We start from the raw sequence: 144,179 nt of genomic DNA, 5'->3' as shown, positions 1-144,179 counted from the left end.
TTTTTTAATGGATTGTCCTTTGCAATGAACAGCATTTTTTTTTAGTTTTTTTTTTTTTTAATTAAAACTGTCAAACTTTAGTCCCCAACAGAGGACAAAAATGCATTGCTGGGTCTCAGGAGGCTATGGAATTAAAACAACTAAACCCATGAATATACAAGAGAACAGCTGGAGAATATCTGTCCACTATAGTGACCACTATGCATGAAAGGGTTAATGGGTGGTACAGTGGATAGCACTCGTGCCTCACAGCAAGAAGGACCTGGGTTCAATTCCAACACCAATAGATGAGTGGGACCTTTTTGTGTGGAGTTTGCATGTTCTCCCCATGACTATGTGGGTACTCCGGCTTCCTCCCACTATCCAAACACATGCACTGATAGGTTAATCGGTTAATCTAATTTACATTGAACGTGATAGTGATTGGTTGTTTGTCTCTGTGTCAGCCCTGCAATGAACTGGCAACTCATCCAGGATGTACCCCGCCTACACCCATAAGTAGCTGGGATAGGCTCCAGCGACCGCCGCAACCCTAGTGAGGATAAAGCGGGTTCAGAAAATGAATGAATGTACTTTAATCATCATGCTGAGATGACATTTGAGGGTCATCATTTCAAAAACTTGAGAAAATGTGACTTTTTCAGGAAAATATATCATTAACTGAACATAAACCCAGTGTCTCCATCCACTGTCATTGATCAAACTCCATGGGTTTTACTAATGAATCAATGCTGTAGAAGATGACAGTGTTTCCATGTTCACTACAGAGCCTCTGAACGTCCACGAGTCATATCTGCTGACCATGAAAACCAGAGGTGTCAACTAACAAAGTACAAATACTTTGTTACCTTATTCAAGTAGAAATATTGATTATCTATACTTTACTGGTGTAATTATTGTTCAGACGACTTTTTACTTCAACATTTTCACACAGTTATCTGTACTTTCTACTCCTTACATTTTAAAAAATAGCGTCGTTACTCCTATTTAATTTCGGCTCGTTTTCATTCCGACTTGTCATCATTCAAAAAAAACAAAAAAGCAAAATCCAGATAAATCACACCATCCGGATAGAGTGAATGTGATTGTGGTTGGATTAGAAGTATATAAATATACTATTTTGACACCTTATTGGTTTATACACAATCCATCACACCTGACTTTTTGCACCATTCCAATACTTCTATTCAACTAGTCATCATATCTTCTGTTCCATGAAACACATGTTAATGCTCAGTCGTACACATATATGGTTCTTTAATACATTTGCATTGGACTAAAATGTGTTTATTTTCAATGCGCATATATGCAGCTGAAACAGGTAGACTAGTGCATCCCAAATGTTTCAACATTAACATTTTAATATAACATTACAGGGTGGGGAAGCTAAATTTACAATGAACATTTAGTTGTTTTTTCTCAGCAGGCACTACGTCAATTGTTTTGAAACCAAACATATATTGATGTCATAATCATACCTAACACTATTATCCATACCTTTTCAGAAACTTTTGCCCATATGAGTAATCAGGAAAGCAAACGTCAAAGAGTGTGTGATTTGCTGAATGCACTCGTCACACCAAAGGAGATTTCAGAAATAGTTGGAGTGTCCATAAAGGCTGTTTATAATGTAAAGAAGAGAATGACTATGAGCAAAACTATTATGAGAAAGTCTGGAAGATACTATTAAAGAAGAATGGGAGAAGTTGTCACCCGAATATTTGAGGAACACTTGCGCAAGTTTCAGGAAGTGTGTGAAGGCAGTTATTGAGAAAGAAGGAGGACACATAGAATAAAAACATTTTCTATTATGTACATTTTCTTGTGGCAAATAAATTCTCATGACTTTCAATAAACTAATTGGTCATACACTGTCTTTCAATCCCTGCCTCAAAATATTGTAAATTTTGCTTCCCCACCCTGTATAGTCATTATGGCCTTTAGAAAAATGTTTTTTGGGGAGGTGGGGTAGTGCACTATAGGCCCCTGTGGCACTGCCTAAGCTTTTGTCCTAATGCCATTTTTCCCCCTTACATTTACTTTTATAGTTCAAGTAGTTCTGACTTCAACTTCTACAGAAGTCTTTTTAAACCCTAGTATCTATACTTCTACCAGAGTAGTGAATGGGAATACTTTTGACACCTCTGATGAAAAGATGACAAACTGCATTTTACACCAATTATTTACATGCATTGATAGGATTAGTGGCTCAAAAGTTATTAAACATTTTAGATCAGTAGATGCTTTTGGTCACTGGTGTATATTTCATGGGTTAAAGAGCATTAATGTGCATGTGTAAATACAGGCACAATGAAAAAATAAAACTGCTTCTGAATCTCTGTATAATTGTGCATAAACCTATCATGCGCTTTAGTATTGACACAGAAAACTTTCCTTCTCAGTGTCCTCATTTGTCTTTAAGGGAAGACGTGACTGTTCTTTGTTTCAAGGTAACTTTCTTTATACACTGACCTCTGACTTTAAACGGCTGCGCTGGGTTTTTATTGCTTGAATAAACTACTGCCTGCGGTCAAGGAGAGATGTGACCATCGCCGTGCCAACAATCAGTGTGTTTAGTCCCCCGTGTCATGTTGAAAAAGCAGCCTCGCGACGAAACAAACAGCTATATGCATAAAAGGCACCGCTGGTTTGTGTTTTAAGAACTCCATCAACTGTAAATCCAAAGGCACCTACAGTAACAACAATACACCGAGAAGGGGTTCAGGTGTTTCTCTGGTATATACAGGAAATATAAAGCGTGCGATCTGACTCAGTCTTGTGTGTAACAGTGAGACGCTAGGTCATAAAAGTGTGTGATTGAAGCCGACTGCCATAGATATCAAGGATGTGGGTGTCTGGGCTTGTAACAGCCTCCAGTCGGTGCCTTAAATGAGGGCACAGTTATACACAAGCTGAGCAGGTCTTGTACATGTGAGTTATGGTTCCAGTGTATTAGTACTTTTCATAATCTACGTGATGTTTTATTATGTTGGTCATTTGTCCAGGACAACAGATGGAAATGAGCTTCTCCGCTAAATCTGGTGCATGCATCTTGTTCTTTGCAACTAATGTCAATACACACGGTCCTATAACTAAATAAATAAATACAAATAAATACATGGTGGAAATGTTATGCAAAAATGTAAAGTGTAATGATTGACATCCCCTTGATTTCTGTTATTTGAAGTGTTTTGTTTTTATCCTGTGGTTTTTATGCACCTTGGGTGTCATGAAATGCACTTCAATGAATTAAAGCCATTATTACTAATAGGTTTCAATAAATGTTAATTACTTCATCAAAGTAAGTTGAAGTCAATGCATGTGATTAAGTTTTTAATTATTTATGTTTTAATCAGGGCAATAAAGCTGGAAAATCCTAAATCCTATATCGATATACTGCAAAAATCAAAACCTTACCAAGTGTATTTTTCTCATTTCTAGTCAAAATATCTCATCACACTTAAAAAAAAAAGACATAATCACCTAAAGAGTAATTGTAAGTGAGATATAAGAACTGATTTTTGAACAAAAGATCTTGAAAATCTTATTTCAAGAGATCTTATCAAGATAATTTTCAGTTGTTCCACTTTTTTTTTTTTGTGCGTAATTCAAGATTTTATTTTTTTTTTTTTGTTCATTAATTCGAGCAAAAAAAAAACTCTGCCAATGGAACAAGTGAAAATTATCTTGGTAAGATCTATTGTCTAAAAATAAGTTCTTTCAAGTTGCTCTTTATGTAATTATGCCTTATTTTAAGTGTGATGAGATATTTTTAATAGAAATGAGATAAAAACACTTGGTAAGATTTTTAATTTTTGAAGTGTAGAGTCATATATGATTTGGGATTAGATTCAAATATATATATATATATATATATATATATATATATATATATACATACATACATACACTCAACCTTGATTATGGTTCAGTACAGTTTTCAGGGTAATAATGTAAAAGCTGTTGTTCTGATTTCAGAAAAATATTGTTGAATTACCAGCAGTGACAGGCATTCTTTTTCAGACACCTCCACCCCGTCTTAGTGTGGTCGGGTTGTGATATGTATTGATTTCTGCAGTTGTCAAAATGTGGTGCAAATGCAAAAAAAGAGAAGCACACAAAAACACCAGTCAAAATTTGAGCAGGGACACGCTGCTAAATGAGTGAAGCCTGTCTAGACATAGAGACAACTCTGAAACTCAACCTATCCTTGATGGTGTTGTGCTCAAATGAGTGTCTCAGCGGGTCGAACTGTCTGGAAATCTGACTAAATGAGACAGTCGTGCTGGTGGAAAAGATTCAAAACAACTGAATAAATGCTATATTGACACCGTTGTTTTTTGTTTGTTTTATTTAACCAAAGAATCTACACAGCCGAGCCAAAAATAGTTCAAACATTAACCAAGCGGTAAAATGATGATTTCATAATTACTGCAGTGATTAATATGTTTCAGCTCTAACAAGTTCTTTAACCCTTTAACTGATGCACTGAGGAGTTTCTTATTTCTGAATAGAATAGAATAGAATAGAATAGAATAGAATAGAATAGAATAGAATAGAATAGGTTTTATTGTCATTGCAGAAACAACAACCACTTTGATAAAGAGCATAAAGACTGGACTGTGTTCCAATACAGAAAGGTCATGTGGTCTGATGAGTCCAGACTGACCCTGTTCCGGGATAAGGAGACAGACAGATGAAGTGATGACCCATAACACCTAGGGCCGGATCTACTAAGATCCCAATTTGCGTGTGGTAATTTGCTGACGCAATCTAGAATTTTGTGTGTGGCGTGTAACCGCGGTGATTTACAAAAATTGCTTGTGCAAATTACAGCAGGTGCAAAGTCTTGCAGACTGCCCTATTTAAATGAGGGGTTTGCGTGCACTACTGGAGACAATATGCTGTAAAAACTGCTCTGGGATACACCAGGATTAATGGTGACAGTGCGCTAAATTACGGAAGCGTATTGCATTCACACAAAAAAATAATTTTGGCTCTGTTTTTCTGAATTAATGAGATAATTATCTCATAATTATGAGAAAAAATAAGTTTAAAAAAAATCAGCGCTGTTTTTCTGAATTTACGAGATACTGTTTTCTGAAAAAAAAAAAAAAAGTTTCGCTCTGTTTTTCTGAGTTTACGAGATACTGTTTTCTGGAAAAAAAAAATTGCTCTGTTTCTCTGTGTCAGTGGGACAGTAGTCCCTGATCCAACAGGAGCTCCTTCTATCTGTGCTGCTGAAAACCTCTCAGGGGAGTGTGAAATTGTTTCCGTTCTCGTAACCGGTTCCGATTATGGATCATAGAAGTAGTTCCGTTTACAGAACTCAGAACCAAGCTGTGCTCCGACCTCAAAGCCCAGCTTCGTGCACGGATCAAGCCCTTCAAGCACACCGGCGCTCGGTTCATCCCCCCTGGATAGCTTTCCATCAGGTCCAGGTGGAAAGCTATCTGGGGGGGGTGAACCAGGACACCAAGCCGCTCCTCCACAGATCTAGTTCTGAGTAATGCTTTCCATCAGGTCCGACAAATAAATGAATACACATTTGCACTCCTCTGCTGTTTATATTTTCTTTAATGCTGGCGAATGTCATTTTATTTGACTTCATTAATGCCAACTCCCATCACTGCGGTTGTGCCCTGTCAGGAAGCCGGGCTACAGGCTCCGAGCGCCGGTGTGCTTGAAGGGCTTGAGCCACTGTTAGTAAATCAGTGTGTACATTTTTTTTGCGTGTGCAGTGAGTTTGCACATGTTTTAATACATGCAAACTTTTAGTAGATCCGGCCCCTAGTGCTAACAGTACAAGCCTGTGGGGGCAGGGTTATGGTCTGGGGTTGCATCAGTTGACCAGGTCTAGATTCAGCTCAACCTGAATATACTGAGTAACAGATCTGAACACCAGTGGATTTTTTCTTCCTTGATGACTGTGACGTTGGCTGGCCGTTTAGCGGGTGGAGGTCCGTGAAATGAGAAGGAGGCGAGGCAGAGGCAGGAGATGGTGTGGTCCACAATTTTTTTAAAAAAATATTTTCAATAATATTTATCTCACACAAAGTGCAAGTGCTGAAAGTGCAAAGGCTAAAAAAGTGCAAATGCCAAAAAAAGTGCAAGTGCATGTGGAGGTTGGAGCAGCAGTATCTTCTCCAGCAGTCGAACCACAACTGATGAAAATGGGCGCCTTTTATATTGTTCAACTTAACTGGCTAAAACCACTACAACTCCATAGGGAAATTACAACTCAACATAAATTGCTAAAACTAATCCAAAACCTCCATAACTAAAACCCACAACCATAACCTATCTAAAACCCAAGCTAAATATCTAAAACTCTAAATCTAAACACCAAAGTTACATAAAACCCATAAACCAATAAAATACATCTCCAGACTCCCCCACACATTTCCCTGGCTTGGTCCAGGCCGGAACCTTCTTAAGGGCTGTTGTCCACACTGGGACTCCTTTTGCTGACGGACCTGGACACAAGGACAGGGTAAGTACAAACACTAAAACACCATTCACTAAAACACTTTAAAATCCACTCACACAGACACTAAACAAACCAAACTTAAATACTGCACATTTACATTGCACTTTATCTTTGTGTCTAATTTGTGTCTCCTTTTCTCCAGGGCCAAGCAATCATCAATCAATTAAAATACAAGCACCACTGGATGTAAAAACTGAAAAGGAAAGACAATAAAATCAATAAACTACTTTAAAAAACCAATTGCGTGCAATTACTGTTTGTGCAAATATGTTTAAAGTGCTGTGCTGTAAACTACATGTGCAAGTTAAAGTGCTTAAGTGAACACAGGTGTCTGTATTTAGTACTTAAGTGACACACGGCTGTTTGTCACAATGACACTCATACATCCCAAAATGACAATACTAGAATTCATCAGGATCAAACTGTGAAAGAGTGGTTCATCAAGTATGAGACATCATTTTCACACATGAATTAGCCACCACAGAGTCCAGACCTGAACCCCATTGAGAATCTTTTGGATGTGCTGAAGGAGACTTTATACTGTGGTCTGACTGTACCATCATTAATACTTGGCTAAAAATGGATGCAAGACTGGATGGAAGTAAATGTAACATTTACTGTGACACTGTTTAAACATTTCATAGCATAAACAACACTGTCCTGGAATTAAAGCAAAGTGTTGTATATGACTAGTTTTGGTGGGGCAGTGTATTTGGATGTAACCCCTTTATAATCAACTAGTTATTGATTAGCAAGACTTTATTTTATATAATGCTGTTCCATGAAGTCTCAAGGTTCAAGGTGACTTTATAAATACCTGCAGGTAGATTTGTTCTGCAGTCTGGAGAGGGCATCTCAAATTTTATACACAAAAAGCATTAAAACCACAGGACACATACAGGGGACAGATTAAAAACAGCACTGACAAAAGACATGGACAGATACTCCCAGCAGTTCACTGTTTATGGTTAAAACAGACTAGAAATAAATAGATTAAAAACAGACAAAAATAAATAAAAGTTATCAGATATCACTAAAAATGCCAATGTAAGACCTGTAAAAGACATGATAAAAACATGATATAATGATATAATCCAGTGGTTCCCAACCTTTTTTGACTCGTGACCCCATTTTAACATCACAAATTTATGGCGACCCCAAACATTACAAACAGAGACTTTTTTTTGGTAAAATTAATTTGTTTTTGATCATGTAATAGCTTGCTATACCATGTTGCAAATAAACGTTCATTTTAGATGACATTTAGTCTCTATAATGTATATTATTATGGACGGAGGCAGTAAAGCCAGGTGTAGATTACTGCACAAAGGTAGAATTTGATATCCTTGGTCAGGATATGTACAGTCAGTCCAGCTTGGATTTACAAGGCTGACAATTAATACTGAACAAACAAGAACTCAAACTATGAATTATGAAAGAGCTGCAGCATCTGAAACCGACCACAATGAACATTTGAAAGATAAACAGTACCACAGTGCTTCAGTTTCAGCTTCACAGTTTGTCATGTCTTTTATGTATGTGATTGTCTCTGTCAACTCACCATATATTTTTTATTAGTAAGTTTTTTTTTATATGTATATATATATATATATATATATATATATATATATATACAGGGTGGGGAAGCAAAATTTACAATGAACATTTAGTTGTTTTTTCTCAGCAGGCACTACGTCAGTTGTTTTGAAACCAAACATATATTGATGTCATAATCATACCTAACACTATTATCCATACCTTTTCAGAAACTTTTGCCCATATGAGTAATCAGGAAAGCAAACGTCAAAGAGTGTGTGATTTGCTGAATGCACTCGTCACACCAAAGGAGATTTCAAAAATAGTTGGAGTGTCCATAAAGACTGTTTATAATGGAAAGAAGAGAATGACTATGAGCAAAACTATTATGAGAAAGTCTGGAAGATACTATTAAAGAAGAATGGGAGAAGTTGTCACCCGAATATTTGAGGAACACTTGCGCAAGTTTCAGGAAGCGTGTGAAGGCAGTTATTGAGAAAGAAGGAGGACACATAGAATAAAAACATTTTCTATTATGTAAATTTTCTTGTGGCAAATAAATTCTCATGACTTTCAATAAACTAATTGGTCATACACTGTCTTTCAATCCCTGCCTCAAAATATTGTAAATTTTGCTTCCCCACCCTGTATATTTATCAATTACTAGAATTTTCAAGTGACACCATGTGGAGTCCCAACCCCAGGGTTGAAAAACACTGATGTAATACAAGGGATAATAAATAAATAAATGATAAAGTTAAGTCAACATTAAAATTAGCCAGAACCCAAGAATTAAAATGAAGTGAAGGGCATCAAGGCTTATTTAACCCTTTCATGCATACTGGTCACTACAGTGGACAGCTATTCTACAGCTGTTCTCTTATATATTCATGGATTTTTAAATTCATTTTATTATTATTATTATTATTATTATTATTATTATTATTATTGTGTTTTTTTACACATATCTTTATTAAAATTTTAAGACACGACATATCTTTTCTGACATGAATTGGTAACATTATGTAGATCTCTCCTGAGCAAAAACTCCCAGAATCACAAGCCCCCCCCTTTTTTTTCTTACAATTTATCAGTAAATACATGTTTCTATGCATCAAAAGTTAAACTTGTGGTGTCCAGCTGAGTGGACATTTTTGCAACTTCATGAAAAATAGGTACATAAGAATTTTTTTTTTTCATTATAATTTTTTTAGTGTATTTTTTATTTTTTATTTTTTTAAATAATTTTAATTTTATTTATTTTTTTAAAATTTATTTTTCAGAAGAAAAATCGCATTGTTTTTTGTCATGCCTAAAGAGGAATAAAAACACTCAGGAAAAAATTTTGATTAAGGTTTTCATAATTCGTGCATGAAAGGGTTAAAAGAACAATAGCAGCAGGAAAAAAGCTTTTCCTTTAGCGGGTGGTCCTAGATTTAGAGACTCTGAACCTCCTCCATGTAGTTTAAGTACACTGTTGGCCATAAAGTTGGAATAAAATATGTTTATCTACAATGACAAATGTAACTGGGACTCAGCATGTAATCACTGAACCAGGTCAAAGGTGATTACTGATGTGTATAAATAGGAATAAAAAGTGGAATGTGTCTGAAAACAAAATAATTCAAACTTTTTTGGGCAACAGTGAAGTTACTCCCTGATGCTCTTTGGGAGTTAACACAGAGAAAATATATTTTGAGCAAGCGATTGTTGTCCAATATGAATACCTTGCAAAGAATATGGCTGCATTCATTGTTTTGAATGCAACCATTCAGTGAAAGAATCACATAAACTAGTACATCGGTGCATTTAATGAACATATACAGCCTCAGACACACACTATGGGAAAGCATTCTCTGCTGCTCTGTTCAGTGAAGTTATAAAAACAATTCTGAGTAAAGCATGATCGGCTTGTCATTGTCGGTGCATGTATTTCTGGAACAATGACTTTAGAGATCTCCAAGAGCCACCAGGAGGTTACAAAATCAGAAGCTTTTCCAGTGCCTGAAACAGCTTGAGTGGCGTAATTATAATGCTCCGAGTAAATAAAAACAGATCTGAAATCAGTAACTCCATCTACTAATGTTTCTGACTTAACATCTTGCTTGCCATTTACAGATGAGCAAATAGCCTCTACATACCCCATCTCCACTACAGTAAAAGCCATTGAACAGGCTCTTCTGCTCTACTTTGTGTTTATGGGCACACAAATACCCTTAGCTGCCTGAGCTGACATAAAACTCCCAGACTTTTTGTGATGACCCCAGAGAGGGTTATGGGTATGCATTCGATTGCGCTGTATTGTTGTTTTCCTTTTGGAAAACGTAAGGAGAAAGAGTATGGAAGTAAATGTGTGTCATCAGATTTGAATTAAAAAAGACACTGAATTTGTAGCACTGAATTTTATATAATTAAAAATAAGTATGTGAACTTTTTTTGCACTGAAATTAAGTATCTGATTTTTTTTTTGCGTTGAAATTAAGTATCTGATTTTTTTGCACTGAAATTAATTGTCTGGGGGGTTTTTTGCACTAAAATTAAGTATCTGATTTTTTTTGCACTGAAATTTAGTATCTGAATTTTTTTTTTTTTGCACTGAAATTAAGTATCTGATTTTTTAAATTTTTTTGCACTGATATTAAGTATCTGAAATTTTTTTTTGCACTGAAATTAAGTATCTGAAAACATTTTTTTTACACTGAAATTAAGTATCTGAATTTTATTTTGCACTGAAATTAAATATCTGAATTTTTTTGCACTGAAATTAAGTATCTGAAAAAATTTTTTTGCACTGAAATTAAGTATCTGAATTTTTTTGCACTGAAATTAAGTGTCTGGGGTTTTTTTTAGCACTAAAATAAAGTATCTGATTTTTTTTGCGCTGAAATTTAGTATCTGAATTTTTTTGCACTGAAATTAAGTATCTGAATTTTTTTTGCACTGAAATTAAGTGTCTGGGTTTTTTTTTAGCACTAAATAAAGTATCTGATTTTTTTTGCTCTGAAATTAAATATCTGAATTTTTTTGCACTGAAATTTTTTTTTTTTGCACTGAATTAAGTGTCTGGGGTTTTTTTTAGCACTAAAATGAAAAATCTGATTTTTTTTGCACTGAAATTAAGTATCTGATTTTTTTTTTGCGTTGAAATTAAGTATCTGATTTTTTTGCACTGAAATTAATTGTCTGGGGGGTTTTTTGCACTAAAATTAAGTATCTGATTTTTTTTGCACTGAAATTTAGTATCTGAATTTTTTTTTTTTTGCACTGAAATTAAGTATCTGATTTTTTAAATTTTTTTGCACTGATATTAAGTATCTGAAATTTTTTTTTGCACTGAAATTAAGTATCTGAAAACATTTTTTTTACACTGAAATTAAGTATCTGCATTTTATTTTGCACTGAAATTAAATATCTGAATTTTTTTGCACTGAAATTAAGTATCTGAAAAAATTTTTTTGCACTGAAATTAAGTATCTGAATTTTTTTTGCACTGAAATTAAGTGTCTGGGGTTTTTTTTAGCACTAAAATAAAGTATCTGATTTTTTTTGCGCTGAAATTTAGTATCTGAATTTTTTTGCACTGAAATTAAGTATCTGAATTTTTTTTGCACTGAAATTAAGTGTCTGGGGTTTTTTTTAGCACTAAAATAAAGTATCTGATTTTTTTTGCTCTGAAATTAAATATCTGAATTTTTTTGCACTGAAATTTTTTTTTGCACTGAAATTAAGTGTCTGGGGTTTTTTTTAGCACTAAAATAAAAAATCTGATTTTTTTTGCACTGAAATTAAGTATCTGATTTTTTAAATTTTTTTTTTACACTGATATTAAGTATCTGATTTTTTTTGCACTTAAATTAAGAATCTGAACTTTTTTTGCACTTAAATTAAGTATCAGATTTTTTTTTTTTTTTTTGCACTGAAATTAAGTGTCTGGGGGTTTTTTTAGCACTAAAATAAAGTATCTGATTTTTTTTGCGCTGAAATTAAACATCTGAATTTTTTTGCACTGAAATTTTTTTTTGCACTGAAATTAAGTGTCTGGGGGGTTTTTTAGCACTAAAATGAAGAATCTGATTTTTTTTGTGCTGAAATTTAGTATCTGAATTTTTTTGCACTGAAATTAAGTATCTGATTTTTTAAATTTTTTTTTGCACTGATATTAAGTATCTGATTTTTTTTGCACTGAAATTAAGTATCTGAAAACATTTTTTTTACACTGAAATTAAGTATCTGAATTTTATTTTGCACTGAAATTAAATATCTGAATTTTTTTGCACTGAAATTAAGTATCTGAAAAAAATTTTTTGCACTGAAATTAAGTATCTGAATTTTTTTTTGCACTGAAATTAAGTGTCTGGGGTTTTTTTTAGCACTAAAATAAAGTATCTGATTTTTTTTGCGCTGAAATTTAGTGTCTGAATTTTTTTGCACTGAAATTAAGTATCTGAATTTTTTTTGCACTGAAATTAAGTGTCTGGGGTTTTTTTTAGCACTAAAATAAAGTATCTGATTTTTTTTGCGCTGAAATTAAATATCTGAATTTTTTTGCACTGAAATTTTTTTTTGCACTGAAATTAAGTGTCTGGGGTTTTTTTAGCACTAAAATGAAGAATCTGATTTTTTTTGCGCTGAAATTTAGTATCTGAATTTTTTTGCACTGAAATTAAGTATCTGATTTTTTAAATTTTTTTTTACACTGATATTAAGTATCTGATTTTTTTTGCACTTAAATTAAGAATCTGAACTTTTTTTGCACTTAAATTAAGTATCAGATTTTTTTTTTTTTTTTTGCACTGAAATTAAGTGTCTGGTTTTTTTTTTTAGCACTAAAATAAAGTATCTGATTTTTTTTGCGCTGAAATTAAATATCTGAATTTTTTTGCACTGAAATTTTTTTTGCACTGAAATTAAGTATCTGATTTTTTAAATTTTTTTTTTGCACTGATATTAAGTATCTGATTTTTTTTGCACTTAAATTAAGAATCTGAACTTTTTTTGCACTTAAATTAAGTATCAGATTTTTTTTTTTTTTTTGCATTGAAATTAAGTATCTGAATTGTTTGCCTTTGAATTCAACTATGTTCATAAATTTAGAATTAAAAAAATTCAGATGCAATGAATTCAGATGCAAACATTCAGGTGCCAAAATTCAGATACTTAATTTCAGTGCAAAAAAAAAAAAAAAAAAAAAATCAGGGCTAGAAATTCAATGACTTTTCTAATTCAAAATCTGATGACACAGATTTACTTCCATAAAAGAGCTACTGTATGTGCGTCCACGAACACACACGAGCCTGTGCCCTCTGTAGCTGTCCAGAGCTGCATCCATCTCTGTAACTCATTGAGCAGAGGTTACTTTAGGGGCAAGCTGCTCATTACTCCGAGTGTTGTTAGCCAAAGCACACACACACCGATTCATCAGCACACACCAATTTGTCAGAGCCACTCACTTCCTCTTGTTAGCAGAGTACTTCACGTCTGAGAGTTGGTTAAATCTAGTATATATGACGGCCTGCTTTTCATGGGACTGTTGTGTGAGCGTGCATGCTTTACCAGTCTGACTATGTGTATTTTAGGGTTATGTAGGAGAAAAGCTTTCCAATCTGTCCGTCTGTGTGGATGCACTTTACAGCCCGGTGCTCTGTCCAGCTTTAATTCTGTCTGTCTCCGTCTGGCTGTTTTTCTGACAGTCCACCATCTCGCCTGCAGTGGACGATGTGTGTACGTGCAGACTTCTTAATCTGTTGCTGCAGAGCTATGGCTGGGGGACTGCAGAGGATATCCTTTATCAGACTGATTAGAGAGGTGAGAAGCAACAGACTGTGGGAGGGGGTAGAAGGAGGGGGCACAGCTTTCTCAGGTAAACACACCCCAGACGCTGTTCCATCTCATCATTGAAACACACGCATGCTCAAAGCAGCAATCCAATTATTCAGCACAAAACACCGCTTTCAACAGGCTGTAACCTCCACTTAAGAGGTCTCCTCACCCAAAGGATTCTTTTTAATAAACTGTAGCGCGAGTGTTGACCGAACGGCAGCAAAGCATTGTTCTGCACCTTCTCTTTCAAGTTACTTAATTAATCAAGTACTTTGGCTATAATGACCTAAGGTTCATTCTTCAAAGTAACTATTTAAAAGCAAAAACATACAGAAGAAGCCTGGGGGTCTTCATAGAAAGATCCTGAGATGATAAAACAATTTGACACTGAAGCTGTGTAATCTTTTGTATCATGATAATAAAGCAAATTGGGAAATTAAAAAAAAAAAAAAAAAAAAAAACAGAACATGCAAACCACAATGCTCACCTTCCTTATCTTCCAAATATGCTAAAATTTTAGCCTCAAAAATAATAGCTAATGCAGGCATCCTATGTACAGGGTGGGGAAGCAAAATTTACAATATTTTGAGGCAGGGATTGAAAGACAGTGTATGACCAGTTAGTTTATTGAAAGTCATGACAATTTATTTGCCACAAGAAAACTGACATCATAGAAAATGTTTTTATTCTATGTGTATAATAATAATAAAATGAATTTAAAAATCCATGAATATATAAGAGAACAGCTGTAGAATAGCTGTCCACTGTAGTGACCAGTATGCATGAAAGGGTTAAATAAGCCTTGATGCACTTCACTTCATTTTAATTCTTAGGTTCTGGCTAATTTTAATGTTGACTTAACTTTATCATTTATTTATTTATTATCCCTTGTATTACATCAGTGTTTTTCAACCCTGGGGTTGGGACTCTACATGGTGTCACTTGAAAATTCTAGTAACTGATAAATATACAGGGTGGGGAAGCAAAATTTACAATATTTTGAGGCAGGGATTGAAAGACAGTGTATGACCAATTAGTTTATTGAAAGTCATGAGAATTTATTTGCCACAAGAAAATTGACATAATAGAAAATGTTTTTATTCTATGTGTCCTCCTTCTTTCTCAATAACTGCCTTCACACGCTTCCTGAAACTTGCACAAGTGTTCCTCAAATATTCGGGTGACAGCTTCTCCCATTCTTCTTTAATAGTATCTTCCAGACTTTCTCGTAATAGTTTTGCTCATAGTCATTCTCTTCTTTCCATTATAAACAGTCTTTATGGACACTCCAACTATTTTTGAAATCTCCTTTGGTATGACGAGTGCATTCAGCAAATCACACACTCTTTGACGTTTGCTTTCCTGATTACTCATATGGGCAAAAGTTTCTGAAAAGGTATGGATAATAGTGTTAGGTATGATTATGACATCAATATATGTTTGGTTTCAAAACAATTGACGTAGTGCCTGCTGAGAAAAAAACAACTAAATGTTCATTGTAAATTTTGCATCCCCACCCTGTATATAAAAACAATTCCTTCTTAAGCTCCCTCTTTTACATGTGAATAAATAGCATCCATTGAGACCAGACCAGAGGGAGAGTTACTAGGCAGCTCTCATTTACATAAACACTTACTGTTCAATGTGGATAGAGCGAGCAGCCAGGCTAAAGTAGATTGACTCCCATGTACCCATCTTATTAAACATTTATTAACCATAGTTAAAGCTGAGATGGGGTCCTGTCATAAGAAAACACAGTTAAAAATCCATACAGCGACACAGAAATAAGCATAAAAAAAAGAAAGAAAGAAAGGAAAGCACGTCTATTTTTGAAAGTGCTGTGAACTGAATTCCGTCAACCGCCGCTTGCGTCACACTTGCTGATATGTTGACAAGTAGTAAATAGCATCAGTACTCAGAAGTCTCAATTTTCCCCCTCTTTTATTTATTTATTTATTTATTTATTTATTTATTTTTCTCTTAATGCCCTTTGCTTGCCAACAGCTCTCCTGTAAACCATGGCGTTGTGCGGCCGGGGCCAGAGGCCAGTCATCATCTTGTCATTATCTGATGGGAGCACCGATAACTTCCATACTGCTTCCTTGTTGAAGTGGGTCGGGTCAAGAAGTCGACCCGTGTCAGAAATGGAGAGGAAACTGTAGAGCTGGAGCTGTGGTATATTGATGGCATTGACATATGTAGCAGACTGTGATTTGAATTTGTGAATCCTCATTATAGGCCGGGCCTGACTGAAGACAGCATTATTAACATAGTGAGAGGCACACATGCCCCCATGAATACTAAAGTCCTGTTTGCCTCCAGTGGAGGATTTGCTCCCAAATCGATTAGGAAAATATGTACTCTGCATCAGTATGAGTTTGAGAACTTGGCATTATTGAAGTTAAGTCAGTGTTTTTCACCTACTCAGCACATTAGCAGAAATGTTAAACTCAAGGTTAACATATTCATATGGGCCATCTTTTTGTTAGTCAATGATTTATCACCTTAATTTTTGATCAGTCTATTTTGATCTCTGGCCTGTCAAAGATCACGCTATTTTACCGCAAATGATGATCTGGAAGTGACTCCTGGAATATGAGTCAGCAAAATTTTACTCATCACTGTCTAATTTACTGACGTGTCATTATGCATGCGTACACACATCCTCACACACACACACACACACACATTCACATAGACACTCCCTTGTGATCTCCTGCTTTGGCTTGCCCTTGCTCTCCTCAGTGTTTGCAAACAGAGCTGCCCTGGAAGCCTCTGGCTGGCCTCTCCACTGCTAATCAGAGCTCCCACACACTGGCCTTTCTAATGCTGTGCTGCAACATAAACAAAGTCAGCACCCAGTGTTGAGAAAGACAATAACCTTTGTGAAAAATGTGCTCAATGCATTTTTGTGTCTTCATCGTGTATTGCAGGAATGAGTCTTTTATCCAGCGTTTGCCTGTGGTTTTGATTCAGTGTGTTACTGCTGCAATGCTGATGTACTTTAAAATGCATCTGTTTTGGTTTTTTTATTAGCATTAACGTCCTTAGAACCTTATACATAATATTTCACTTCACCTTCACAGAACTGTTGTTGTACATCTTCATTCATAAGGATAAATCCCTGGAGATGAACTGTCTTGTTTTCAAGGTTTTCCAAACATACAGGACGAATAAATCAGGAAAAATACAGAAATTGATGAATAAAGTTTCTCTTTCAGCCTACTACTGTATTATTCTTACGTATTCAGTGTAACATAACATATTGTATGGTATAATATTATATTGATAACTGTTCATTTTCAGGTAATCATGGTCATATTTTCATTATTTTCATTCTATTGAAACTAGCTATTGCGTATTGGTGAGTATTTATTTTTGTTGTGTTTTTAGGTCTGCATTTGTTTTATTGGTTATTTCTTTCTCTTTTTTTTTCACCATTTGATCATTGTTATCAGAAGGTTTGTCCGTCTGTCTGTCCGTCTGTGGGTCCATCAGTCCCCACTGTTTTTAAAATGCTACATCCCAGGAACAGCTTGAATGAATTTCATAAAATATTCAAATAGACTCAAACTAGAACTAAAAACTACAGTTTAAACTACAGGCTAAAGGTCAAAGGTCACAGTTACTAATTAAAAAAAGTAAAATTTGGGAATTAGGAGAAATGAAAGAACATTTTATTTTGAGGCAAGGACATAAGGACTGGATGCATCTCATTGAACTCATGGTTGTTTATCTTGTGAAACACTTTGGTTTAGGAAAAGAGGCGTACCAAATAAACCTTATTTAATTTGTCGTTTGCCTAATATAACTGGAAATACGACTGACACTGATTTTCATGTCACTGAAACAGCTGGCTGCAATAAGCTTAGACAGTTTGTTCTGGAGATTGTCTAAACTAATTATTTGGAAACGTAGGAACAAGGGTAAGTTACACTTCATCAGCTAACTCCTGATGTGCTCAGCACCGCAGACTGATATGTGTCCAACAGTGTTAAACAATCCAAGGGTACAATTTCCCCCCTTTGTGTGTGTTTTTGAGACATGTGTGAGCCAGTGTTTGTGAGTGCACTGGCTCGTAGGTCTCTGTATGATCTCTTGCCCTCTGGGCTGTAATTAATTAGAGTTGCAACAAGGCCTGATTAGGATTCCTCTGTGATTTACAACCTCTGCGACCTTTCCATCCAGCTCGCAGAACTTGATCCCAACCTGAAGCAGTTGCTCCGTTTGCAATGTACTTGAAGTGTGCCCTGCCCATTTAGCTCCGTGTCAAACATACATTGTACATTTAGGGAATGTACATGTAACAGTCAAGGTTAATGCAGAACTGCACATGTATACTGTGGTAAACACAATGTTATACCAGAACATAATAAATACCCATGACTCAATCTTCATGCGAGTCTTGCCATAGTTTAATAACATGGTTTATTAATGCGATTCAGCATAAAAAAAAAAATAAAATAAAATAAATAAAACAGTAAATCCCTCTTCACGTTCTGCTGTGAAGTCACCACTGGGGATAGTTTGAACACCACAGCCTCTTGTCCTTGGCCACTAAGGATTACTTCCACAAGCCAGCTATTGAAATTGTTTCTTTTGATCTCACATTTCCAAATTAGGATTCTAATTCACAGTATGAAAAATTAATTACCATTTGCTTTCAAAAAGAATGGGTATGATTAGATCCACACACGGTTGGCATTAAATATGTTAAACAGGGGCCTCCTTTGCTTTCTTGAGGACATTATTTCTGCTTGGTCAGGGTGTGGAGTGTTGAATTAGTGATAACCTTCATGGCGTGACACTCTCATACAGGCAGCCTACAAGTCAGGGCCTATAGGTTCTACAGAGGCGCTGCACGCTGCTAATACAAACAGTGCTTCAGCAATTATTTAATAGCTGAAGAGGAATGAATAAGTACTACTGCTAGGAACAGATTTGGACATACAGCACCCCTGCTGTTACACTAGAAGAACATTTTTTTTTAGTAATGGTATCTGTCATAATATTTATGTTTTTTTTTTCCTTTTTTTTCCTTGGAGAGGGAAGGATAAACTCAGCAGTCCATGTTGCTTCTAGAATCTTAACATCTTCATATCATCTGTGTCTGACATGGGGAGAAAGAAGCACGTTTTTAAAACAGAAATAAATTCGGTAGATGTCAGGGCCGCTCTCATCGGATGAAACGGTAGATAAATATTTATGCAAGCATTAAGTATTTATGCAACTTTTACAAGTCAACAAGATTTAGACGACTTGACTGATAGGTCGACTAACGTCTGCTAACACATAAACATGTATAGACACGCTGCATCTACATACAGTAGGTGTGGATGTGTGCTGTTGACATGTACATGACTGGATAGAAAAGGCAGTAAATGCACTGTTTGTTCATCGCTGATTCAACTGTTTATCATTTTGTCTTTAATCCAAAAGAGGAAAGTTTTGTTCAACTCAACAGCTTTGGTCATTAACACATGCCTTTCCCCTTCACTGTATCCTTCAGACAACTACTCTTATTGTTCTTCCAAATTAATGATGTTTCATTCTGTGTTTCATTTATATGACAAATTAAGTGTCGTTCAGTCGCGACTGATTGCCAAGTATTTAACTTCTTTGTCTATTTCAATAAGCGATATTTAGGTATGTAATTAATTTCTTTTGCTGGAAACACAATTGATTCATTAAAAAGAGAGGATTCTCCTTATCATTTTCCCAGAAGGTTTGCACCCACAATTTCCTGTTCTATTTCAAGCATATAAATTGTTCATTCGAGGCCAATCCCAATCAGGACACATTTAATGATAATGGTGGACTCTCACTAAGCTATTCAAAGTTAGTTGCCCTTACAAAATTGAAATGAAAGGAAATTAATTTTCATTGAAATTAACAATATGCTTAACAACCAATAGCAATTTAGTAGTTTAAAAGGTTTTCTGTCACCTCATCTATGAATTCTCTGAAGACACAATAGAATTTTTCATATTCAAGTGTGTATTCATCAATTATTATAGACATTGAAGACCCCTTGATTTGATTGAAGAACAGTTCAAGTCCATAATAGTGTATTATTTCTGTTGATCAGACATTCAGGTGAATTTTAACATTGGTATGTTAGAAATTCAAGACTGGACGTTGAGGTGGAAATGAGAAGAGGGAAAAAAAAAAGAAAAATCTTGTCTCTTTTCCGATGCCACTAATGGACAATAGATATTGATTCCTGCTGCACCACACATTGGAATGCTCTATGGTGATCCATTTATCTGTTAATCAGTCTGCAACCAGAGGTGGAGAGCCAAAGCAGACAAGAGCCAATACACAAAAGTCTACACAACATTTTATAAACTAATTAATCAATGTTTGGCCTTAGCACAAACCAAGAAACCTGCAAGAGAACTGCAAAAGAGCAACACTGCCACCTACTGCTGCGCTGCTCAAAATTCATTAAAAAAAAAATGTAAGAGGAGTTTTGGCATCAACAGTGGCATTAAGATGAGAAAACAGACCGTGCCAAATGCTGTCATATTGTGTTTTCTGGTTAAAAGAGACGACCACTGATTCAGCCGTTGTGAAGCTGAGGGAGACGAGCATATGGCCTCAGTAACTAACACAGGACTCGCCTGCAATGTTAATTATAATTTACAGATTTAATAGAGATGGGAAGTTTGGCTTGAGTGTTGTTCAAGGTTAGTGTATGATTTATGCGGGATACATGGATTAAATCCTGTTGTTGCTGGTAAGACTGGAATCAATTGCCAGCAACCTTTACAGCAATCTGTTAAGGGAATTATTGGATCTTAATTCGTATCCTTCCTGGATTTTTTTTTTCCCATGGAAAAGTAGATACAATCAATGGTTTTGAATGTAATATGTGATGCAGACTTATATAAAAGGTGCTTATTAGAAAAACTTAATACTCTACACTCTATATCTATTGACTAATTTAAAGTGTTTTTGTCTTATAATTGTCTTAATCACATTAAATAATAAGTAAAAGCACTTTTCTGCCTTCACATTGCTTAAATTAGACATTAAGTATTTAATTAAACCTCATGCATTAGGAATGATTATAATCATATAATGATTATAATGAGTCCTTACTTTTACCAGTGTGGTTTTTATCCCACATATCTGCAGGAACTATACAGCAAAAACTCCCAGTAGAGGAGGAGGAATCATTCAAGGAGGCACATTTTCTAATGTCAGACATTAAAAGGTCATTTTGAAGTAAGGATGAAGTGAATATTAATGCAGCACTTTCCTCCATCCACTTTTGGAACTTACTACGGGACAAATTGATTAAAGATCAGTGGAAACTTGGTTCTACTTTACGTGCTTCCTGAAGCTTGAGGGAAACTACACCAAATGTCATGCATCTTTATGAACAATACTGATATGATTACCCCCAAATCCTCAAGGCATTTGTAGCTGTTTACAGCAGGGTGTCGCTTTATGACAAACCGCAAAAATATGTTTAGCTCATCCAAAGTCCTGGCATAGGTTCATGTATCACTATCAGAAGACACAGGCCATTGTTCATATCCTGCAGCGCAAAGCAGTGATTGAAGAGCAAGTCAGTGTTGATTTACTTCTAAAATACTGTATTCATTGTATTTGTTGATAGTATCCTCACAAGTCTATCCTTTTCTTTTATTCTAAATCCTGCAAGACGTTCCACTTCGGCCAATATTCTTTCTCTCACACTGCTCATGCTGCATTTTCTTTTTTCTAATGTATTACTCGACAAACCTGAAGTGATGCGTGGATCTGTTTGTGCTCTTTATAGCTAAAGCCATGCATTGCAGCGTGTGAATTCTAATGTACCTCAGCAAATCACAGTGTCATACAAACAGAAGGTCTAAAGCTCTAGTGCAGGTTCTATCTGTACGACAGCCCACATTGTGGCAACTAATAAAGTACGGCATCGTTCAGAGAATTCAGTTTCATGCTTCATGCCTGGTCCTGCAGCAGTGGACCTGCTTCATGTGGAGATAATTGTGTCATTTAGAGTCCAGACTATTAATTCAGGCTTCTACTGCACTGTTCTTTTTGTAAAATAAAGGTATGTTAATGATGTAAGCTACTCTTCTGGGCTATGATTCTTTACAATTCAGTGAAAAAAGGATGACATTGGGTTGTAGATGTATACTGTTTCATGGTGTAAAATGATACTAAAACTGACACTTATAATATTATGTAGGTTTTGCTTATATTGGGAAAAAAAGCATCCTGATCAGTAGTGTTATGGTCTAAACTGAAGTGGCTTTTCCATTGGACATATGTGCAAAACTTTACTCATATTTACTAAAATGATGAAAAAAACAGAAGTGGTTAATGTTGGTTTTTCCATTAAATGACAAATGCAATGATTTGTTTAATTATTTTCGCGAGATGACACGAGAAGTCATTCCATAAACATGGTGATGAAAATAAATATCATGTTGATTTCCAGATATATTCATAATTATTATTATATATTACCCATCTATCCTGCACTAAATTAAAACATGATTCAGTTTCCTGGCATGTCCACACATACAGCGCCATGTTTCTCTTAAAACTCTTCTTCTTCGCTTGTTATAACTTCTGTCAACATGCATTTTTTTTTCTCATGACTCTGATTGCGGAAAAAGGTCTTTCCATTGCAGTTTTTTGTAATTTACCAGTTTTCCTTCATCCGAAAAACCAACTCTTGCCAGCGCAAAAACTTCTTTTTTTCCAGAGATTTTTCCATGAGGCAAATTTTTATGTGCAAGTTACTGTATATTCGTGCAATTTGAGGGTCAATGGAAAGGAGACTTGAGTCGTCACCAAGACTTTGAGGGGTTGAGAGAATAAAGCAGCCTGTGAAGATTCAAATCAAGAATTGGAAAAAAAAAAATTTACACTGAAGATCTTTAAAAGATTTTTCTGTGATGATGTTAACAAATAAACGAGAGGAAGCACCAGACATTTAGTGATGCACCCACAGCTGTGGTCTTGACCAGTCCTTGAATAAAATCCTGACGTCTCTTAAGCTGACACTCAAAGTCCAGGTGAAAACCAAGACCTTAAAACATGGTCTTAAAACTGATCTGAAAACCAAAACCAGGCACATGAATCCCACCTGTGTACTGTGTTCCTCTTCTTTTATGTACCTCTAAAGAAAGTACACTTTGGTCTATTTATTTCTAAATAAATTCCTTTCATTAAAGTTCCCACCAGTTTTTTTTTATTTTTTTATTTCTTCAATTGTTTTTTTGTTTTATTTTCCACTTTTCAAAGCTTTCAGAAGGGAGACATATTACTCACATTTTCATTGAACAGGTTTCAGTCATAATAAAGCACGTGTCCAGCCAAAGAAAACCCCTCTGTTTTCATTCCCTGATGTAAAACAGTAACTACACTGAAAAACTGCACGACAGTGGCACAGCCTGATGAAAAAAATACAATTATTGTGGACAGTATTACAATATTATTGTAGCTGCAAGCTTGCTTTGAGTCAACTTTTTTTCACTAAATCTAAAATATCACGGTACAAAAGCGATCATGTATTCGATTGATTTATATTTACCATTTCTGTTTTTGCTGTTTTTTTTCTGCTTTATGTCAAGTGTCTTTGAGTTCCATGAAAAACGTTATACAAATAAAATATATTATTATTATTATTATTATTATTATTATTATTATTATTATTATTATTATTATTATTATTATTATTATTTGTGCAAGCAGGTCATCCTAAATCCTCATAAATTTTTACATTTAAATTGTGGCCTTCTGCGATAATATAATTGCACAAAGCGGACATTGAGATTACAACTGTTATTTCATAATATTCTGTCCAAACAACAAACTGAGAAGCTGTGATATTTCTGATTTGGTTATCATTCTGTGGAAATTTCATGCTCTCATCCACAAAACACCCTTATTTTGGGAAAATATTGAAGTTCAGGTCTTCCTCGCTTAAAAGGTATTGTTACCACATCCTGCTCTTAGCTTTACATGTAGATGACGGCTCCATTTAAAAAAAAAAAAGAAAAAGGATGATTTAAGTATGATTTGTCCAGACGAATGTTGTATGTAGGTATGTCGGTATTAAGAGGGAACCCATGCTTGGTAAAAAATCACTATTTCACTGGTCTGAAGATACCTTTCATCCTGTCATTGATTATGGTGATCTACTGTACAGACATGCAGCTACCTCCATTTTCAGTATATCATGCTTCTTTACGTTCTAATGCAAAATCTGTCACTCACCACTGCATTCTCTCTGACTTAGTGGGCACCATTAGTGGACATCATTAACCCTCTGTTGACAAAAACACTGGTTTATGTTCATCTATAAAGCTCTGCTGGGTAAACTCACAAAATACCTCAGTAATATTCTTTCTTTTTGCTCCAGTAGTTTCCATTTACGTTCCTCCAAATGGTTGCTTTTGACTGTTCCCCGAGCTCTGACAGACTTTGGGAAAACAGCATTTTCCTACCATGCACCATGGTCGTGGAATAATCTTCAAAAAACTGTAAAACTACATACATTCATTTCTCTTAATGATTTTAAAAGTATCACGGAGAATGCAGTAAAGGAGGAATGTCACTGTTTTTCTTTATGGTTGAATAGTTGTTATTGTGTTTTATTGTTAACTGTGTGTCATGTATGTGTTTTATGTTGTTTGGACTTTGAATGGCGGCTACCTTGGTCAGGTCTCCCTTGAAAAAGAGATTCCTAATCTCAATGGGACTTCCTGGTTAAATAAAGGTTAAAAAAATATATATATAAAAAAAAAAAAGCATATATTTAGTATCAATAAAAGAGCTGCAACCACTGGCACTAGCATGTCAGGATATCAGAGCAGCTGAACATGAAACAGAGAATAAAACAGAACAAATCAGAAAAGGTGCATCCCAAAAATAAACCAAGGCTGTAGAATGCACACACACACACACACACACACACACACACACACACACACACACACACAGACCCATTCTAAACAAAACAAATGGCTCACATTTAGGTCTGTAAATTGTTGACATTTTTAGCAGATATTTTTGGATTGAAGTTGAGGCGCCTCAGCCTTGATAAACTTTGATTGAGGAAACTGTCAGTCTTGATCACATTCCTTTTTTCGTTCAGAGCTGCTGAGTGCCACTTACCACAGCTACTTGATGGTAGCTCGGAACCTCTAGCTGCTGATGGACTGAAAGTGGACATTTAAGGAACTTTTTTTTTTTTAGTATCAGACCAACATGATAAATGGTTGTTATTTGCATTGCTAAATTATACACCTGCTTTTCAGTACAAAAAAAAGTCTAATGTCAGTGATATTTTCAGAGTGAGGACAGACTGATGTCTCCACTGTAGGATCTGTACATTAGGAGGTGACACTTGTTAGGAAATGGGGCTTCAGGGAATCAGTATTTATGTGATTAGAACTGGACAGGAGCAGCCAGTTAATAATAAAACAGTTTCATACATAAATATGAATTTCTAAATATAGAGAAATATGAAACGCGGCTGAAAGTCACCTCTTTAGCAAAATATAAAGTGTCAGAGGCATTGGAAAACCATTGCATTGCCTTGTGCCCTGCTTAAAGAATAAACCACAGACCAGGAGCAGGACAGGACAGGAGTCATCCTTCTGGGATTGGAAGGAGACAGGATTGTTTTTTTTTTTATTCTGTGATGGAACTGGGACAGGACAGGGGTATTTTAGTGGGAGTGGGCTGGGACAGGAGTACAAATCCACTCCCGTGTCACCCTCTGTTGCACATGTGTGAGGTGTTGCAGTGTGTGTTGGAAGCCATTAGCCGACTGTATTTGTAAGCAAACAGTACCTAGTGTTGCATAGAAGGTGCGTTCAGCCGTTTTTACAGTTTCAATTTGTTAAAAAAAAAAGCGTATTTGTTATGTCTATATGTAAATAAGTACAGTAGAAACAGATTTAGTGGATGACACTGTTGTTCTGCTTGTCTGGACTAATAAGATAAGAAGACTGCAATGTCACTGTGTTAAAACAACAGACAAACCATTTGTTTCTGAACTGCTGTTTTGAAGCCAGGAGTTTTTGGTTTGTTTTTTTTTAGAGACAAAAGTGACCATATTTAGATAAATGAGCCAAAACTATATGAACTTAAGGCAGGGGTGTCAAACTCATTTTAGTTCAGGGGCCACATTCAGCCCAATTTGATCTCAAGTGGGCCGGACCAGTAAAATAATACCAGTGAAAAAAGTCAAATTATATTATGATCAAGTTTACATCTATAAAGTTTCCTTAAAAATCTGAATAACATGAACAACTTGAATTGTCTTAAGAAAAACAAGTGCAATTTTAACAATATTCTGCCTCAGTTTATCAGTTTATCATTTACACGTGCATTACAATTGCGCAAAACATTTAGTAACAGGCAGAATATTGGTAAAATTGCATTTACTTTTCTTAAGACATTTCCGTTTGTTCATATTTGTTCAGGTTATTCATGTTTTTTGTAAAAGTATAGTCTGGTAATGTAAACACTTTGATGTAATTTTACTTTTTTACACCAAAAAAACACAACGAGAAAATTTGGGGTTGCCATTATTTAGGTTATAATGATAATATTTTACTGGTCTGACCCAGTTGAAATCTAACTGGACTGTATGTGTCTGTATGTGGAACCTGAATTAAAATTATTTCGACTTTAGTGTAATTTTTGCATTTCACAAATTCATCCCGCGGGCTGGATTGGACCCTTTGGCGGGCCGGATTTGGCCCCCGGGCCGCATGTTTGACACCTGTGACCGAAGGAGTCAGAAATGCTAAAAGCTAGTTTGCGTACTTATAGTAAAACAGTAAACTTCATCAGGCATTATGTAATAAAGTCATTTTATTTGTACAATCTATTAACTACTGTTTTTCTGTCAGGACTAAATTTGTTTATTCGATGAACTCTGAAAGTCCAACCTGCCAGTTTAACAAGATGTCACAGACCTGTCAACAAAAGGTACAGGCTGATGAATCACTGGACCACCAGATCATTCATTAGAGCAGGGGGGGCTAACCCTGGTCCTGGAGAGCCACTATCCTGCATGTTTCAGATGTATCCCTCTTCCAACACCTGATTCACATGATAAGCCTATCATCCAGCTCTGCAGAAGCCTGATAATGACCATTAGGTGTGCAGGAAGAGGGAAACACCTAAAACATGCAGGATAGTGGCTCTCCAGGACCAGGTTTGGCCACCCCTGCATTAGAGGGTCCAAATAAAATGGATGAGACTGGAAAAAGATTATCTCTGGATTTTTAGAAAGATGTTCAGTAAGTCTTCTGGAGCCAGGGCTTTTTGGATCCAACCTCAGTGGCTGTCACTGGTTTTACAACTTTACAATGCCTTTACATTGGCTTGGCTTTAGAATGAGCCAAGGTTTTTGCATCTTAGAGCCAAAATAAAGTCTCCTTTAGATAAATATAGGCTCTTTTTTTTATTTTTATAGGCACTGATATTGTTAAATGTCACTGCCAGGTTTGAACTTTAATGAAGAAACAACTTAACCCATAAAAACCCAGTACTACTTTTGTGTCAGTTCCCAAATACATTTTTCACAATATCTAACCTTTATGAAGTGGTTATCATCATATATAATATTGGCCTCTATATTTGTGTTTTTTCAACATAAATCATGTATTTTCCTATATTTAATTTACTGATCATATAGATGTTGATTAAAGCTCATATTGGATTTAAGAGGTATTATATCAGGAACAGAGCAAACTGAAGAAAAAGGGGCTGTTTTCAGCAAAATATATCAATAACTGAACAAAAAAACAAGTGTCTCCATCCACTGTCATTGATCACACCTCAGGGGTCTTACTGGTGAATCAGTGTTGTAGAAGATGACGGTGTTTCTACGTTCACTACGGAGCCTCTGAACGTCCAAATGGGTCATATCTGATGACCACGAATAGATGACAAACTGCATTTTACACCAATTATTGACATGTATTGATAGAATTAATAGATCATTAGGTATTAAACAGTGATATCAGTGGATGCTTTTGGCTGATGGTGGATGTTTGGGTCTTTATGGGTTAATATTAATATGACTTTGGAACGGCCTGCCCGAGGAGATAAGGCTTGTGGAATCAGTGTCATCTTTTAAATCACTTCTTAAAACGCATTTTTATAGACTTGCCTTAATGTGATGTTGTCTCTTTTAATGTTCTTAATGTTTTTAATGTTGAATATTTAATTTTACCCTGTTTTGGTTATTCATTATATTGACATACATGATGTTGTTTTATTCCTTTCCTTCATTTTGCATTGATCCGACAGCATCATGTTATGTTATTTCTGCCCCCTCCATTACGATACGTTCAAAGTTAGTCATGTTTTCATGTTTGCTGTACTTATCTCTTTTATTGTGTTGTGTTGTTTTCTGTGTTTTATTCAGCTGTTGTGCACTTTGCTTTGTCTGTCAAAGCACTTTGTAAACTCAGTTTTAAAGGTGCTATATAAATAAGTTATTATTTTATTATTATTATTATTTATTATTATTATTATTATTATTGTTATTATTTGTTAAAAAACCCTAGTCGGTTCTAGTATGGACAGTATTAAGTCTTGCTGTATGTTACTTTTTACAATTTCCTCGTGTTTTTACCGTGTCCAGTGTGAAACAAGGATACTAGAGGTTAACCTTTTTTAAGCATTGGGAACTGTAGAGGTTTTCTGGGAAAGGGGGGTTGGGGGTGGTGGGGTCAGCCAAACATTTTGTGGGCCGTGGTGACCCTCTGGAGTACCTTTTCTCCACCACTGTGCAGCCAGAAAATGACACTCAGATAATCTAAAAGTATCCAGTACTTCAGAGGCCCTCCCAAAGCAACCTGCATGGAAATCAGTGCACAGACTGGAATCATGGATGCAGGCAATCCAATCCATCATTAGCTTGATAATGGAGTTAGCTAATATTAATAAAAAACTGTCTCAAAGCACCAAACTAACTCCATCATATGTACGCAGAGCCCCATGCCCATGGTCCACTTCAATGTACAGTCTGTAAATTTGTTGATCTAAGATCGTATAAATAAAATATACATGACTTATTGCTGCGGTCTCCATAACATCCATTAACAGGCAGCTGTGTTAGCAAACGGGTACAGAAATTTGAAGAAGTGAGTTTAAGATGCAAATGTTATTCTCTAAACTTTTACAAGTAAAATTTGGTTTAAGCCAGATTTATGGTCACAGGAGTCCTGCTGTGGATGCCGTCAGCACAGTTTTTGATTTATAGTTCAGCACAGGATTTCCCCCACTGCAATAACACTAGATGACTGAACTGTACATGATCATTCCTTAATTATGTCCCTCTCGTAACTGTGTTTTTCCTGCTGCAAAACAAGATATTAGAAAGACAGGTAGGTTGTGGGAGAAGCTTCGGATTTTGGCAGTACGTCTGTGCGTGTGGGTGGGTGCATTCTCCCTTCTTTGTGTGTCGTGGGTGTAATGAATCGGATGCCATTTTGAGAGATGCTGTTTATGAGCGTCTGGTCTGACGTTGGAGGCGACAAGGGAATGTGGAGAATTAAAGAAGGAGTGTGAGCTACACTTAACAGAATGTGACAGGCGCAAAATGACAGGGTTTGGCATGGAATCAGGATGCCATGTTGTATGCGAGCACACACACACACACACACACACACACACACACACACACCCACACACACACACACTAGCATGGAAAAGTAGGTACAAGCATGAGGGGACAATTTGATCTGTTCCACCAAACACAAATCAATGTCTATGTGGCTCTGTTTTCAAGACACACCAACACACACAGTCCCAATCATTTGTGCTTTTTTAGACAGGGACAAAACAAAGTCATCTGAGCCTGCAAGTGGCTGTCCCTGCCTGGTTGTGACAGCCAGGATAGCTGCTATTAGACAGATTAACCTGAGGGATTTCTGCCCAACCCCTCGCGCCAACCAAGGACACACCACTCTCTGTCCCCTTACATATTTTAGTTTTAAAGTGAAGGGTATGTGACTTTAGTAGGTGAACAAGATATACTCCTTTTACTAAGCCACCATGTTTGGATTCATCTCTGAAAAGAATACACAAGTTTTGTCAGATGGTATGTCTTTCACCTTTGGCATTCTTAAATTGCGCAACACCCACATGCGTTACACAGCTGAACAACAATACTTGCAAATTCTATTTTTATCGTCTTTGTCTTGAATTTAAGATCAGTGTTTCAGTGAACTAAAAAGCACAGGCAAGGGGCTGCAATGTGTTCATATATTCACCTCACAATTGTATTAAAAGCCTCAGTCAGCTACAGCTATTACTCTACTAATGTGGAACGCCATTGTACAATTATAATAGAATGGCTGCACAATAATAAAACAACAATGAAACCAAGCATATTTATATTCCATTGCACATGTTTTGTTTGCAGATTTCTTACAGAGCAGCTGCAGTCATTGTTTAGCATAAAGCAACTGCTATGGTCTTTTAAAGGGTCAGTGAGTAAAATGTAGCGGCATGTAATAATAGTTTCTAACTGCGACCAAGTGAATGCTCCCCATCTTACTCTTCCTCATATCACTGAAAACACACATGCAGATGTAAAACTAGCCAATGTTTGGTTTGCTCATTCTGGCTTCAGGCTGGCGACAGCATGGTGGTGCAGTGTTTAGTACTGTCTCCTCTCAGCAAGAAGGTCCTTGGTTCAAACAACACCAGCTGGAGCCTTTCTTTGTGGAGTCTGCATGTTCTCCCTGAGTCCACATGGGTCCTTCATCTTCCTCCCACAGAACAAAGACGTGCATCTCAATAGGTTAATTGGTCGGTGTGAATCACCCGCAGGTGTGAATGTAAGAGCGAATGGTTGTTTGTCTGTATGTGTCAGTGCTGCAGTGAAGTAGCAACATCTAGATGTCCCACTTTCACCCAATGTGAGCTGGGACAGGCAAGCAGTAGGTGGTTACAGAAGAGATGAGCCTAAATTCAGATAAAACTTTACACAACTAGAAGCACTCGGAGAGCGCAGACCTCCGCCAAGGCAGATCAGTGCCCCGGATTTGGATGAAAATTTCAGGAAATGTTGATACTGGCACAAGGAACAAATGATTAAATTTTGGTGGTGATCGGGGGGGGGGGGGCACTGTATCTGCCTTGGCGGAGGTCCTGCGCTGTCTTTTCTAGAAAAGCACTCGGAGAGTGCAGACCTCCGCCAGGCAGATCAGTGGCCCTCCCACCCCCGATCACCACCAAAATTTAATCATTTGTTCCTTGTGTCAGTGTCCAACATTTTTCCTGAAATTTTCATCCAATCCGTCTGTAACTTTTTGAGTTATCTTGCACACAATCAGACAAACCAAACGCCGACAAAAACATAACTTCCTGGCGGAGATAACTAGAAGCACTCGGCGTGCGCAGACCTCCATCAAGGCAGATCAGTGCCCCCCCACCCCACCCCAATCACCACCAAAATTTAATCATTTGTTCCTTGTGCCAGTATCAACATTTCCTGAAATTTTCATCCAAATACGTCCATAACTTTTTGAGTTATCTTGCACACAGACAGACAAACAGACAGACAAACCAACGCTGGCAAAAACATAACCTCCTTGGCGGAGGTAATAAGGAATCTGGTACAAATTCAATCTGATTATGTATTACCCCATGACAATGCTCTATATCAGTGGTTCTCAACTGGTCCAGCTTCAGGACCCTCTATCACCCTTCAAAGATAAGCTGCAACCGAAATTAATAAAAGTTAAACTGCTCAAATGTATTTAATGAAAAGATGGTGTGTTTTGAACCTGAGATAATAAAGAATATCACAGTATGAAAACACAGAAGACAAGTTGACTTCTTGACTTATTCCCCGGAATCGTTGGCTTTATCGCCCTCACAGGTTTTCCAGGATCATCTCTGGACCTGCTGCTGTGGTCCTGCCTCTCTCCTGCCTTCATTGTCATCACTCATTTATCCATATAGTAATGATAGTGTTTATTAATAGTTCCATAGGTGGTAGAGGCTCTATTATTTGTACTAATTGTTGTAGTAGTAGTATATCCACTGTTAGTACTTGTATTTGTAGTAGTAGTATTAACAGTCATGGACCTTTGTTCTGGTTTTCTAGTAATTATAATACACCAGCTGATCTCTTTGACAGTTCTAGTTCAGTTATCTGTGCATCAGCTGCACCCATGTGTCTCCCCTACTTCCCCCTTCTCCCCCTCTCCCTCAGTCTCTATCTCTATCGCTCTCTTTTTTCTCCTCCTTTACTCTCTCTCTTTAACCCCAACTGGTCAAGGCAGACGTCCATCCTCCAGGGGTCTGGGTCTGCTCCAGGTTCTGCTGTTAAGGGAAGTTTTTCCTTCCACTGTCACCAGTCACAAGTGCTTGCTCCTGGAGGATTTCTGTTGGGTTTCTGTAAATTGGCTTAGAGTCTGGTTTCGACCAACTCAGTATGTAAACCGTCATGAGATAACTTTTGTTATGATTTGGTGTTCTATAATAAAATTTGATTTGATTGATTAAGTTTAATGATAAACCAAAACTGACCAGCAGGTGGTGATGATGCTAAAGAGGGAAACATTCCCTTTAACACCAAATTAGGTATTAACCAAATTAGCTTTTAACCAAAACTAAAAAGTGCATTCAACATGCTGTGCACTTTTAATCCTCCTCGGCCAAATATAGTGTAAGATTCTGTTGAAAGTTACTATAATTTAAATTAGATTGTCTTTGCCTAAAACTTATTACATACATATTTATATTTGAAAGTACTCAGATATTATAACTGCACAAGTCCATTTAACCTTGAAAAAATAGGTCAAGGTCACTGGTTTTCAATAGGCTTCTGCTCCATGCCAAGATGCATCCACAGTATAAATTTGGTGCAGATATGTCAGTGGGTTCTTCAGATAAAGCGATTATGTCGTTGAATGGACAGACAGACGACAAAACAATTACAATACCCCTGGTAAGTCAGCGTCATACCTGAGTTTTGCCATGATTTGAATTGAAACTTTTGTGTCTTCTTTTATGCTGTGAAATATCTGCCGTTAATTAGCATTACAGCGTATTACTGCCACCTGCTGTTGGGAAGTATGAATGGGCAGCACTCAGCTCCATAAAACATAAAGCATAGGATTAGTTTCTTAACATTATTTTTTGGCCAGGAAAAGATCTGCAACCCACTGAAAATGGGTTTGTTACCCACTTTGGGGTCGCGACCCACCAGTTGAGAATAACTGCTCTATATTATTTCTGTGCAGAGATAAATTCTCTGGACCTGAGCTCATCTTAGATGGACTAAAAACTGTGAAACGTGCCGCGCTCAGATTAATCAACACAGACATGGAGCTTAATGTGCCTCATATAAAAAAGAACAATCAAATGGTATAAAAAATGGAATAAATGCTGGATCTGTGATGGTCCGGGGCTGCATCAGTGTCCACATGGCTGACCTACATATCTGCGAAGGTACCACTGATATGAAGATATATATTAGACATTTAGAGAGAAATTTGCTCCCATCAAGTCTTGTTTGACAAGGAACGTGTAAGTAAGTATGTAAAGTTTATATATATAGCACTTCTGCCTCTTTTATGACTATTATGATTTGTACAAATTCAATTAAGTTAGTTAAATAAACACATAAAAATATATGAGCAACAGTTTTTAGCTTAATCTCAACTCTTCTGGAAACAGGGCTTGTCATTAGCTGCACATGAGCAGTGCTTAATTATAAATAACAAAATACTCAATGTAAAATAATGTGTTTTACGTCTGTCTGTAGAATAATAATATATTTTGTTGACAGGAAGGTGTGGAGACAATTGATTTTGATATTTAGGTGTAATTAAGATAATGGACGGATGTTTAAAGGAAGGGAGGTAGAAACAGCTGAACGGAGAGCAAAGAAGATGAAGAGGAGGGTGTCGCTGAAGAAGCAGCAAATGAGGAGGAAGATGAGGTGAAGGAAGAGGAGGAGAAAAGGGTGAAATGCAGCAGGGTGACAGTGACAGATGAGAGCCAGAGCTGACAGAGCGCTCAGCGATGGCAGTTTATCAGCATCTGGTCCGCAGGGTCACTTCAGCTCCTGGACTCCCTTTCTCATCTGTCTCCATCTCTCTCCCTTTCATATCTCCTCACCCGACACCCCCACCCACCTACCCACCCACACCAACTCACCCCCTCCCCTTCTCTCTCACTCATACAATGACAGTTCTGACAGTGCACCAAAACGCACAAGCAAAGCATCCCCCTCCCCCCCACCTCCATCTTCGCTCCCACACACTAGTGCGCACAGACCCATCTGCATGCCAATTAAGACAGAGAAATACTTCTAACAATACTTGTCAATAACTTCACAGAAAGATTAACTGAAGACTTTATTGCTTTGGCATCAACATATTTAAAATGCCAGCCTCTGTGTCCAAGAGCAGTGGATTTACGCTGACATGCCCTGGCTGATTAAATGTGATGTTACAAGATAAAATATAGCTGTAGTGAAAGGAAGAGGAGAAAGTCAGGGGAGGCCAGGCTCACACTGCATGTGTACGACACCTTAATTGCATCAATGATTATCCCGGCATATTACACTTTCTCTGCTCATATTTATAGTTGTGTCCAATTTTCATTATGCTCTTCATTATGGAGCATAAATAACTTGCGTAAATGTGCCTCAACACCACGACACACCCCGTAATGTTGCCAAGCGATATCCATCTTGTCCAAAGTGATCCGACATTACCTGGCTGAATTATGTCTATTAGCTATGTGTAGCCCCTCCCACTCCATCAGGACAGCAGTCCGCAGATGACAGCATTAACTTTTAAGGCTTTATAGCATCTTCTTTACCCAACACATACCATTAATCCACTTAATGGCCACCATGACCCCTTTCATCGTGTTTCATAAAATAAAAATATGAATAAAGCCCATTACAGTCTCTATTGTGGAGAGTCTTGGCGATAAATCACAGTGATTCTATTAGAAGGATTGCCTCTGTGACAAGTCAGGTTGGCCACACTAAATCATCTGCACTGTTTGCTTTATTAAAGCTCTTTTTTGTCTGTTTTAGTGCTTAAAGCTGAAATCTTTAACTTTCCACACACTGAGAGGCATTTGTGAATCCCTTTTTGTCCTTTATCTAGTTTCCAGTGTGAGGGCGACTAGACTAATATTTACCCTTGTCTCTGAGTGAGTTCATTTCTCTCACAGGAGATTCTTTGCCTCCCTTATAGATAGATGTTTTTTTTTTTCCTTTCCTTGTTTACATCTGGTGCTGCAGGATGTGTTCATAGGACAAGCCATTGTAAAAGTGGAATTATGCAGACGCCTGCATAATAATAATACATAAAGGGCTATCATTTTATGTCTGCCTGTGCTTTTGAGTTCAGTGTTTAAAAAGACAAAAATTGCTTTTTTGATGGCGTGGTGTGTGAAAAGAGAGTCACCCAGAGAAATGTCGCATAATAAGACCAGGTCTAACCATGGTAAATAGTCCACTCACCGGGGATTAGTGTAATGAAAGTTGAACAAAGTGTTTATATTTTCATTCTGTCTGGCCACAACTGAAGGCAGTATAAAAAGCCTGCTGTCATCGCTGCTTTACTGGCTGCCTCCCGCATTGATCTCCCAGAATTCCGTGTCTTTTTAATCTCGACACTGTGAATTGCTCAAATGGGACAGTCACAGCTCACACGTTTGAACAGACACTCCTTGATGGCATTCATTACATTCCATTTAGTTGTACAATTAGAGGAGGAAGTGGTATGAAGAATAGAAGAAGCACACATAAAGGAGAAGTTCAGGTCTTTACTTTTTTCCATAATGTGGCACATCTGGCTAATGCCTGCATGAAACGGTACAAAGTTTTCAGATGCAGCCGCTCACGTAAAAGTTGGAAAGGATTGAAAGAATGGCATATCACACATTTTGTAAGAAACTTTGACTCATACCAAGCCTGTAATGAACTGTTGGCTTAATCACAGAGAACTATCAAAGATGATCTATTGTTGAACACAAAGCCGTTTTCACCTTATCCCTCAGCCGAGCTGCCAAATTCTATTAGCTGTGTTTAAAGCTTATTTAAGCACTTGCAGATTAAATAAAGAGCAATATGCAGATTCTGCATCCAGAAGGATTTACATAATGAAACGGTCGTGTCATATAGTGGACTTCGGGACAGTGTGCACTAATATGCGCAAGAGAACAATAGAGATTTTGTGTGGTTTGAAGCTCTGTTATTGTTGAATTATAGTGTAAGCCAGACATGAAGAGAATTAAAGCTGCAGGAGGTGGAAAGCAGAGGGAATGAAGTTGAAAATATATGTCTTTCTCCTCTATCTGATAGATAAATACCACACTGCTTTATATATATCAAAAATAATTGAAGTATCATAGTTACTGGAGCTGCCGTGTTGCTTCTGTGATGCTACATGTAGAGCAGTAAAGTCACATCTGAGGGAACCTTCACGGTCATCATATCTAAAGCTGTGTCTTGTCCTGACCTCTCTGAAAACAACTCTGATTTGCCAAAACAGCACTTTTTTTTTAACGATAAGATAAGATAAGATATAGTTTATTGATTCAAATGCACAGCAGCACAACACAATATGCATCAAATATAATAGAAAAATAAAAAGATAAAAATATAAGAATTGGTTAAAGTTGCTAAAAATGACAAAAAATAGTAATAATAATACAGACCATAAACAGTAAACAGTCAACACATGCATACTCCTTGTTTCCTCTCTGACAACTTCAGTTACAGTATGCTGAAAAGTAATAGTGGTGTGCACTGTTGCGCCACAGTGAGAAAGTCCAGTGGGGAAGTTTGCTTGTTCCGTGTGTGTCTGCGTGGATTCTCTGCAGGTACTTTTTCTTCCCAACGTCCAAAGTTAACCGTAAGTTAATCAGTCAATCAGAGTTAAAGGTTGTTCGTCTGTATATGTCATCCTTGCGATGAACTAGCGACACATCCAGCATAAGCTCCAGCACCATGGCAACCATCAAAAGGACAAAGAAAACTCAGAGAATGAATGACTGAATGAATGAATGAATGAATGAATGAATGAATGAATGAATGAAAGGTAATTATGGAATGTTCCCATTATGTGAAAAGAGTATCATGCATGGAAGTTTTCTTGTGCACTTTCTAAAAACCTCTGGTTTCAACTTTTTTTTTTTTTTTTTTTTTTTACATCTCACGCTACTGTCTGTTCATTTCAATACTTCTTTCTGGTGGCTCAAAGGGGAGTCTTCTGCTTTCACTTGAAAGAATTATCTACTTTCTCTTTCAACCCGGGACAAATATCTTCTCTCATTAAGGAGGAACAACCCTTGTGATTGAGCGTCACATATAGTTTGTTGTTAGAGTAACACAAACCAGTTTGTGCGAGGACACAGTAATGATAAATGGAATTATGGCTAACAAAAATGCTATCACTGGCTGTGGTACAAAGGCCTTTCAGTAAATTCTCAATTTGAACATCTAACACTGCCCTTGAATTGTTTAGGCACAACTGGGACGGCTGGAGGAATTAATTTCAGATATTACCAAACAGCAGGGTACACAGCTCCCCAGGCGCCACAGACAAAATCTTTCATCCCAGCTAAAAAAAATTGAATGGGGATTTAAGGAGAACGCAGATAATTCAATCTTTATCTGCGGCGAGCCACAATGAAATGTTAAGTTTCCATGGGATCCTCTTACCTCAAAGGAGGACTCTGGAATGAAAGGACAACACATCTGAAGCATCTCCCTCCTGTTCTCAAGAAAAAAAGAGCAAAAAACCAGACACACACTGATGCACACACATTCTGTTGGAGACATATACACACAACATTAAAGGTTCTCATCAACATATCAAAGCCACCGTGCCTCCTGTTCAACATGTTATATGTGAACCCACTGCAAAGCCAGCCAGGCACCATACAGCCCTCTCTGCAACACTATATATATATATATATATATATATATATATATATATATATATATATATATATATATATATATATATATATATATATATCGCACTGACAGCTCCAGCAGATAGCAGTTACAGATCGAGATAACTCTCAGGTGTCAGGTATACATGGACGTACACACAAACGTGAACATGCTTGGCATTCTGCTTCATACCCGCTGCCACCGCCACCTCTCTCTCACGCACACTCATACATTTACACCCTCGCAATGTATGTGAGAAAGTTATGGAGGAAAGACACAGTGTACAGACTGTGGCTTGGTAACAGCAGCTCAAACACTAAGCCCAAATTGCCAAATTCTCAATAACGACATACAGACACTTCTCCAGAAAGCTTCCACTGTAGCATTAAAGTTGTCAACTTGCATCTAATCCACTAGTTTCACAGTGGAGGCTGTTTCACTGAGTCAATATGCAATTTGAGGCAGGTTGGCAGAGAACATTGGATTGATTGATTTTGACCTTTTTCTTGACAGTACCTGCTGTACACACTCTACGCCAAATAATGAAAAGTGTTGAAATCCCTCTATCTTTAGCTTTTCCCTCTTTCTTCTCCCAAATAAGCGCCTCTTGTTAATCCCACTCATATGTCTAGCTGTAGGTCTGCTTTCTCCATTTTATCTCTAAGAGCAAAGGGAGACAGACTTCGGGGGGTAATACCAACTGTATTGATTGGCGCAGACACACACACACATATGAGGACACACACATTTGTTAGAGGCAGGTGGCTGTGCACAACGCTCGACCATAATCCTCGAGATTCAAGCCCATCAATCCTACATTGCGACTACAAGGTGATTAAAGTGAAAACTAGTTGTCATTATCAAAATATACACACGAGGCAAACAGGTAATAACACATTCGTTTGGGAATATACAGTTAAACCCAAGACGGATGCTGTTCTAAAGCTGATTTCACATTCTGTCTGCATGAACAAGACGAGGACTGTGTCATGTCAGCTCAGGCTGGAGTGAATCAACACCCCCGTGCAGCGAGAAATGTAAGAGATCAAGCACATTTCAAACCAGTCCTTCTTCTCATTGGTTCCTTGAAGTGTTATAATACCCGGTTGTGAGGGTCACGATACAAAGACACACAACATTCTTCTGCCTTCAGATGTGATGAGGAAAAAAAAAAAGAAAACGTCCCTTCAGAGAGGAAGTGAGGCGCTTTCATATCAATCCATCAAAGTAAGGACGCCTCACGCAAAGAGGAAAAATGCCAATTTGAAATGAAATTCTCTTGTCTCGAAGCTGAGCTTGATGCGAAAAGACTGGTCACATGAGGGTTTAAACAGAAATCTATTTTCTGGCCTGAAAATCAAACTGGCCATCATTCTGTCGTGCCTCACCTCTCTCTTGGGGACTTGTCACATTTATAACATGTAGTCATTTTCTCAGCTGTCAAACCGTGCTCTTACTGAGCTCTGTTCTCCAACCCAACCTGTCAACTTATAATTCTAATAGGCTCAAATGTCTGTGTATGCATGTATGTGTGTGTGTGTATATGTGTGTGTGTGTGTGTGTGTGTGTGTGTGTACTATGAGTCAAATGTATATGCTACATAGGCTTTTCAAAAACATCTTTGGAAATTAGAGGAAGATTTGATTCCTTTAACATTATGCATGATTAATGTGTGTGTGTGTGTGTGTGTGTGTGTGTGTGTGTGTGTGTGTGTGTGTGATCTGTAAAGGTCTGGACAGTGGTAGCATAGCAAAGTAGGTCATGACAGAGGTTAGTACTGCATTAGCGACTGTCAGTGACTGGACAGGAGAGAGCAGACATGGGGGCAGTCCTCGCTCTCTCAATCACACACACACACACACACACACACACACACACACACACACACTAACCAGACTTTTCTAAAACTCCGCAGTATTCTGTCATGGATCTGAGCCAGCAGGCCATGACACACATGGAGGGCAGTGTCTGGAACAGGAGGACGTGTCCAGTCTGTCTTTTGTGTGTATGCGCACACATGCGGAAGTGTTTGCCTATGACAGGGGGCGTTTGACCTGCCAGAATCCTAAGCGTTTGCCCTTGGCAGACACTGAAGAAGTTCTCAAGAGTTTTTTTTTTCCTTTTTGGATTTTTTTTTTTTTTTCATTTGACACTTTCTCGTTTCAGCCCGGAGTGATTTCTAATGTCAGTCGTTCAATATTCAAAAGTCACATAAGCCAGATCTCTAACCTCCGAGTGCAGACGAATTTTCATGTCTTTGTATTAGTATCCAGTTTTCAGAGTTGACTTATGGAAATCTGTCTCATTACTTCTGCCTTCTCACAGTTCAAACACTCACATAAAAACATAATGATCCAAGCTGTTTCTGTTGTCTACTCTGTCAGTCAAGCATTTTTTTGATGTTGTAAGTTTCCTCAGTTTCCATCCTCAGAAAGTCAGGAATAATTATGGGAGTAAAAAGGCTCACTATCAGAGCAGATTAACAACATCTCACTAGGCTGAACTCCTTACTCCCTTTTATCTCCTCAAAAGCAGCAGAAGAGAAGACAAGTTACGCAACTCCCACCTTAGGGACCCAGCCGACTTTCCACCCAACTTCTGTCTGCCTCTGCATGTCTAGGGCGTCTGCTAGTCTTCTGCTATTTGATGTGCGTGTTTGAAGCAACCATGCGACCGGGGTTAGAAGGATGTGCCTGTTGTTCACAGCTCTGCCGCTTAGCTCTGTTCCCTTGAGGAACCAGCTTCAAAGCATGGCAAAGTTGGACCTTTCCTGGTTCTACATTTAACACCATCTCAAATGGCAGAGCCAAAGTGCTGGATATCTTTCTTCTCACCTTTTCCTTTCATCATTCCTCCAAAGACCCTGATTTTTATTAGTTTTTTTTTTTCTTTTTTTTTTTTTTAAAGACCTGCCCTCTTGCTATTGTCACTCGAACGGAATGAACATGTGTTTAAGATCATTTTTGTGGTAACTTTTGGGCACTAATGTGACGTTCATGACCTTACTTTGCAGAAATAAAAAAATAATCATGTCACTTCAATATTATATTATATTATATTATATTATATTATATTATATTATATTATATTATATTATATTATATTATATTATATTATATTATATTATGTTATATTATATTATATTATATTATATATTTTTAAAGTTACATCTTTTTCTGTCTACTCATTAATACAGCCCCTGTGGAGAAGGAGTTAAGAATAAGTTGAACTTTGTCTTAATTAGTCCCTGAATGTGTTAGGGAAAGTTTCCATGTGATTGACAATTTTTGCTCAGGATTTCTGGTTTGTTTCTGAAGCAGCCAGTGCCTGAGAACATGTTTCAAAGTAACCCAGAGTAGCAACCCTAGCCCTCGACTCCAGTCTAATCCCAGTCTAAATAAATACAGTCATTTTCTGCATTTCTCAGTACCATTTTTAGCTCAAACATACTAATTTGAGGACTGTAGAGGCAGCAGTGAACACAGATCTGCCTATTATTTCTGTATGCCACTTTACATAGCACATAAAAAAGAATTTAAAAAACTTAAAATAAAAATGAAATAACAAAAACATAACTCAATGTCTCATTATATTAACCTTAAGCACATACTGATCTAAAATTTGTAATAACTTTTCAACAAGTAATCCTATCAATACATGTAAATAATTCAGGTAAAATATAGTTTATCATCTTTTCGTGGTCATCAGCAGTGTTGGGGAAGTTACTTTAAAAAGTAACTTTTGCTCGTCACTTCTTTTAAAAAAGCAATCCTTTACTTTACTTAGTTGCCCTCTACGGAAGGTAACTTTTTACATTACTTGTTATTTTTACGTTACTTTTATGTTGCTCGACTTTGGGCAGAACCACATATCTGTTCCTAAATGTGCAGGACTACATAAAGCTCTACTATGGAGGACATAACAGGTATTTATTTTATGCTCTTTGTTATAAAAAAATACCACAAACAGAGCAGTTAACAAGAAAACACTGGACTACTATAGGCTTCAACACCACCACTAAGAACTATCAAACAATATGAAATAACATGGCCTCCATACATCTTATGGGCATATAGGTGAACACAACATACAGGGTGGGGAAGCAAAATTTACAATATTTTGAGGCAGGGAGTGAAAGACAGTGTATGACCAATTAGTTTATTGAAAGTCATGAGAATTTATTTGCCACAAGAAAATGTACATAATAGAAAATGTTTTTATTCTATGTGTCCTCCTTCTTTCTCAATAACTGCCTTCACACGCTTCCTGAAACTTGTGCAAGTGTTCCTCAAATATTCGGGTGACTTCTCCCATTCTTCTTTAACAGTATCTTCCAGACTTTCTCGTAATAGTTTTGCTCATAGTCATTCTCTTCTTTCCATTATAAACAGTCTTTATGGACACTCCGACTATTTTTGAAATCTCCTTCGGTGTGACGAGTGCATTCAGCAAATCACACACTCTTTGACGTTTGCTTTCCTGATTACTCATATGGGCAAAAGTTTCTGAAAAGGTATGGATAATAGTGTTAGGTATGATTATGACATCAATATATGTTTGGTTTCAAAACAATTGACGTAGTGCCTGCTGAGAAAAAACAACTAAATGTTCATTGTAAATTTTGCTTCCCCACCCTGTACATAAGGGCTTATCATTTTTTTGTCCAGCTCTTGTTTAATTACCCAGTGAAACGAAGTGAAATGAGAGCCTGTGACTATTGCGCAGGCGCAGCTGTTTCAGTACAGGATGTTTACATCGAAAAGAATGCATTTGCACATGCCCGATGGTTTGGAGCATGCACATACTCCTTAGTATGTAAAAAAAAAATTGGGGGAAAAAATTGTAAGTGACACTTGTCAAATCTGTTCCTAAGAAAAGTAACGTTGTGCCGAATTGAAAAAGGAACCACATTTTGTTACCAAATTTTCAGTAGTAACACGTTACACTACTTTTTACTCGACAAAAGCACTCACGTTTCTGTAACTCATTACTTTGTAACTCGTTACACACAACGCTGGTCATCAGATATGACCGATTTAGACCTTCAGAGGCTCTATAGTGAATGTGGACACACTGTCATCCTCTGCAACGTTGATTCACTAATAAAACCCATGTAAGTTTGACAAATGTCAATGTGGATGTTCATTTTATGTTCAGTTTAGGATATATTTAGCTGAAAAAGCCACTTTTTCTTCAGTTTTCTCTATTTTGATATGATATCCTCTGAATTTACAGTGAGGTTTTATGAATGTCTACATAATCAGTAAATTAAATATAAGAAAACACCAGATTTTTTCCAAATAAATCAACATGTAGAGGACAATATTATAATAAACGGTGATAATTCACTAAGAACAAGTTAAATGTAGGGGTAATGCATTTGGAAGTTGCCACAGAAATACTTCTAGGTCTTAAAGGGTTAAATACGGTCTTGAATATATTAACAATAGCATGTTTTTTGAGGTCAACATACAGATGTTATATACATTTAAATTCTGTTTTACATGAGGTGTGCCTTCAAATGTTACATGCCAGCTGTATTTGAATCAAATGTTCCTTTTGATATCTAGATTCACTGAAAACAGCGCCAATTCACAAATCATATTAAATGTGTTTTTCACAGAAGGCATAACAAATCACTTCCCATAGTGTTATGCAGAGGACAGAGGACAGACATTTGCTCACAGAATCGGAGATACAAATGTTCTGCCAGGGTTTACATCTATCATATATTGCACCATATATTCTGTGCTTACTTGTATTTTTCTGATTTGTTGCAGACATACTGACAGAAAAATTAGAGACGTAAAACTAAAAGGACACTCAGAAAAGTGCATACCTCTGCAAAGACCCCACAGCGCTGTAACACAATAAAACACCCTATTTTACCGTGAAAGTAGAAGTGAAAAAAATCACCATCCGGCGTTAACCCTCTGTTTGGATCTGCTCCAACATGTAGTGAATAGCTCCTTAGCTCATGTTCAACCCTTCTCATGAAAATCCACATAGTCCTGGTGTCACATAAACAAACACAGAGCAGATGCTGGTAAAACTATAACCTGTTTGGGATGTCATGAGATTTGATCAGCTTTGTCTTCCTTACACCACTAGTGGTCACTAATAGGCCTTAAAGTCCACTAATCTACAGTGAGACGAGAACCTGGCATATGGTGTTTGTCTGTCAGCTTGTGAAGTGTGTCAGTCGGGCCATTCCACAGCAGGGGTTGAAACTGGGTATCAGTGCGGGTGACTGTCCTTTCAACTTTATTCTCACTCTGCTGTTGGTCCCACACTCAGTAAATGACTTAGTGCCACTCAAAAGCAGATCAGCATACTTACAGGTCAGCGTGTTAATGACTGGACCGTAGCGTTTTCCGCTGAGGCTGACAAAGGCCAGGTGGAGGTGGGGAGTTTATAAAGGGGGGAAAGGTAGCCAAGTGGAGATGTTCTCTGGACCTGTATAGTCCTGCAGGCCTTGGCCTTCTCATCTGTGACCACCAGCTGCTCCGCTGCACTGAGGCCTCAAACACAGGTAAGCAACTTTCTCTGTATTCCTTGGAGATTTCAACTCTTCAAATTTATGTGTATAATAACCAGGATGAAAGTAAAGAGTAGCATGGTCAGGATCTATAATTCAACCAATCTACTGCGCCAAGGAGTCTGGCTCTGGGCCCAGAGGGAGAGAGGAGTGGCAGGCCAGATACTGTAGAACGCCCTGCCAATGTTGTAATGCCTGGCACAGGTGTATTGTTAAAGACACTGTTAAAATGATTCATTTTCAATCCAATATTCTACACTGTACTGTAAAATGTCCACAAAAGGTCTATATAGTTTCTAAATGACTGCTAAATATGTTTTTCACCTTGAAACAGGAAGTGAACTGAACTTCAAACCCAGGAGAATATCCATCACAAATGAGGTATCATTTAGAGGAGGAGGAGGAGGAGGAGGAGGAGGAGGGGGGGGGGGGCTTTAAGCCAGGGGCTGGGGTTAATCCTCTTGGAAATTTTCAGCATCAAACACTTTATTTCCTGCAATCTTGAGATTTTTTTATTAACCAATTTCTGCCTTTTAGTTAGTTTACGATGGAAATGTCTTTTTTTATGTAAAGGAAAAGCCACCATATGATATTTATAAATAGATTGTTTTTTTAATAGCTTTTCATGCATTCTGTCCCACTTCTGTATGTGTTGTTCTGTAGGGCAGCTTCTATCCCTCACATATAAGCATCTTTTGTACGTTTCATCTCTTAAAACAGGGGTGTCAGACTCATTTTAGTTCAGGGGCCACGTTCAGTCTAATACAATATAAAATGGGCTGAACCAGTAAAATAATATTTATAATAGGATAAGAACTTTTGAATGAAAAAAGTAAAATTCTGTAATGAAAATTTTGAAATCTACGAACTGTACTTGAACATAACATGAACAAATATTAACAACGTGAAAATTCAAAGTGCAATGTTAACAATATTACACCTTAGTTTATCATTTATACATGTGTATCACAACTTACAGATCACAGTTTATCTACAAATACACAAAACATGTAATAACTGGGAGAATATATTTAAAATTCCGCATACGTCTATAAAGACATTTCAGGTTATTCGCAGTTTTTGTAAAAGGCTAGTCTGTAAAAGTAAACATTTTTGTGAAATGTAACTTTTTTTTACACTAAAACAAAGAGAAAAATCAGCAGTTTTCATTATTTATAGGTTATTATGATAGTATTTTACTGCTCTGATCCACTTTAGATTGAATAGACCTAAAATGATTCTTACATCTTTGATCTTTAATATTTTCAGTGTGATTTTTGCATTTCACAAATTCAATCCACAGGCCAGATTGAAGCCTTTGGTGGGCCAGATTTGGCCCCCGGACTGCATGTTTGACACCTGTGTCTTAAAACATCCATGCATGACTTCACTTCAAACCTTTCTGCACATTCAAAACATAAAGCTTTTGGGCTGTAACATTTTTTGGCCATAACTTGTCATTGAAATCTATTAAAGCAGCGGTTTCCAAATGTTTTCAGGTCCCAGGCCCAAAAGAGAAATTTAGTGCCTCCTCTGAACCTAGACTTACTGCATTTTTATTGACTCTTCCACTGTCAGAGCACTTTTTTGTCTTTTTTTTTTATGATGATTTAATCTTGTTACTTCATGCCCATTTTGTTGCATCTTTTACATCAGACTCCTCTCCTATACAGAGGGCACTTTTCTTTTCTGTTAATTAAAAAAATTAATTCTCATATATTACTGCTAAGTCTGGGAGGTGCAGTGTTAGAGAATGAGACCTTGTGAAATAAAATGTGATTTTATCACAGGAGACAAACACACGTGCTGTAAATATTGAGAGGATTGTACCCCCTCTATCGCCCCCTGAAATCTATGCCTATGTACTCACATAAGGTTGAGTGTGTTGATAAAACTCCAGTTTCTTTTAATAGAGAGCTATGCTATGCTGTAATAACATTAAACAAAACCTTAGATAACCATTTTCCTGCTGTTTGCCTTTAACATTAAGCATGAATGCCTAACATCTAACAGATAACATCAAATTTTCACTTTAAAAGGATCTAGCTCTTTTGGGAATAAAATAAAAAAAACATGCAAACCATCATTATCGCATAACATCAGAGACCTGCTTAGAGACCACCCAGACCTGGATGTAATTTTTAGGTTCTTCATTTTTCTTAATCTCCGACTTCGTCTGTTAAGGCTCACGTGTACTTTTAAGATAGAAATATCAACTAGTGACGTTTGTGCAGACCTTGTTTGACCGCTGCTTTTTCATCTTGGCCTTTGATTTTCAAAGAACAAATAAATTATTCAATTTTTTTGCTCACTTCAAAGCCCTTATTTTGGGTTGGGGTATATGTTGGGTTCAGTGTTGTCTCTGTGCTGATATAATCTTCAGGCCTGGAGCTATCTGCTAATAATCAAAAAAAAAAAAAGAAACTTATATCTCATGGTATTAAAAGAAAGCGGCTCTGTATCATTCAAGTGTCATTAACAAAGATCCTATCAAATTAAATATGACTTCAGGCTTTCAGATATGAAATATTGACGGGTGGATTTATTTTGCACTTTGCCTTGGATATTCTGTGAAATTCAAGCCATAAAAGTTCTATTAGATCATGTGGACATTTCTTTGTTTTCTGTCTAAGTGGTCTTCCTCCCATGGCCAGGGTACCATGGACAGTGTCCATGCTGTTACTGCTGGTGCTCTACTCTCCTGGGGTGGCCCCAGCCCCGGCCCAGCACCTCTGTGGCTCCCACCTGGTGGACGCCCTGTACTTCGTCTGTGGCGACCGGGGTTTCTTTGTGAGCCCGAGTCGAACCAACAAGAGGGACCTGCAGCATCTGCTCGGTAAGGCTGCGTTTATTCTGGCCCACATTTGACTTGCTTTGTTTTTAGACGTGTGTGAAATAATTATGCCCTTGATAGTGGGAGTTTAGAAAGGACCAGTATGGCATCACCCATAGAAACCAGACTGGCTTTGAATCTTGGCAGTGTTTTACTAGTGTGTTCAAAGTTCAGTCTGAGCCTAATGAGAATGCCAATTTGGGTATTGGCTGGAGAAAGAAAAAAAAGTTGAGCGACAACATGCTGGAAGCTTCATTGAACTCAATCTTTGCATTTGTCAAACCCATCATTAGTGTGCAAACTCCCCCCTCTAGCTCCTTTTGAATTCAGTTCAGTGTGACTAGGCTTTTACTATGCCTTACTGGTGCTTTCATATTCATGATGTGACAAATTCAATAATCAAATCCCACATTCCTCATTATGCTACTCCCAAAACACATTATTTGGGTCTTCTGCCTCAATCACTCCATTGATGTTTTGAAGTTTAACTTTAGAGGTGTAAACTATGATATGCCTCTGTCGGAGCTCCATCATATCTCCTCTTGAAGTAGAGACTAACAAGACTAAATGGATTGGGGAGATCAGATTACATAGCCATTAAGTCTCCATTAAAGTGTGAACAGTCTACATGGTAGTTTGAGGAACTGGAGGTTTGCACCGCAGCAGACTTAACACAAGGATATGGAAACTTTTCTCCACTTCAAAGGGTTCCTGACTAAAAGGGCCAGACAGGAGCAGCGGCTGTGGAAGGCTCTGTCTGGCCGAGATGAGCCCAAGGTGAAGAGAGGCATCGTGGAACAGTGCTGCCATAAGCCGTGCAGCATTTACCACCTGGAGGCCTACTGCGACTGACTCGCTGCTCACTACTCATAGCTTGTAAAAAAAAAAAAAAAAAAAAAAAAAAAAGGTCCCAGAGTCAATTTCTGGTTGAATACTTGCAGGCTATGTCTTATCAACTGAAGGAAATAAAGCTTCATGACCCATAACCCAAGGCTGCCTCTGCAAAGATGTGAATTTGTGTTCTTTGTAGCTGCTATATTGTGTGGATGAAACGTAAGAGACATTTGCTGTGTTCTAGAAACTGTGGCTGCAGTCCCAGAGTGCTCTCTGCTGGCTGACAACAGACAAGGCCAAGATGCACATCGGTAAAAAAAACAAAAAAACAATTCTTCAAATACATTCATGCCCAGGATAATCCACAACAAATTCTTAAATCAAACAGAAATAAAGTCCAGCAACAAGTATTTAAGAAACGCATTAAAATCTATCTTTATTTACAAAGGAGAAAGTTACAGTAGTTAAAAAGGATAAAATCCCAAAACATATTTTCACACGATCATGCAGATTAAGCTTTGTTATCTCCAGTCTCAGCACTTAAGACTTGAATCCATCTCTTATTTCTACACAATTATAAATAAGGATTAAACAACAGTGGATTTTAAGGGGAAATTCAAGTAAGAGGGGAAATTGTAAGTATCCAAAAGAAGATGAAAATGAAATTTGGCAGCCCATTAGTCGTCAGTTTCTTGGTGAGTAGAAGCTCCTCTAGGCATAATGATTTCCTGACAAAACAAACAGAGTTAGACTTCAACACAACCACATAAAGAAGAAAATAAGCAGTGAATTCTTTTCACATGGAGTCTCCGGTCTTTAAGCTCAGATTGACACGGTGCCGTTTCTGGCCTGGTGCTCACCTTCTTTAAGAGGTGTAGTCGTATCACTTTGTCTGTTCTCCTTGTTATGTTGGAAAGCTTTGCTTGGATCAAACTTGCGCTGAGGAGCGCCGGGGAGCTTTGACTTCAGCTGCTCCAGATCGCTCTTCTGCCGGATCACCTGTGAGCGAAGCTTGTACACTTCCTACACACAGTCAGGTGGAAAAAAAAAACAGGTTGAAGTGAAAAGCTCAACACAAAACAGCAAGATTATTTCTAAGTGTGTGGTTGGAAGGTAGATGCGGTTCTATTTTGTATGCCTGCATTTTTTTTTCTTCTTTCTTTTACCTGTTTCAGGGTAATGTTCTCATCTTTAAGCTTCATCACATGTTTGATTTTCTGCTTCTGGTTCTGGTGACCGAGCAGACGAGCATAAGCGTCCGACAACTTGTTTAACTCCTCCTGATTTGCTCCGTTCTCGTTGAGCAAGGCATTTCGCTCTGCTGCAAAGGCATTGAGCTGTTCCTGTAAGCACAAACACAGACATGTTAGAGGTTTTGAGCTATCTTACTTTTCTTAAGAAACCAAATCCAGTCATTTGAGTATTTGTAAAATCTCACTGTCTTCAACTGAGGTGGAAAAGCCTGACCTGGAAGGGCTTAACTTTGGTGAACAGCTCCTCATATTGTTTCCTCCAGTGCTCTGTCTCTGAATTCGTGGAGCTTAGAAACCAAAGACAGGCATGTTAGGAACTGCACCCATGTTTCAAGTCTTTGATCTATGCAGTATGTGGCTCACCTCTTCTCCTGTGCTTCAGTTATTTGCCTTTGGAGTTCCTGCCTCTGCTCCTCCATCTCCCACTGCAGTGTGACCTTCTCCTGGCTCAGGACCTCCACCTGCTGCTCTAGAGCCTGTCTGTCTTGCTGTTGTTCCTTTAACTCCCTCTGCAGCACCTGCATCTTTTCCTCCATGAGTTCGGCGTGGGTTTGGGAGCCAGCGCACCGTTGTCCTGTTTCATCCAAGTGACTCTGAAGCCGGCTTCTGTCCTGCTCTGCCTCGGTTAGCTGCTTTTCCAGGGAAATCCTGGTCTGATCTATGCGCTCAACCTGAGACAGCAGGCTCCTCTTTTCCTCTTCTGCTCGGTCCAGCTCGGTCTGTAGTCTGAGCACCTCTGACCCGAGCTGCTGATGGGTTTTCCTTTCAGCCTCCAATGCTCCTTTTACATCACTAAGCGCCGTTTGAATTTTAACTCTCTCTTCTTTTTCTTGCTCAAACTGTTTGAGTATTTCCATTTTGTCCTGGCTGGCGTCCTCTACCAGTTTCTGTGCTTTTTCTTTCTCTTTTTGGAGCCGAGCATCACTCTGACCTCTCTGCTCCTCTAGTTGCTCCAGTGCCTCGTCCTTCTCTTTTTTCTGCTGCTGTACCTCCTGCTGTAGCTGATTGATCAGGACAGCATGGCTCACCTCCATGGCCTTCATCTCCTCATCTTTTTGCACGAGGCAAGTCTGCACCTCCAGCAACATCCTATCAAGTCAAGGGAAAAAAGGGAATGTAAAAGGTGAAAACTGGCAGTTATTTTAGCACAGTGTGAAATTGAGTTGGAAGCTTACCTTGCATTGTCCTCCCTCGCTTTCTCCTCGGCAAACCGTCTCTCCAGGTGCCCCTCTAACCCCCCCCTCACTCGCTTGATCTCCTCGTCTTTCTGTTGAATCTCCTTGTCCATCTCCTCTATCTGCTGCCGGACTCTCTTCACCTCTGCCTCCAGTTCTTTTTTTCTCTCCCGTTCTCCCACCAGAGCCTCTTTGGCGCTGAAAGCATAGATAGGCAGTAGCCTGTATGAACCCAATACTTTTGCACAATTTTGTGCAAAAGCATGAGCACAAATCAAACAACGGTGCTCACCTCTCCAGCTCTGCAACAACATCTCCCATTTTGCTCTGTAACTTTGTGTCGGTCTGTTGGAGATCCGTCATGGCTGCTGCATGCTCGGCTTTCAATGCTTCCACGTCACTGTTTTTACTAATAACAATCAACACACACATCTGATGATGTTAAATGACAATGAGATGATGGCACTAATGTAAATATGTAGGTATCTTGATTTAATCACTAAGTAAATACATTAACTGTGCCATTCAGTTGGTACGAGCATAATCCTCTATCACCCAAGACGAAGAAATTACATGATCTTATAATGCAGATTAGTTAACATTGTAAACATTGACTTATAAATATTTACAAATCTGCTTGTTAAGTATGACATCATAATGCTGAAAAAACTAATGTCTGACTCTAAACAGTCTAGAAAAGTAAAGTCTCTATGTTCGGTAAGGTACCATTCCGGATTCATTTATTTACCGCAAATACAATAATTAGTGCAATTTTCCATAATCAGTGTTTAACCTAGGTAGATCACGGCCCCAATTAAACTCAATATGGCGTACAATTAAACTGACATTGATTTCTTTTATCTTTCATGTACTGTTTAAGCTACTGGTCCTTTTACAGCAGTGCATTGCTTCACTTCTGCTCAGCTGTCTGTTCACATAAATCATTCCTTTATTTACCTTCCCCTGAACTGGACAGCAAAGATAAAGGGCTGACAACCGAAACATGAAGGCTGAAGATGTAAAACACCTCACAAAACCCTTATTCTGTATCAGGGGGATCCACCATGATCTGGGCTGACAGATTAGTTCAGTTTATTTAACAGAGGCCACAAACAACAAACACTGGCAACTAAAATTTGGAAGGTCAAACATACATGCATGTTGGATCACACTATGGCCTCCGCCACCAAACCCTGTAACTTCTGTTCGTTGCATGTTGTCCCATCAAGCTCACACCGAATCTTTCATCAGCCACCAAGGACAGAAATGTCTGAACCTCCTCGACCAACCATGGTGTAGTTTTGCGGGCTGTCATCATGGATTAGCCTACCGGTATATTTAGTGTAAACTTCAGAATCTGTTTTTTTGTTGTTGTTGTTTTTTTTAAATTGCACGTTGCACATTGATGACGCAATGATGCAGAGACAACTCTCTGACCAATCAGTGGTTTGCTGTGTTTTTTGGAACCTCAGCTAAGTAAATACTTAAAAAAAAAAAAAAATAGTACCAGGTACAGATTCCAGGTTCCTTTATGTAATGGAAAGGCAAAAAAGCTGGGTTAAGTCAAATTGGTACCATGAGGTGGAAACGCGGCAATAGATGTTAAACCTGGTATATAGTTTCTTCCTAGATTATCACATCAGCACAAGTTAAATTGCAGGGTGATAGGGTAATGAAAGAGATGCAGATGTCTAGCGAGCATTTTTCAACCTCAGGACAAAACACATGAAACTCTAGACATGTTTTCAGACTACCTGAGAACTGATTTAATTCTTTACCAACTTATAGAAGACAGATTGTTCAAAGGCAGAGCTTTGTTGAGTGACGGTCCCACTGAGCTGCTGACCCTGACAGCGGTCATTTGTTCTGAGCAAAGTTGTATACATTTTCTCAACAGAGGAGGTGCAGTATTGAGAACTATTTTACCACCAGCTAAATGTCTGAGTATAAGATTAAATTGCAGTTAAAATTAGGATGCAGTGCCAAATGTTTCTGTCATTCATTTAAGAATTCTAACAAATCAACTTGATCCACCTCCTCTGCTCCTGACCATCGCATGTTAAGTAGTACAATGACAACTAGATATATTTTATGGATCCACAGACACAGTACAGCAGCAGATTGAATACAGAGAAATAAACAGAAGTGGACCCAAAAACAGAAAACATCACAACTTAACAAGCGAGTAAGGTTTGTGACCCCCGTGTCAGAAAACAGACCAAGTGGCAGTGTGTTTCATTTCTGCTACTTGTTGATTTGTGTTGAGCTTTAAGTGACTCACCGGTCTAGCAGTGCTCTAGCGTCACACAGCTGCTTCTCCAGCTCACTGTTTTCCGTCTGGAGCTTCTGGAGCTCCTCCTGACTCTTCTCCATTATCTCCTGCTTCTTCTGCTCCTGTTCCTCCATAATAACCAGCTCTCCCAGCACATCTTCCATCTCCTCCTTCAGCTGGCTGAACCGCTCCTCAGCCTCCTCCCTCTCCTGCTTCAGCAACACAGACAAGGAGTCTACGAGCGCCTGTGAACATACACAAAATAAAGATCTAAGTTGTGGCTCAATTATGCATCAATGCATGAAAGTTTAGTAATAATAATCAGTGGAAGTGTAACCTTTTCTTTTTCCAGTTCCTCAGTAAGCATTCCATGTTCTTGCTGGAGTTGAATCTGCTTCTTTTTCTCATCTCTTTTAGCCTCCTTAAGTGTGACGAGCTCTGTCTTTAATTCTTCCACTCTTCTCAACCCTTCCTCCTGAGTTTTACCTGAAAACAACCAAATATTCAGAATATACACAGCAAAAACGTCAGGTTATTTTACCAACAGTGCAGTTATTTAATCTCTGGAAATAACATACTCCTTTCTTCCTCAGAGAAGAGACACCGCTGCTCCAGATGTGCCACTCTCTCATCCAACTCTTTTTCCGTCCTTCTAAGCACCTCTCTTAGTCTGGTAAGCTCCATCTCCTGCTGGCAAACTGTTGCTTGAGAGTCTTGAACTTCTTGGTTCACCAGTTTCATTTGCTCCTCCATGTCACTCACTGACTTCTGTGAACACTTCAGCTCGAGCTCTTGGTTCTCCAGTCTCTTTTCTACTTCCAATAAGGCATCCTTTGATGCCTGTAACTCTTGCTGATAACTTTGTGCCTCCTCTTCTTTTTGTCTCAGCACACCTCGGGTGGTTTCCAGCTCAGTAGTCTGCTGCTCTAATTCTGTCTCCAGCTGTCTGTGAAGTAGTGAAAAATGAGTGTCATCAAGTACAAAACTAAGTTGCCTGAGGGACACATTATGTATTTGCTTACCTTATTGTCTCCATCTGAGAATCCGCAAGAGTATTCTCCTGTGTCTGGAGCTTCAAGCGGAGATCCTATAAGCAAACAGACTGGTCAAGCATTTCCTCTTGAAATCTTCTCTATGCGCAAAGGAAAGATTTGCATTTGGAGGAAGGTTTCTACCTGGATCTGGTCGTTAGCTACGTCCAGGTATCCTTGTAATACTCCGATCTCTTCCCTTAGCTCTTGGATTACAGCTGCAGGGCAAAACTCAGTTGAGAGTGGCACTTTGCTCAAGCATACATGACAAACTTTAGCCTTCACAGTACCACTATACTCTGAAAAGCAGTGTCTATGGACATTCATGCATTTTCTAAGATGGAAAATTAAGCAGTTAGACAAGAGACATTGAAGATTTTTAAAATTTTTAACCCTTAGGTCCTCCTCAGGCATTTTTGTGCTTTTTTTTTTCCATTTGTTGATCATTTTGGCTGTGTTGCAGCTTTTGGCATAAAATTGGGCAGAAACGTTTCTTCTTAGTTATACTTTTTGAAATCCAGCGTCTTTTAATCTTAGATGTGTTTTATTTTCCCTTGATGCATTTTGCACCCTCTGGTCACCTTCGTGGACAAAAATGTACACACACAAAAATACTGCTATAAAATCATTAAACATCAATGTTTTTCTAATAAATCTCTTAAACAATTTCTGCCCTGCTCAAAACTACCAAACATTCAACAGTTTTCAGGATTTGAACCCTTTAAAGGTAACGAGGCTAACCATAGGGATTATCTGACACTACAGAAAAAATACCAATGCAATCAAATCAACGTTGTTGCTAATCTTTGACATATCCAAGGCTCTAATCACCACCAATGTTCCATCCACTTACTATTTATTTTAGGGAAAATATTCAATTCTTTGTGGATTTTTTTTGGGTAATAAATCACTTAGAATTCAAATGATTAAACCAGCATTTAAAGGGTTAAAATCCTGGAATCTGTTGAAGGTTTGGTAGTTTTGAGCACTGCAGAAATTGTTTTCAGAGATTTATATTTTTAAAAAAGCAAGAAAAAAATGTAGACATGTGATGATATTATAGTAGTTTTCGTGTGCATGTACATTTTTGTCCACGAGGGTGACCAGAGTATTGTAAATTTGAGGAGGGCATAAGGGTTCATTAAATGTCAATTCAAAACCCACCATGTAATCTGGCATTCTCACTCTCAAGGTCTTCAATCTGAGATTTTGTCACTTGACGGAAGTCCTCTATGAAGAGAGAAAGTCACAGTGCAGCCAAGATGATCAGATCAGCGCTATCAAAGTGCCGTTTATCTGTTCATCTGTGGTGATATCCGTTAAACCTTACCTAAGTCTTTATTCTGGCCTTTTAGAGCCTTCACCGTATCCTTAGCAGCTTGGAGGTCAGTTTCTAGCATCTTTAACTGACCTTCTGTGTTAATCTGCAGGACGCTTAATTCCTGGATACAACAAACCAATACAAACGTAAACATGAATAAACCACATCCATTGATGATATTACTGAACAATGGAGGCACTATTTGTACTCAGATCATACCTTATTTTTCACATCTAAGTAGTTCCTCGCCTCCATCAGCTCCATTGTGAGGGAATTGATTCTCTTTTTTGTTGTATCAGCAGAAACCTTGGAAAAAACATTCATCAAGCCACATTGTTAATCTGATGTGAATGAGAAAAAAACAACATATTTCTGCCACATTATTTTAGAGTATGATCTTAAAATCCAAGCAAACCTTATTCTTCAGGAACTCATTGACTTTCTTCAGTTCAGCCCGCTGTCTCTCAAGGGTGGTGACACTGGCAGTGAGGCCTGTCTTCTCTCTGACAGCAGCTAGCAGCTTCGCCTCCACTTTCTTGAGGTCCTCTTCCAAGGCCAGCAAACGCCGATCCTGCTCCCCTCGCTCTTGCACCAGGGACCGGATCTAGAAGTAACCAAAGGTGTGATTATGCAATACACTTGCAATGGTTTCAGCCTGACTGCAATGATTTAAACTATTGCAGTCAGTAAGCCCCAGAGGGTTTGAAAGCTGCTGTATAATTGTGCAGAAAAAGTGTTGTGTTACCTCTTTTTCTAAGAGTTTCTGTTCTTTCCTTTCCCTGGATATGCCAGGTTTCTCCTTTTTGACACTTCCCCCATCGACCTGGGTTTTTACAGGGGATGTTAGGTTACAGTAGTTATAGGACTAAGATCTATATCTGGCGAATGGAAATAAACAACTTACGAGGCCATCAACGGACATGGTCCTCCGAACAGGTGATATGAGGGCAGCCCTGGACGGGGACGGGGGTGGCAAAAGGGTCGTAGAGGCTGAAACTGTGAAAAGTGTTACTACAACGTCATGTTTTGGATGTGTTTGCTTTACCTTGTGCTTAGCACATGTATGTACCTGGTTTTACTGGCTTAAATCGATCACTTTTGTCGAAGGATGCCGCTCCCTTCAGCTCCCCGGGTTTAACGTCATAGGTGCCCGGTGGAGGAGCACAACCTTCGGCCATAAAAACAGATTTTTAACGCCATCCCACACGTCAAGCAAACACTAATATTAGGCCTGATTTTGTTGAAATACCAGGAAATACAACTTAATGCATGCAGTCTCTTCTTTAGAATGATGTTAAGTGCATGTAGTCCTAAATAGTTAGCTAAAACTATGCCAGGATTAAACTAGACGTTTGGTAATCCGCTAACGCTACGTACGTAGGATAATATGACTAAATGCAAGATTTCTGCATCATTTCAAATGTTACTTACCGGTGTGATCATTAAACCTCTTTAATGGGGCTTTTGAAAATGACATTTTTAATCCACTGTGTGTTATTAATATTAAAATCTCTGTACAAAAGCTGAAGCAGCGATAGCTGACTGCTCTCACTGACAACAAACGTAGCGCCGCTGAAATTTCAAATAAACGTCATACGTACGTTGACGTACCACTGACCAATAAGAATCCAGTTCCGTCTGTTATCTCCACTGCTATTGGTCAACTCTAACTGCGATAGTAAACAGTAGTGTTGTAATGGGTGAGTAGTTAGAGTACAGCACACGTTAGAATAAACTAGTTACCTCCGCCAAGGAGGTTCTGTTTTTGTCGGCGTTGGTTTCTCTGTCTGTCCGTCCGTGTGCGAGATAACTCTAAAAGTTATGGACGGATTTGGATGAAAATTTCAGGAAATGTTGATACTGGCACAAGGAACAAATGGTTAAATTTTGGTGGTGATGGGGGGGTACTGATCTGCCTTGGCGGAGGTCTGTGCTCTCCGAGTGCTTTTCTCGTTATTTATGAGTCTATGGATCAATTTCCAAGTGGATCATAAATAGCAACTATTTAGTCTTTGTTTTACAGAAGAGCATTAGGGCCACTGGGGAAAAAAACAAAAACAAAAAAAAAAACAAAAAAAAACAAACAAACAAAAAAAAAAAAAAAAAAAAAAAAAAAAAATATATATATATATATATGTGTGTGTGTGTGTGTATGTATTCTGAGAAAAAAGTCAGAATTCTGACTTTATTCTCAGAATAATAAAAAATATGTATTGGACATAATTTTCTTCTTTTTTTTTTTTCTTCCAGTGGCTCTAATCCTCTTCCGTACTCTTTTACACTGTGAAACAAACACATACACAATTGTCCAAGAAATGTTTTACTGTTAAAATTTTATGAGTCATGCAAGTAACTGAATGTATTTATTTTAGTACCGTAATGTGGATTGTGATATATTATATAGTGTAATTTCTATAATATAGTCCATCACAGCTACAACTCATAGATCTATACAGAGTGATGGCCAGGGCACATGCATGAATTAATAGTCACTAGTCTATTTTATTTTTACTAACACAATAATGTTATTAAAATTCTTTGCATTTTAAAGAGATAAATTAGGAGATTATTTTTAAACTATGGAAATATTTTATAAATATAATGTATTTTCCCATTCTCTTATTCTGCTGTGGCATTGGAACGTTCATCTTTTAATAATACCGAAGGTAAAATTTAGTCTTCGTTTTAGTTGTCTTCTTCCTCTCCTTTATTTTTCAATTGATTGTGTGATTATATTTTGTTAAAAAAAGAAAACAAAGGCCTGTGGGCCACAATTTTTTTTAGGTTTAGGAAACGTCAAACTGAGAGCTTCCCAATTTAGACATAGACCAAAGTAGTGGGATACATTGAATTCAGGTATTCCATTCTGTACCAGCCAGGAGTCCTTCTGTCCTGATATCATCTTATACTATGATAAATATTGCTATTATTTTTATTCTTTTTAATTTTATCTTTAGAGGTAATTCTGTTTGTCATACACTTACAAAATCCTGCAGTTTGTTTTCTACTTAATTTCCCCAACACTGAAATTATTATTATTAATTATTCTAATTATCATGGTTATATAATATTCTACTTCTATATGTATCTGGTTCTGACCATAAATAAGCATTTAAAACCACAATATTTACTTTCAACTCTCAGAGACAAATCAGTCTTCAAACTTCAACTTACTTAAAGAAATATGGATGTGACAATTATTGTGATTATTGACAACTGACATTAATATTTTTATTACAATATCTCACATCAGCACGAATCAAAGTCGTACAAGCTTTATGTGACGCGTATGTATGAACAGATTTTAAGCTTTTCATCCAGTGACACAAAAACTCCTACAGTCTCCTTAGTAGTACGTTATCTGCACACATTTACCTGAGTAAACATAACAAGTGCTTAAAATGTAGAAACCAAAAGTTATAATACCATTGTTTTCAGTTAAACATTTTTTTTATTTCATGGAAATACAACATAATTTCAAATCCTTTGCAGGACCATTGTTGTACATTTTATATTTTCTCCATTTTTTGTACTTCAAAACATAGTCACTTGTACAACAATATCATAAACAAAGCCTCATGTCACAAATGGAGCCATTGATGACAATAAATTACACTTGCCATGCTAAGGTTTCAAGATGATACATTGGTACCTTCGTTTTTACTAGATTAACCTTTAAATGAAGAATAAATTGGAGTTGAATAAATATGATAAAAAGACACTGGAATTACAAAAAGAAACTTTGTTCATTCAAAACGGAGCAGAAAAAGATCACAGGGCTGTTTGGGAAAGGTGACTTCTTAATAATCATCTGTTTCTTCATATGAAAAAAAGGACAAATTTTGCATATTTCGATAACACTGCTAAATCTAAAGAAAAAGTCCAACAACAGTAAATACTGACTATATTTAGGAAACTGCCCTTTAATTATAACTGACATTTTAGTTATGTTTTTTTTTATTTTATGTGCAGAATATTTCATAGATCTGCCAGACCAACATCATCCATTCACTCTCAAAACAGGTTCTAGTACAGCACTGTCTTTATACAACCTAGAGGTATTTTCTAATCTTATTTTGTTCATCTTTATTTTTTTTTACTCTGGAAAAAGCAAACACATTTACCCAGATGAAGGTGTGTCTTTTCCAAATTGTAAATAATATCACTGTATTCATGTACAGAATATAAAAAAATCTTTCCAACAGACAAAAGAAAAAGGAAAAAAAAAAAAAAAAAAGCTGTTGATGAGGTTTCCAGTCAGTAGTAGAGGCAAGTATACCAAAGATGTGTAAATTAAAATATTAATAATTAAAAACAAGAACAATTACAAGACTCAACACTTCACTTAATTTCAACAGTGAAATTTACAGTGGAACTGCGTCCGAATAAAAATGCGCTCTGGAGACGTGAAAAGCGGATGTGACGTGAGGTACGTAAAAGCGAGTTTTAAAAATGCGATGGACCTTCAGTCATTGAACAGCAAGCAGGGACAGAGGTCGAGAAGTATTGTAATCCATCATGATAGACACTATGCATCATGAATATGGGCAAACTGGATTATTATACAAATAAGCAGAGACTGAAATATAGCACAGACAAGTTTGGGTCGTAATAGAGGACAGGTAATGGTACTGTAAGTCGCAGCAGTTAGCACTTAGAGCACCATAATGAACTTAAAATCAACTTAGAGGTCTGTTATTTGTCGTACCTTTTAGAGAATCAATGCTATTTTTTGTCACTGCTTTTCACTGCAAATCCTAATTTTCAGTTATAAACATTTGGGACTCCACATTACTGAGGAAAGGTACTCGTTTGGCATTTGTGTCACCACCCAATCCACAAGTGTGCAGTTGAAGGAGTAAGAGAAGGCATGCATGAGTCAGAGTAAGAGCCACACAGAGACTAAAATAAAAAAAAACAAAAAAAAACAAAAACAAAAGGGATGTGAATTTACACTTCCACCTCTAGTCTGGTCCATCACAAAAAGAGTTAAAGGCTTGAAGAATTTAAAGACAGTCCCTTTTCAGGTGGAGGAATAGTGTGACGGGATTTGTCTTTGGATTCTGTGAGCCAGTGTGGAGCTATAGTAATATTCAATACCTCTAAAAAGACCAGAAAGAGGCAGAAATTAGCACAGCTATGGGGAATGTGTGTACAAGTGTGTGTGTATGTGTGTGTGTGTGTGTGTGTGTGCACTATGTGTGAAGGGTCTTTGTTCAACAGGTGGTAGCTAGGGACTGGTGTATAGGAGGCTGGAAACAGCGGACGTGCTCCACAGTGGAACTGTCCGTCTCCACTGCCTTCATGTATTTGTTCAGGATGGCAAAGATTTCATTATTCAGGATCTGGTACTTCCTGATGCGGTCGGCCATTTTCTTCAGGGGCTGTCGAGAAAAACAGAGAGGAGGAAGAGAATGATTACTATGAACCTGTAGTAATGAACGGTGGAGTTACAGCATGAACATTAAGTCAGACGTCATGGCACAATACATGAGAGCCACACATAGCACACCTTCTCAAACCACAATAAACTAAAAACTAAACTGAATTAGTAACAGTCACATCTTTTACTTGATCAATAGTATAGTGGGAAGTAGTAACAGTGGTGTTTGCATGTTTCATGTGTGGTGGCATGCTCAGCTTAGAGAATCAGACAGTTGTATTTAGAATAGTGAAGAATATTACAGTAACAATAATATATTACAGTACTGTTACTGCCTCAATCAGTTAGTGTTCAGTGTTTTAGAATAGAATAGATCTTTATTGTCACTGTCACAGCAACAATGAAAATCAGTTTAGCAGTAAAAACACTTCTATAAAAATACCCCACAAAATAGTGAAAATGTAGTGAAAAAACTACAGGATAAAACATTAAATATACAAATGTTACTAAAGTACCACCAAAACAACTGAAATATACATAAACTAACTCTATACTACAGATGACAAATACGTACAACAAATAAGGATATATACAGGCAATCTTGGATATATACAGGTGAGATTAGGAAAATAAGGTGCATGTGTCAGAAGTATTTCACATGTTGGTTAAGATGTTTATATTCGTGCTGTGTGAGGTGAATGTTTTGGTCAAACACGTCTAATGATCATAAAGTGGGGCACATAATGGCTTCAGTTAAAGCCTGTCAGTAAGGTCCAAATGAAAAAATTCTACATATGGCAAGCATTTTTGTTATTAGAAATATCGGATATTTTTAAAAGGCTGCCTGTTAAAAACAGTTCATACTGTGACTCCTGTCTGCACCGCTGACTGTCAGGACTACCTTACCATCCCCATGTGCATGAGTTTGAAACCAAATAACCTTTATTTATTCATTTTACTGTAACAGTATACTCACCACATTTTTGATGATTTCATCCTTGCCATCCTGTCTTTGGACTTTTAGCAGGTGGTAGCAAAAGTCAAAGAGGTCAAAACGACGCTGCTGTCCCAACAGGACAATGATGGCACAGCCGGCCCAGTTCAGCCCATCCCCAAAGCACTGTCTGTAGGGCAAAGAACGGACAACACACTGTTATTATACAGTGGCATTTGCATTCCACAGTGGAATGCTTACACAGAAGACTCCCAGGCAACAGCCAGCAGTGGATAGTATCTGGTACTTTGTTATTTTCACCTCCATGGAGGTTCTAAGTTAACTGAGGTGACACCAAAACACTGCAGACTACTGATTAGTTCAGGAGCAGAACAGTTAATATCACTGTGTTCTCACTGTGCAGGACAGGACTGAACAAATCAAATATTTTAAACAGCCTTTGACTACACTACAGTCATTGCAGCCTTTATTATAAGTATTTATATTCTATTCATTTACTCTACTATACTATTTAATGGGTTTCCATCCAAATGCATTAAAAATTTCAAATGAATTACCAGAAAATCAGCAAAAGTTAATGCATATGCATGCATGTTTTAATCCACTACTGTATTCAAGTAATAAGAGCTGGTTCGTTATCACCATAACTGTGGTTCGCTGGTTAAATATAAGTTACAATATATGTTTTGTACCATAAAATATTACCCAACCTGTTGATTGAGGAGGTGGGAGATGTTAAGGCTCCCACACACTGTATGATTTTAACAATCTTATAAGTTCACAGCAAGCCACACGGTGCGGCATGAATTTGGGTACGACATGAAGTTTGCTGTGTGCACATTGTACGATGCTGTGTGTAGATTGCACAATGAAAACATGAGCTGAATCGCAGCCTATGACGTACATGAGACGATGTGAATGCGCAAGAATTAATTATCAGCATGCGCAATCCATCCACTAAAAACGAAAATACGAAGAAGTAACAGAACCCTCGTCCCTGTGGCATTTATATGTGTGGAAAACAAGTCAAAAAAAGGAGGAGGAGGAGAATATGGACATGGTCGTGGCTCAGAAAGAGAGGCCAACTTAGGATGCAAATTTTGCAAAGAGGGCTTCAAATAAGTCCTTGTTAGCATCTGCTAGCATCTGTTATGGTCTGTCACTTTCAGTGTCACGCTAATCAGCACGTCATTTCATACTGCATTTCTATTGAGATGAACACATCCGATAAGTACCTGGATGTTCATCTGAACCATAAACTGGACTGGACTGATAACAACACTGCACTTTACAAAAAGGTCAGAGCAGACTCTATCTGCTCAGGAGGCTGAGGTCCTTTGGGGTGTGGGGGGCACTCCTGAAGACCTGTTATGACTCTGTTGTGGCCTCTGCCATCTTCTACAGAGTGGTCTGCTGGAGGAGCAGCATCACAGGAGGAGGAGGTGGGGGAGAGGAGGTTGACAGCCAAGCAGTCCTCCATGACTAACAAAGACTCTCACCCCCTCCAACACACACTCACTGCACTAAGGAGCTCCATTAGTGACAGGATGATACACCCAAAATGTGTGAAGGAGAGGTAGCGCAGGTCTCTCCTTCCTGCAGCAGTCAGGCTCCATAACAGAAACTGCTCCAAAGAATTCTGTGCATTAAACCATATCCCTGTTCAACCTGTGGCATGATCAGCATGTGCACAGCTGTAAATTGTATATATAGGTTTTTTGATTTTTGATTTGTCTTAATTTTTGATTTTGCACTTCTTTTACTCTTCTGTGCTTTTGTACCTTGCTGCTGTAAACCTGGAATTTCCCCTTGTGGGACTAATAAAGGCATATCTTATCTTATTTCTGTTGGTCAGTTAGTGGCTGTAGGTCACAGCAGCAGTCACACTGTGAGATGCTCACCCCAAATTTCTGACAATGGGCTCTATGCACAGCCCCACTACTTCCTGAACTTAAGGCAGCTCCTTTATTTCCTGTTTTTCATTATTGGACACACTGATTAATCCAGGTGTGTCTGACCACAGTAGTCCCAACAAGAAGCAGCAGACACACCTGGATTAATCAGTGTGTCCAATAATGAAAAACAGGAAATAAAGGAGCTGTCTTAAGTTCAGGATAGTAGTGGGGCTGTGCATAAAGCCCATTTTAGAATTTTATCACTGGCTGTCTTTGGTCAAAAGATCTTGACAATGGCCGTCCTTGAACCTGTCTCAGTGCAACGTAGGACCACCAATTTAGGGCCAAGACCAAAGATATCGCCACGATTCTATCTTGATTGCTATCTTTCGTCTGAGACCGTCAAAAATCGCACAGTGTGTGGGAGCCTTAAGAGAAGTTCTGTGCTCCCCCAAGAAAAAAACAACTTAAGTTAGCTTTAGCTTTTGTCCCCAGAAACAATTCATTACTCTAGACTGCCCCTCAGTTCTTCAACACTGTGCCATTTCCTTCCCATTTCCCATTGTCTAATCCAGGGGTCACCAACCCTGGTCCTGGAGAGCCACTATCCTGCATGTTTTAGATGTATCCCTCTTCCAACACACCTGATTCAAATGATAAGCCTATCATCAAGCTCTGCAGAAGCCTGATAACAATAAGGTGTGCTGGGAGAGGGAAGCATCTAAAAGATGCAGGATAGTAACTCTTGAGGACCAAGATTGGTGAGCCCTGGTCTAAGACATTTCTTTTTCTTCAACTAATTATATAATTAATACAAAAGTTAATGTTGCATTCTCCTTTTTTGCTACATGCAGACCCATATAATTTGCTGAACCTTTTCTATTGCACATAAATATATACACTGATTTTTCCACCTTTCCCAAGCACAAAAATGTTTTTATTTCTCCATGTAATAATTCAAGGTGTATTTGAATTTTCTGTATTTCCTTTTGGGTTTTTCAGTCTGCAAATTTAAAATGTGAGTTTAAAATAAAGCCTCCATTGATTATGTGTCAACCTCCAAAACTCTGCTGTGTTCAGATGAGGAGGTACAGTTGTTCCAGTTAAGACACACAGTAGTTGATGTCACTACTGTTATATGCAGTGCTGCTATGACAACCAGCTGCATCAGGGTGCTACTGTATTTACTGTACAGTGGATAGGGGAGAACCTGGTATGAAAAGTGAAAGAGTGGATTTGAGATAAGCTGGTATCATGTGGTGAGAAAGCATCATTACGTGCACCAGGCAGCTGTTACTCACTCTGCTGTGAACTCGTGTGTGCCAACAGGGATGCAGTAGACAAACTGCATGGCGCTCCACAGGCGGTGGAACTCCATACACTCATCCACATGCATCACACCATTGGTAGGTGGAGGCCCACGCCACACCCCGTCCTGCAGGAAACTGCGAATGCGTGTCAGGATGACCTCAAACATGGAAAGGCCGCAGCACAGACGTTCTTTGGTCAGCAGGTCCCCCTCACGGGCAATGGCAATTTGCTGTTAAAAAAAGGCAACAAAATATATGTATCATTAAAAATAGGAAGGGAAGAACAGAAAAAAAATAGGATAGAGGTAGTGACCTTACCTGCGGGGTTCCCAACCTCTCAATTAGAGGCACAAGGTGGAGTGGGGCGTACTTCGCCTCCAGCCTTTTCATTCTCACCTCCAGACGCTCTCCCTCTGTGGAAACGGTCACACACATGCGTTCAACACATTTTTCAGCAGACCCTGATTCACATAATTGCCCAGATTCTGGTTCTGGGTTTAAATCCTCTTCTATACCTTTGATGTAGACTCTGGGTAGTATGTTCTGGAAGGGGGCAGCGTGAAGCAGGTCACATACTTCCTCCTGGGACTAAGATTCAAGCACAGCACAAAAGCAGGTCATTTTAATCGCACTCCACTGATCACCCATTTTGCTTTTTCAGACATTCTTACAGAGAGCATGCGGGTAGCCATGAGGTGATGTTGTAATATGAAGGTAATGGCAAATATTTCTTGCAAAATCCCTTCATTTACTCTCAAACTCAGGCAGGTTTTCAAACTGCTATGCTACTATAGTAGTTTTGATGAACTAAAGCAATTGTCTCCACACTACACATGAATGCTGCTGGATTAGTAATTAGGTCTATTATTAGTTTATCAAGCCATAGTAGGATTAGTATGTCATGAGTATGAAATCCCATCTAATCTGCTGGGAGCAACAGGCCACAACAGGTCAGATTCTGAGTAAGCTTACTGAGGTAAAACTTCAGTGTGTAAGTAGATTTTAAGCCAATGGCAAAGCGGCTGTATATCTATCCATCCATGGTTGTCATGGTGATTATTAATCAAGGCAACAAGCAAGAGAGCAAACCAAGTACAGAGAGGGAGCATCTTGAAACCTCGGCTAAAGGGTGAAAAGTGAAAAGAGAGAGCCATGCAATGTTAAAAGCAAGACACACTGCAACATCCACACCCAAAGCACACACACAAACCAGTGCAGTCAGAGAGAAATGGGAGTAATAATGACAAGTGAGAAGTGTTATGTACACAGGCATTACAAGCTCCCAGAACCAGAAGAGAGGATGGAGGCTAAAGTGCAGTTTTAAGCACAAGACTGTATCAACAACCAACCAGAAATGCACCATCATCTCTACCATGGAAGAAAGGACACAGATTTTATTTGGTTTTTATTTAATTACTTGCACTAATCAGTTCTCATATAATTTGATATCTAAAGTCATTTGCAGACTGTGCGATTTTTCCAGGTAGATGTCGGGTTGCTAAGAGGAAAATAACAAGACTTTAAATGCTCTCAGTCCTTTTGCTTCCATGGCTGATTGGAGGTTAAACCTTGTGTGCCAAACGTGGTAAAAAGAAAAACAAACAAGCAAAAAAAAAAAAAAAAAAGAAAGACAGAAACAGAGCCGCCCAAACCCACAAGAGAAAAAGAGAGAAGACATATCTAGACTGTTAATTGAATACCAACAACAAGACCTAAATCCTTACCACCTGTGGAAGTTGCCAGCGTGTAATGAAAAATAGAGTTGTATTTCAGAAACAGATAATAAATACAGAACACACTGGGGCACTTAGACTGAGAGCCTGACAATTTCTGCCTGTGGTATTGGATCAGGCAGAAACCTTCAGGCACCCAGGTTACTGGTCACCCACACAAAAAACAAGACAGCATTGTCATTCCCAGTCACTGGGCATGCTCTGGGACCACAGAGGTTTTTAAAGCAGTAAACAGTCTTTTAGGTGGAAATGTGGCAAGAAAGAGTACAGTAAGTAATATAAGATATCAATACAATAACACTATAGTATAATGCTGTAACAGTCCGATGGGAAAAAGACATCATTATAGGAAATGTCTTACCAGAGCTTGCTCGATGAGCAGGCAGAAGAGGATGGCATTTCCCACCTCCCTTAAGCTCTGGAAGACATCTGTCTTCAGCTCAGCATACTCAATGATATCCTTGAGCTGATGGTGGAAGAACTCCAGGATACCTGTAGGGAAAGAGAGCAGAAATATAGAGGAAACCTGGTAATTGATGTTTCTACACTTAGCAAGTATTAGCATCTATTTTTACACATTTTATTCCTGAAGCCTCTTGTTTCACTCAACCTGTCATTTATATCAGCACCTCAGTGTGATACATATTAACACCTCATTATGTCAGTGATAATCTATCGCTACTGGGATGGACCAGGATGATGTCAACGGGTTTGACTGGCTGCCCTGACCCACATTTGGTGTGAACATCACGCCCTCAAAGTAGGGGATGGGAGGATCATTAACTGCTGAGAGTAAGATCACGAGCTGTAAGCCAGGTAGAGAACTCAGGGTACAGAACATCAGTAATCTACAGATTACTAAGATCTTCTCATAAGGATATCCCATCTGACTGGCTTCTAATCTGCACAGTGAGTCCGAGCCAAAATGCACACGGGCAGGTCAGGAAATTCACTGAAACCAGCTGGACAGAAGTAAAAGACAAGTAAAAAGTCTTCCGCAAGACTTTTTACATTGTGTTAAATTCTTTACAACTTCTCCTGTATTTGCTTTACTTATATTATTCAGCACAAAATCTGTTTTCACCTCAGCAGGTACTCTTTTCCCCACTGTGTCCTCAACTGACTCCTTCGAACCCTGTGAACTGTTTTACAATACTGTTTGTTTGAGTCTGGTTGATGTAGTGCTTTATATGATGTCAGCATTTTCCTCTGCTGCAAACATTTTTACTGCTGCTTCAGGTTATATCTGATTCTTATTCTAGCAATGTCTCAAGTCTAAGCACTTACTGCACTCAGAGAGGTAGTTTGTGCATAAAACACTACAGAAGTGAACAAGCAGCACTGAGTTCGGATTAAATTAGAGGGAAACTGCATGTTCTGTTTGAGGTGTCTCTAGACTTCCATCACACAAAGAAACTATTCTAAGTGCTTTATCTGACCTTAGTATAGACACATGCATATATACCCTCCTAAGACCTAGCAATGCATTTTTGTCCTCTGTAGGGGACAAAAGTTTGACAGTTTCCCTTAAAAAATGCTGTCCTTTGCAAAAGACATTCCATTAAAAAATAAATAAATAAAAACAAATTATTTAAAAAATGTATCTGAAAAAACAGTTGCATTATGCATTTTCCAATCAAGACAATTGTTTAATGTAAAAGAGCTAAAATTTCCACTGTCCTGGGTCTCAGGAGGATATTGCACATCGCAGGTAAAATAGCCAATGGATTAGCTTGTGAAGTATGTTATGCATAAATCCATTAAAATCATACAGCAACACAATATGGCACTAACTGCAGCCTAAACGTGATGGTCATATGTTAATATGTAATTATAAACGCAATAAACGTTAAATGCATTGTGCTCTAGTCTTTCATCTGTTCTCGCCTAGAATGCACTTGAGAGTATAGCAATCACAAATGTTACATAATTACCGTATCTCAATTATTTGAAATAACTATGGTAATTTTGCATAATGGAGATAATCATCTTCATTCACCTGTTTAAAAACAGTCGGGTGAAAACAGAAATGGCTGATTTTATCATTATTTCCACATTGTTTACCATCAATTGACTGGTGCTCTCGTTCTCTTCTCACCGCGCCCCACTGAACTAGCTCTGCTATAGTCTATTGTAATTTCATACCTTAGTTCAATCGTTTATTAATGGTCTTTGTACATTCAAGTCATATCACATCTGCTATATTTGTACAACAGTGGCGACATCAAGTTAACAGAGTACAACAATATTATCGATAAAATGAGGAGTAAAAAGGCTATGAGCTGCTGTAGAAACATGTGCGTTGTAATCTGTGAAAGTCAGTATGTCCAATTAACAGATATTTACAGCTTATTCTATCGTAGAAAACTCCACAATTCCCTTTTTCATGTGATAATATACTAATTATGAATATTACACTTCTTTTCTGCAATCACATCAGTGGCGATTTCTCATAGACTGCAAGGGAGGCCCGGCTTCCCCTAAAATTACGAAAATTAAATGGTTAAATATGTACGGTTGTGTTGACATTTTATTGACTATAAATGTGTTAGAACACGTTCATCTTAAAGATGAGTTCGTTCAAATCAGCTTTATCACAAATCAACGGATGCGATATTGTTCACTTCTCCATTCCCGTGTCTGTTTTCTCACACATCTCTGCTCAGTGCATTTGTCCGTAGACTGCGGGCGTCTTTGGGCTTCAATGGGACTGAGTGGAACAGTTTTTTTCATTGCCTCTAAACTGGACAGTAATTGGATAAATGCCACAATGTTGTCCCGCCCCCGGACGCCGGGCGTCTCTGGGGGTGAATGGAGCTGTGGGCGGAGCTCAGCCGGGCTGGACGCCAGAATCCCACGTGCTGATTGGAGGATCAGTCGAAAGGCTGAATCCCGTTTGATTGACAGCTGTTTTCAGATCCACTCCTTCACTGACACAGTTCAGTTAATATCGTCACACATTCTGCTGTGAAGTCAGAGAAACCACTACAAAATTACTCGTTCATTTCTTGCACTGTAAATAAAACACACTCATTGTACTTCCTTGTTTCAAGTTAACATAATTTCACTGTTTTCTTGTTTCAGTTACATAATTTAATCATTTCTTGTTCGAGTTTAATATCGTTTTGTAGATATAAATCAATCATACTGTCGGCTAGGTCGCAGTGAAAGGAGCATCTGTAGTTTAAAAAGGCTGAAGTCTTACATCCACAACACACTGGGCCAAGGCAATCTAAGCAGAGAGGACACTGGTCCAGTCCCTGGAAAAGACGCCTACTTGGTACGATAAGGTTACTGACCATTTTCTTAAAAAGGAACGGAGGGCCGAATGTATGTTTAAATAACTTGACTTTTTTTTTTTTTTTTTTTTATGTAAGCCGACAATGAGCTTCCCCTGTCTGAGAGACGAGCAGCCCCCACTGAATCACATCCACCTGAATCCCACAAATTGTACACACCAGACCTTTACAATAACCATTTAAACTGTAGGTTGAAATGATTGTTATGTCTTGAGGTATTATTTTCCCAGTAAATCAGTTATTCCATTGGAGAAGTCTGATACTAGCCATCAGCCACAACTGGAACCAAGTTCTGCTGATACTGTCAGTTTGTAAAATGTCCTTTCAGCGCCATTAATCCGCCAAACCAATTTAGCCTATCTCTAATAGCAAGCGCTTCCTCTTGGTCTTCTCAGCCTGAATGCAACACACATTACACAACTGGACAAGATAATACTACAGATGCCAAAAAAAAGCCAAAAACACACACATGAAATGCTCCTTTTCCAGTGTTAACAATACTAATACTATAAACTCACCTGGGGAGCCGTACTCATGGCGCGGCAGGCGGCAGATTTTGGGCATGACTTCTATCAGAGTTTTTACATACTGCAGGATGGTGCCCTGTAACTGGAGAGTGACAAGAAGACAGATAGAGCACAGCAGGCAAGAGGAGGAGAGGGCACAATAAAGGAACAAAAAGATTAACTGTACACTGTACAGACTCCAGCACACTGAGAGGAGGGCAACATGTGTGCAAAATGAAGATAAATACCAGGCTCTTGACAATCTTAAGCAGCTCCTCCATCACGACAGCAATGCCTTGGTAACCAAGGAGACGGCAGATGGTCTTGAAGTGAGGCGGGCCAACGAAGTTTCTGTAGGAGCTGTATATGTGGGAGTAGGCAATGTTCAGAGGCTGAGAAAAGAAGAAGGAAGGAAGGAAACAGGTTGGACATAGTGTTAATTTGGCAGTGCGTGGTGGGTATCCTTTACAAATATTAGGGATGCACCGATACCACTGTTTTCCAGACCGAGTACAAGTACAAGCACAAGCACTTACATTTGATTACTTGCTGATACCGAGTACCAATATGAGTGCTTAATAATACCATTACAGTTCTTAGTTACTTTTGAAAATGTGCTTTATTGCCGTTGTCATTAGTCTGACTGGAACAAAATGCTGCTACTGACATTTAATGTGTTGGAATGAGTGTTTCTCAATCAATCCACCAGAGGGCGCTGCTCTTAATTAACCATACTGGACAAATACCATGAAGAAGAGTAAAGTTTTTGGAGAAGAAAAAGAATAAAGTCAATAATAACAAACATGGCGACGACAGAAGAAGTAATACTAATGTGGATACTAATGTTGATACTGATGAAGTTAGTTGTCATAAATATGTCAGTAGTTTTTCACTAACTCACGCAGTCACTCTTTGAAAAGATTCGCCACTTCTGTGGTTCTCGGTGGCACTGCTTCTCCGCCGGGTATGCACAGAGCCTTATATAAAAGATAATATGATGGTTTTTATATGGCTCTGGTTACGCATCCGCTAGGTCCTGGAAAACGGACAGAATTATGTGTAGAATGTACGCAGAGGACGGACAACATGCTCCATCCGTATCCGTTTGTGTCTTTAACGTAACTTTCAGTCACCGTTACTTTTGTCACCGTCGTTTATTTTGAAAAATCTCCACACTGCTGACATTACTCCTCTGCCGCGTACCTGGTGAACATCATGCTGGTGTAAAATGGTATCAGTGTGGGTATATCGGAAGACTTTTACGAGTACGAGTAGATGGACACGTCATCAGTATCGGACCAATACCCGACACTGGTATTGGTGCATCCCTAATAAATATTGTTACCAGTTTTTGTCTGTCTAACTATCTTGTAAAAATACTAAAACCTAAATGGAGGATATGAGATTACTTCACGATATTATATTTGACGTTGATGTTAAACACACCTTGGACCCATACAGGTAGTAAGGCTGCACATTGGCTGGTTTGTCCCTTTGAGGCTCCTGGGTGAAGGGAATGGCTGTACGTACAAAGCTGAAAATAAAAAAAGTTAACAAAAAATTAAATTAAGAGAAAAATCAGGCAATGGAAAAAGCAGAACAACAGGCATAATCCAGAAAACTGACCGGTTTGTGGATCCATTGTAGCAATAGTTGGGGAGGAAATCAAAGTTGAGCTCCCAGAAGACATGGAGAGTGATTCGTCCATAGGGGGCGGAGACGTTGTGGTTGGCCTCCCGGAACATGGCGTCAAAGCTGTCCAGGGTCATGTGCTTTGACAGGAGCCGGTGAGTTAGTCTGTTTATTTCCAGCAACCACTCCAACTCCTGTTAAACAGAGACACGCATAAGTAGTTGGAGTTGTTTTGATGTCATGACGATATGAAGACAATGAAGATACACTTGACTTGTTAGTACATCCTGTTTGTGTACGTTCAGACTCTGTGATCTTACCACTATGGAAGTGAGGTCCTCGCTCTCGAAGCGGCTGATGGCATGGTCCAGAGACTTGTACATCGCTGCTGAGATCCTCTGGGTGATCAGACGGTTCAGGTCGATAGAGCGACCTAGCAGCTGCAGAACACAGACGGGAAAAAGGGTATTTTATACAAGACAGAATGGCCACTTGTTGTGTGTTTAAAGACAGAAATGAAAACTACTTTACCTGTACATGTCTCTGCTTGAGCAGCGTCTCGTAACGGTTTGACGGAGGGTATGGGATGATGACACCATAGTTTTTACACTCTGCTCTGAAACGCTTGTCTAGGAGGACACTGTGACATGCAGAAAAAGTCAAAGTTAAATCTGTGGAGAATGTTACACTATAGTGCCAATAACTCCAAGTATAAACACATTCAGTTTTCTCTCCTACCTTCCAGCCATTGCTTTGTAGTAGGCAAATATCTGATCAGCTAACTTATAGACGAACTGATCAAAGCAGAGGTTTACCTGCAAACAAGCACATTTAGAAGTATTAACACAGAGTTAACGTATTTCAATGCTAAAGGATCTGTTTCATCCAATATGTCAGAATCATGTTTATTGCCATGTACGTAAACAGGGTTCACATGACTAGGGATTTGCTTCAGTGGTTTGATGCATACATAGAACATGGAGTAGGTAAGAAGCATGCGGTAAAAAATAAAATAAATCAAGTAAGATAGCGTTTCAAAATATACAATAAACAATGTGGACAAAAGCAATGGGATTGAGTGAGGTCAGCCATTCAATTTTTACCTCAGCCTCAATTTCATCATACAGGAACTGTTTCTTGAATTTAGTGAGTGCGTAGTAGCCGCTGTCATTATACAAGTCTAGAGGATACAGTACATATCTGGAAAACAAAGAAAGTAGGTTATATTGTCGTAAGCTTTTTCAAAAGAACACATAAAAATCAAACCCAGTTGGAGTTTTGTCAGTAGGTGCTTTCTCTTACTCCATCATGGAGGGCTCCTTTGTCTCCAGAATGTGGTCTGTGAGGATCCAGGGCATTGACATCTCGATGGGGAACTGGATTCTGCGGCCCATGGTGAGCTCCAGGAAGAACTCTCTGAACCACAGCTGAGACAAGTCGCAGCACTGCTGCAGGGCCTCTGCACAGGGGGCAGGCACAGAGGGGATTACCTTCAAGAACTGCAAAGCAGGGCCACAGCTTTGTATCTTTGATTTGTCTTAAGTCAATACTGAGAGGTTCTCCTCACCACTGAAGTTGAGCAGGTGTGTGAAGAAAAAGGATTGTTTATGGAAGTCTTCTATGGCCACCACTATGGGTCCATCCAGACTGCTGCGAAGAGTCTTCTTAGAGCCGCTCTTATCAGCTATCAATGACTCCAGCATTGTGCGCACCATGTACAGCTTGAGCACAAAGAGGAGATAAATGACAAAAAAGTTATCTTCAAAATTTAACATGAGCGAATTTTAGGAGACAGACACACACCAATCCGACAAACCATAAAAAAGCAACAACATAAAATAACTTTGACATTGTTCTTCATATGTAAAATGGAACTGGTTCAAGAAACAAGTACTACTCTGCAATGAAGGGGAAGTATTTCATTCGTTTCCTTTCCAGGTTAGAAATGAATATCACACTGGAACTCAAACTGTGCTGCAGGTGTCATTCATTTTTTTCTTCCCTAAGGCCACACTGCCTACCCTAACAGTGTCTAACTGCTAACACCAGCACTGCAGCTACACAACTGTAGTTGTCATATTTTAGATACACATTAACAATGACAGGAATAACACTTCATTTAAAGTTTATTTCATATTGTGTTCAGACAAGGATATTATAAATATTCATAAAAATAAATACATTTAGAAATATGCAGCAGAAGCGTCAGATATGTAAAATGTTGCAGGTATGATGTCAACGTTAACAGTTCTTTTCACAGTCTATTTTTGCAGAAAACCACATGCTCAAGTGAGAAACAGGCAAAAGCCAGAGGGTGTGTGTTGAAACTGTGGGTGACACGTCTCCAGCGAGACTTGAGATGAGATGTGTTTCTCACACAGGCTGTGAGACTGCTTTAACCTGTTGAGAACAGCCTTATGGGTGTAGATGTACATATGAACAGTTGAAACATGTCTCTACCGGTATTTGTATGAAGTCGGTTCCATTACGTTATGGTTCAAATAATGAAGCCCATTACAGTCAGAATTACATGTTATTTTTGTCTGTGTGTTTGTATGCTGCCAACATGCCACTGAAAATAAGAAGAGAAGAAATATGTACATGATTCAGTCTTTGCAACTGTTAATAATTTAACTAAAATCAGAGGCCATGTTGATTTAAATGTAAACCTGCTGGCTAATGTTACAGGCTTTGTTTAGCTATGGTTAAATAGTTCTCTGGATTCTGTCATGTGTACGCCAGTTGTCAGATTATCAGCAGGAGTAACCATTTATAAGTGGTTATATGATTCTATTAGGTGAATATGGCTTTCCCATTAAATTGTCACTATTAAAGAATTAATTTGTCTGCAGGAAACACAGCAACAGTTCAGGGAAGTAGAGCAGCTGACCAGGCAATGTGTGTACAGTCAGGCTTTGAGGTGAATGAATGAATTATAGAATAATTTATGAGTTATATAGAGAGGCATGAGTTTTCAACAAGTGTAACCTTTGCAAGTCAAACGACACTATATGGACAAAAGTATACAGACACGTTGAATTCAGGTGTTTCTTTTCTAACAGGGGCCTGGACTACAAAAAAATAATGACAAATGTCATAATATAGTTTTATATTGTGATAAATTTTGCATTGGTTAGTTCTGTTTAAATTAAAAGAACAAAAATCTCCCTTTAAACTTTAAGGAAATATTGTTTTTTATCTCAAATCAGCATGAGCAGGACATCTTACAGCTGTAGTCAATGTATTCCAATATTTTTGTCCATACAGTCTACAAACATCAATACTTTCTTAAAGTTTAATGGGAGATTTTTCTTCCTGAGTGAGATGTGAAGAAAGTAGATGGTTTGAACATCTAAAATCATAGTCATGGATCAAAAAACATAAAAAACTAAATTAATGTTGAGAGAAATTAAGTAAAAGTGATCTCCAAGGCATTTTGGAAGCAAAGATAACAATTTAAGTAAAACTAACCAGTGCAATTATATTTATCACAATAAAAAACTCTATTATGACATTTGTCGTTATTGTTTTGTAGCGGAGACCCCTGTTAGAAAAAAATTCAATGTGTCCCAATACTTTTGTCCATATTTGGCCTTTGTGTCTTTTGAAAGTAAAGTATCTTCATCTGCTCAGTCTTAACCAGGTGATTCAATACACCACTCTTCCTCAGTTTCCCTCATCACACTGATTAATTCCGGGTCTTACCTGTGTGCTGGAGGGTCCGACGGCTCTGCGGGGGACTTTGATATCAAATCCACCTTTGGGGTCCTTCTCCCCTCTCAGGCAGGGGTCATTTGGAGGTTCCCTGGCTCCCTCCCAGTCACAGACGGTCTTTCGAATGGCCTGGAGAACACTACAGAAAAGAGATGTCATTTAGGCCTCGAAGAGTCACAGTCCCACTCTAAGGTTAGTCTATTTCTCTGCATGGGTACCTGATGAGGACGTTCTTCTTCTTGCGTACAGCCTGGCGTAGAGGCTCTCGAAGGGTCATTTGGGCAAAGTCCTGTAGCGCTGCGTAGATGGTGTTCCTGATGGCCTGGTTGAACACAGACTCCATCCGGCCCATCAGAACCTACAGGTTACACAGAACCATCATCGTCATCAGGGAAAAAATGACTGACAGGTGGAAGGTTTTGGTACACAGTACATTATTAAAATATACCAAGAGGCATCAAAAACACAATAATGGACAATACATTATGGACAAGGTTAGTGACACATTGTAGACATCAAGAACTGTAAGATGGATGAAATTAATTTCTTCTGGACACGATCTCAATGTGTGTCCACCATTTTCTGCCAATAGCGCCTGTATCCTTCGTGGCATTGAGGACTTTTTATTGGCAGTGGGCTAACAAGACATTGCACAAACATTTTATGACGCACTTTTCTTTTTGTGGATTAATGTGCAAGTGGGAAATGTTTTGGACTAATGATGCTGACTAGGGCTTGGAATACTATTTACGTGAAATGACGATTCAATCCCTACTTCACTACATTTACTGGTTTTGTTACATTTCTTTCTAAATGCAGCAAGAAGGTTCTGGGTTCGATTCCAGCAGGGGTGGACCTTTAAATGGGTTCTCTCCGCGTACTATCATGAAAAGACATGCAGGTTAGTTAGGTTAGGTTAATTAGCTAATCTAAAAGGCCTGTAGGTGCGAATGTGAGTGTTTGGTTGTTCGTCTCTATTGCCGCGTTTCCACTGCATGGTACCGGCTAGACTCGACTCGACTCAGCCTTTTTGCATTTCCATTACGAAAAAGGACCTGGAATCTGGTACCCGGTACTAGTTTTGTGGTATCACCTCCGCTGAGGTTCCAGGACTGGGGACCAGATACTAAACTGTGACGTATAACACTGCAGACCACTGATTGGTCAGACAGTTTTCTCTGTCACCTGCTGTTTTACAAAAAACAAATGCGGAAGTTGACAGTAAATATTAATCCACATGATAACAGCCCAAAACTACACCACGGTCGGTCGAGGAGATTCAGTCTTTGGTGGCCGACATAAAAATTCAAACGAGACAACACGCAACGAGCGAGTTTATCAGCAACTCTCTAAGCAGACGACACAGAAATAACATGCCACATCGCTATGACGTCCAGGTACTATAAAGTCAGTAGTATCCTGTAATGGAAACGGTCTCCAGGAATACCGAGTCGAGCCGAGCTGAGCCGAGCCGAGCTGGTTCCACGTAGGAAAACGTGGCATAAGTCAGCCCTGTGACGACCTGGCTACACATCAAAGGTGTACCCTGCCTTTGCTCAGTGGTAGCTGGGATAGGCTCCAGCAACCCTTTCGAGGACAAGGCGGTTCAGACGATGAATGAATGGTACATTTTGTATTTTACATTAGCGTTTTTAATGCCTCTTAGTATATATTTGTTGATATAAAAGACCAGTGTTTTACCTGCAACCCTTTGATCATGGCGATAACCTCCACTAGGGCGAATTTCTCTTCACTGGTGTAATTGTAACGCGTGGCCCGTTCATATTCCTCGGCCGTGCCTGGACAGTCCTTATTGCAAAATTTATCTGTGGGGTGGACCAGCTTCCACGAGTACTGAAAGAAACAAATAGAGATTAAAGGGAGCTATAAACAGATCAAAGAGAAACAATCAATGGCCAAACCGCAAACCTTTCATATCTCCTAATCCCACAGATATCGACTGCTTCGTGGTCAGTTTTACCCACCTACCCACCCACACACACACACATACAATCAATTCCTCGCTTTACTCACAACTTCCATGACATGTGTGCTCCACTTGGACAGCAGCTGCAGACCCCTCAGAGCCAGGTCGAACAGCTCCCTGTACTCCTCGTCCGACTTCTGGCTGTCCAGGCCCGAACCCGTCACCACTTCGCTGTTGCTGTAACGCGCCAGCTCCGAGATGAAACGGATGTGGTCCTCCCTGATCTGCACCATCTGCTCGCACAGGTTGTACTGCGGTGAGATGCTGCTCTGGGTGCACGTCCACCTGGGCACAGAAGAACGGAGGGGCGTAAAGAGTTTGGAGGTGGGTGGGAGCAGATGGCTCGGCGGTCAACGATTTTGGACGTGGACTGAGACAAGCTGTTCTGGTTGTGCAAAAGGTTGATAGCATTCCTTTAAGTAATTATGCAAACAGCTAAATCTTACTTGGACTTGTTCTCTTCGTAGTGAGCGCTTGTCTCAATGTAGCGTGACAGCTCTATCTGCATGTCTCCGAATAGTGGCACCACTTGAAGCTACAAAACAAACAGAAAGAAAAGAGCGTCAGCCTCAGCGTCAGGTCACACACACAAACACATCACTGAAAAGAAAAGATGCTGAGAAAAAAAAAACTTACTTTGAAGAACTTGTCAATCTTGCTCAGGTTGATTCTCTTTTTAGCATCTAGTTTGTAGATGTTACTCACATTCCCATCCATGAGGTACAGACCAAAGCCCATCACCTAACAGACAGACAGACATGTGTTACCGTGTTGACAAAAGGACACACAGCCAGCTAGACAACAACTGTGAATTATATATGAAATCAAACTTCGTTGTCTGAGTGTACGCAGATATGCACATTGGCGGACCCTAATTTATAAGGTTCTTTGAAGTTTGATTCCTCCTTATTTGTGCACTTTATTGCAGAAAACAAGCAGCTGCGATGCCTTGTGTTCTTGCACTACACTTGTTTTATTTGTTCCTTGGGTAAGGACTGAATCTGGAAAAAGAGCTTTCAGCTTTGCTACCTCCTCAGCATGGAATACTCTACCAGGGTTCCTACAGGTTTCTATAAGTTCAGTTGAAGACTTTTTAAGAGGACTTCGAACAGAATTTAATGCCTATTTCACATCCATACTGGCCAAAATTTGTGACTCCTAGAATTTAGGAAAATGTATTCATTTACTCCAATGCCTTGATTCCCATTGTTCGGAGTCATTTCTCACTGAGGGCTGGAAAGTTAGCGATAATTGGCAAGGCAAATTTATTTGTATAGCACCATTTATACACAAGGCAATTCAAAGTGCCTTACAGTGCTTTAATTGGTTCCTAATTTCAGTATAAATCGTCTGTTTGGAATGGGTGGAACTGAGTTGACTAACGTTACTTTCTTTGCTGCTTGGACATTTAACAGACACATTTATACACATTTAAGTCAGTTTATGGTCACATAACTTAAGATTTACCATATAAAATTTAATACCTTTTAAAGAATTTTTAAGGTATTAAATGCAGATTTGTAAATTCAAGACTTTTAAAGGGCCCAGAGGAACCCCGTCTACAGACTGAACTGAAACTCTCTGAAGTTATTCCACTTGGAGCCTTCTGTTCTATCCTGAGAGACAGACAGCATGAGAACATTAGACAGTGCCTGTGTTTTTAAATTTTAAATGATTGTTTGTTATTGTGTTATAGCTCCTGCACTTCTTGTTGAAAACACTAGTGCACCTCTAAAATTGTATGTTTTAATCTATAGTGTCACTTTCTCATAACTGTTCTGATGACATGTGCTGCTGACCTCTTGGCCAGGTCACGTTTATGAACGAGATCCTGATCTTAATGAATGGGCTTTATTTAGTTAAATAAAGGTTGAAGATGAAGAAGAATAACTACTGACCGTAGTCAAATGTTTCGTACCTTCAGCAGCATGTGTTTCTCACTGGGTGTCAAATACATCTTGTTCTCGTAATAATCTACACAGATGTTGACGATGTCTGCCAAAAGCTCCTCGTAGCCAGGAATCACCTCCAACTGTTGGTGCAGGCACTAGACAGGACCAGAGATGGGACAATATGTCACTTTCACATAAATCACAATCAGGATACATTATTAATCGCAGGGGGAAATTAATAGGAGTTACAGTCGCTCCATTCAAGTATAACAAAAAGTAGCAGGAAAGAAACTATCAATACAACAGAAAGAGAAAAATATATAAATATATGCATATAAAATGCTCTAATAGTGACACATTTACAGACAGAGGGCTCCTACAGCAGATAAATCATCAGCATATTTCAATACTACTACCAACTAAAACAAAAACAGAGGGAATTAAAAGTCTGACTGAATTCTCCCACTGAAAACTGAAATTTTCAGAAATTATTACAATTTAATATCAAGATTTCAAGATGCTGTAGCTTAGAAATGGTTAGAGATAAAGGCATTGGAAATGAGAAAAATATTGGGTATGACAGTAAATGTACTCATCTAATTTGCATATTGTGATGTCACATGGTGGCAGCCAGATTGGATTAGATAACTTTAAGTAAAATTGAACTTTAAACATATTTACACAGAAGTTTTCTTTGTGTTTTTGGTTTTTGTCATCTAATCCTTAAAATAAATGAACTTATACATTAGTACAAAGTAAAATGCAGTAAGTTTTAGTAGCTTTTCCGTACCCAAATCTGTCCTTATCTATCAAAACTAAAACTAAATAAACTTCACTTACTTACTAAACCAGCTCGAGACCAAGCCTTTCAAACTCAATTTTCTTCTTGACTTTGAATAGAAACATGCCCTGAAATGGTGTTAGGACTGAAGGAGCACATCTCTGCCATTTATTAGTGGAAGGTGGCAACAAGATTTGACAACTCTATCTGGAGCTCTGGTCTGTTTCATTCAGTTATGTTGCGACTTTGGCACTTAAAAGGGTTAAAAATCAAATCAGTGCATTCCAAAAATATCTGCACCCTCATTTACTCACACATAGATTAGTGCAATTAATTATTTACTTGCCTAAAAGACACCACTGGTTGAACATGCAGCAGCCAGACTTCTCCAAACGTAAATAATCGACAGGGAGGACATGGAGGTAGTCTTAGCCAAATTCACACTGGCTCCCATCCCTTATAGGATTCATTTCAAGGTTCTATTGATTAGTTTTAAATCCCTACAAGGGCTGACTCTCATGGGCTGACCCTCAGATTAACGAATCAAGTGCTGTTACAAAATCCACAGTCCAAGATTAAAATAAAAAGGGATTGTGGGATCACACTTTCATTGTTTAACCTCTGACATTGTGGAACAAACTGCTCCAAAATATCAGATCAGCAGAATCAGCGCCTCAGCCGAACGAATTGTTAAGAGTAAATTTCGTCACGCCTCTACAAATATTTTAATGTTTTTCATATTATGTTTTTATCTCTGATGTCTTGAAACTTTTATTGCTTTTTATATTTCTCCATAACTCACTGCATTTGCAGCTACAATATGGGATTTAATTTTGTGAAACACCTCATTATTCTGGTGTTGAAGCCCTTCTAGGAAGAAATGTTATTACTGCAAGTTGCCATATTTTGTATAAACACAGTCAGGGTTCCCACTCTTTCCCTGAAATTATTTTCCAGGACTTTACCAGGACATTTTCAGCCACTACACTAATCCGTTCCCCTGTCCCCTTCATTCTTTGGAAGTGTTCTTTTCTACAGTTGTTTAGTTTAGTTTAGTTTATTTCAGACACAAACATAATGTAACTTGTAACTTGCATTTACCCAGATTGTTTCTATGTTTATTACTCAGACATTTGATGTGCAGTCTATGGCAATAATTTATCTATGAAAAATAATTATGACAAATGTATCATAGAATAATGCAAACACACCCACTGATTATAGTGTAGCACTTCATTAGCCTGACAAACTGGAGCTACAATGTTCAATTGGGCAATTCCTAACTCAACTTTCTCTTTTCTCTTACTTTGTCTCCTGCACTTCCTCTAAAAATAGTTGTATGTTTTCAATAAATCACTGAAAAACAATTTCCTCTGTTTCATCTGAGTTCAGGCACACAAGGTCACAAGGCAGGGGGAGGCTAAATAATGTTCCAGTATAACTTAACTGTTTCCAGGACATTTGACCTTTTTTCTCATTTTCCATATAAGTTTTCCATGACGGGAAAATTGGTCAATCATTTTCCAGGTTTTCCAGGATATGTGGGAACCCTGACAAGTCTAGTCGGAGCACCACCAACCTGAGTGATCCTGTTGTGGTTGGCTAAAAACATGGAGAGGTTCTGGGACTCCTGGATGGACTGAGGGTCAGCCATCTTTCTCAAGAACTGGGCGGCCCTGAAAATATCCGAGAGACAGTTTTACTTTTTTAAATTCTTTCCCATATCATGATACGTTTCTGGAAAATCAGAAATGAAATGACGCTTAAGTACCTCTTGTAGGCAGAGTGATCATTCTTGACGCTGCACTTCATGTTCTTCAGTTCATCCAGGACTGCAAACATGTTGATAAATTTCCCCAGTGTGAGCAGATAGGCCTCTGACACGAAGTCCTTCCTTCTCTCAGCGTGGCACAGACGCTTGACTTCACTACAGAAACGCTCGATGGCTTTTCGCTGTGAGTGACAAAATAAATGACAGTCAGCAAATAACTACACTTGTATGTGAATAAGTAAATGCTCACAAAAAACAGTGGCATTAAATGGATATGCAAATAAACACCTCTGGACAGTACCAGCCAGTGGTACGTAATATTAACGGATGGCCTGGTTAAACTGATAAATATAAGAGTAGGGTGAAATCTGTCGTACCTGGAAGTACATGAACTTCATGAGCTTGGTCACTTCAGGTTCTAACACCTCCACCGTTTTCTCATAGATCTCAACTCTGTTGGGCTGCTCGTTACATTTTACCTGAGAAACACAAGAGGGCGCCATTACAACACTTGCTACTGCAGAACGGCACAGATGAAACATATCAGTAGTTTGGATATTTAAGTCAAGTCTGAGTGCAGATTTGGATGCTTTGACAAGGATGTAAATGTGTTCCATATAATCCTTTTTTACTTTGTGGCTGTTAATTAAACTGGTAAATGTACGGTAAAATGTATGATATTTTTGGGGGCATATTACTACTGCATTAATGTGTATGTTGCACTTTACTGTCATCAGTGTTAAGGCTGTGCTCAAATGAACTACTCAACATAGTGTGGAACAGCTTATTCTACAGCAAACCATCATGTTGTGTCATTGTCTTGAGAGAACCACATCTCTAAAAAGTCAACTTTTCACAAGCTCAGAAAAACAGCAATGTTTTTCCCTTCATAGAAATCCATTTCCCACTGATCCAAGATGGGTTTGAAAAAGTTTATTTTGCTCAAGATGGCAGCACACTTTCTCAGCCCACAAAAGAACACCAAGTCCTTCCGTTTATCAAATTCATCCATGTATGAGGTAGTGAATATATTGGTTGAACAATATTTACTTTTTTGGTCTTAACTATATAATTCTGTTTTTATTATTATAGAGATTTATTTGTTTTCCTTGCAGAAAAGAGTGAAAAAATAGCACCAAAATAGATAGAAAAGAGCAAATGCAGTGCTTATCCAGTCCAGGGGTTTTCAATGGACAAAAAGAGGATGAAAAACATTTGCCTCTGAGATGTAGTGGAACATAACTATAAAGTTGTATAAAATGGAAGGGACCTCCAACTTGTGCAGTCGTTGATGGTACTAATGGTACATTCCTCCACTGCATTTCAGTGCCTGTTGTCTGTGTATTCACTCCCTGAATGGATGCCAAGTATTCATAAGAACTATGTTTATTTTACAAAAGGAAATTCTACTAAAGAGCTGACTAAACAAAGAACAAGGTCAAGATGGAAAAGACAAATTGTGAAATAAGGAAAGTTTTAATAAAAAAAATGTTTAAGATTGCGAGCGTGTGTGTGCAAAGATGAAGTTTGTGTGTCACCTGGGGAATGGCTCTGGAGCAGCTTCTCCAGGTGTAAAGCATCACAGCATACTCATGTCCTTCCTCCAGCATCTCATTCTGCACAAAACATAACACAGTATAAAGTGAGTGAATGTAGTATCAGATTTATTCCTGAAATAGTGTTTGGCTTCAATTAAGTGAAGGCATTTAGACGACACAAAATACATGCACATAAATAACAGGTTCCCAGATGAATAGTGTATGATAAATATTTAAGTAGGGTAAGCATTTCTTCCATTCAGAAGTAGGTGAGACAGATGTCTCCATCAGTGCGGCTAAAAGAGGGGTGTCCTCAAATAGACTGGTTTTAACCTCAGTGGTACTTCCCATTTAAACAAGGTTAAATGAAGCTCTACTTCCCCTCTTTACCAGTCAAATCACACTCTCCATTCATTCACCATCAGAGGGAAGAGGTTTAGTGGTCCATCGGATGCCTGATTCACCACTGAGTGAATGTGTGTCCTGCTGTCGGCCTTGCCAAATTCAAACAAAAGACCCAAATGATAATCAATCCCCAGAAAACAAGGCTCTCTTTAAGTGTGAGAGGCTGCTTCCCACAGTTGTCTTTGTGTTCACTGAAAGAGGAATTAAAATAGGCTACAAACATACATGCAACCCGGCAGATGTAAAAATGAATAGGAGGAGTCGTCGTGACAACTGGGTTATTTCGCAAGAAGAACAAACATCTCACCATGCTGGAGTGGACTGTGGCTTGCTCTATGTAACGGGCGATGCCAGTAACAAACGCATTCCTGTCTTCGAAGTTGGTGTCAAAATTGGCCTGGAGAAGTAAGAAAGAGAGTGAAAAATGGTGATTGGGCAGGGGGGAGGGGGTTACACCGAAACACTCAAATGAAAAGCGATGGAGGGCCGTGAGAGATCACGTGAATGAATACCTGGTACATGATAGAAGACGGAGGGGGTTCGATGCATGGCTGCTGGTCCGGGAGGGGCAGCTCCTCCAGCAGGTCCACATTGGACAGAGCATCCTCCAGGGTCACGTGGGTCGTCATGGTAACAAGGCGTCACTCACACAACACCCCAGTCTGACAAAAGAAAGAGAGAATTTGAGGAACGGAGGCATTACAAACAGCTAAAAAAGAAGAAAGTGGAAGTTGATTTAGAAGATAACAGAATGAGAAGAGAATGATCGAGAAGGTGTTGCAGATGACATATGATGATACTTCTTAACCAGATATCGGTCTGACATATTTAAACAACACCCACTTCCTCTTATGAAACACTTGTTCAGCTATGCAGTGCATGTAGCCTTTGTGTTCACAATGCACCTGTATCCTCTATGTGTGCACGCTCAGGGGAAGTAAAGGGCAGAGGCCTCTCACTGTTTCCTTTTTGCCCTTTCATTTAATTCTTGAAATACCAAGACCTGGAAATTTCAATGATGCTGAGAAGGGCAGAGAATAGTCTAGCAGTGAGTGACATTTGAACATCTCCAAAATGTATAACTGACAAAAGCAGTGTATCAATTGTCAAAAGAATCAACAGGGGATTTGGAATTAAACAAAATCATGTGGTATTTATGATGTATATATTCATGTGATGCCTGAGGCTTTAAAATTCCACAGCTGTAGCCACCTGATCTGTCCACAGGAAAAAAAAGCCCAGGCCTTTTTGAAACTGTTCAGCCCTTGTCATTCCCTCCTCTTATTATTAAACAGAGAGCCAGACAGCAGTGTGTACGTGCCCATGCTTACACCATGTGACTCTCAAAAATGTGAGCTTCACATTTGACCCAGTAGACAGGCTTTTAATCAGCTTAATATTCACAGTTTGAGAGAACACCAGGAGTGGCAGCTAAAGCCCCAAAAGGCCAGAGCCAGAAAAAAGAAAGACTGATCTGAAAGAAGTCAGAGCTTACAATAATGGAGGGTGCACTGCTGTGTCACGTTGGAAGGTTAATGGATGCTGTCACTTTATTTAATGTGGATAAAGTTAGGTTTGAAGACATCGTGTATTCTAACAGGTTTGTAAGTGTCTTCCATAAAATTAATGAACAAGCACTTCTATACAAAACACCATGTCGTAACACCTACATTCATGTAACACTACACTCAGCTAATTATTTACCTCAATTACACTCCACTTGGGGTTCAAAGTCAAAAGTGCTGTAGCTTTTATTTAACAGTCCAAACTTTAAGGAAATATTTGTACTCTTTCTAGACTGGAGGTCCACAGCTACTTCGCTCTGTGTAGCCCTTCTGCTGTGTTGATGTGGTTTATTAGCTGCTACCATGCTAATTAACATGCTAACCACAAGAATCGAAGTTTTACAAACTACATGTTGATAAAAGACAACAAAAACTCACACACACAGAGGAACTTGTCTTCTTTAGGTTCTAATATGTCCATATAACTATGACATGTAATATTTTAAAAGGTGTCGATAAGCTAAGTTTAGCAAGCTATAGCATTAGCGCTTGTCAAAACTACCAAACTTTATTACAAACACTGTAACCGAAGGGGCTGGATGATACTGTGGCCTTGTTCGGTTAGTTTATAAGGATATTAAAACTCACAACAATTAAAAAAAAAAAAACCATGACATATTGAGACAGCAGTGGAACCAGCAACTCTGTGGGTTGTGTGAGGTAAAATTATTGTTTTTGTCGAGGAAGTATGGTGGTTTTGAAGAGAGGTTCAGGTACTGTCAAATTATTAACCACATTTTTCCTCATCTTTCCTTTTCACTTGTCTCAGAGGATGCAAGACTGGTCAAGAAATACCACAGCTCTAGGAATATAAATGAAAATCCATTCTATTCATTTCTTTACAACATAGCTATTCTTTTAGGTGTAAAACATTGTGCAGACTCTTAATTTGGTAGACACACTGAAAACACTCAAAAATACATACCCAGCTCCCTTGTAAGTATCAACACCGTGAAGATTATTTTATTGTTATGGTAAGAAAATAAATTGCTTTGGAAATGACATATCATAGTCTGTGTAGTATTTTGTGAATCTGTGCCTGTGTACCCATAATGTCTTGATGATCTTGGTTTTGTCTTGGTCTCAGTTTGGCCTCAGCCCATCAAACACTTGGTTTCAGTTTCCTGTGAAATAGGGCCATATGACCTTACACTACACATAACAAGTGGGACGTCCCCCCTCGCTTTTCAACCGTTTTTTTTTCAAACCTCAAATCACAATCTTGGTTTTTTTGATCCAGAGGTCATGGGTGAGCTAATGCTAAACACAGATCTACTAACACAGTAAAACGGTAAGAGACTCCACAAGGCGACTAGACAGGACATCGAGCTATCAGTCACATCCATTAAATACATATTATCCCTGAAAACTTGGACCACCATAACAATTACTGAAGGGTCCATGTACATCAAATGAGACCAAATGGAAGAAAAAAATTATTTGTGTTTGTCAGTATTTTTATTGAGAGGTTTAATGTAAGTAAATTGGAACCAGCTAATGGCTACCAGTGACACTGCACCTTAAGACACAACCATATTGGCTTCAAGTTTGTTTTGTCCACTGGTCTGACGACAAAGTAAAGTACATACGACAAAGTGTGTGGCTTTAAGATGGGACTCAGTTTCTGGTAAAACTTTGATCCTTCTGATGTTTGACTTGAGTCTGATCATTAAAGCTGCTGTGGTCCTGCTTCTCTCCTACCTCCATCATCATCACTCATTTATCTACAGGGTGGGGAAGCAAAATTTACAATGAACATTTAGTTGTTTTTTCTCAGCAGGCACTACGTCAATTGTTTTGAAACCAAACATATATTGATGTCATAATCATACCTAACACTATTATCCATACCTTTTCAGAAACTTTTGCCCATATGAGTAATCAGGAAAGCAAACGTCAAAGAGTGTGTGATTTGCTGAATGCACTCGTCACACCAAAGGAGATTTTGCAATAAATGTGTCATTTCTGCGGTTCAGAACAGCATCGACAGTGAAGATCTTTTCATCTGAAAAGATTGTTACAATGGAGGACTTTTTCTTGAACCATGTAATAATTTTCTTGCACCTTTCCAATCTCTTTTCCTTCATAGCTGTTGTCAACCAGTGTTTTGGTGTTCTTGTGTAAGATTTTAACTTCAAATCATATTTTACTGCATTTCTAATGGTCTTGTTGTCTACCTCAAGTTCAATTGCCATTTTTCTCACGGATTTGGTTGGATCCTTTAGGATTTTGGATTTGAGAGCTTTAATAAAAGCTTTGGTACGTTTTTTGTTGCTTCCTCCACTTCCAGACTTTCTCGTAATAGTTTTGCTCAAAGTCATTCTCTTCTTTCCATTATAAACAGTCTTTATGGACACTCCAACTATTTTTGAAATCTCCTTTGGTGTGACGAGTGCATTCAGCAAATCACACACTCTTTGACGTTTGCTTTCCTGATTACTCATGTGGGCAAAAGTCTCTGAAAAGGTATGGATAATAGTGTTAGGTATGATTATGACATCAATATATCTTTGGTTTCAAAACAATTGACATAGTGCCTGCTGAGAAAAAACAACTAAATGTTCATTGTAAATTGTGCTTCCCCACCCTGTATATAGTTGTGATAGTGTTAATTAGGCCTATATAGTTACATAGATGGTAGAGGTTTCTATTACTGGTACTAAGAGCTACAGTAGTAGTACATCCACTGTTAGTGCTTGTATTTGGAGTAGTAGTCTGAACAGTTATGGACAGTTGTTCCCGCTATTGGTAATTATACTAGCAACAGCTGTTTTAGTTTTTAACAGTTGAAGTGCAGTTTGCTGTGCATCCATGCCCCTCCCCCCTTCAATCTCGCTCTCTCTTTAACCCCAACTGGTCAAGGCAGACGACCATCCTCTAGAGTCAGGGTCTGCTCGAAGTTTCTGCCAATTAAAAGGAACTTTTTCCTCACTACTGTCACCAAGGGTTTGCTCCTGGAGGATTCTGTTGGGTTTCTGTAAATTGGCTTATTAAAGAAGTCATACTTTGCTAAACCCACTTTTATTAGTCTTTGGTACATTTATTTGTGTATTTGGGGACCCTAATAGTTTAAGAAGTTTGAATTTGAACCCTCCAGGTGCTGCAAAGTTATCTTTATATTCATTTTGGCAAAAATCAAGTGGATTTCTACAACCCATTTCAATTACTTCTTTTAATTTGTTACATCTATAGCTAGTTACGTCACAACATTTGCATATATAAGGTCAAGACTTCCAACGAACATTTCTCAGAGTACGCCATAATTGTTTATAAGCAGCAGCAGTTGTAGTAAAAGCTAAAAATATGTCCAGACTTCGAGCAGATTACCTAAAATGTTCAGTTGTTGGTTGAACAGGACAGAGCAGCACAGCCAACAACCTGGAGGGGGTGGGGCATGAAGTGGCTCATTTACATTTAAAGGGCCAGTGCTCAAAACGACCTTTCTGGTGTCATTAGTTAGAAATAGGGTTGAAGATTGACCTGTGGAGTTTAATTAATGAAGAATTCAGACCCAAGCATAGCATTTACACTTTATACAGATCACAGGGAAATGTTTTAAAATGCATAATTCCATTACAAAAAAGCAAAATATCAGTCCTTTAAGAGTCTGGTATAGACCAGCTCTAATTGTAAAGTGTCATGAGATAACTTTTGTTATGATGTGATGCTATATAAATACATTTGATTGATTAAAGCTGACCTATTGTGCACATTTCCAGGACCACATTCATGTCTGACCTGGATGGAAAACCTCACTTTAAGCCTGAGCACACTATGAACCCTCTAATGATCTTATTGGTTGACAAAAACATGTGTAGCACAACCTTGGTTTTCTACTGGCTCCAAATTCTCAAACAGAAACAGAATAATTTTGCTTCGTTTTGTTATTGCTCAAAATGGGAGCAATACATTGTATACCATTTTTATGTTAAAGTTATTCCAGCTGTCTTACTTTATCTAAGTGATGGCCTGAAAATCTCAATAATCGATCACAACTATGGTGATTGTGCATTCTAGTGAGCAAGTCTATGTCACTGATAACCTGAGAGACTGTATGTTTGCATTTGAAGGAACACTAGTAATATCAGGTATGAAGTGAGGGTGGAGTTTTCCTGTCACATCAAACTGTCACAAATAGACTACACTCAGTAACACAAAGTAAACCGCTCTCCAAAAGGACACAAATAAGATAAAGAACTGGCTGTGATTGCATGGACAATATTTCTTCAAACTGATCAGAGATTCCAGTTTCAGTGTTTACATGGACATTGATCTGACAAGGTGTATAGATGTTTAGATGTTCAACCCTTTAAATCAGAAGGTAACTTTTTATACATGTCATTTCCCAGCTTTTTGTCAGTAAGATTAACAACGCATGACATATTCTGGGAAATATATTTGCTTCTATTCCCCTTATTGTGATGTGTTCATCAATCCTTCAATCTTTTAAAGTGTCCAACAAAAAAAATGTGTGTTTTATTTTACTGTCCCTCCTGGACACTTGTCATGTGACCTAACGATATCCTCGTGTGGGTCAAGCATGAACAGAAATAAACAGTTGATCAGTGTTTTCATGGCTAACATCTTCCTATTGAACAGATTACACCATCCCTCTCATTCCAACTGAAAACTCCTGCTCATCAGATGAGATATGGGTGGATACATGATGCATTATTCCACTTAGTGTCCACGTAACATAGTCAACGTGTCATCAGACTCACTTAACAATCTCCTATCTCATTTAGCAAAGCATTCATAAACACAAAAAATGTATAATCACTGCAGTATTTGACAGGAGAAAGAGACGCCGACTACAACAAAAATGTACTCCAGGCTATTATAAGGTTTTGTTTACCTGGCAAGAGTCAGCTGTTGTGTGTTCCTATTTAGTTTTGGGGGAAAATGCCTTAGAAGGATTGGCTGAAGGCCAAAAATGAACTGGTGATTGGTTAAGTAAATATGTATATTGACAAATATGGAATGGTTTACATGCATTTGTCCTGTATATGTAACCCAACTTGAATGGAACCTTGTTCATGCTGTTTTGTATGAACCCAGAGCTCTGTTAAGGTTTTAAAGAGGGACACATCACAATAACTTGTCTCCTAGGTAATTACTTGTGAGTATTTGTTTAACGTAAATGTAATATAATGTATTCTTCTTGAGTACATTCAGAATAGTCTCTTTGCTTCTCTAAATAATCATGAAAATGCATTCAAAATCTACCTATCTAATATAGCATCTTTAAAATAATATACAATACCATGCTCTCCCATCCACACCATGGTTTGAAGTTTAGTTTTATACATACTTTGAAATAAATGCAAACATAACAGTTAATGACAGCAATGGGAAAAATCTACAACAAAACACACAAAACAGCTAAACTCTCTGAATAAAATGCATTTGCCGTGTTGAAGATGGTTTCCTGTATTCTTTGCTATATCAACACGTATTGTGGTTCTATAAAAACCATGAACGACACAGTTATTTTTAACTATTCAGCTTAAAGAAAATGAAACATGCAGCCAGGGCTACAAGGGGTTTTGTCAAGCAGACAAACATGCTCAGTGCTACTAAACTCCCATCTGTTCTTGGAAATACAGACAGAGACTGAAGCCTGAGTTGGCTGAATAAACTTTCCCACCCTATACCAGACTCTGTTCAACAGTTGGTGTGTGTTTGTGTGTGTGTATCTGTGTGCCGTTTTACAACCAAAGGGCCCCCTTCATTCCCTTCTGGACACTTGGTAACCCTGTTATAGGCCTGTATAACTACCGGAACAACTAAGAGAGACTGCATAAGACAACAGCTCCTTTCATAAATCCCATACTTGGACTGGAATTGAACACATCAATGTTTGTGTCAGGATCCTTGTCATCACTGATACGCATGGCCAAGTGCCCCTAGGCGATCTGCCATTATTACTGACGATAATATACATATAATATACAAGCTCTAAACCATGATGATCCAGGGGTTTTGAGGAAGTACAACAAGAACAACAGGAATGACACAAAATAGCAGAAGTCCCAAAATAAAATACCAAAAAAGCAGCAACACAGAAGATACATGATTTGTTAAAAAAAAAAATAAAAAAAAATAAGTACAAGAGTATATGTTGGCAGGCTTTTGTGTAACACATCCTGCCTCCAAGAAAGACAGAGAGGGAGAGAAAAGTGTGTCAAATTCAGGGTCACACCACTGAATGGGTTCTCCCCCGAAGGCTAACTTTGTAATCTACTGTATATTCATCATCACAATAAGATGAGATTCAATCAGAGTGGAGGAGGAGGAAGAGGAGGACTGCTAGAGTATTAAGACACACAAGTTCACACCAGCCTAATGTGTGTACCAGCAGCATCTGTGCAGTCTTTGGTGTGTATTATCATCATCATCATCATCATCATCATCATCATCATCATCATCATCATGAACAGGACGCTGCCTGAGGTATTTGACAGGTTGATTGTCATTTCAGAGAGACCGGCCCCCGCAAAAACTGTTGTGGTCTCATGTGATCCCCATGATGTCATGCTCTCCTTTCAGATCAACAACAATGAACATCACATGAACATGAGGCTAGCTTGCAGGACAAAGCTAGACATGTAAGAGGAAGCTGGAAACAGAGCTCACCACAGAAAAAAATAATCATAATAGAGGGTAAACCTACCTGACTAACCTAAACCAGCATCATCAGGGGTTGTGTTTGTCTGATGATTTGGGTAGATTTATTCCTTTAGAGAAGGGATCCTACACTTTTTCAGATCATCATCCAAATGACAAATGTAATGGGTATCCAAGACCCACACCAAGACTTACAGAGATACTATTTTGCTATATATTTTTACAGACTCTTACAAAATAAACATATTTTACTGGTTATGGATTACATAATACCGAAAAGGCTGCTAACAGCTAGAAAAAAGTTTTAAAATTATGGCTAACGGTGGCAAGAAATGCTAACTAGCTAGCAACACAGGGATGTCAACAGCAGCTAGCAAGATAATAGGTATTTTTCAATGTTAAGTTCGCAGAGTAGGGTCTTGCGAACTCTGCAAGTATGGTTTTGGTAAGAATGGCCCTAGAGAACAGACTTCCTAAGAACGCAAGTCTATGGTTAATTTGAACGATTGCATACTTGACAACTTTCCTCCCTAGCTCTGCTGTATTTCCCACCATCAACTCCGTAACATATTTTCGCAATCCACCGTAATAAGGCACTCAATTTGATTTCAATACATTTGTACTACTATATACATGTCATTTATATTTTGTATATTCTTCAAAACTGGATAAACAAATTTCGTAGAATCCCATATCATGATAATAAAGATGTATTTTCCACACTCTTCTCCCTCTCATGTGTGTTCCAACATTGTATGACATCATCTGGTGATGATCATCTACTCAGTAAAACTTTTCTGAGGTCAGTTGTCACAGAAGCCATCGTTGCTTTCAAGAGTAGCATGGAATGCATCTTGGGATATTTGCCAGCCAAGTCTACATGAGTCACCAACCAGTGCATCCTTGGTTTAAGCTGGCAGACAAGAACAATATCTGGGAATTCCATTCGATCTTGGTTTGTGCAAACTTGTAAATGGAACAGTATTTGGGCTACGACTGATGATGTTTCATGAGATCACAAGAACAGAAGAACAGAGAAGAACATGTATTGAGAAACACCTAATGTCAATAATCATGGCTAACACTGACAAGAAATGCTCACTCACAGTCAGCCTACAGGTCACAAACTAAGGCCTTGTCCACATGGAGACGAAAACTATCCATTTCTTTTTTGTTTAAAAAAAACTTTTCCATAAACACAGCATCATCCAAACAAAACCACTGAAAATTCTATAGTATTCTATAGTAAATATGTCAGCCCTGTAAGTGGTGCTGTAACACTGCCACAAAAATACACCAAATACAGAAAAAAAAACATGTAGTGTGTGTGTAAAACTTTGTGTTAACACGAACACACTATCATCCACCATTGTTGCTGTTGAGTAGGTCAAGGGAGAGGTGGGGGTATGGTGTCATTGTTTCTGTAAAGATGGGTTGTAAACATGGAAATGCAAGGGTGGTGATTGTGATTTGTTCCCTTTGGGGCCTGGTTTCAAAATTTTGCATATTTGGGCTCCAAAACGACAGTTCAGAGTGAATGAAACACTCATACAATAAAAAAAAAAAAAGTAAACTTTTGTGGATACTCCTAAACTTATCTCTGTGTAGACAGTTCCTGAAAAACACACAAAGAAACAGTCAAATGCTAACAAACACATGACGGACTTACTTTTTCGTGCATATATTTTATTTTTTTGGCTCAGTAAATTATCTTTTGGCTCACCACAATGCTGTGAGTACTGCATTTGCAGATGTATGTATAGGTGCTATGAGTAGTTATTCCTTGTTCTCTAATTTAATGTGATAAATTGCCGATGACGGTAATATATTTGGTTATGAATCTGACACTGAAAGTAAGGAAGCCCTTACTTCTTTCTGTCCCTTCTCAAACTGTGTTTAGAGTTCATTCATATGTACACTTATGCTAAATGTATTGTATTTCGTTACTTTTTCTGTGATTAATGACCATTGATGGGTGCATTTGTAATTGACTTCTTGATTTTATTGTTTTTTTTTTTTTTTTGTTTTTTCTTTTTTACTTCAAAGTTTGAGACAAATAAATAAATAAAGTATGTCCAGTTTGTTCATTCCTGAGAACCTTGACAGCAAGTGTAACAAACCTACACAGAATTAAATAACAGGTTAGGCACATATGAATGGTTTTATTTTACCAAAGCTTGAAACCTACTTCCCTTTTTGGGTATGCTTTGTTGGTTTCTGAATACCTACTGACCTTTATCTTTTATTTCCCTCCACTGTCATCTGCAGCATAGTCATAATCATGCTCATTTACAAGAAACATTTGGTGAGAAAAGTGAGTCCTATTTAATGGATAATGCTTGAATAGACTTTATTCTCACTGTTAAAATGATGAATTGCTTCTGTGTAAAATGCAAAAAAACAAAATCAGTTCGATTCTTACATCTCAAAATGGCACTGTGAATTATTTCATTCATCCATTCACTTTTCAGCTAAAATTTACTTAGGGGGTCAAAATGAGTGGCCATTTTTGTCAAAAAAAAAGTTGTAAGAAATGGATAGAACTGTGTTGAAATAATACTAATACATTTGTGCACAGACTACTGATATTATTTGACAGTGGAAGCTATATTTTCAGAAATACTGGATTTTGAATAGCACGTGTATGTGAAAACTTTTGCTGGTGGACGGACGTGACAGTGGACGGACGTGACATTACCCATGATGATCAGGTCAGTACCAGTACTTTATTAGGAATAAACTTATATACTTACTATTGCTAATTATCCTCTTATTCATAAATGTTAGTACTGTGGATCTAAAACAATAACAGCTGACACAAAAACACAAAATGTGGCAGTGGACGGATGTGACATGGTTGGTACGGATCCCATCATACTGATGCTCGGCAGCCATGTCACCGTTTCCACAAATGATCCCTGTGCAAATCTAGTATCAGAATTATTTATTGTACAGTTTATCATCATACTAAAGAGTAAATAACAATATAGAATTGTTATTTCCTTATAAAAATGCTTATTATTAGAAAACTGTTGATTTAAAAAGTGACGTGTGACATTCTTAATGTATGTATTGGCGTAACTTAAGCAGGATGGATCAGCACCATACTCCATATTGCAACCTGTAAAAATAAAACATGTGATATGTAGTATATAATGTTGTAAGAAAAACTGGGGAATCTAAAAGAATAGAATATTTGTTTTTCAGGTAAATTCAGTTAAAATATAACTTGGCCATTTGTGACATGAAAATATAGCATTAATTGTGATGAAACTGGACATTTTGGACCTGAAAACATAGTTCATATGACCATCAACATGTTGCAACAGAACTGAAATCCTAGAAATTTGCATAACTTGCATTTACCAACACAAAGGTCCTTAGGGGATTCACTTATATTGATTTCTTATGCACAAAGACATAAATAAGACCTCTAAGCAAATTTTAGCTGTTATAAAAAAAATCACAATGTTTGTCTTAGTGAGTAGTGAGCCTATGAGAGGGAAACAGTTGTAAATAACATCACAACTCAGTGGCAACCTGATCTGTATTGAAGAAGTATTGAATTATTCTGATTTATTAATTTTCCTGGTAATTATTTGCAGCAAATATGGACTGGGTGGGATCACTGCTTGTTGATGAGGACTGTGCAACGGTAGCAGGTTTATATGTATTTGCTGTTGGACAGATGATGATGATGATGATCACGAAATCGAAGAGGAGCTAATGGAGAGAGTAAAACGGAAGTAGGTGAACCTGTCATATGTGCATCAGAGACAGGCCCTGCCCGTGAAAGCCGGCCGAGATATGTGATGTGGTGTAAATGCCGTGTCCCTGTTGGCCTGGGTTGGTCGAGTGGGCGATACAGCAAAAAAAAAAAAAAAAAAAAAAAAAAAAAAAAAAAAAAAATACTAGTGACAGAACGTGAACGCCGCTGATGTGAAATGGAGTCATCCGGAGCATCAAATGCACCGCGCGCGCATGTGTGTGTGTTTTATGTGAACCAGAATCCGTCTGTGGGAACAAACTGCTGTGTTATCGGGTCAGAAAATCGTTCGTCTTATGATGTGATCCGTCATTCATCCGTGCACTTGCTACACAGGAACCCTCTCCTTACCCCACCCATCTCAGCGTGAGCTACGATGCCGATGTAAGCTAACGGGGATCCCATTCATGAGTCCGAATAAACCCACCGACAACCAGACCCAGGCCATTTCTCTGCAACAACGGCCGAGCTTTGTGTTTTTATTATTCATGCACAGGCTGCTAAGGAACGGGAAAGATGCACGGTGTGTGTATGAGAGGAGGAACAGGGGAAAAACACACATACACATACACACACACATACATGGCTCTCTCCAGTCTCCAGCCATCATCACATCCCCAGCCCCGTCCATCCATCCACCGCTGCGGCTCCATCCCCCTCTCTCCCCCCGCATACCTGTCAATTGCATGTCCGTCCGGAGAGACTGGAAGAGACGGGCGGACGGTGTCGCGATCTGCGACAACGATCCCGGTGTTTGCTGAGTATTTTTTCCTCGTCTCCGCCGCCGACTGATGCTCTAGTTTCGCCCAGTGCCTACCGAGTGCTAATCCACCCCACACAAAGAGCAGAAAATGGCTGCAAGTGCATTTTCTTAAAGGGACAGTCACAGTCAGCGGAGTGATGGGCGATGATGAGGGGCCCCGACATGTTGATTCATTACATCTACTACCGGTGTAGAGCAAGGCAGCAGCTACAAACAAGATACAGACTAATATTAAAGAACTACCAAAACATGCAGTAGTAGCAGTAGAGTAGTGGAGGGTGTGTATCTGTGGTGTTTGTGTTTTGGCCTTTGGTGGAGTAGACCTATGATACAAAACTGCATCCATGACAGAAACAGTCACTGACTGGTGTACATATAAACGTTAAATATTCTACGGGTTCAGAGCTGAGATCTTTCACATTTCTGACATCAATCACCTCTTGTAATCATGTCATGTCATGTTATGTGAAGTTACGCTTTGCCATGCTATGCAATCTTACCTTATGTTGTATTATATTATGTTTATGATAAACTATGTTATGTTATGTTGTATTATGTAATGTTATGCTATGCGATGTAATGTAATGTTGTATTATGTGGTGTTATGTTGTGCTATGTTATGTTGTATTATGTTATGTTATGCTATGTTGTTTTGTTGTATTACGTTATACTATGCTATACTATGTTATGTTATATTACATTATACAATGCTATGCTACGTTTTGTTGTATTATGTTATACTATGCTATGTTATGTTATGCCATGCTATGTTGTAGTATGTTATGTTATGTTATGTTGTATTATGTTATACTATGCTATGTTATGCTATGCTATGTTGTATTATGTTATGTTATGCTATGCTATGTTATGTTGTATTATGTTATACTATGCTGTTATGTTATGCTATGCTATGTTATGTTGTATTATGTTATACTATGTTATGTTATGCTATGTTGTATTATGTTATGTTATGTTATGTTGTATTATGTTATGTTATATTGTATTATGTTATGTTGTGTTGTATTATGTTATGTTATATTGTATTATGTTATGTTATATTGTATTGTGTTATGTTATGTTATGCTATGTTGTATTATGTTATGTTATGCTATACTATGTTATGTTGTATTATGTTATACTATGCTATGTTATGTTATGCTATGCTATGTTGTATTATGCTATACTATGCCATGTTATGTTATGTTATGCTATGCTATGTTATGTTGTATTACATTATACTATGCTATGCCTATGTTATGTTGTATTATGTTTTACTATGCTGTTATGTTATGCTATGCTATGTTATGTTGTATTATGTTATACTATGCTATGCTATGTTATGTTATGTTATGTTGTATTATGTTATGTTATGTTATGTTATGTTATGTTATGTTATGTTATGTTATGTTATGTTAGTCTATGTCATGTATGTCGGGTTCGGTTAGTTCAATCTAATTTAACCTAATCTCCATTTTACATTTATGACAAGTGGAGAAAGGCAACATAACATGACTCTGATAAGCTATTGACTTGTAAGAAGACAACAACAATGATAAAAAGCATCTATAATCATTTACAATATTGACAGTTTCTTGTCATAGGTCATGGATGTCAAACTCATTTTAGGTCAGGGGCCACATACAGTCCAATATGTTCTCAAGTAAAATAATAGAAAATGTAAGTGTTGTCATTATTTATAAGTTATTATGCTCTTTGTTTTAGTGCAAAAAAGTAAACTTACATTGTGAAAACATTTACATTTACAAGCTATTCCTCCACAAAAAATATATATAATCTGGATATCCATGAACAACATGGAACTGCTTAAGATAAATAAGTGCAATTTGAACAATATTATGCCTCAGCTTATTATTTACACATGTACATTACAACTCAGAGATCGGAGTGGATCTACAAAGGCACAAAACATTTAGTAACAGGCATCTGGAACTGAAAAATACAGTATTTATAACTTTATGATCAAAATAACTTGTCAAGACTCAGTGATTCCCTTGACTGTCAGTCCTCTGTGTAATTTTTGCATTTTGAAAATTCATCCTGTGGACTGGATTGAACCCTTTGGAGGGCCAGTTTTGGCCCATAGACCATACGTTTGACACCAATGTTGTAGACTATTTTCTTTTCCATGTCTTTGAGTTGACACATTGACTCATCCAGATTTATTCACTAACTGAGTTATTCATTTAGGTATGCAGATAAGCAGTGGTGGTGTTTTTCACAAAGTCAAAAATTGTAAATTTCCTGCAGTGTCAATTTTTTTATAATTTTTTTTTCCAGGCAGCGATATTGACAGATTAATCAACTAAGAGAAACAACTGTTATTAACTATATGCGCTGCTGAGCCAAAAGTCACACAGTATTTCACTGGAGCGCCTTTAGTTTTGATTACATAATATATTTGCTATGGTATCATTTATGCTGCACAGTGCACTGTTACAATAAAAGTCACAAGATTTATTTCCATCTGGAGCTGATTAATTTTCTGACAAGATCTCGTACTATCTCGATGATGTATGATGATGACGATGATGATGATGGAGAGTCAAACCGCTGTGTAACATCTTCTCAGGGACATCCCAAAGATTCTCAGTGGGGTTTCAGGTCTGGACTCTGGTGTCCAGTCCAACCACTTTTTCACAGTCTGAACCTGATGAATCCTGGTATTTCACCTTGAAATATACCATCAGGGAAGATGAAAACCATTTGTGGAAAAAAGCAGTTATTTAGTATATTTAGGTAGTCATTTGACTTCGCTTTTTGACACATTTTTTGCCTCTTTTCTCACCCTGATACATCCATCACTCTGGAACAGGGTCAATCCAGCCTCATCAGACCACATGACCTTTTTCCATTGAAACATAGTCTAATCTTTATGCTCTTTATCAAACTGGTGTTTGTTAAAGAAATGGGAAACAATTCATTGCATCAGTTAGAGTTTAAAAAAAAAAACCTGTTGCAGCTGAAACATTTATCACAGTTACAGTGATAATCCAACGGAAGGATCTTATCTTTTTGCTTGGTTAGTTCCAGGTAGCAAATATGTTTATTGACCAGGCAGCACATGCAGATCTGAAGATGATCTCTCCATCAGCTTCTTCTCTAATCTCTCTAATCTCTTTCATTCGTTGGCAGCTGCATGAGTGTGAACCCTACATATAACATTACCAATGGGACCCCAACAGTGGATTGTCAGTGAAAGTTTTTTTTTTTTTCTCATCAGAAAATGTATCCTGTTGAATTTATCTTGACTGACTTAAAGTCATGCTGACTGTCAAAAAAAGAAAAAGAACATTTTTAGAGAAAGCTTTCCATTTTATGGGTAGTGTTTTAGTCTAGACAAAGACCAGAATGTGTCAAAACTGAGATCAGACCTGATACACAGCGTGAGCGTTATGGCTGCCAAGTTCTTCCAGTAGTTACACAAGAATACCATCATATATAGTATGATACAACCATATCAGTTCATTTTCTTATCACAACAATGAAACAAAAATCATTTTAAAAATCCTTCAACTTCTGCAGATACAGAATTGACATATGTTTTTCATTTAAGTATCTAATAAAGAGTGTAGGAAGTGTTAAGTGAACAATTAAGCCACAAACAACACAAGCACACTGGATTAAATATGATATAGGTTTATTTAATTTGCAATTTCAAACTCTAAATTAGCATGAACTCATAAAGACCCAGAGCTACTTTTGTGACAGTTCCCAAATGAATTTTTCTCTCTATTTAACCCTTAAGAGATTTATCACCGTTTATTGCAATATTATCTTCTTTATTTTGTGTTTTTAATGTGAAAATTAGGTATTTTCCTATGTTGAATTCATTGACTATGTAGATGCTCATAAAAGCTCAGGTTAAAGTTGAGGGTTATTATATAAAAAACAGAAAACTGAAGCAAAAGCTACTTTTTCTATAAAAATATATCATTAACTGAACATAAAAACATGCATCTCCACCCACTTTCATTGATCCAACTCCATGGGTTTTACTTGTGAATCAGTGTTGTAGAAGATGACGGTGTTTCCACGTTTGCTACAGAGCCTCCGAACATCCAAATGGGTCATATCTGATGACCATGAAAAGATAACAAACTGTATTTTACACCAATTATTTACATGTATTGGTAGGATTAATGGATAGACAGGTATTAAACAGTTTACATCAGTAGATGATTTTGGTCGACAGTTGTGGTTTGGGTCTTTATGGGTTAATATTGTTATTTATATTATAACATCGGATCACATACAGATGTCAACCATGGACAGGGAGTCTCTTATAATCCTTGCAGCTGTCATGATCAGTCTTGAAATACAATCCTGAGTCCTCTTTGACCACATTTGAAGCAAGACCAAGTAAACATGCAGCTGAATCTAGGCTGAGATCTTCAAAATGTACCACTTATAGAGCTGTTTCTTTTTTTGATACTTGAATATTTAAAGTTGAATCAAAATCTAACAAGTTGTACAGAAAACATTAGGACAACCCAATGAGAAGAAACAGAAAGCATTTAAGTCAAGGAATTCATTTAATAAACAGTGGATCACACAGCATAAGCATGTAACTTATAGAGACATCTCAATGCAACAAACATATTTACTGCAACTGCATGAATGTACTGTGACTTGTCTTCTATACAGAGCTAAAGGAGGAGGCGATAAAGTGCAAAACCCAGGGATTGAAAACATACGGAGTGAACTCACAGTAAATCATTAAATAAAATAAATAAATATTCTTGTAGTTGATGTTGTCTTATTTTAATTCGGTTCATAGGTCTGCTTGGGAGGCTAGTTCATGAAGTAGAAGAGCAAAGGACGGACGATCCTCTGGTTTCTGAGAATGAGAACAGACCAGTCCATTATTACAGAACACATTAGATTAGGTTTCATGATGCATTTATGTTCAGTTCCTGCACTCTGTGAAATAAGGACACAAAAAGCCCAGCGGCCATACATTTCACACAAGCACAACACAATGCAAGCATGTTAAAGTATCTAGATACAGAAAAAGTTAGTGCCTACTCAAAGTGGAGACATTAACCGTTTGTTTCTTTTTTTAACTTTTATACTTCTAATTTATAGAGTACAGTGTATAGTGTATCTTATGTTATATTTCTTTTTTACTTATGTTTGCTGTGATATTATATTGTTAAGTCCACCAGGAGGTATTGTGATCACTTTGCTTTGTGTGTTTGCGTGTTTGTCTGTTTGTTTGTTTGTTTGTTTGTTTGTTTGTTTGTTTGCAAGATAACTCAAAAAGTTATGGACGTATTTTCATGAAATTTTCAGGAAATGTTGATACTGGCACAAGGAACAAATGATTAAATTTTGGTGGTGATTGGAGGGGGCGGGGGGCAGATCTGTCTTGGCAGTTGGTGGTTATTAATGCACCTGTTTAAATTATCCTGATTTCTTACTTAGTTCTGTTTTTATTTACTTCTAATTTATTTTATATAGTGTGTTTGATCCTGTGTTTCTATTTTTTATTCTATCTATCTATCTATCTATCTATCTATCTATCTATCTATCTATCTATCTATCTATCTATCTATCTATCTATCTATCTATCTATCTATCTATCTATCTATCTATCTATCTATCTATCTATCTATCTATCTATCTATCTATCTATCTATCTATCTATCTATCTATCTATCTATCTATCTATCTATGTGGACACACTTAGTCCTAAAGGTCTCATCAAGGACTTCAATCTGAGATCCTTCTTATAGACTTCTCATATAGATGACATCACTCCAGTGTACAGTATGTGGTGTACATAATTTTGCTCTATCATTGTAGTTTTGGTGTCGATTTTGGATGCACTTCTACGCTGCTTTAAACATGTGCATTTTGTAAATATGTAAATATTGCACTGAAGCTGTGGTTCTATCACCACATTCGGATGAACAGGGAAAATACACACAATGACTTTATTTTATTTATTGCTCCCTTCACAGTCTTATATGTATGAATTTGTGTGAATGTAAAGAAAATTGCTCATTGTATTTGTATGAATTTAAAGAAACGTGACCACTGTATTTGTATGAATTTGTATGAATTTATGAATTTAAAGAAATTTTATCATTGTATTTGTATGAAATGAAAGAAACTTGATCATTGTATTTGTATGAATTTGTATGAACTTAAAGAAACTTGATCGCTCACATGTATTTAAAAGTTACTGTAAACATCAGATAATATGCATTGCCTGTCACATGATACTGTGATTAATGTTCTATATGAGCGGCCTGTCTCATGTCTGATGAAGGGCTGATGACCAAAACATCACTGTGGTGAATCAACATCTTCTTGGGAGCTCACAGGTTGTGTGGATCTTATCTCATTTTTTATTCACCATTTTTTTGCTCACCTTTTAGCAACTGGATGTGTGTGTCATCACCTCTTTTCATAAATTCCTGCACTCACCTCCTTCCAGCACCACTCCATGAGCTGGTAGGCTGACGTTGGGGCCAAACGTGGTTTCAGGAGCCTCAGGCCTGCGTTCAAGGACTCCACTACCTCAGCATTAGTTTGGTTGTCATAAGGAAGGCGGCCCTCATTGTACACCTCCCACATGAGCACACCTGAGCAATGGTCAGCACACACACAGGAGTTGGATGTGTAGTTTGATAAACTCAATGAACACTTTTCTTTTATGAGTGATGTAAGCTGTAAGTTGGATGGAACTAGAAACTCAGAAAATTAGACTGGGTACAAAGATGGATAAAAACTCACCAAATGACCAGACGTCAGACTTGCTGCTGAACTTGCAGAATCTGATGACCTCAGGGGACGACCACTTAACAGGAAACTTGGAACACTGGGAGCTTGTATACTGATCATCAAGGACAAATCTACGATATTGACGTGAGCGCAGAACATACATCAGCATAAAAGGCAGGTGACTTGCAATCATAGCAAAGGATTAGAGCAGCATTTAAGTTAAAGGTTATGCATGATATGGAGTTTAATATTCAGGAAACAGTTATTGATACTAGTTTGAAAGCTTGGTTTACAAACTACAATGCGTCCCACCAAAAGAAGCTGAATTACACCAGACCTACACTGTAAAGAATATCCTGTTGTTTTTACGGGAAAAAAATGGCAGCTGTGGTTACCAAAACAATACTGTAGAAAACACATCAAACCGTAATCATATTTACAGAGGAACATGTAGATTCAACATTTTAAATGGTAAATGGACTGCACTTATAGAGCCCATTTTATACACCTTCATGGTGCCCAAAGCACTTTACAAAGCCACCAGGCTGTACTCTGAGCAAGTTAGGGTTCAGTGCCTTACAAAGGCACTTCGATGTGTGAAAAGTTGGAGCCAGGATCAATGGATGATCTACTCTACCAACTGAGCCATAGCAGCCCATAAATTAACATGTTCAAAATGTTAAATCGTTCAGTGTTTACTTTTTTATTACTTTTTTATTTTAAAAAAGAAAAAAAAAAAGCAAAGTGGCTGTTATTTCAACATTGTGGTCTTGCAATTTGAACGGCACCACATTGTTTTTCAAGTTACAGTTTTATTTTCTCAAACCAATAGAAATACATAATTTCTACATACAAATCTAGTTTTGTTAACATACTCTTCCTATAAAAACTACAGCTTTATTATGTTGCAATTTTACAACTTTTTGGTGTTAATTCTATTATTCCATCATCAGCCATTTTTTACAGTGTACACTATGTAGAAAAAAATATCTTAACTTGTGCGAGATCTTTGCAAAAATTTGTTAAGTATGACTTTAAGTAAAAAGAGTAAAAGAAAATATTTAAGGTGCACCTCTTAAAATGGATCTGTCTTTATCATCCGTTTCGTAACATACATCTTTTATTGTCTTAAAATAGGTCCATGTTAATTCTCCCTCAGGCTCCATGATGACATTTCTGGGTGAGCTCACTGCTCTTTTGCTCTTGCACTACACAAAAGTCAGTTACACAATTACAGTTAGCCATGATAAAGTAAAGAAACAAACAAACAAAAAAAACCCCCTCTCCTTCCATTTTGGTTCAAAATTTGCAGTTTGACGTGAACTACTGAAAATCATAGTTATCCTACTTATTCTCCTTGACATATTTCCCTACATTCCAACAATTAGAGGCAATAATACTCAGAATTGTTGGTGAATGTTATACCTGGTCATGCCAAAATCAGACACCTTCACCTCATTATTTTTGGAGACGAGACAATTCCTGGCAGCCTGCAGGAGAAACAGTCCAGATTATGGATGAGCTGAGAATAAGCAATAAGGCTTTCAAAAACAAAACAAAACAAACAAAAAACCCTCATGTATATTGGATTACCAGGTCTCTGTGGATGAAGTTGGAGCTCTCCAGGTACGCCATCCCTTCACTAACGTCCAGACACATCCCCAGCATCGTGTCCTGTGAGAGCTGCCCTTTCCTTGCCCGTAGGTAGTCCGACAGAGCGCCATTTTCCATGAACTCAAACACCAGACACATGGGAGCATGCTGGGTACACACACCATACAGCTGCACCAGCTTACAGTGGGACAGTCTCCTGGTAGAACATCAGCACACACACATATATGTCCTTTATTTAACCAAGTAAAAAAAAAGCCTCATTGAGATTGTAAATCTCTTTTTTAAGAGTGACCTGGCCAAGAAAAGAAGCATAACACATAGTTTCTGACAAGACATAATCAACACATAATACAAAAACGATCAATAGTTACAAAACAATCATTTATGCAAGTTTAAAAACAGTTACAGTGACCAAGCTCATTTATTCCACACTCCTTTAAAACAGCTTTTAATACAGCTTTAGTAACAAATTTACACATATTTACTATTATTTATGCACCTACATCATACTGGAAAAGGACATCTGACTTTGCACATGACAGGTTATTATTGCACCTGTTTAAATTATCCAGATTTCTTACTTAGTTCTGTTTTTATCTACTTCAAATTTCTATCTATCTATCTATCTATCTATCTATCTATCTATCTATCTATCTATCTATCTATCTATCTATCTATCTATCTATCTATCTATCTATCTATCTATCTATCTATCTATCTATCTATCTATCTATCTATCTATCTATCTATCTATCTATCTATCTATCTATCTATCTATCTATCTGGACACACTTAGTCCTAAAGGTCTCATCGAGGACTTCGATCTGAGATCCTTCTTATAGACTTCTCATATAGATGACATCACTCCAGTGTACAGTATGTGGTGTACATAATTTTGCTCCATCATTGTAGTTTTGGTGTTGATTTGAATGTATTTCTACGCTGCTTTAAACATGTGCATTTTGTAAATATGTACATATTGCGCTAAAGCTGTGGTTCTATCACCACATTCAGATGAACAGGAAAAATACACACAATCGCTTTTTATTTATTGCTCCCTTCACAGTCTCATATGTATGAATTTGTATGAATGTAAAGAAAATTGTTCATTGTATTTGTATGAATTTAAAGAAACTTGATCATTGTATTTGTATGAATTTGTATGAATTTATGAATTGAAAGAAACTTGATCATTGTACTTGCATGAATTTAAAAAAATTCCATCATTGTTTTTGTATGAATTGAGAGAAACTTGATCACTCACATGTATTTAAAAGTTACTGTAAACATCAGATAATATGCATTGCCTCTCACATGATACTGTGATTAATGTTCTATATAAGCGGCCTGTCTCATGTCTGATGAAGGGCTGATGACCGAACTATCTATCTATCTATCTATCTATCTATCTATCTATCTATCTATCTATCTATCTATCTATCTATCTATCTATCTATCTATCTATCTATCTATCTATCTATCTATCTATCTATCTATCTATCTATCTATCTATCTATCTATCTATCTATCTATCTATCTATCTATCTATCTAATCATACTTACATCATCACTCTTGCCTCTTCTTTAAATTCCTCATCAGACATGCACTCTTCTTTTACCATCTTCACTGCCACTTTCTTCTCCCTCCACCTCCCTGCTCGTACCAGTCCAAACTGTCCGCTGCCTAATTCCTGTTCCAAGATCAGCTCTTCTGGGTCCAGCTCCCACTGACCTATTGAACAGCAAAAAGGGCTGTAAACATCAACAAGAAACGACCACAGCAGTAAAAGTTTATGACAAGAAATGCTGGTAATTGTTAATCTGTGCTGAACCACTAGGGGTCAGCACAAATTAGCTTTTACCACCATGACATTAAGAAACCTTGAGAGTGATCCACAATTTCCATGGAGCAGCGTCTGTCTAGAGAGACCGGGTGTCTCAGTCGTGTGATGAGGCCTGTCAAATCAAAGATATAGTCACATCAGAACGTCTGATATATAGCCCATCAGACCAGCCCGACATTAGAATTTTTGTGGTTCATTACTATGATGAATTACACTTCCTTCATTTACCAGCAGCATTGTGTTGATGATAATGGATGAGCTCAGGAATGGTGCTGAACACGTACTTCTCAGCCAAGTAAAAAGCAGACTCTTCTGTTTTTTTCTGCCTGATCTGGTAATGTTTCACTCTGGGGTTTTTCTCCCCATTAGATCTGCAGGAAAGGAAGAGAGAAAAAAAAATTACATACACTAGTATAACCTCTAAGTGTATGGTTTTGGTACCACTATGACATGTGCATAATACTTATAAAAAAGGAGAAAGTCCTCCAGTACAAATATGCCAAGTACTGACATGTTTTTTAATTACAATAACATATAAAAGACTAAAGAAAATAATAATACCCCGGTGCTTTAGTGAAGACTGACACTGTGTAGACTCCTGCCTGTCTTGAATCACGTACCATGAATGCACCTTCTTTTCCCTACAAAGGGTTTAAAAATGTAAAATCATCAAAATCATACATTTGTTATTCATGTTAGACAGTATTCACTTGCTTACAATTTTTCTCCATTGGTTTAAGTCATTTCTTGAAACAAAAATAACATTCTCAAAAAACATGGACAAACCTTTAAACCATTTGGCAATAGTTTACAACAACATTTAATTTATCATTCATTTCATCAAATTGCAGACGTCTTAGTATATGTCTCATCAATGTCTCTGCACATCTTTGCAAATGATTAAGTACAGTTAGCCTACATTTAGCACAGTTCCAAAGTGAATGGATCTTGTTGATCTAAACTGGTTGTTCATTCTCAGCCTAATGGTTCTCTCCAAAACATATCAGCATCATTTCATTGTATAAGTCATTACATGCACTACACCAGGGCTGGTTCTAGCTGGTCATGTTAGGGTGGGCTGGTTGAAATAACAGGTGTGCAACTTGGTTGGTATGTACTGATGATAGTGAAGCTGAATTGTGTCCTGAAGGCTGACAATTTGAACTGCAGTCCTGACGGCACTGAAAAGAAGTGGTTTAGTGGTTTATTTATGAATAAGAATCACTTCATTGATCCCCAATGAGAAATTCAATTGTCGGGCAGCTCAACTGTCTTAATTTACTCTTTAATATAAAATAAAAATGATTTTAAAAGTCCTTCGTGCGTATTCCTTTTCATTGGATGAGCTTGAAAACTAAAAAAAAATGAATACTAAATACTAATACAAAAAATATTCTCACTGTGGCCAGAATTTATACAAAAATAAGGCAGTCTACTTTTGTTCAAACTCAGACTAAAAGTGGCACAACAGAACAACTGCACAAATAACTGAAACTGGGCCAAAAGTAAAAATAAAAGAACTAAATTATATTTTTTCATATTTCACAGACAAAAAAGTCTTATTTAAATTCAATCTGAAAAGTGACAAATGACAAAGAAAACAACAAATCTTTCCTTTTCCATCTAAAACCCTGAACTTTAGACTCAAATGTCACTAGAACTACATACATACAAACCAACAGGACTAAATGATTAGAATAATTAATATTATTTAGTGACAGAGATTGTTTGCCCCTCACTCGGTTTTTGTACCTTCCTTGGGCGACGACTAAGAGACTGTGTATGTGTTTTAGTGGTGTTGTGTTGCCCAATGTGTGTGTTTTATTGGCGTTGCTTTAGTCAGTGTATAGGCACTGGGCAGACTGTTCTGCAGGAGCCCAGAGACAGAGCAGGTCAAAAAGTCACAGATACAGGGAAACTCCGGTAGAAAGATTTGCGGTATTAAAAAGGAACCTCGACAAGTGCAGCAGTGACCTCAATTGGTGCAGTAGTGACCAAGGAGGGCCGCATATTTCCCCACAAAACGGAAACGGACGACAGACAGTGAGCTCCTGTATGAGCAAATGAAGCGCTCAGGAAATGGAAAACAATAATAACAACAAGTCACTGAATGAATAGGGCGGGCTGTAGGCTGCCCATCCAATCCCAAATAAGACACAATAGTGTGTAGTCTGTTATATATTTCTATTGGATAAACATTTTCCCTTAACTTTTGATTGGGTGGGCAAGACGGACATTTGGGTGGGCTTAACCCACCCCTGCCCATGCCTAACGCCAGCCTCGCACTAAAGTCTGTTCACTTGACAAAATCAGTCCAGAAGATAATACTAATAATTACCATATGAATCTTTTGGAACATTTGACAAATTGATTAATTGACAGACAAGTGAAACTAGAACTGTTTTTTGTTTTGTTTATGTGTTTATATTCCAGTATATTATGTTGCACACATTTTCTTTTTACTCTGATGTATCTAAGTTACATTATGTGTGTGTGTGTGTGTGTGTGTGTGTGTGTGTGTGTGTGTGTGTATGTGTGTGTGAATTGAAATGGTTACATTTTCCTTGGTAGTATGAGTGCAATGTGTGATGTCAAACCTACTCTTGCCGTAACATCCTATTTCTATTTTTGTTTTTATTTTCAGTTTTATGCACAGTTGTATTCTGTTAGCTAGACAGAATAAACTAGTCCAGTAACCACTGTCAATGAAGGACTGGGCTCAGACTGAGAGGTGGACATTAGGAATATGTCAGTGCTCCTCTGCAATAGTGACAAAACATCTTAGTGTTTTGACTTGCAGTGCTTCCACAATGCCAAAGGGACCATGCCTTTTGGGGGCACTGACTATTTATATGAGAAAGGAATTTAGTTTTGACATGAGTCACCTATTTTGGGAGAGATATGAGCTTTTGCCAGAGAGCTATGGTGTTGTACTGAACTATAAGACTGTTTTGCCAAATGATTTTAGAGTTCAGTGAATGTGATTTCTGTTCTGAGTAATGAGCCAAACCGATGGAGAAAAACTGTAATCTGCATCACGCAAACACTTTGAAGCTGGGGAGTGAGCAAAACCTATCTCTGGATAGCTGTTCTTCCTCCTGCATTGCAAAACTTAGCAAAACCTTTTACGGCAGGAAATTCAGCATAGGTGGAAACATTGTGGTTATGAGACAGTTCTCGTGCCTCACGTATGCAGGAGTATTTGCATAAATGTTGCAAATGCAACATTGCTGTAGGTGGCACAGTCACAGTAAAAGTGCATTGCATCACTGGAAATGTATCCTGTTCATTATCTATTCCAAGTAAACTGAAGTCATTAGAAACTAATGTGTTTCTGTCAAAACTGTGCTTGAGGCGTAAAATTAATTTAAAGTGAATAATCCCTAGATCATTGACATAATTTTTTTTTTTTTTTTACCTTGCTCATTAACAAATCCTCTGCTTCTCCTCTGGTTATGTTTTTATTGTACCATCTGTGAAATGACAAATTAACCTCAAGTTAACACATTTTCACTCACAGGAAAACACGTGTTAACAAACAGACACATAGAAGAAAGAAAGAAATGAAATCAAACTCACTCAAATCTTTGGAAGTTGGTGCCAGACTTTTCAGCTATATATGTACTTGGCACAAAGCCTGTGTTCCTATGGAAGAAAATGTAAATGAGTGAATTAGTGATCATTCTGATACATGACAGTGCTATAATTAAGAGCAGATACACAGCGTACCCTCTGTCATCCTGCACGGCCCACCAGTCACAATGGGAGTTACTGACCAGGATGTACTCGTGGTCTTTTTGGAGGGGTAGGTCGTCGTCTCCCTGTGGTGCGTAGTCCTGCAGAGCAACCACCATCCCCTGTCCTGGATCACAATGTCTAGTCTGTCACAAAGAAAACAACTTATGGGATGTCCATTCCAAAAGCTGCACCATAAGTTACCAGAGCCATAGGGTTATATAGCAGTTAAAAACAACATGTGTGTTGGACTGTTTTTTTTTTTTTTTTTAAATCAAATACTAAATTGTCTGGTAAGTTCCTTCAAATAAGTGAGTAGTATCACTATTAATTCTACGTATCCCATACTGCCTGAATGTATCCTTATATGTTGTATATTTCTTTCATCTGTAGTATAGAGTTAACTTTTTGTATATTTTAGTATGTCTTCATAATTTTTTGTATATTGTCAATACTTTTCAGTATATTTTCAGTCTAATTTTTTGTGATATTTTTATACAGTCTCTTTGCACTTTAAGTGCTTTTGCTGCTAAATAAGAAACAGAGCTGCTAAACCGCTTTTCATTGTTCTTGTAACAGTGATAATAAAGATCAATTCTATTCTATTCTATTCTATTCTATTCTATTCTATTCTATTCTATTCTAGTCTAGTCTAGTCTAGTCTAGTCTATTCTATACACTACAAGCAATATTAGATATTTCATAATGTTATCTTGGTATAAAGCTGCAATGATTAATTTATTAGTTGTTGGATATTAAATTACTCAACAACTATGTTGATATTTAACCCAAATTACTCATCATTGTCAGATTCCATCTTCTGAACAGGCAATATTTTCTTGTTCTTATCCTTTTTAATGACAGTAAATATAATATACTAGTGCGTCGACCCCTGGGGAACCACGAGTCATATTAATACAGATGTCTAGGGACTGAAGTTAGTAAATGCATTGTTCCTATTTTTAACTTCATTTCCCATGATGCAACGTGGTATTGCGCTTCCGGTCAACCGAGCAACGTGATTGTAAGGCTATTGTATTCCAAAATGACTAATATCTCCCAAAGTATTGATCCTATGAACTTGCCTAGATATTTAATGGGGAGATGGGACTATTTCTCAACTGTAGGTACTAAATAGGCCAGTTAAAAACATCTCACTTTCTCAAAACTGTGCAGATACACACACACACCCACACACCCACAGATGCTCTGAGACCTTCTGGTATTGTCCTATAATTTTTGGGTTGTGACCAAACACAGCAGTTGAGGATGTCATCTTTTGGGAAATGCTTTTTCACCATTTTAAGACATTTTATTGGACAAACAATCAATCGACTAAAATAATGGATAAATTAATTGACATTGGATGTATTTGTTGGTTGCAGCCTTATATTGGTTAGCATCACATGTTGGTTTGCAACAAGCAGCAACTGCCATTAGTAGACAGAATGATGAAAGAAAGAAAGAAAGAAAGAAAGAAAGAAAGAAAGAAAGAAAGAAAGAAAGAAAGAAAGAAAGAAAGAAAGAAAGAAAGAAAGAAAGAAAGAAATTTAAGGTATTCGTCATGACAGTAAAACTTAAACAACCACCACAAAATCACATTGAACAAACAGGCCTGAAAGCCTGTAATATAATTACTGACAGAATAACACGAGAACAGTGTATTTTTTACACCAGAATGTTACCTCTCCATCTGGGAGATCAGGAAGTGGCTTTTTAGTGGCTGCGGAACGACCAGAAACATGAAATATTAGAAGGTTTCTGCCATAGATGCACACATACAGAATAGATCAGAAAACACATTTTACAAAGTGCACAAATTTAACATGAGGTTAGAGTTTACTTTCTTTCTTTTTTTTTTTTTTTTACTCATTTAGAGGGGATAGTGCCAGGCTAAAAAAATAGACAAACTTGTAATTAACTCATAAAGACCCAAAGACCGACCAATGACCGAAACCATCTACTGATCAAAAAAGAATACCTGATGATCCACTAATCCTATCAAAACATGCAAATTATTGGTGTAAAATAGAGTTTGTCATCTTTTTATGTTCATCAGATAAGTCCAGTTTGGACGTTCAGAGGCTCCGTAGTGAACATGAAAACACTGTTATCTTCTACAACATTGATTCACCAGTAAAACCCACGGACTTGGATCAGTGACAGTGCATGAAAACACTTGCTTTTACATTCAGTTAATGATATCTTTGCTATAAATTCACTTTTTCTTCAGTTTTCTCTGTTTCTGATATAATAACCCTCAACGTTAATCTGAGCTTTTCATGAAAATCTAAATGATCAGTAATTTAAATATTGGAAACACTTATTTTTATGTTTAGTTAAAGATATATTTGCTGAAAAAGTTTTTTCCTCATTTTTTTTCCTGTTTTGATGTAATAACCATTGAATTTACTCTGAGTTTTTATGAACATCTACATGATCACCAAATTAAATATAGGAAAATACATGATTTACGCTGAAAAAACTCAAAATAAGAGGATAATATTACAATAAATGGTGATAAATCATTTAAGAAAGGTGAAATATAGAGAAAAAATAATTTGGAAACTGCCACAAAAGTAGCACTGGGTCTTAATGGGTTAAAATAAGAAAAAATAAGAGGCGATACACACCATCAGAATGTGGGTCATATACATGACAACCTGCTGCCAGTTTCTCTGTTTGGTGGCAGCATCTCCATTTACCATCCATCCAGAAGTTTGGGTGGTATTTTGGAACTAAATCGTTATGCATAGTCTCTATTTCAGACAAAATAAAAAAAAACACAATCCAGTTTATGAGTTTATATTAAGTCCAGTGAAGGTTGTTTTCCGCTGCTATCTTTGTGTGATATTAAAAGGCCTTACCCTCCTTCAGAGCCCTGACCCATCTCTGACGGCAGTCATTGTCTGGGGCAAAAATGTACAGGTAAAGATTGTCATGAAAAACCTGTAAAGAAATGTTCACAGCAGTTGTTTCTAATGTCATGTACATTTGTAAGACATTTATTTTTTCACTATATCTGTATTACTTAACAAATTATGAACCTTACCTGAAAAGGGTATTTATTGGCACATGGAATAGTGACATCGGTACGCACAATCTCCACACACCTAATCCTGGAGAGCTCAATGCAACCTTTCAACATGGGCTTTTTCTGAAACAATACATTGTTTTATATTTTCTTTTCATCCACCGCTGTCCAAATTTAAAGTTGTTTCACATGAGGCTTCAGGCCCAAAGTGAAATGTCTGATTCCAAATGTATACCATGTTCTTCGTACAAACAGTACTTACCCCCGGCCGGCGTTCAGAATACTTCAAATCCTGGGTGTCCAAAACAAAAAACCTCTCCTTATAGTTACATGGTGATGTTCTTTTCTTTTGTTGAGATTTCTTGATCATTGTTCCTTTTAAAATCACCCTGGGGAACATGGTGACAGCTCGTAATAATACAATGAGCAACACTTTCTTACAGAGTGGGGCTGGTTGTACCTCACAGTGACGAAAAAAAATGTTGTGGATGATAGGTTGATAAACGCCACATAGCTTCCGGCATCAAGATGTTGCACTAGTAAACCACATCCTTACGGCACGACATCGGTTGTGCAACCAAGTACACACATGCACACAAATACATGTGATCCTGCAGCAGTACAAGCTCTGTGCATCATGAAATAACACCCATGTGCAGCAGTTTATGGTTCTGGATTGACTCTGAACCTTTAAAATATGGAAGTCACACAAATTAAGTCAGCTCTTACTTTAACACTTACATATCATAGTGTTTTCTGGAATTTGTATGAAATAGATATTTAAGAAAAGCACTGTTATTATTTGAATATCCATGGAGAGTGTTCATTTTTATCTTCTTAACTCATAATCACCCAGTGTTACTTTTGTGTCAGTTCCCTACATTTTTTCTCTCGATTTTTCCTTTTTAAAGTGATTTATCACCATTTATTTCAATGTTATCCTCTGTATTTTGCATGTTTTCAGTGAAGTCAGGTATTTTCCTGTATTTAATTTACTGATCATGTAAATGTCCATAAAAGATCGGATTAAAGTTGAGGGTTATTATATCAGAAACACAGAAAAATTAAGAAAACATAACTTTTTCAACAAAATATATCATGAACTGAATGTAAACACAAGTGTGTCCATCCACTGTCATTGATCCAACTCCATGGGTTTTACTGGTGAATCAATGTTGTAGAAGATGACAGTGTTTACATGTTAACTACGGAGCCTCTCACCGTCCAAATGGGTCATATCTGATGACCATGAAAAGATGATTAACTGTATTTTACATCAATTATTTACATGGATTGATCAGATTAATGGACCAGCAGTTATTAAACATTTACATCAGTAGATGGTTTTAGTCGCTGGTGGCTGTTTGGGTCTGTATGGGTTAAAATACACTTGACATTTCTTTGATAATCCGTCAGTCACATTTTCTGCTTTTTCTGCTTTGTACTTGTGAATGAGGTCGTTTCAGCTTTCTTGTTGTTATCGCTGTCTCACTTTCCATTGCAGTTCTGTCAGCAAGTACTAACAGACACAGGTGTCTGCTGTGACTCTAGAGAGTTTTTATGTTTATTGGTGGCAATTACATTGAGTCTACTTTGTCAGAAGAGAAAGCACTTACTTTTCAGGAAAAGGGTTTTTCAGTGCCTTTGCAAAATTTAGATGGATAGAAACACCATCAGGAGGACTGCTTCTGTGTTTATCCTGCTTCAAAACTGTACAAACATGCATTTCCCTCAATAGGAGGAAGAACACAGTAAAAATTATTATATTTCTCTTATTTGTGTTGATGTAAAATGACACACAGAATGAAATTAGAAAGCTTTTAGTGAGCCCTAGAGAGGCCAATAAAGGTGCCAAAAAATACATTTATATATGCATATGTTATGTGTGTTACTGAGATGTGTTAAATTCAAAATGAAGTATTTTTCAGTGTTAATTCATCCTTTCACTTTTACAGTGTAGGATGTCTGTGCTTGGTTTTTCATAGTCATTTCCTGAAATCTCTATTTGACAAACAGAGCTACCAGCAGGCTTTGTGAATCATAAACATATTTGGAATTTGTCATTATCCGGTTCGCAGCTTTTACAGGTGTTATGTGGAAACCTTAAGGTATCAGCACACAAACAGTCAAAGAGGACATTGGAAATGGACTTTTTTTTTTGTTTGTTTTTAATTATTTTGAAATTCAAAAGTTTTTTATGAAGGTGACAAAGCAAATGCTATTTTTTTTTTTTTTTTTTAACAAGGTCATGGAACATTTTGTGTGTTAGTTTCCCAGAGTGACAACAGAGTTGGTGAGAAAAAAAAGTTTTTAAATTCACTGGCCCATCCTGATTAAACTGTAACAACTCATTACTTTGGTGGAATTAAAATTTATCTTAAAGCACCAGCAAAATAATACTGAAATAGTGCTTCAATGTTTACTTTATTTACGTTGGTCTTTCATTCCATACAGCTAGATATTGTAATCTATTTATTTATTATGTATGAAAGTAGTTGATTTGTTGTGTCTTTATTTGTTGTCTATACTGCTCTCTTGACCAGGTGTTGTCCCTCATGGAAAAACAATTTCACCAGATTAAATAAATAAAAGATGTGTGGATAGGTAAAGACAAATTTTTATTCTGTAGAGGATTGTTGTATTAAAAACATTAAATGATGTTCTTATTAGTTTCTGTTTTTCATTGCTCCTTTGCTTATTTCTTCAGGCACTTTACAAATTGCCTTTGTCTTCCTCTCATAACCTGTAACTATTTAATGAGGAATGGGAGGAATATTGTCAGTGGTGATACTAAATAAATATACTGTTGCCCATAACATTGGAATCATTTTCTTTTCAGAAACAATCCCCTTTTATTGTTATTTATACACATTAGTAATGGCATTTTACCAAGTGCAGTGATTAAGCTACATACTGAGTCCCAGTTGCACTTTCTCCATCAAGAATAATCACATTAATAACATTAATTAACATTAATAATCACATTGTCGCAATCATTTCATGAGAAGAGGTTAAAATATATATATATATATATATATATATATATATATATATATATATATACACACATATATATATATATATATACATATATATATATATATATATATATATATATATATATATATACATATATATATATATATACATATATATATACATATATATATATATATACATATATACATATATATATATACATATATATATATACATATATATATATATATATATACATATATATATATATATATATATTCCACCTCTATGGGTGACTTTATGGGTGACAATTAACCAGTGATTTTCAGTTAAACTATTGAGTTTTGCATTAATTTTGATGTAAGTTAAAGAAACTGTTTACCTTCTACTAGTTATTATTGTATGAGGAAAATGTTCCTTCTTATTGCAGTTCTAATGTTGTGCTTAGAGTTAACAATTTTACAAATGCATAATATCACTAATTTTGCTCAGTTATTTATTTTTTTTATATTATTATCTAATTATTATGTTTTTATACTGACAGACTGTGACACTGGGGTGAAAATGTAAACCAATGAGAGTGACGTTATTCCTGCATGAACTGTCCAATCAGCAGGGAGAATCATTGTGTCACGGGCGGAGTTAACCCAATGGGAATGGTTCAGACCGTCGTCATTTCGGCTGTGTGTGGAAGTGGCTAACCTGCGATGAACTAGCATAATTGTCCAGTTTTATACCTCAATCCTGTCACATTGGATCTCCAAATACACATTCATCGCCTCAGGTCTCCTATAAGAGGTGTGTCAAAAATAAGTATCATCATCCTTTCATTTGTAGAAATTGTTAGTAAGGTTAAAGTTACGTGTTTCCGTACGTTTAGCTAATGCTGCTAATCCAGTAGTAGCCGCAGAGCTAGTTAGCCAATGCTACATTTGTCTGTAACACGCAATAATGCTGCACTCGTGAGTTTTAATAACCTGAAGAATAGCATGTATAATAAAGACGATAAATGCACAAAACAAATGACTGCTCCTCATTATTAATTATGTTCGTTTTCGTTTACTTGTCAGCGTTGCTAATACTATCTTGCTAAGCTAACTTTGCGTTTACTTAGGTTATTTAATTACTTTTTTAGAGACCTCGGGAAACACTGTTGAATCCCCAAACACCGTTAATGTGTACAAGTGTAAACTGTATCTTGATTTTGGGGGAAAACTACCATAACATAGTCGATTTAGTTACAGTCCTGTGCGTATTTTTATTTGAATTTCTCCCTAAAAGTGATTGTGAATCTAAACATGGGAGGTGAACCCTATTAGTCTGACACATTCTGGTGACATTTGACAAATATTTGGATAAGCAGATTCGTTTTACCGTGTATTTAGTTCGTATAAATGATCTAAATTAACATTATTACATTCAGTTTGTACTTTTAATGTCACCAGTGACCATGCTATTTGGTGGTTAATAAATGGGAAAAATTAGCGTAATATGCCTCTGTTTCAGGTTAACACCATGGGTGAACCTCAGCAGGTGAGCGCCCTTCCCCCTCCACCTATGCAGTACATCAAGGAGTACACAGATGAAAACATTCGCAAGGGTCTGGCCCCCAAGCCACCTCCACCCATCAGAGACAGCTACATGATGTTTGGCAACCAGTTTCAGTGTGATGACCTGATCATCCGGCCTCTGGAGAGTCAAGGCATTGAAAGACTCCATCCTGTGCAGTTTGACCACAAACGTGAGCTTAAGAAGCTCAACATGTCTATTTTAGTAAACTTCCTGGACCTGCTGGACATCCTTATCAAGAGCCCTGGAAGTCTAAAACGTGATGAAAAGCTGGAGGACTTAAAGTTACTGTTTGTTCATATGCACCACCTGATCAATGAGTACAGGCCACATCAAGCCAGGGAGACATTGAGGGTGATGATGGAGGTGCAGAAGAGACAGAGGCTGGAAACAGCTGAAAGGTTCCAGAAACATCTTGAAAGGGTAGTGGAGATGATTCAGTCATGTCTTGCCTCTTTGCCAGATGACTTACCTCAGATGGATGGCCCTGAAGGCCCTAGTGATGGGACGAGGAGCGCATCTGTAGCAGGTGGTGTTGGTTGTTCTTCTGCGCAGACTCCCAGGATGAACACAGAACCTATGGATGCAGAGGAAGCAGGAGCCAGCTGCATGGCAGCAGGTCACCAGGACAGGAGCACCGCTGGTTTAAAGAGAGACAAAATATGGGATAAGGATGCTGCCATGTGCAGTATTATTGATGAAATTGCTTAGGTTCCCTCTTTGTAAACCAAAACTATGGTTTTCTTTCACTTGTACTTGTACTATCGTACTTGGCATAAGTATGGGCATGTTTATTTTTTTTCCACATCCTGAAATTACTATCTGGAGTTGTCATGTAGCTATTACCTATTAATTCTGTTTTTTGAGGAATTTAGGAAGCTTGTGGTGCCAATTTTTTCTTTCCTTTTTTTTTGAATGAATTTAAATAAAGAAGTAAATAAATGTTTTTGTGTAATTAAATATATTTATGTGAGGAGATACCTTCAAAAATCACATACATTTAAATCCATTTCATGTTAATCACTTTATGTATGCAAGACTTAAAAAGTTTAGTCACTGTGACTGTGCACTTACCCAGCTAAGGTGGTTGTTATATAGTTTGCATGTATTGAATGTTGTTATGCAGTAACTCCTCCCACCAGCCATTTTCCTTTAGTTTTTAAACCGTTATGTAACTGTTTTTTTTTTTTTTTTTTATGTCCTGGCTTCTGCACTTTTGTCTCCTTGGCATATACTATAGAAGCCCTTCATCTTTCATAATTTTGCTGGATATTCATCAAAGTGGTTAAATAATCAGATATTAACAATATAGTCAAAGTTTGTATTAAATATTAACAAAAAATTACAAATTTTTCACTAGATAACCAAAAACCATTTTGAAACGCCATTAGGTGCATCAGCTACGCAGAAAGGTAAGACAATCCAAAGCAATTTATAACTGAACCGAGACGAGAACTGTGATGAAAAGCAGACTGACATTTAGGTGTTTAGTGCAACACACTGCTCAGAGAAATGTACTCAACAAAAAACTGCTTATCACAACATCCAGAGGAAAATGTTGTACTGCTCCACCAAGATCTGCAGAGGAGATGCATTTTACGTTTGTTGAACAGTTCCCTGCTAACAGCGCCTCAGATTTCCTTATTGCAGGTTATAAAAATTAATTATCAAAACACACCAAAAGTTTCTCTGACCCAGTAGTTTCACATGGATTTAAGTGTGATGTAAACTAAAACTAATCATTACAGTGTGAACTATGTGTTTTTCCCAGACATGTAATTTAAGCCGTTGTCTGGTTAAGTAAGAAGAAATTTGCTTCATAATACATTGTATTTTTTTCCTAGAAACTTTGACCCAGCACAGGAACGATATGATTCTAGGAAGTGATTCTTAGAATCAGCCAGGATGGCCCTTATAAGACAGAGGTTAACCAAACCACCACTAACTTGTGTAACAGACATGATTTAGTTTTATCTTACTGCTAGGCCTAAAACTAGATTTGGCTGTTGAATATTTTTTATTCTTGCGGGTTTAATCTGCAAAGGCTTGCATATTCAGATTTGTTTTAGGGTATTTTTTCATTTGAAAATGTTAGTTTACACAAAGTTAAGGTCGTATATGATAAGATAAAGGATACACATGAGACTTTGTAAACTATATGTCATAATCACCCACCCCGCCCCCTGGCTGTTGTTATTATCCTCTACAGGGATTCCCTGCTCTGTCCCGAGATAAACTCAATATCTGTGCACTTCAAGGGTAATTCGTAGCTATTGTGGAAGGACGCGGGGTATCATTAGCTCATTTGTTCTTTATTAAAATGCGAATACACAACAAAGAACTTTGTCGCAGGAATACTGTTATGAAACTCAACATCCTTGGGTTTCACAACAGGGCGGAAGTTAACCTTTCATCCAATCGGATTGCCCGCTTCGGCGTCACGTGATCTTTATTATTTATGTAAGGCAATGGTGTTACACAGTAACCTCGTTTTGTGTCTATGGAAACGTCGCCATAGGGGTGCTGCGACTAATATAAGGAAACTATTAATGTGCAGATTTTGTGTTTTGTGACTCGCGTGGCGTTTATGGAGTTTGCAGCGCGTGCAAAGCGGCGCATTGGACTGGAAGCGGAGTTTGAACGGAAGGGAACACATAAGTTATGGCTGATAATGGATAATGCCAATGGACAGATCTGATACGGAATGTTTTAAAGGAGACATATGAGACACGAGAGCCTAAATTAATACAAGTGTGGTTGAAGAGAAACGGAAGTGAGCAGATGTGGCTGAAGAGGGCACGAGACTCTGTCATCTAAATGGTCCGCGCGGTGCCATTACTGCACTGAAAAGTCCACAACTATCATTTATCAGTCTAGACATTATTTTGGTCATACATCCCATAGAACATGGAGCTGCTGGAGTGTCCGCTGTGTCTCCTGCTGATGTGCGAGCCGGTGACCGTACCGTGCGGTCATACGTACTGCCGGAGGTGCGTCGGGGGTTACCTCCCGTCCAAGTGTCCGCAGTGCAAAGAGAGGTTAAAACAAAGAGAAGTGAAAAGCATGAAAAACAACGTACTGCTCATAAGGGTCGTTGAGAAGTGCTGTCCAGAAGAAACGAAGATGAAGTGCCATATACAGGACAAGCTCAAAGCCAAGGAGTTCACTGAAGCTTTAAGCATCGCCAACGGAGGGGTCGACTTAGGTAAGAGACGCACGAAAAAAAAAAAAAAAAAAAAAAAAAAAAAAAAAAAAAATTAAGTGGAGATCAATAGAGGACTGGTGGCATGGTAATAGAGCACAGGTGTCAAACATCCGGCCCCCTAAAGCAGGGGTGTCAAACTCATTTTAGTTCAGGGGCCACATTCAGCCCAATTCGATCTCAAGCGGGGCAAACCATTAAAATAATAGCATAAAAACCTATAAATAATGACAGCTCCCAGTTTTTCTCTTCATTTTAGTGCAATAAAAACATTAAATTATGAAAATATTTACATATACAAACAATCTTTCACAAAAAAGATGTGAATTATCAGAAAAAAATTAAATTTCTTAAGAAAAATAAGCTAAATTTTAACAATATTATGCCTCAACTTTTCAATTGTACATGTGCATTACACACAATGTTACACAAACATAATACTGTTGAAATTTTGAAGTTTGGAACGTGTAACTAAAATAAGAATGCCTACAATATTATGTGTAAACTTGTTAACACAACTTACAAGTTGGATCCACAAAACATTTAGTAACAGACAGAATATTGTTAAAATTGTAATTAATTTTCAGGTTGTTCACATTTTATTGTAAGGGTTATTAGACTATTATTTTTATTTAGATCACACTGGGCTAAAACCCTTGACTGTTAATATCTTCAGTGTAATTTTTGCACTTCATAAAATCATTACGCGGGCCGGATTGGAACCTTTGGCGGGCCGGATTTGGCCCCCGGGCCGCACGTTTGACACCTGTGCCCTAAAGGGTCCAATCCGGCCCTTGGGATGAATGTGTGAAATGTAAAAATTACACTAAAATATTAACATTTCATCATCATTTTAGCTCAGGTTCCACAGTCAGACCAATTCAATCTCAAGTGGGTCAAACTAGTAAAATACTATCATAATAATCTACAAACATTCACAAATCCGCATTTCTCTCTTTGTAAATGTAAATATTTTCATATATTTACACTCAAAGTATAATTTCACAAAAAATGTGAATAACCTGAACAAATAGGAACAACCTGAAATGTTTTAAGAAAAGTAAGTACAATTTGAACAATATTCTGCCTGATATTAAATGTTTTGTGTTTTTGTAGCGATCTGTAAGTTATAATGAACATGTGAAAATTTTGAACTGAAGCATGATATTGTTAAAATGACACTTATTTTTTCAGTTTGTTCATGTTATTCACATTGTTTGAAAGGATAGTTTGTAGATGTAAACATTTTCATTGTTTAATTTGACTTTTTTCACTCTAAAACATAGAGAAAATTTTGGAATTGACATTATTTATATATTATAATATTATTTTACTGGTCCGTCCCACTTCAGATCAAATTTAGCTGAATGTGGCCCCTGAACTGAAATGAGTTTGACACCCCTGGTATAGAGGGATATAATGGATAATGTGTGTGTGTGTGTGTGTGTGTGTGTGAGAGAGAGAGATTTTACAGCTGATTAGAAAAACAAGACTAATGTGTTACATGTATAAAACACTGGAGACATGTGTTCCAGTTGGCGCACAGGCTGCATGGTCTGGAGCCAAGATGGATAAAGTAATGGAGTATACAGCAAGACAGACAGAAAATGAGGAAATTACAGAACTGATGTCCACATGTGGAAGAAATGAGCAGTGTATGAGCAGCCTCCACTACAAAGTCCACTGATAATGCAGTATATTTGACCTAAATGTGTGTCTAGGTCAGTAATGCTGTAATTTAAGTACATCTATCTATCTATCTATCTATCTATCTATCTATCTATCTATCTATCTATCTATCTATCTATCTATCTATCTATCTATCTATCTATCTATCTATCTATCTATCTCATTCTAATAACTGATGGATCTGTCAATATCAAGTAGCTGTAAACCTGTTTAATTATTAGAATATTGGACACAGGTTCTAGTGGCTGTTCCTTTGAACCCTTTAAACATAAATGTCAGAAGTTGATTAGAAGGGATGCATTTTTTAACCCATAAGGACCCAGTGTTACTTTTGTGGCAGTTACCAAGTGAATTTTTGTCTTTGTTTAACCTTTCCTAAGTGATTTATCACCACTTATTGTAATATTCTCCCCTGGATTTTGCATTATTTCCAATGGAAATCATGTATTTTCTCATGTTTAATTGACTGATCATGTAGATGTTTATAAAAGCTCAGAGTAAAGTCAAAGGTTATTATATCAAAACAGAAAACAAATGAAGAAATAGTGACTTTTTCAGTAAAATCTATTATTAACAGAACATAAAACAAGTGTGTCCATCCACTGTCATTGATCTATTTCCATGGGATTATCTTGTGAATCAGTGTTGTAGAAGATGACAGTGTTTCCACGTTCATTACGGAGCCTCTGAACGTCCATATGGGTCAAATCTGATGACCATGAAAAGATGATAAACTGCATTTTGCACTAATTATTGACATGTATTGATAGGATTAGTGGATCAACAGTTTAGATCAATAGATGTTTTTGATCGACAGTGGATAGTTGGGTCTTTATGGGTTAATTTTTGACACTGTATGAAATGTTGTGAAAATGAGATTTCTACTGCCATCTGCACAGCCACTTATCCTCACTTGGCTTTGTTGGTGGAATTGTCCTCATTTTTTTGAAGCGACAGAAGCAGCGTGGAAGTAAGGGGAAAAAAAAAAAAGGGACATCTTCTGCCCTAGATTAGTTTATGTAGTCAGTAGGCGTCCAGGGGATTGTGGGAGTATTTGTGTAACAGTGAATCAGTATACCGTTAAATTACCTTTGTGTTTGCCACCTTTGTTGTTCCAGTTAAGTACAACTGTTTCTCTCAGTGTGAATGTTTCCAGCATCCATGGTTCTTGTGTAATTATATGGTGCAATTTAATTTTTTTTTTTTAATACAAGGCCGTTTTTGGTGTGGCTTTAAAAGTTTAAGGTTGGAACAGATTGTATTTGTTGCAAGGAAGAACAAATCCACAAAAAGAAAAACTCAGATTAATAGTCCTTTTTTGGGCCCATAATCCATATACTCACATCTGTATTATTTCAGTAGTGTTATCAATGCCTTTAATGACTAGAAAGGCCTTTGTCTAATGTGATTTATAGTTTTCACATGATTTTTATCCACTCATTTTAAAATCACCCCGAATATCTGATTGGACTTTAAAGTTATATGTTTACATTTTGTGTTACATTTTTCTCTACATATCCATCCACATGCATGTTAAAGGAAAATCTACATAACAATTAGAGCAGCAATGATAAACTGATCAGTTGTCAACTATTATTTCTGTTTTGGGTGACTATTTTGATGACTGATGATCAATTTAAGGCATTTTTTGGAGGAAAAATGTCTATGTTCTCTGACTCCAGCTTCTTGAATGTGAACGTTTGCTCAGGGGTTTTTCCTGGCTCAAAATGAAATGCAGATGGTACCATTACATTCATGTGTGTTTGTGTCATCAGCTATCTCCTTATATGGTGGTGATATGGTTTTAAGGGTCGTAATAATCAAGTTAATCGACTAAGGAAACAATTTTCAAGTTAATACAGTATGATAACAAGTTTTATTGTTACTTTAAAAAAGGAATAAAATAATTTAAAAAATAAATAAATAAAAATAATGAAATGAGCAAATGACAGAAAGAAAAAAGAAAAAGAAAGAAAGAGTATTTTTCAATCAAGTTCACATAAGTTCATGTGTCATTAGTTTATGTAACCATAAAACAATAAGTGAAAATTATATATCATACATCATGACATTGAAAAAAATACAGATTTATTTATTTATTTTTTGCCTGTATTGACCAGCTCTGCTTTATACAAACACTTCTTCAAACATACAAACATCTATTAGAAATGACAGAAAATCAGTTCATTTCATTTTAGAAGCTAGTGTTTTCCACAACAACCTCCATCAGAGTTTTGTTCAGAGCTGGTCGTGCACAAAAGGCAGCAAACTTGTAATTCCCAGTGTAAGAAATGATGGAACGTTTTGTGTTTTTGTCTTTTCCTCCTCTGAGTGACAGAGCAGTGAGTATCTCTAAGTTATAAACCAAAAAACACCTTAGAGTCACATCCCATCTTGGACTTTAGGAAACACTGATGGACATTTTGTGGCATTTTACAGATCAACCAATTCACCATTTACTTAAGAAAATAATCAATAGATTAATTGACAGTCAATATAATTTGTTGACAGCAACAAAAAGTCAGTTTTGAGGCAATGCCAACTTTTTAGCCCTTTGCAAATGGACTTACATTTATACAGTAATGATAATTACATTTTTATGATCTTCTAATGATACTAAGTTGAGAAGAGCATTCAGTGTGTTCCTGTTTCATCTTACTAATGCATCATTTGTTTTTTAAGGCCAGTAACAGGAACAGTATCAGTTCAGAATGTTGGCTGCCTCTCATATTATTGGATTTATTTCTGTCGCGCTCCAAGGAAGCCTTACCACATACAGGCTCTATTTTGCCTGCAAGTAAATGTAGAATATTAATATCAAAACCATTCAAGCTTCACGTCTTCAGATACTGCATAGTGACAGTAACAGCTTCGAAGTCGGCTTTAATGTCTGTTTGTCTCTTTTTTCTTCTGTGCCATTAGACCCAGATGATCTTAGTTTAAAGGTGTACAGAGCGGAGGCTAACCTGGGCCTGAGGCGTTTCTCTGAAGCTCTGACAGACCTCGACTACCTCTGCTGCCTTCGTCCCAACTGGACTGAGGTGAGAGACACACCTTTTATGCAACTGTTTTGTTTTCATTCAGCACAAATAAGTAGGCTTCTGTTTAACTATGTCATCAAACCTGCCATCTGTCCTGAATTTAACCCTGAGTCGCCAGGCTGTTTTGTAACCTGTTTGTCTGTTACAAAACAAACACAGAACAAGGCTGTCGTCCTATTTATTTCTCATTTTGTAATTTACTACTGGATGCACTGCTGACCTCTTGATGTTTTTTTTTTTTTTTTTTAAATTGTATTTCTTATTTTTTTAAATTTGTGTTATGTCATTCTCAAAGTTATGCAAACTGCTACTTATGTCATAATGTCATTTAATCACTTCCCAGCAGTGGGTGAGTCACTGTTAATACAGTTATCCCTGCTACACCACCTAATTTCTGTTACATTCCTTGATAATTGTTAATACATGTTGCCACCCATCACATGTTGTTATACAGGCACTGGTGTGATACTAGGACTTTTCTGTTTGTGCAGGGTGTCTTTCGTAAAGGGAATGTACTGCTGGAAATGGGTCAGCAGACTGAAGCCCTCATCCAGTTTCACCGTTGCCTAAAACTTCAAGCCGACTTTGCTCCTGCAAAGAGCCAGATAAAGCAGGTGTGTTTACCTTACGGACCATTTAACATCAGGTCATGCAATAAAAGTTAGATAGCACTAGGTCTGTCCCATTTATTGCAGAATAATTTATTTTAATAATCATCAACTATCTTCATTCGCCAGTATAGACACAGTAGTAACATGGCTAAGGCTAATGGCGTTCATTTTGTCTTCTGTTAATGTAATTATGCTTTTCTTTTTTCTTTTGTTCAGACAAGGTATATATAGTATAATTACAGCAGTAACATCTTTGTATGCTGCAACAAAAGGCTTTGTTTTTATTTTTGTTCATTAAGCATAAAAAGCACTGAGTATTTCAGTGTTCAATGCCAATAAATGTCTCTTCTTTTTCATTAGGTGTGCTGTATGTGTAAATAAACTGTTATTAAAGTTATAGTATGCAGTATTAGTCACATAAAAGTATAAATAAAACAGAACATGTGGGTGGCAGGGGTGTTTGCATATTGTTTAGAGTTTCCATGTTGTGTTTGTGTGGGTTTTCCAGCTTCCTTCCACCAACCAAAATAGGTTAATTGGTCACAAATATAGCTCATAGGTGCAGGGTTCCCACGAGGTCTTAAAAAGTCTTAAAAGTCTTGAATGAACAAATCTGCATTTAATACCTTAAAAACGTCTTTAAAAGGTATTCAGTTTATATTGCCATAAACTTGTTTTCTGTATTGTGTTTAAATGTGTCTGTTAAATGCCCAAGCTGCAATAAAAGTAACATTAGTCAACTCAGTTCCGCCCATTCCAACCCGACAATGTATACTAAAATTAGGAACAAATTATTGCTAACTTTCCAGCCCCTGATGAAAAAGGACTCAGAACAATGGGATTCAAGGCATTGGAGTAACTAAATACATTTTCCCAAATTCTAGGATTCACAAATTTTTGCCAGTACGGCCATGAAATGGAGTGTGAAATGGGCATTAAAGTCTGTTTTAAGTAGTCTTAGAAAGGTCTTAAAAAGTCCTAAATGTCACTTGTCATCTGTGGGAACCCTGTATGTGTGAATGGTTGTTTATCTGTACGCCACCTTTGCCTGATGGTAGCTTGGATAGACCCCAAGTGACCCCCTGACCCTCTCAAGGTTCAGGTGTCTTTATTTGTACCAGTACATATATTGATTTTGCTGTACGGAAGAAAAGCATCCAATCACACACAAGCAAGAAACGAGTAAATGCAAAATATTAAATTTAAATGTGTATCAAAGCGCCTTGTGAACTGGCTCAAATGCCAAGCAATACAGGAAAAATAATGTCATTAATTGACATTTCTATCATGGTACTAAACTACTTTGTCCTTAGAATAAGAGGCTTGTATGATTCAAGGATTTGGTGCAAACTTGTTGACATTTTTCAGTGTGGCCTTTTAGTCATGTCAGGGATATGATAGAAGTAGGAAGACACAATAACTACGCCACAACACTTTTCTATTTAGAGTTTAAAGAGCAGGATAAACAGGTTGGTGTATCATAACATCATAGATAGAGCTGGGTAGAGTCATTACCACCGTCACATGGTGAGTTTGACTTTTATTAAGGTGGAGTTTGACCTTTGTTGTGAATGTGGTATTTTTCATTGTCGGTCACTTCATGGTTGATTTATTCCACTTCTGCTCTGACTAAAAATGGTCTCCAGTATGTTTGTGGTTATTATAGTTAGAGCAATTGTCTTATTAGTGTTAATTTTGCAGTACTTTGAATTGATTTTAACTCCAGTTAAAATTTAGTCACCTTAACCATTTATAGGGCACTCCTTAAAATACTCTGAAATCCAAAATTTCAACCGTAGTGTGTTATTGAACATCGTCATCTACTTCCTTGTTGGTTGGCATGACAACAGTCTCCCTCCCCTCACTGCAAAAATCAAAATCTTCCCAAGATAATTTTCTCTTGTTCCATTGGCAGATTTTTTTGCTTGAATTAAGCAAAAATATCTTGAATTAAGCAAAAATGCCAATGGAACAAGTGAAAATTATCTTGGTAAGATTTCTTGAAATAAGATTTTCAAGATCTATTGTTTGAAAATAAGTTCTTATATCTCGCTGAAAATTTACTCTTAAGGTGATTATGTCTTAGTATGATGAAATATTTTGACTAGAAATGAGAAAAATACACTTGGTAAAATTCAGATTTTTCCAGCGCTTGCCGCAAAACACCTGAGCAGCACTTGCTAAAAAGTAAACACATGCAATAAAACAACAATTATAAGGTCATAAATTGACAAAAATCATTCATATTCACTATTTACAGCTTCACAATTTGTATAAAATCTCTCTGAATCACTGTATAATCTTATAAAACAATTTCTTTTTTTTTTGTCTTGTTTTGTTTTTTTTCCTATGTTTGTATTATATTTGTCTGAAATAAACTAAACTAAATTATACATGCTTCTAGACTTCACTGAGGCACAGGATTGGCCCCATATTTAATGTTTGCAGAAATGACCAAAAATAGTCACTTGCTGGATAAAGGGTAAAGTTTAGGTGTCTGCAGTGTAAATGTATTATTATTGTTTTTTAAATTTATATTATGGTTTCCTGTCAGTAGCAAAGATAGCAGTAACAGCAGTAGTCATAGTAGTATTTAACAAAAGTAACTGTAAATATATGTGGTACATGTATCCTGCTTAAAGTGCGATGATATTTGTGCTGTGAAATCTGACACATTTGTTATTGCATGCATGTCTGACCTCTGTTTAAATGGTAGATCCTGGAGGCGGAGGGCATATCAGCGCCAGAGGAAGTGTCCTGCATGTTGCAGGTTGTGTCGGACTACCTGAGAGAACCCTGCCCTATTACCAGCCTTAGTGGCTCCCAGGGGCTGTCGTCCTACCATGAGGGCCTCAAGCATCCACAAGGGGACGACCGAGATGCAAAAGGCAGGAGAGAGGCTCACCAGGTACGGCCCCAAGTGTTTATGGCCCCATCTGGGATTAAATACTTACCTGAACTGGGGTTAAATCTAAATATGGATCATAACTGCATGAACTTTGTGTTCAGGCGTCCAAGGTGAAGCATGACGTAGGGACAGAGTGCTGCCTCAGCCTCTGCCAAGCTGTTTCCTTCCTCCCTGCTGCTGAGGACGATGAGGAGATGATGATGAGGAAGGAAGACGGGGATCGCAGAGGTATACTCACCCTTTAGAATCTGCCTTCAGTCACCACTTCTACACTGTGAATGATACTGTCATTTTAAACAGCTTTACTGCCCACTCAATGGTTTGACATAGTCTTTTTCATAGGGAAGACATAACATTCCAGCGTACAGATATGTGTTTTATCTTTTTTTTTTTTTTTTTTTTAGGTGAAAACAGTCTCAGCAGAGAGAAAACTCTGGGTGTTCTTACTGTGTCAGACTTTGAGTGCCCACTCTGCATTAGGTCAGTATCCTGGAGAACTCACACAGATAAATGTTGAGTCATGAATCAGGCTGATTCTGGTCTCATTCTCTCTTCTTCTGTTACAAAAAGACACTATCAGCTAAAGCTACTGTACAAATAGAGAGAATATCCTCTGTCAGATCAGCTGTTTGATTCTTGTGTCTCTCTCTGTTCTTTGAAGGTTGTTTTTTGATCCAGTCACTACTCCATGTGGTCACACCTTCTGTAAAAACTGCATAGAGAGGAGTCTGGACCACACCCTCCGCTGCCCGCTTTGCAAGCAACCACTGCAAGAGGTAAGTAAGCATGTACTGCAGGGCTGTGTAAGGGTAAGAGACACTTAGAATAATGCCTCCTGATACAGCGGTTACAATGCAAGATATTATAATTTATGTCAATACTCTAAGCAAGAGTATTACACATTTAAATCTAATTCTAGGAAATCTGTCATTTTATAAAGCAGGGGTTCCCAAACTTTTTTAAATAAAGGCCTGAAAGTGAAATTAAAACCCAAATTGAGATCCAAGCATGTGTACTTTTACTGATTCTTTCACTATCATCAGTGTTGTCTAAACGCCGCAGACACTACCCAAGCTCTGCTAGAAATCCAATGCATTTGCATAAATTCTACTTCCTGTCAAAGTTATTTCTATGTAATTTATAACATTATCTGGGATTGATATATAATTTATCTAAATATTACATTTGGATTTAGTGTTACCAAGTACACTAAGCAAACATTAGCCAATACCAGCTAACCTAACCTAGCCTAGCCTAGCCTAGCCTAAGAAATTCATGGTGAGAGCCTCATTTAAGAAAATGTAGTTTTTCTTCTTTTATACCAGCATCATGTATTAGACTCTTCACTAATCAAAACATATTTTAGTTTTTTTATTTCATTAGCAAAAAAACACAAATAACATTAATGTAATTAAGTCCATTTAGATCTAATCAAATCTAATGAAATTAATCTTTTCTTTGGTTTCACACAATTCAAATGCTTATTCACACAAACACATGACTATCATGGTTTTGTAATAAAACAGAACAAGAATAAATATAATAGACTGACAAATCCATGTATATTAAATTTGAATGTAATTTAATTTGAATTTAAGTCACTCTTAAAGTCAGTTTTGTTACTAATACTTGAATAAAGTTAATTTAGAACTGAATTAAATTTGATTGATTTAAAATTGAGTTAAAAGTGATAAAATACTGAGATGTAATTTTGAAATGATGATTAAAATTAAAGTGACCTAAATGAAAAGAGCTAAAATAATCAGCCTTAACCCTGCACCTGTAGACAGGTATGGTTGTATATGAGGAGGAAGGAGGAGAGGAACTGTTTGGTAAACACAATTCACAACAAATTGGTGTCTCTGCAACCTCCTCCTAAAGAAAAATGGATTAATATACCCATAGTATTTTAACATTAAAAAAAATAAAAAAAAATCTGCATAATGAAACATTTACTTTCAAACCACTTCCTCTCGTAGTTTATGTTGTGTTACAGTGGAAGAGGCTGAAACATGGATTAGAACACTACTGTTGAACTGCAGGGTGGTCACAAAATAAACTGCTTCATCAAAGCTAATAATCCAAAAATCAATAGTGTTTTTGAAAACTGATACAATCTCACAAAATGTGATAACATGATACTCAAGTGTTTCTATAGTTCTTACACCTCTAATCTACAGTGGACCAAAGCCTTGTCCACAGTAATCTGTGTCCTGTGTGTTCACAGAGAATATGCCTCACTGTTTTAATGTAAGATATTATGAGTTTTAGTATTATTATGTGTGCTTATTACTGTGTTAAAATATATGTTTCTTCTTACCTTTCTTTCACCAGTATTTTAAAAACCGGAAGTACAACCCCACTGTCCGTGTTCAGGACATCATGACCCGCCTTTTCCCCTCCCAGATGACTGAAAGGGAACAGATCCATCAGGCTGAGATGGCTGAACTGTCCAAGTAGGCCCCTCACAGTAACGTTGCACAGTCAACGCTTTAACACATGTTCTAAGTCACTCAGCTATTCATTTTTTCTGTCTCATCCTTTGCAGCCTCACTAAGGACATCCCTATATTTGTTTGCACCGTGGCTTATCCGGGAGTGTCCTGCCCACTGCACATCTTTGAGCCTCGGTACAGGCTGATGATGCGTCGCTGCATGGAGACAGGCACCAAAAAGTTTGGCATGTGCAGCTACGAGCACGGAAAAGGGTATGCTTTGTGCAGAATCACTGTGGATATGTCACTAGTGTGTGGTCGGGTGGATGTTCAAACTAAAGAGATGAAGCTGTAAAGAATCAGAATCAGCTTTATTCGCCTACGTAAACACATACAAGGAAGTATTTGCCAGCTCATAAATACAGAAGTATTTACTTATATATAAGGTCGCAGTCAAAATCTGTGTTGACATCCTCTATTAGAAATAAAACAGATAGGATCTACCACTAGTATCTGAAAGGGGCGGGACTGTAGAGAAACATTGAACACTGAAACAGGAAGTCACTGTTAAGTTGACAGTCTTGTTCTTCAGTGTCTTTGTTATTACTGAGGTTATTTATGAGCTGTAATGGGATGTTCTACCAAAACCACAAGCATGTAAAGACACAAAGACAAATAGACCAGCAATTACTACTACTGCTACTTTCGGCTGCTCCCTTTAAGGTTTGCCAAAGCAAAATCAATGTCCTCCTCCACCACAACTATAAATCTCAATCTCAGTTATAATAATTACATTAACATATGGAAAATTATTGAAAGAATGGGCCAAAAAAGGTGAACAAAAATTAGATTTAAAAGATGGAAGGAGGACCAGTAATGTCTGATCTTGGTTTTCACGTACGATATTGCGCTACAAATACTTGATGTCAAGATAATCATAGTTTTTTGGAGGCGTTTTGACGTTGTATATATAATGTGCGTGTTTTAAAATGTGTGTTAATGCATCAGGTTTGCTGATTATGGCTGTATATTGGAGATTCATGAGCTGGAGCTGCTGCCTGATGGTCGGTCCTATGTGGACACAGTGGGCGGCAGCAGATTCAGGGTGTTAAAGAGAGGTCAGAGAGATGGCTACCACACTGCAGATATAGAGTACCTGGAGGACCGCAGGGTGAGAACCAAAGAGATCACAAATGTTAAAAAATGCACATTGAAAATACAGCAACATTATGAGGATTTCACAAATGTGCCACTTGTTCTCTGTGTTTTTTTTCTCCTGTTCTTGTTTTGTTTGTCTCCTAGGTTGAAGGCAGTGAGTTGGAGGTTTTGCATCGTTTGCATGATAGTGTGTACCAGCAGGCTCAGGACTGGTATCAACGCATCAGCAGGAACGTCCGCGAACAGATCGAGAGGCAATACGGCACCTTACCAGAGAAGGAAGAAGACATTCAGGTTGGAGCTTAAACACACACAAGGATTTAGAAATGCAAAACACACTGTATGTGTGCTCAACAAAGAGAAATGCAAAGTGGTTTGTGCAGTGGAAGAAAAAAAATCTTAGTTTTATCTCGTCTTACCTTCAAATATTTAACAAAACAAACAAAACAAGTGGTGTCAGGCATAACAAACCCTCGCCCCTCGCATGTATTGTAGCTTATTTTGGCATTGATCCACTCTTTCATCCATGTTCAATATTTGTTAAATATAAAAATTATATATGTGCCAAGTTTGAACTAAATTTAAACAAAATTGATGTTTTTATAGACATTTGAAATTTTGCCCATTATAAGTAAATGGGAAAAGAAAAAGATTTAAAGATTTAACAAAAAAATTCAAAAACAAGCTATCACATAGATATTTTGCAGAGTGATGTCTAAAATTAAGCTTTATATCTCTTCAGCATTTTAAGTAAATAGAGTTAAAGTTGATGTTTTTATAGCAATTTGAAATCTTATTTCAAGAAATCTTACAACGATAATTTTCTCTTGTTCCATTGGCAGATTTTTTTGCTTAATTCAAGATTTTTTTTTTTTTGCTTAATTCACGCAAAACAATCTGCCAGTGGAACAAGTGAAAATAATCTTGGTAAGATTTCTTGAAATAAGAATTTCAAGATCTGTTGTCTAAAAATAAGTACTTATATCTCACTGAAAAGTCACTCTTTAGGTGATTATGTCTAATTTTAAGTGTGATGAGATATTTGACTAGAAATGACAAAAATACACTTGGTAAGATTTAGATTTTTTCCAGTGTACAGTCTGTTTTGTGATGTTAACACCATCTGCTGCTCCGTTCTACTTCCCTCCAGGCCTCGGTTAATGGTCCGGCTTGGTGCTGGTGGCTGCTGTGTGTCCTCCAGCTGGACCCGACCTATCAGACCACTCTTCTGTCCCTGACGTCACTCACAGACCGCCTGGGTCACCTCCGCCTCATCCTTGAGTTCTTCTCGCCCCCGAGCTAGACGCCCACAGCGAACCCACAGACAAACAGAGTGAAACCAATGAGCGTACTGACATGGCAGAGATCGGGTTGGCTTTTGGACTTTTCTGAATCAGGAAGGGGCTGTTTTAGTGCCACAGCTCAAGGCCAAATCATCTGGTTGATCGTAGAAAGACGACAATTTATTAGAAAACACAGTGCAGCTTTACTGGATGAAGGAGGATTTTTTTTTTTGTGGTGATGAAGTCAAATCTTTCCTAAACTGTTTTCACATTTTCTGAATTCTAGTTTCTTAACACACACTGACTTACAGTACTGGTAAATACCACAGGGTTGACCAAAGACGTGTCTAATTAAGGGCGGTCAGATGTGGTAAACTACAATTTAGGCATTAAACCCACACAAACTTACACAAAATAAACACTAGATGTCACTGTTTCCACTCTAAATGTCTCATAATCTTAAACCTCAGCACAGTGTCCAGTAAATCTGTTTCTGTCTTTCACGTAGTACTTTTGGTGTGTATTAACAGAACACACACACATTTTTTTCTTTTAGATTTTAAAGGACTATGCATAGAGGGGTTAAAGTTTATCCGCTGTTGGTAAATATATTGGATATATTGGATTGGCTTGTGATGAATGGCACTCCTTGTAATGCTTGTATTTTAGTTGTATCTCTTGGCCTTGACGCCCGTTCATTATGGATGATTTTATTGCAATAATAATTTATAGTGTCACACAGAATGGCGTCCACTGAGGATCCCTTTTTAATGATCCCTTTTAATGCAGGCTGTGGATACATGAGATGAGACCAGTGAATGTGACGCAGTGGCAGTGCAGCTTTGTGTTACAGTGTGAACTAGTGTGAATATGAGCAAATAAGTGTAGCTGCTGCTCTGTATGTGTGTATGTATGGATGAATGTTGGATGTAATGGAGTCACTTTTGTCACCGGCCATCTTTGTTAGATGATAGTTCAGTGTTGACAGCTGCTGTCATCTCTTTATCCACATGCAGACTTTATTATTATTATTATTATTAGCTAAAGCATCAGTCCCAGTGTTTTCCATCTGTGTGTAAGTTGTTTGCATTGCCCTAAACTGCAGATTCTATCTTTTTGAAGAGGCCTGACCAGTCTCCCCACGGCCCCTCTGTGTGGGCCACAGATCTATCTACCTCTGGCCCAGTGTCACCCTGTTTGTCTGGCCTCGTCTACTACCACTCATGGTGCGTTCGAGTGCCTCGGCCAACTCACAAGGAGACCTGCAAGTCTTACCGTCTATACGCAACACAGAGGGCGGAACCGTGATTCTGCCATTGAATTGTACTCGTAGTGCTACATTCCATGGAATGTTGTTCATTTACTTACATTTATGGGCTTGACTAGGGTCAAAGAAAAAGAGCAGTTGTGTTTTTTTTTTTACTTTGATAAATGTGCCATTGGTATTTCTATGTTATGCATTTTATAGAAATAGTTTAGCTTGTTATTGTGTCTGTTTGTCTACGTCACACTGCAAAAGTCAATATCTTATCAAGTGTATTTTTCCTCATTTCTAGTCAAAATATCTCATCACACTTAAAATAAGGCATAATCACCTAAAGAGTAACTCATATAACAACTTATTTTTAGACAACAGATCTTGAAAATCTTATTTCAAGAAATCTTACCAAGATCATTTTCACTTGTTGCATTGGCAGATTTTTTTTTTGATTAATTCAGTTTTTTTTTTTTTTTTTTGCTTAATTCAAGCAAAAAAATCTGCCAATGGAACAAGTGTAAATTATCTTGGTCAGATTTCTTGAAATAAAATTTTCAAGATCTGTTGTCTGTTGTTGAAAATAAGCTCTTATATCTCACTGACAAGTTACTCTTTAGGTGATTATGTCTTATTGTAAGTGTGATGAGATATTTTTACTCGAAATGAGAAAAATACACTTGGTAAGATTTAGATTTTTTCCAGTGCATCTTCATGCCTGTTGTACGGTGGACAGTAAACTACTATCACAGTAAACATTTATACATACATCCTCTATAATATACTGCAGGTGTGGCATTTTAACATAATTTAATGATACGCACAAAAATATCACTAGAAGTGAAATGATGGGCATCCTCAGTCGCCTCACTGACGGGCTAACATCTGAACTTTAACCTGGGAAATTAAAAAAATTGCTTTTATTTTTCCTCAATATGTGTATGTTGTTTGAATTCCACAGATTTGAAAGTTTGTAGACTAAAAAAAATTGAAAAATGCCTGTTATGGTAAGAGATTTACAGTAATTGTTGACTTCACAAAGAACTATAAGATCAATTTCCTGCTTTCAGAAGCTTACTCAAATGAAAAAGGGAGATTTTACAGTTGCTGAATAACTAGACGCACAAGCAGTTATGATAAATAAAGCACGGCAATGCAAAAAAAAAGAAAAAAAAAAAAGAAAAAAGTAAATACCACAATTTCACAGCCCTGTCTCTTCTTACCAGAGAAGATTTTGCACATTGTAACTCTTAACTCTGCGTTTTCACGTGTAGTTTCTAACACTATTTCTGTGTTTTGTAAATGGTGCATATTTTTGGTATGCAAAGACACCACCTTCTGACTAAATACAATAATAATGTAGTGATCAGCATCAATCGGCCTTACACTCACTTAAGCCATTGCATGATTTGAGTTTGACCGAGTATGTTCAGTGATTCCATCCTTGTGTTTTTAGGAGCGGTCTATGAAACTGGAGGAATTTCAGATGTTCGAACTTGGTGCTGCTAATGCCTTGCAGTGTCGTCACAATCCTTCATCTGGTTTCAGACTGCAGCTCTGTCCTCTTTTGTACCCTGGCAGATGTCCATTAGCCTTAGTCGCAGTATAATTGAGCTTTCAGAAAATGACCTCAGCACCGTTAAAACAATTTGCACTGGATCCATACTGTTTCTAATGCGACGTGCAGCGTAATAATCCAAGTCGGCCGCTCTTCGAAGTAATTCCCCTCGAGAATGAGTTTTCCACTTGTGTATTTGAGTAAGGCTGTGAACAACACCATGGTAACGTGTTCCTGCTATGTGCAGCTTGCAGGAAATGTTGGGCGCTGTGGTTTTAGGCTGTGTGAAGTGGAAGCGGCCTTTTGTTGTTGTTCTCCGCACAATGTTCAACACCAAGAACAGTCGAAGCAATTTCTGAAATTGTATTCTCTTGCATTCAGTCCTGGCCTCCTCTGTGCCAGGAGCAGTAAATTATCTCCATTTGATTATTGTTTACTCGCTTGCCCCTTGGATGACTTTTTCAATGCTATTATGAATAAAGATTTTCAAAACAAATGGTGCGTTGTCTTAAATTAATAGGCTTGATTTCTGTCTGAATGATTTAAATGTTATGTGAGCAATCGTTTGGTCATTATGGGGATACTAGCAGCAGTGACTCATAGCTCCACAGACATGAGTGAGGAGAAATGAGATGATTGAAACGTGCTTCACATATTGATGGTAAGATACTTGAGCATGAAACCGTTATAATTACTTGTTTCTGTGGTTAGTAGTTAAAATTAGGATATGTTTACTAGTTATTCATGGTGAAAACTCAGTCAGATGATTGATTGAGTACATTTGTATGATGAAATGACAGTAACATCCTGCATTTTTCTTACATTTTTCTCTTCTATTTTCATGCAATGCCTGAAAACAACCAGGAAATGAGTAATTCATTGATTTCAGAGACATTTGGTATCTCCCCAGGACCCAAATGTACAAAAATGCATTAATAATTACCACATGGTTTACTTCTCTTTAGCAAAAACAGATTCTGAGATGAGCAGATAAGTGCATCAAAAAATAATATTGATAAATACTTACTTGCTTCTCTTGTTAGAAGTTAAAATTAGGGTAAAATAACTCCTCTGTTGTGCTTTGCACTGGAAAGTCTATATATGATGATATTCATGCAACAAAGATTGATGGTGATGATTGTGGTGGAAAAATGTACCTTTTATATTTTATACTTTTTATTTACTTTTATATTGTTGTACATCTTTTAATGCTGAGTCATTCTTCATGCATATGCTTATGTGGGATGTTTACCACTCTGTAGCACCCCGACTCAGGAACGGAGTTCTTTCTTGCCTTGAGTTAAAACCCAAACACCTGAATGTCTGAATGTGTAGATAGAGGATGGCGCCTGCACTCCAGACAGGATCCAAGCAAGGTTAGGGTGAAGAGGTCATCATGACCTCTTCACGGAGCAGAGAAGGAGTAGGATGGAGTGGTACGATGTACGTAAGGGATGACATCATGGTTTGAGGGGGTTGGGTTTGGTTCTGTTTAATCTTTAGTTTTTCTCCTGTTTAATCAGACTTCACTTACAGAGTTTCTCTGTGATTGACTTCTCAATAAATGCATTTATTTATTTTAACTCTAACTTTCTCTCCTCCTCTTTGTGTGTGGGTTATCAGTTGAACATTTCCACAACATGATGAAATTCTTTATTCAGTCATCACATAATACAACCAGTGTCAACACTACAAACATTACCAACAGGTTAGTGACTGAAAAGGCACAGGCAGAAGCAGAATGCTTATATTAATGCTTGTCCTACATAAATTAAACTACCTAGCGTTCAATATAGGAAAAAGAAAAAATGCAAACAAACAAACAAGCAAAAGCATAAAGAAGTGAAACTAAAACAAACATAACCAACCAGAATAATGGTAATTTAATTCCCAATTCACAAATTACTTTTTTCTTTCTTTTTGTGAGCAATATTGACACCCCTTTTCTTCTTTCAAAAAAAAAAAAAGAAAAAGAAAAAGAGCAGTGTACTTTGTATCAATGATGTCCTGTGTAAGATGTTGTGAGACTGTTTTGGATAAAAATTTGAATTAAAAAAAAGGGTAAAATGACATATAAACATACTTGAACTACATACATTGGAAAATAACACAGTGTACTCTATTACAAGTGCTGAAAAGACAATATTGCACAAACACAAAGTATTTACAGTAAAGATATTATTTAAATTACAAAAAGTAAAAGTAGTAGTTATATTATTGTTTTATGCAACAACACATCAGTTGAATAGCACATCATGGTGTAGTTTGTCATTTATTTTGTGAACTACTTAATTGTTGGAGGCTTTCTCTGCTATCAGGAAGACGGAGTACCTCCAGGAACTCACGCAGACACAAGGAGGACATGCAAACCCACCCACAAAAGCCCACACTGACACCCTGTAGTTTGTCAATGTGTTGTTAATTTTTTGTCATGAATTTACATCGCCATACAACATATAAATACAAGTCAAACTCAAAGTCACACTAGACTCAAGCCAAATAATCTAACACATACTATATATTATTGCAACTTTTATCCATAAACACCCAAAAGATTACAAAAGTACAAAAACAAATAACATGTTTTAAGTCCTGTCAGCCTTCTACTTTGATAAACCCTACATATATAAATGATTTTTAATACATCCTTCCAGAGTACAGTCATATTTAGTCACATTCTGAAATAATTTATGTAAGGAATGTTGGTCAGTAACATTAAAATTGAAAAAGTTTACCACCAGTGTTATATATATTTGTCTCTAAAACCCTGTTCCATATGACAGAAAAAAAATAATAAAATCTGATTCTACCACTGTATATTAATATATTCGTATATAAGCAAGTGGCATAAAATTATTTTAATTTATTTAATTCAATTTCATATTATTATTATTACTATATTACTATATAGAACAATATAGAATAATATATGTATTTATATTATATATGTAGATGTGTTTTTGGTTTTTGTTGGGTATTATTATATTAGTGTATATAGGAATAAGGATGTTGTATTGTTGTTGTTGTTGTTGTTGTTCTTCTTCTTCTTCTTCTTCTTATTATTATTATATTGATATTCAAATAAAATAATAATTGCTATATAAAGAACATCAGGAATAGATATTGGGGGTAGGAGTATATAAGTTTTTAGTTCTTTCTATTCCTTTTCAAGTATATTTAATTTTTTTTTTTTTTTTTGTATTTATTTTATTTTATTTTTTTCTCTTTTCTCTTCTGTTTACTTATCAGCCTTTTATGTATCATTACTGATATTTCATTGGTTAGTTTTGTTTTGATTTCACAGTCTACATGTTCGAAATAAAGATTTAAATAAATAAATAAATAAATAAATAAAAAAGGAAATACTGTAGTACGAATCCAACTATAATGGACGTTCTGTGTCTGACGTGTGTCCAACGTGTGTCTGACACGTGTCCAATGCGTGTCTGGATGTTAGTCCCGACGTTGCAGCATGGGAGGGTGTACGGGTGCAATACCGCTGTTGCACCACGGGAGGTCGCTAGCGTACAATGGCACCACGGGTACAATGCTGCTAGTGGTTTAATGTGTACTCATATTGCACTTTTCACACATATGGAAAGAAATTAGTACAGCATGAAGTAAATAAGAAGGCTTAGATTTTGTGCTGTAGAATTCAAAACATACATAAATAGAAAAACACAGTCCAATCAATATAAAATACTTATTTAAAATACATTAAAAATAATAAAAATGCCAAAGTATAAAAGTGTACAGTAGCCTATAAGTTTCTTTTTAAGTAGATAGATAGAAAGAAAGAAAGAAAGAAAGAAAGAAAGAAACAAACAAACAAACAAACAAACAAACAAACAAACAAACAAACAAAGAACCTGGACAATACTTGTTAAAGTAAAAGTGTAAGGTGCAAACTAAACTGTAATATTCAGATTATAAAACTATTATAGCCATAATTTTAAGTACTAAAGTTCTTCCTTTAGAATTAGGAAACTTAATTCTCAAATTACTTTTATTTTTATTGACAGGCAGCTAAGAGGCAGGATGATCAGATCTGTGATTTACCTGGTTCCTACAAGAACAGCTCTTTCAATTCCATGTGTAGTTCTATATCACTCCCACTTTTCTCCACAAGGGGGCAGTATGCAGCTGTGGAAAGACTGTCTCACAAATGGCTTCATATACTTTATAAACAGAGAAATCTCATACAGAGTGCAGCTTTCACATTTCACACAAGCTCCAGGTGATGATGTTAGCATCTCAGATAGGGTCACATGTGACACTTGGACTGGCAGTCATGTGAAAGAGGATGGAAGGAAGTACCCCCCCCCCCCCCCCCATACCCCCCCCCCACACACACTCATACATGCAGCTAAAAAGAGCATAAATTACTGTTTAGTGAGAGTAGAAAAGGATGTGTGAGTGTAGGTGTGCATGACCCGCACTTCTCTATGAACAAGAAGAAAAACAGCATAGCAGAAGTGAGGCACGTTTCCTGCCAACGTCCTCTGCATAGGAAGCAGGCAGATGAAAAGAGGTTTCACTGGCTTTAGCGGGGTTCTGTAATGCAGCTCAGCGTCTACATCAAAGCCCATTACATTTGAAGAATGCCACAGCTTTTCTGTACTAAATTGATCCATCGGCTTGCGCTGACTCCCTGCTTGTGTACGACTGAGTAAGGATGACAGGCGTTTTGTAGGAGTTATCGCAAAGGGGGGAACTGGCTGTGGCTGTGTGTATGTGTGTGTTTATATGTGTGTATTCTTGTATTTCTGCTGTTAAGAGGACCAAGTTTCCTCACAGGGATGGAAAGATGAGGAAAATCCTATATAGAGAGCATATCCTGGATGGTTTAATGCTGGAGTTTAGGACTCAAGCTGGAATTTATGGTGAGAAATGCAACAGTAGGTAATAGTTGGAGTGGAAGTCCTGAAAAGCATATTAACATAAATGAATGAGTGTGTGTGTATGTGTGGGGGGGGGGGGCATCTTTAATAATTATCCACCATAATTATGGAACAACTCACAGGGGTCTCCAGGCAAAGACTAGAGAGATCTGAAACAGACGAGGCTTCTCTGCTCTGTGAAGTACGCGGTAGAACAACGGAGCATCAGAGGATAAATGCATCTCTGTTGTCATAGGAACAAAACCTAGCCTGGCAAAGCTCAGTGTCAAGAGTAGGATTATCAATTAGGAAATTGAGAAACTTTGTCTTTGAAGTGAAAAGCATTTTGTTTACCTTACACAGCATGAAAGACAACATGCTGGGAGCTAATTCCCAGAGATATAAGTGTGGTGAATCCAAAGCCAAGTGAAGTGGTGACGAATATAGTGGGAAAGAGTACGACTTGCTAAATCTGTATAGGTGTGTGTGTGTTTTCTCTTCTCCTGAGGATTAACAGGTATTTTATTTCCCCGTGTATGTGTCGGTACAGTATCTGTGTGTGTTCTCGTGTGGGTCTGAAGCTGATAAACCTTGCTTGTTTCTGTCTCTGTATAATCCCCTCGAGTGTCAACACGCTGATAAAGCCATGAGTACGCTCTCGTGTGACACTGCCTCTTAGAGCCAAGGTAAACATCTTGGCCACCTGACTTGGTTAGCACCATGGGACCTGTCATAAAATACTCCCAGATCAAAAAGAAAAACCCAAAAGACAATGAGACCGGGCTTGAAACTTTCCTGTCTTTTCCTTTCTTTTTCAGAAAGCGCTCCTTTTCTTCACTCTAAAGCACATTAGATGATGACCAGTTTTTCATCAAATCTGTAAAACCTCAGTCATATCCTCAGTATCACAAATCTGTAAGTCTTTCTATGATTACTCAGCTGAATCTCTATGCATATTCCTCCAGCCGTTTCCGCGTTTCAGCCGTTTCCGCATCGTGTTTGTTTCATCCATATAATACACATGTGTCAAACATGCAGCCCGGGGGCCAAATCTGGCCCGCCAAAGGGTCCAGTCTGGCCCTTGGGATGAATTTGTGAAATGCAAAAATTACACTGAAGATATTAACAATCCTTTTAGTTCAGGTTCCACATTCAGACCAATTCAATCTCAAGTGGGCAGGACCAGTAAAATACTATCATAAGAACATATAAATAATGACAATTCCAAATTTTTCTCTTTGTAAATGTAAATATTTTCATGTATTTACACTAAAACAAAGTATTATTTCACAAAAAAAATGTGAATAACCTGAATAAATATGAACAACCTTAAATGTCTTAAGAGAAGTAAGTACAATTTTAACAAGACTCTGCCTGTTACTAAATGTTTTTTGTGTTTGTAGATCCACTGTGTACATGTGTAAATGATAAACTGAGGCATACTATTGTTAAAATTACACTTATTTTTTCATGTTTGTTCATGTTTCTCACATCTTTTGAAAGGGATAGTTTGTAGATGTAAACCTTTTCATAATGTAAATTTATTTTTTTCGCTGTAAAACATAGAGAAAAGTTTGGAGTTGGCATTATTTATATATTATTATGTTATTATTTTACTGGTTCGGCCCACTTCAGATCAAATTTAGCTGAATGTGGCCTCTGAACTAAAATGAGTTTGACACCCCTGATATAATACTATATTGTTGTGCTGCTGCTGTCGCTGCCAGGTGGCTGCGTGAACCTCCCATTTCCCACAATGCACTTCACGACAAAATTCCAAAGATGCCCGAGTTACCTCCCGGCTCGGTTTGTAAACACATGGTTTGTTTGTGGTGGATGGCACTTTGAAATTGTTCACTGTAATGCAAGAGATTCAGGTGAGTAATTACAGAAAGACTAACAGATTCGTGATACTTAGGATATGACTGAGGTTTGACAGATTTGATGAAAAATTGATCACGAAAGTCTCCCGCACCTTTAAACCAGGGGCGTCAAACTCATTTAAGTTCACGGGCCACATTTGATCTGCAGTGGGCCGGACCAGTAAAATAATAACATGATAACAGGGATAC

At 37.5% G+C, this 144,179-nt stretch overlaps 6 protein-coding genes across 11 annotated transcripts; 3 read left to right on the top strand and 3 right to left on the bottom strand.

Annotated features, from left to right (window-relative positions):
- Positions 1-43,953: 43,953 nt before the first annotated feature.
- On the top strand, positions 43,954-48,146 carry insb (preproinsulin b). Of its 2 annotated transcripts, XM_030146094.1 has the most exons (4): positions 43,954-44,316; positions 44,657-44,703; positions 46,956-47,158; positions 47,862-48,146. In XM_030146094.1, exons 2-4 carry the CDS (start codon positions 44,699-44,701, stop codon positions 48,005-48,007), a joined length of 354 nt encoding a protein of 117 aa, XP_030001954.1. In that variant the 5' UTR covers positions 43,954-44,316; positions 44,657-44,698; the 3' UTR covers positions 48,008-48,146. The 2 variants fall into 2 exon arrangements, with proteins under 2 accessions (XP_030001954.1, XP_030001955.1); XM_030146095.1 differs by lacking the exon at positions 44,657-44,703.
- Positions 48,147-48,399: 253 nt separating this feature from the next.
- hmmr (hyaluronan-mediated motility receptor (RHAMM)) lies at positions 48,400-56,763 on the bottom strand. 3 transcript variants are annotated; one of them, XM_030146091.1, is made up of 20 exons: positions 56,473-56,763; positions 56,111-56,209; positions 55,946-56,037; positions 55,787-55,864; positions 55,457-55,645; positions 55,261-55,347; positions 55,051-55,162; positions 54,885-54,950; positions 53,865-53,938; positions 53,712-53,776; positions 53,268-53,635; positions 53,027-53,175; positions 52,699-52,934; positions 50,710-50,826; positions 50,418-50,615; positions 49,606-50,331; positions 49,457-49,529; positions 49,156-49,332; positions 48,850-49,012; positions 48,400-48,717 (listed from the first exon to the last, which is right to left on the bottom strand). In XM_030146091.1, the coding sequence occupies exons 1-20, from the start codon at positions 56,516-56,518 to the stop codon at positions 48,701-48,703; spliced, it is 3,132 nt and encodes a 1,043-aa protein (XP_030001951.1). In that variant the 5' UTR covers positions 56,519-56,763; the 3' UTR covers positions 48,400-48,700. The 3 variants fall into 3 exon arrangements, with proteins under 3 accessions (XP_030001951.1, XP_030001953.1, XP_030001952.1); XM_030146093.1 differs by having other exon boundaries at positions 50,710-50,817; XM_030146092.1 differs by having other exon boundaries at positions 55,946-56,031.
- A 2,237-nt stretch (positions 56,764-59,000) lies between these two features.
- Positions 59,001-96,642, bottom strand: cyfip2 (cytoplasmic FMR1 interacting protein 2). 2 transcript variants are annotated; one of them, XM_030145189.1, is made up of 30 exons: positions 96,476-96,641; positions 84,355-84,504; positions 84,150-84,239; positions 83,438-83,515; positions 82,277-82,378; positions 81,900-82,081; positions 81,708-81,804; positions 79,374-79,502; positions 78,092-78,196; positions 77,902-77,990; positions 77,503-77,740; positions 77,170-77,322; positions 75,687-75,826; positions 75,460-75,607; positions 73,322-73,475; positions 73,057-73,213; positions 72,858-72,954; positions 72,493-72,569; positions 72,286-72,394; positions 72,075-72,194; positions 71,749-71,948; positions 71,569-71,656; positions 70,371-70,514; positions 70,135-70,225; positions 66,677-66,809; positions 65,100-65,173; positions 64,903-64,997; positions 64,576-64,814; positions 61,401-61,548; positions 59,001-60,425 (listed from the first exon to the last, which is right to left on the bottom strand). In XM_030145189.1, the coding sequence occupies exons 2-30, from the start codon at positions 84,469-84,471 to the stop codon at positions 60,258-60,260; spliced, it is 3,762 nt and encodes a 1,253-aa protein (XP_030001049.1). In that variant the 5' UTR covers positions 84,472-84,504; positions 96,476-96,641; the 3' UTR covers positions 59,001-60,257. The 2 variants fall into 2 exon arrangements, with proteins under 2 accessions (XP_030001049.1, XP_030001050.1); XM_030145190.1 differs by lacking the exons at positions 59,001-60,425; positions 61,401-61,548; positions 64,576-64,814; positions 64,903-64,997; positions 65,100-65,173 and adding an exon at positions 65,986-66,311 and having other exon boundaries at positions 66,679-66,809; positions 96,476-96,642.
- Positions 96,643-100,806: 4,164 nt separating this feature from the next.
- Positions 100,807-113,940, bottom strand: itk (IL2 inducible T cell kinase). Of its 2 annotated transcripts, XM_030145195.1 has the most exons (17): positions 113,803-113,940; positions 113,559-113,663; positions 113,374-113,455; positions 113,140-113,265; positions 112,192-112,229; positions 110,501-110,652; positions 110,351-110,416; positions 110,190-110,244; positions 107,333-107,412; positions 107,000-107,142; positions 106,809-106,883; positions 106,491-106,659; positions 104,907-105,123; positions 104,739-104,803; positions 103,326-103,444; positions 103,017-103,174; positions 100,807-101,421 (listed from the first exon to the last, which is right to left on the bottom strand). In XM_030145195.1, exons 1-17 carry the CDS (start codon positions 113,938-113,940, stop codon positions 101,356-101,358), a joined length of 1,854 nt encoding a protein of 617 aa, XP_030001055.1. In that variant the 3' UTR covers positions 100,807-101,355. The 2 variants fall into 2 exon arrangements, with proteins under 2 accessions (XP_030001055.1, XP_030001056.1); XM_030145196.1 differs by lacking the exon at positions 113,803-113,940 and having other exon boundaries at positions 100,816-101,421; positions 113,374-113,415.
- Positions 113,941-117,190: 3,250 nt separating this feature from the next.
- Positions 117,191-119,052, top strand: med7 (mediator complex subunit 7). Its single transcript, XM_030145198.1, has 2 exons — positions 117,191-117,317; positions 118,026-119,052. Exon 2 carries the CDS (start codon positions 118,035-118,037, stop codon positions 118,797-118,799), a length of 765 nt encoding a protein of 254 aa, XP_030001058.1. The 5' UTR covers positions 117,191-117,317; positions 118,026-118,034; the 3' UTR covers positions 118,800-119,052.
- Positions 119,053-120,542: 1,490 nt separating this feature from the next.
- On the top strand, positions 120,543-137,723 carry lonrf4 (LON peptidase N-terminal domain and ring finger 4). Its single transcript, XM_030145197.1, has 13 exons — positions 120,543-121,293; positions 125,902-126,020; positions 126,512-126,634; positions 129,348-129,539; positions 129,641-129,767; positions 129,944-130,019; positions 130,201-130,315; positions 131,874-131,995; positions 132,088-132,246; positions 132,982-133,144; positions 133,276-133,425; positions 134,282-135,918; positions 136,375-137,723. Exons 1-12 carry the CDS (start codon positions 120,996-120,998, stop codon positions 134,432-134,434), a joined length of 1,797 nt encoding a protein of 598 aa, XP_030001057.1. The 5' UTR covers positions 120,543-120,995; the 3' UTR covers positions 134,435-135,918; positions 136,375-137,723.
- Positions 137,724-144,179: the final 6,456 nt, after the last annotated feature.

Source organism: Sphaeramia orbicularis, chromosome 10 (assembly GCF_902148855.1).
Source record: "Sphaeramia orbicularis chromosome 10, fSphaOr1.1, whole genome shotgun sequence".
Taxonomy (NCBI): domain Eukaryota; kingdom Metazoa; phylum Chordata; class Actinopteri; order Kurtiformes; family Apogonidae; genus Sphaeramia; species Sphaeramia orbicularis.
This window is presented reverse-complemented; position numbering and strand designations above follow the sequence as displayed.

Excerpts from the sequence above, each read along its gene's own strand:
- med7 (XM_030145198.1), top strand. The coding sequence starts at position 118,035 with ATGGGTGAACCTCAGCAGGTGAGCGCCCTTCCCCCTCCACCTATGCAG.
- lonrf4 (XM_030145197.1), top strand. The coding sequence starts at position 120,996 with ATGGAGCTGCTGGAGTGTCCGCTGTGTCTCCTGCTGATGTGCGAGCCG. Across the intron at positions 121,294-125,901 it reads CAACGGAGGGGTCGACTTAG|ACCCAGATGATCTTAGTTTA; the intron begins GTAAGAGACGCA and ends CTGTGCCATTAG. Across the intron at positions 126,021-126,511 it reads TTCGTCCCAACTGGACTGAG|GGTGTCTTTCGTAAAGGGAA; the intron begins GTGAGAGACACA and ends CTGTTTGTGCAG.
- cyfip2 (XM_030145189.1), bottom strand. The coding sequence starts at position 84,471 with ATGACGACCCACGTGACCCTGGAGGATGCTCTGTCCAATGTGGACCTG. Across the intron at positions 84,240-84,354 it reads CGTCTTCTATCATGTACCAG|GCCAATTTTGACACCAACTT; the intron begins GTATTCATTCAC and ends TTACTTCTCCAG. Across the intron at positions 73,214-73,321 it reads ACACCTGCTCAACTTCAGTG|AGGCCCTGCAGCAGTGCTGC; the intron begins GTGAGGAGAACC and ends CCCCCTGTGCAG.
- insb (XM_030146094.1), top strand. Across the intron at positions 47,159-47,861 it reads GGACCTGCAGCATCTGCTCG|GGTTCCTGACTAAAAGGGCC; the intron begins GTAAGGCTGCGT and ends TCCACTTCAAAG.
- hmmr (XM_030146091.1), bottom strand. The coding sequence starts at position 56,518 with ATGTCATTTTCAAAAGCCCCATTAAAGAGGTTTAATGATCACACCG. Across the intron at positions 56,038-56,110 it reads ATTTAAGCCAGTAAAACCAG|TTTCAGCCTCTACGACCCTT; the intron begins GTACATACATGT and ends CACTTTTCACAG. Across the intron at positions 50,332-50,417 it reads GCGAGGGAGGACAATGCAAG|GATGTTGCTGGAGGTGCAGA; the intron begins GTAAGCTTCCAA and ends TTGACTTGATAG.
- itk (XM_030145195.1), bottom strand. The coding sequence starts at position 113,940 with ATGTTCCCCAGGGTGATTTTAAAAGGAACAATGATCAAGAAATCTCAA. Across the intron at positions 113,266-113,373 it reads GGTCAGGGCTCTGAAGGAGG|AGACTATGCATAACGATTTA; the intron begins GTAAGGCCTTTT and ends TGTCTGAAATAG. Across the intron at positions 105,124-106,490 it reads GAAGAGGCAAGAGTGATGAT|GAGACTGTCCCACTGTAAGC; the intron begins GTAAGTATGATT and ends ATGTTCTACCAG.